Raw genomic sequence first — 109,739 nt, forward strand, 5'->3', positions numbered from 1 at the left:
GTTGCGTAGGCACTGATGTCTCCTTAGGAGCAAAGGTCTGTAACACGAGGTGGTGAGAAGACCCCTGGGACCTGGGATGGGGAGAATGCAAAGTGCTGCTTTGTCATAGGGTCTCTAAGTGCTGGGTGCTCGGTAAGGGGAGAGGAATTCGGGCTGGGGGAACAGGGAACCCCTTTGAACGTTTTGCCCTGGTTCCCACACGTTTCCATTCAGACCGGCACATGTTGTTTGGGTGGCTCTTCTGTGCCGCCTAGACGCTGTTCAGAGACACACACGAGAGCATGTTTTGTTATGGGCTCCCACGACTGAAGGCAGATGCTGCAAGTTCTTAAGTCGGTCTTCAGAGAATCTCTGTATTGTTTAATGGTCTGACAGCCGCTTTTTGTACCACTCTGCTGGCAGCAAGAAATTGAAAGTTCTTCTGTTCTCAATGCCCAAGATGTGACCAGCCCAATAAAAGGGTGCTGATGTCAGAACAGTCTGTGTTCCCTAAGCAGCGGCCAAATACCTCCTCGCCCTTGAATTGACAGATGGGGGTGTTGTGTCCACAAAACACTGAGCAGTGTTTCAGGAGTCTCCATGGTTAAGGTTTAGCTTCAAGATCAAATAAAGGGTACCACCGGCTTTCCCCAGCGTCAGTGCCCAACACACATACATGTCTAAATGCCTCCCGTGAATCTCTTGCTTTTGAGACAGAGTCTCACTCTGTCACGCTGGGTTTGAGTGCTGTGGCGTCATCATAGCTCACAGCAATCTCAGTCTCAGGCTCAAGTGATCCTCTTGCCTCAGCCTCCCAAGTAGGTGGGACTACAGGCACCTGCCACAATGCCTGGCTACTTTTTCTATTTTTTTTTTTGTTTGTTTGTTTGTTTTTGTGGTTTTGGCTGGGGCTGGGTTTGAACCTGCCACCTCTGGCGTATGGGACCAGCGCCCTACTCCTTGAGCCACAGGCGCCACCCTACTTTTTCTATTTTTAATAGAGATGGATCTTGCTCTTACTCAGGCTGGTCTCAAACTCCTGAGCTCAAGCAATCTGCTCATCTTGGCCTCCAGAGGGCTAGGATAGAGGTGTGAACCACCACTGCACCTGGCCTTGAATCTCTTTAATTGATTGAGGGAAAGTACCCCGTGTAGTAGTAAGTATGGATTATTCAAATGCGGTAACCCAGGTAGGAGATTCCCTACCTGGCAACAGAAAGCTAAGCGGCAAGTGCTATGTTTAGTAGTCCTTCCACACAAAAGAAATAGTAGACACATGGGCTTGAGAAGTCTGCTTCAGTAAGATGAAATCGAGGCCACAAACTTCTACCTCTTACAGTCATCTACTTTGCGTTTTGAGTCCTTTTAGGTGGTGTCAGAAATATGATCTCCAGATTCAGACCATCTAGGTTTTAATCCTGTCTCCGTTATTACTGGCTGGGGTAATCTTTAGCAGTTTATCTCTTTTTCTTTGCTTCACTTTCCTCATCCATAAAATGAAGAAAATACCCATTACTTTACAGTGTTCATTTTGAGGATTAAGTGAGATCTGTATGTCAAGCAGTTAGAACTCAAAGGTCAGGTGTTTTTATTATTGCTGATAAGCTGCCCATTCTAATCTTCTCCACTCCTGAAAAGGAGACCACATGCCTGCACGTCACTCCCTAATTCTTAGCACACCAGTGGTGAGAGCAGGAGGTGGGAATCAAATGCAATCACAGGATTTGCCACAAAATGGATCATTGCTTGGGTTCTCAGCCCAAGAGGCTAATTTAGGGGTAGCTATGTGTACAGTTTCCAGAAAGAGTCAGGATATCAAGGCAATGTGGACAGAGGAACATTTGGATAACAATGTCTAAGTGGGCCCGGTGCCTGTAAGCACAATGGTTATGGCACCAGCCACATGCACCGAGGCTGGCGGATTGGAGGCTGGCCTGGGCCAGATAAACAACAATAACAACTGTAACAAGAAAATAGCGGGGTGTTGTGGTGGGCGCCTGTAGTCCCAGCTACTTGGGAGGCTGAGGCAAGAGAATCACTTAAGCCCAATCACCCTCTAAGAGTTGGAGGTTGCTGTGAGCTGTGACGCTACAGCACTCTACCAAGGGTGATGAAACAGTGAGATTCTGTCTCAAAAAAAACAAAAACAACATCCCAGTGCTTTACAGTTAAACGAGTGCTTTACAGTTAAACGAGAGGCCAGCGTAGTGAAGATATACAAATATATGGGAATTAATGAGAACTGGAGTCACCAGAGGCTCCTATCCTGTGATAGTTTATGCCTGTATTAATTAATTAATTCAATTTACATGTAGATTTGAGTGCAAATGGCACATTTGGAAAACAAATGTTATGGCAGATAGCAAATAATTAGCTTGAGAATTTATATTAGTCAGCATGGCTGCCATAACAAAACACTATAGACTGAGTAGCTAAAACAACAAACTTTCTCTCCGTTTTGGAAGCCAGAAGGCCCGGACTAGGCACCAGCTGATTCAGTTTCTGATGAGGCTCTTTCTGGCTTCTCAGTGGGTCTTCACAGGGCAGAGAGGGAAAGCTCTCTGGTGTTGGAAAAGATAAGGGTCCCCACCAGTAAGACCTTATCTAAAACCTAATCATCCCCCAAAGACCTCAACTCCAAACACAACCACATGGGGCTAAAGGCTTCAATGTATGAATTGCGGGAAACACAATCCAGACCATGGCTGAATTGACAGCCTGATGAATGAATGGAGCTGTGGTTTGTGCTGTATTTACATCCAAGGCGGGCTCTTCATGTCTGTTAATATGGTTTGGATGGAGTCAGTTATTTGATTGCTTGCTACCTGTTTGATATTTTTTATCGTGCATTTGCACAGTTGGGCAGGATATACAACTTAAGATTAAAACCAGTCAAGTTAGGTGAGTGGAATTCCCCCTCCAGTTAGCAACGCTCCACCTGCTCCAACAGAACAAGACAGCCACAGAAGTGGCAGGAGTGGTGTCATCACTGAAAAGTGTAAGGGTGGGAAAGGGCTGCTCAGACATGCTCGCAGAGGTCCGGAGGGCCAGAGAGCCTGGACAGCTCCTCTCCCACAGCTCATCATGCATGCTGTTTTTGTCTGCCCTGGACTGAAGGACAAGGGTGGAGGGCTGGGGGAGGGGGAGGAGAAAGCAGCAGAAAAAGAGGACTGGGAGAGAAGAAATGAGAAGTTAGCACATATGAGTGAGAAAGCAGAAAGAGAGGCCAAAAAGCCACAGAAAGATTCACACATCCCCTGCCCCACCCAAGTGCTGCTCTGGGGCTCAAGGGTCTCTCTAATCCCCCAGACCAGCAGTGCCAGCGGCTCCTGAAGGAACCCAGTAGACCCGGGGGGTGGGGGGGGCAGGGCCTCACCATCTCTCTGGGACAGTAGGCAGAATAAGTTCTGTCTACTGTGTGTGGAAATAGGTGTGTCAGCTTCCACTTAGAGTAAGGTGGGAGCTCAGTCTGAAAGGGAGGGTGAGAAAGTGCTAAAGAGGAACAGGAGAGCTGGGCGGGCCAGGTCTTTTGAAAGGGATGTCCCAGCTTCCGCACCACGCTAGGCGTGGAGGCTGCCTCCAATTGTCAAAAGTGATACCTCCTCTTCTCCTTGAGATACCACAGCAAATTCCTCTTAGAATCTTCCTATCATTCCTCCAAATAGCTGCACACCTGGAGACAGCACCTTGAGGGAGAGGAAGGAGGGGCAGATTCAGTAGGAAGGGAGACGGGGCAGACGTTGTGAGGCCGATCAAGGAGACAGGAGATGGCGTGACTGGATGAATCACTAGCTGGTGTGAGGTTGACAGCCTTTCTCTGGAAGGGCCACATCCCCCTGCGGCCTCCAAGCTGCTTCCTGTGCTACTCACCAAGAAAAAGCCACGCCAGACTAACCTCACTTCCTCTGCTGTGATTGCCAGATGCTAAGTGAAGGGACAGCTACCGAGGCAGACACGCACATGTGGAGTGAGCACAGCATCTGGGCGACAGTCTCGTGCACACTGTGTGGCTCCCTGCCTGGGTGAACGACCGCACCTAAAGCATGATGACCACGGTGCCACGTTTACCAGGAAGAGACCTCTGCAGGTCGTGCTAAGAGCTCTGCCATGTTCAGCATCTTTATTGGCAACTTGGATGGAGGCAAACAGCACAGGCTTGTCACATGCTCAGTTGGTGCAGACTTTGGGGAGAGCCCTAATATGACAGTGGACAGGAACAAAATTCAAAGACATCTAGACAGGCTAGGAGAATGGCTCAAAACTAACAAGATGAAACACTGATAGTTCAGTTTAAGCAATTAGATGCTCCAGGTAGGGGAGAGGAGTTCATGCATGAGAAATGACAACAGTGGCTTTGGTTGATTGCACACGTGATAGAAATTACTAGCATGACGTATTTGTTTAAAAAGAGAGAAAAACAATTGCAGCTTTATAGTGCATATAGAAAGTGATCATAGGGCGGTGCCTGTGGCTCAGTGGGTAGGGTGCCGGCCCCATATGCCAAGGGTGACGGGTTCAAACCCGGCCCTGGCCAAACTGCAACCAAAAAATATTCGGGCATTGTGGCGGGCGCCTGTAGTCCCAGCTACTCGGGAGGCTGAGGCAAGAGAATCGCTTAAGCCCAGGAGTTGGAGGTTGCTGTGAGCTGTGTGAGGCCACGGCACTCTACCGAGGGCCATAGAGTGAGACTCTGTCTCTACAAAAAAAAAAAAAAAAAGAAAAGAAAAGAAAGTGATCATACCCAAAATAAAGGGGATAATTATAAGTATTTTCACATTGAATTCAATTTGAGATGCCTCAAATTAAACAAACATTCATTGAAAAACATTTGTGAGGGAAGAGAAGAATGAAGCGCTTGGAAAACTTCTCCGGGGAAAGAATGCATGTGAAGGATGGAGGGGATGAAATAGGCCTGCTCAAATATTTTAAAGTAATGTTAAGAAAAAGTATTAGGGGTATTATTTGTAACTCCAGGTGCCAAGAAAGTGGAAGTTTCAAACAGAAAGATTTCTGCTCAATGTACATTGGAATTAACTGGCATTTTGAGATTTCCAAATGGAGAACTTGCTAGAACCGGAAGCTTCTCTGCTGAATCCATGAGGCTGCTGTGGAAGGGACAGGGGAGGTGGCTTTCGGGTTCCTCCTTCTCTAGGGTTTCATTCCTTCACTTTACCAGGTATGCACTGAATTTCTATGTGCTGCGTCTACAGCAAGGGGCGAGCAAAATAGATCTAAGTTCCCATTCTCTTGGCATTTACACGTTTTGTCTATAGGGCAGAAAGACAATAAACAAGTAAATAGACAAAGAGAAACGAACGTTATGCAGAGAGCAAACGGGAAAGACTTCTGCAGATGCAGTCATGGGGAAACTCACACGGAGCTCATGCTTGCTGAGACTCAAAGGACGTGGGGTGGGTTTTTAAAGAACTGGAGTGAGCATTCCAGGCAGAAAGCACAAAATGAAAAAGGCCTTAGGGCAAAACAAAGCTTGGCATATTGAGGAACAGAAAGCGGGTCAGGGCACTGGGACACAGTGGGTTAGTAGCAGGACTGCAGTAGGTGAGCCAGAGCCCTCTGAGATGGGGCCCAAATGGGCCAACAGGAGGCTTTTACCTTTTTTCTCTGAGTATAACAAAAAGCCACCACAGGGGTTTAAGTAGAGGGGTAACAGAATCTGATTCCTGTTTTAAAAAGGTTGATGAGGGTGGGCACCGTGACTCATGCCTGTAATCCTAGCACTCTGGGAGGCCAAGATGGGTGGATTGTGTGAGCTCAAGAGTTTAAAACCAGCCTGAGTAAGAGCGAGATACTGTCTCTATTAAAATTAGAAAAACTAGCCAGGCGTTGTGGTGGGCACCTGTTATCCCAGCTACCGGGGAGGCTGAGGCAGAGAATGCCTTGAGCCCAAGAGTTTGAGCTTGCTGTGAGCTACAAGGATGCCACATCATTCTACCCAGGAAAACAGAGTGAGACTCTGTTTTAAAAATAAATAAAAATCAATAGAAATGTTGATTGATGTTTTTAAAGACCATTTTAGTACCCCCCAAAGCAGCATAAAACAGAAGCTGATCTGTTCTGGCTTCCAGATTAACTCAGAAAGGAAAAGCAGAATTAGCCAGAACTCCACTAGAGCTTTCTCAGCCCCTAAGCTCCCAGTGTCCAAGGAGGATCAAAACCTTTAAGGTAAAAAGCCTTCGGAGCACAGGGCAGTGTATTCATCCTCAACTTGACAACCTGGAATCTACCCTAGGGTGGGGTGTTGCCTTCCAGGAGAAATACAACTTGGGTTGACTTCCAGAAAACAAACACACAGACACAGGTGGTTGAGACTCCAGGTTACCTGGAATGTGTAATGAGGCAAGAGCTTTAGGGGACAAATAAGCAGTGTCCCTGCTTTCTAGCAATATTTGGAATGAGGGTTGCGGCTAAGGTTAGAATTAAGCAGAATGACTAGCACAGGGTTAAGGGGAAAGACAGCTTGGTGTAAAATTTGAATTGGATACCAAAAAGAGGTTTTAATGAAGAAAATGAAAGGATTAATTGCAGAAAGGCTGGGATTAAATAGCTGGGTTGAGAAGAGACAAGGGTACGAGGTGGAGGTGCAGAGATGTGGGGCCTGTGGCTGCTCTAGTAGGGACAGAATAATAACATTGTATGCTGCATAAAAAAACAAACAAAAAACCCACCAATAATCCTACTGTCTTAAATAAGCATTAGAATTATTTTGGTGCATTCCCTTTGCTATTTTTTCTCTGTGTCTGCTTTTAATGTTTTTATTGGATCTTTTAAATCATAAGAGCAATATATGCTAGTTGTAGAAAATAAAAACTGCACCAATCTCCCAAACCAACCTCCCAGAGCTATATAAATGGAATCATACAATATACAGACTTAAAAGTCAATAGTTTGCTGTGGCTAAAAATATTTTTGAAAAAAAATTTTGTCATAGTGCACAGTAATTTTTATTACTGAACATTACACAACTCATTACTTTTTCTTTCATCTCCTTGGATTAATAACAATGCTATTTGTATTTAGGTGTTAGTTTAACTTCCATACAAACCTTTATTTTTTGAGACATAGTCTCACTTTGTCATCCCAGGTAGAGAGCTGTGGTGTCATAGTTCACAGCAACCTCAGATTCTTAGGCTCAAGTGATTACTCAAGCCTGGGGTGGCGCCTGTGGCTTAAAGGATTACTCAAGCCTAAGAGTTTGAGGTTGCTGTGAGCTATAATGATGCCACAACACTCTACCCAGGATGACAGAGTGAGCCTGTGTTTAAAAAAAAAAAAGACGACAGTAACAGTGTTGGTGAGGATGTGGAGAACTGGGCACCCTCATATGTTGTTGATGGGAATGTAAAATGGTACAATCACTTTGGAAAATGGCCTGGCAATTTCTTAAAAATTTAAACATAAACTCAGCATACTACCACTCAGAGTTACCTGCCCAAGAGAACTGAGAATAAATCTTCACATAAAGACTTTCCTGTTAATGTACATAACAATATTATTCCTAAAAACCCCAAAGGGAAACCAACTTGAATGTCCACCATTCAACTGGTGAATGAACACAATGAAATACAATTTAGCAACAGAGTGAAATACTGATACGTGCCACAACATGGCTGAACCTTGAAAGCATTCTGTAAGTGTAAAAAGACAGAGGCAGTAGCCTACGTATTATACTACTCCTTTTTACATAAGATGTCCAGAAAAGGCAAATTTATAAAGATACAAAACAGACCAGGGGTTGCCTTGGAGCTGGGGTGGTAGTGGGGATTTGACTACACACAGATTTTTGGGTGATAGAAGTGTTCTAAAACTAGAATGTGGTGCTCGCTTCGGCAGCACATACTAAAATTGGAACGATACAGAGAAGATTAGCCTGGCCCCTGCGCAAGGATGACACGCAAATTCATGAAGTGTTCCATATTTTTCTTGTGAAAAAAATAGTAATAAAAAAAGAACTAGATTGTGGTGGAACAACTTTATAAAATTACTGAAAAAAATTGTACATTTACCAAAGATGAAGAGCTTGCTTTGAACTGCTTTCAGAATAATATTTTAAGAACAGGGAAATTTGAAATTTAATACTTCAAAATAATGGTACAACAAAACAATTTGTAAAGACTTTAGGCTTTTAAATTCCAACCAGATTGGTTCTCACTATATGCTCATCCTGACTGTGCTTACATCAAAGGACAAGTTAAAAATAGTCATATATTTGAAAAGCACAAAATGAGACGAAATCGAATTACTATTACATATCTTTAAACAAAAAGAATGAAGCAGCAGAAGAGGGTGGGCCTCCTGGTTGGTTTTTATGTTTACATGCTGCTACCTAGTGGTCATTTATAAAACAGCAGAACTTGGGGTTTTTGGTTTTGTTTTTAATCTTGGATTTGTTGAGCTGGGTTTGTATACTACAACAAACAGTTAAATGCTTATCAGTATAGAGGTTAGCTGTCTGAATCACTAAATAGTTTATGCTTTATGAAAATACTGCAGTGGGAAGAACTGGATTGACAGTCTGGGAAAATGACTTCCAGTCCCCGATCTGCTGGTGTCATTTTTGTGAGTTTGAGCCAGTAAAAAATTAATCTATGGGCCTATCTGGTTCCATAAACCAGTGGTTCTGTAAAGTAGTCATTAGAAGCATGGCATCAGTGCAAGCCCCTGAACTTCTCTAATCTTTAGTATCCTAATCTTGAAAATAGGGATATGACAACCTTGCTGCTAAGGTAGTTGTGACAACTAAATGATGACTATGCTCATAAACGTTCTTACCTCCGAGAAAGTTAGACTACGAGAACTTTCACTCTCAGCAGCACCTCACGGGCACCAATCCTTTATCTGCCAGTCAGTTAGGTACTTCTTCCTTCCCATCCCAAAGCAGCAAGCAAAACCCCCAGAGGTTTAGAAAACTAAATGTGACTTCAAAAATGATCAGTTGATTTGAAAAACACAATTGAACAAGTGAATTTTTAAAATAATGAATAAAGATAAAGGTAGCATGGCGGCTAGAATTTTTATAACTTGACACTTGGAATTGCTGATTATTTTAAAATGATGAGGTAATGACAGGGATATCAAGGGGTGACAGTGCTAGCTGATCTTCTCACTAACAGTTCTCACAGGTGTCTGACATGTTTAATATATGCCAACCAACACAATGCAGGCCAGACAAAGTGTAATTCTTTCATTTTCCCAGTAATTAAAGTGACTGCACCACTGTGGATTTTATTCTACAGGGGAGAGAACCAGTCTGCTTACGGATCAACACCATCTGAAACTAAGGGGTTTGTACTACCACTTTGCTTTTTCACCCATTAGAATTTTTTAGGATGTCCACATACTTAGATGATTAGTTTTAGTTATTACTTGTGAACCTTTTGGTATTGCTTACACGATACCAGTTTTTAAAACAGATTTATTAGGGTATAATTTAGATGTCACAGAATTTATTTATTCTAGTGTTGCTTTTTAAAACCAATTCACCTATTAAAAATGTAAAGTCCTGAGTCTGAGTAAATTTATACAATTGTGCAGTCATTACCACAATCTAGTTTTAGAACAATTCCAACATATACTTTGCTTTTGACCAGCCCCATAAGGAATAATTTATTAGATCATTAACCAGTGCATTTTAAAGGAACTAGATCTAAGACCTACACTAGGCCTTAGAATAAGTCAAGCTTTAAGAAAAAACAAGTCCTTAACTTTACTCAAAATAGAAATCCATTGAATGTGTTCTCTCCCTCTCCAAAGGTCTGTAAGAATATAAACGTAAAATGTAAATATCAAAAAGTAATACACATACCACTAATGTATTTTGAAAAATTATGTTGTATAATTTATTGTACTTTTGTCAGTAGGCATGAAAATTAATTTTAAAAATGTTTCTAGTTGCAACTATCTTTCACTCAATGTCAAACTTATTTTTTTCACTTTTATAAATATGTGAAAGTTGGATAAATCGTGTCGGGATTAAACATTTTGATCTAGCATATGCCAAATTTATGGAAAAATATTTCTTCTATGATTTGGTTGTGCACACCTTTATGGGGCTTGGCCTGAGATACTGGCTTTGAGACTAACAGAAGAAGAACTTCTTCCTTAAGGTGATGTTTAAGAGGCCCTGATTTTATCTTGTTTCAACATATTATTCAAAACAGAATTAATTATCATGCCCCTTTTCTTGCAAATCCAGTATTTGTGGTATACTTCTCTTAACACACCTTCTATTAAACATGTACATTAAAGTTTCTCAATTGCAAGAATTACAATTTGGAAATAATGAAAATATTTCTACCTGTTTATGTTAATTTTTTTGTTCCTGTCTTATCAAAGTTTCAGAAGGATAGTTATATAACCTAATTCCACTTTGAAAATTCTACCTATATCTTTCTCTAGCCCTAGAAGTTCCTGCTAACTCCATCCATTTTGACATTTAAATATTGTTTTAAATTTTTAAATATTCAATTTGTGCTAATTCATTCTCCTCCAAATATTAAGCTGCTTATTGTTAGCATAGTTGTTTTAAACTTTATGTGTGTGAATAAATGAATTTTATATATCTAAAGCACCAGATCCACACAGGACATATAAAAAGCTATTTATAAGTACTGTTTAATTAATAAATGATATCTCAGGTTTGTCTCCCCTTCCCTAGACCCCCATAACACTTACATTTATCATATAGCCCAGATTTCCTAGACATTAGAAATTTTCTGTTCTACTGTCCCCATAAGAACAGTTGCAGGTGTTACACCATATGTCTGGGACATATGGTTCTCAATAGCTGTAATATGAAGCCATAAATCTGATATCTACTTCTCCCTTTTTCTTAATAGATCTGATTGCAATATTTCAAATATAGTTCTGTTTCATTATTTAATTTACGTATTTTAAAATACAAAAGCATATTAGTAGAAAAAGTTTGGCATATGCAACGTACATAAAGTAAAATTCGCCTTTACGCCCCCGCCCCATCCTGCCTTGTTTCTACTTTGACACAACTCAGGGCTTCCACACCGACAGCCTAGAGAACACCCGTACACAACAGGAGGCAGCTGCGCAGCCAAATGGCGCTGAGTGGCATGGAGGCCCGCGCACCTGCTCGCAGATCGCCCACTCGCTAACTCTTTGACCTTGGGTGAGTCTCTCAAACTTCTGACTCCCAGAATTGTCCATCAAATGCTACCTTTCTCCCCAGGTTGTTGAACAAGAAGAGACAGGTAATGGGTAAGCACTTTGCGAAGCCTGAAGCACTAGGCAAATTTAAAGAATTGTGGATTCCAGAGAAATCTTTGCGCCTGTGTACAGCCTAGTCAATTCACCCCAGCTCCAGCACTGCAGACTCAGCTGCTCCGCCAGCAGCGGCGCCCGGGCTCACAGACGCCTGTACTCTAGGGCTGCCTCTAGGTCTTAACTGCAGTTGCCTCGGTCACAGTCTCGCGCCTGCCTCTTCCAAGACCTGCGAATCGAAACTTCCCTTTCTCCGGAAACCGGTCAACCTCTAAAACACCCTCCGCTCTCAGCCACACCCCAAATGGCAAATGCTGGGTTCTCCACGCCCACTCGCTTCATATTTGATTTCGGCGCGCGCCGAACCTGAGGGCGGCTGTGATTGGTTGGAAGTGAGCAAAATTCCTATATGATTGGCTGATAGTAGCTAATGGGCGTTACTACAACAGGAGCTGAATGATGACTGGTTCATAAATAAAGGGGGCGGAGTAAAAGGCGGAAGCAGAAGTTGTGGGCGGAGAGAGAGGAAAAGGTTCGTGATGGAAGTGGTTAGGTGCCCGGAACACGGTAAGTGGCCAGGGTCTTAGGTTCCCCAGAGGCCTATCTGGTGAGGTGCAGTCGTTAACTTGCTTCTCTTCTAAGGGACTTTCTGCTTTCTGAAGACTGGCATCCGCGATGGCCCGAATAAAGGAAAGAGCTTCTACGTGTGCCGGGCGGACACGTGCGGCTTCGTCCGGGCCACCGAGTAGGTCTGGAGCTGCCCACGCCACGGGGACCAGGAGGAATGATGGGGCCCTCCCTGGTCTGCAGCGTCGGGCCCTTTGAGCGATTGGTAATCTCAGGGCAGCGTGGCGTGTTAGGAAGACGCTCCGCTGTTGTAGCTGTGTGGCTCCGAGCCTGCTTACTTTCTCTGTCTGGGCCGCCCATTCCCCCACCTGTAAAATGGAGGATCCCGCTACATCTGGATCCTTTTGGTGTTTTCCAACTCTGGGTTTATAGTCACCTGCCAGGCTTTAGTCACTCCCTTCCCTGCTAGAACAGAAGTGAGGGCGCACAGCAGACAGTATAAAATGATTTGTCTCGAAACACATTGTGTTAGCCTTAAACAACAACAAAAAAAGATTCTCTACATTTAAATGGTAAGATAGATAATTCAAAGAAATATATTACTTTAGGCATTACTGCTAAAAGGAACATTAGAGATCTGATTTAGAATTTAAGTTGAGACCTAAAAATGTGAAGCATCTTTTCTAAAATGAGAAAAGTTAATACTGTCTCATCAAGTGTTAATATTTTCACAACACCAGATATCTACATTTTTATATGAATTTAAAATTGTCATATCATTAAACATTTTTTTCCTGCTCTTTATGCTGAACTTGATAGCGAAGTTATTTTTCTCCGTATCCTGTGTAAAATACACAGTGGATATCAGTACTAGGAGAGTATCCTTTCAACATATATATTAACTTCTCATGTTTCCCTTCCATGTATTGGTATCTTTCTTTGCTTTGAAACTGAGCAAAAGCCCTTGTGTCCTTTTTCCGATTTAGAAAGTAAATTTTGACAGAAATGTTTTCTTTGCCCTCTAAGTTTTTTTCTTTGAAAGAAATTATTGGGATCCAGTTTAATTAAATACAGATTGATCCTGGTAAAGCAATATGAAATGTTAAGAAAGAAGATACCAATTGAAAATACTCAAGCTATCTAGATCGACAACATAGCATTATATCAGGGTTCACTAGTTCTGGTTTCTAAAGACACTGAGGTATCTTTAGAAAAATACTGAGCCTCTGTGATTCTAGACCCAAGTCAACTGTTGTTGAGACACAGGCATATTTAGGTTTGCAGGAATTAAGCATAAATATTGAATAAGATTGTGGTTTACATTAAGAGAAACATGCTCTTATATAAGGTTCCATTTATATAAACATTGCTATACAAACTAGTAAAATATTTGAAGAGAATTATTTGGTAAACTTGATTTATTTGGAGTATGTTTGAAAACCAGAAGACAGGCCAAAATGGAGAGTACTTTAGAGTTTCATACAGACCTATTTCCCTCAGTTGTTATATATTTAAATTTTTCATGATAACTTAGAGGAGGTGGTTAAAAAACTTATGCCACGCAAGAAGGAAATCATTAGAATGTGTTGTTAGAAGTAGGCGTATGCATAACACTAAGTGATAACTAACAGGATCTTAAAGGGAAAGGATGATGGAAGAAGCTGGTGAAATTTATGGAGGGCCTCACAGCCAGCCTTGGATGCTTCATTCATTTCTAGGGGTATCACGGTGTAGAGGTCACATAGTGTGGTGTAGTTTTAAACTTTTGAGTCATCAAGAAAACTATATTATCACTTTTTATTTGAGGGAATAGGAAATGGTGAAACCTAAGAACTTTTCTGAAAGGAATTCACAAAGAACTATGGGTGGCGTTTACAAATCAAGTGGATGTCGTACAGAGACTCTTGGTTTAAAACCCATAGTTTTGACTGGATTTAGGATATTGACCTCTGTTCATTGGCTCTTAAAACAAAAATTTTTTTTCCATTTTGTTCTCTAGCGTTCCGGTTTCTCATTGTTTACTGCATGAAGGCTGTGTGGTAGAGCTTCAGGGTTTGCTTCTGCCACAGGGCAAGAAAGAGCACAGGTAAGTGTCCAAAAGGAACACCTAAATATACTTGCTTTTTTTTTTTTTTTAATCTTTTCCTCAAGGAGTTGCAGCTGGATATGTGTTAGGATTGTTCTTTAAAAGTCATTATTAAAAAACAAGCAGTATTTCTATATGTATTGAGTATCTTCTGGGCTGTTGCAACCCTAACTGCTGAGCACCTAGTTCATTTGAGATGCCTGACCTGTGGTTAATTTCTAGGCAAATAGCTCCACCATCATCCCTCTCCAGCTCTCTAATAGACTTCAGGCGCCTGCCACAACACCCAGCTATTTTTTATTTTTGTTGCAGTTCGGCTGGGGCAGGGTTTGAACCCGCCACCCTCAGTATATGGGGCTGGCGCCCTACTCACTGAACCACAGGCACCACCCTGCAAAACTTAGCATAATATCACAAACAGGATGTTGACACTGGTACAATCCACTGATTTTATTGGCAAAGAAAGTTTTATTTCTACTAATATATGTGTGTATTTAGTTCTATGCAATTTTATCTACATGTAGACTTATGTATCTGCTACTCCAGTTCAGGTACTGACCAGTTCCATCATCACAGGGCCCCTTCTGTCGCCCTCTTATAACCATACCCACTTTCCTCCCCATCCATCCTCCTCACCCCTCACAACCAGGAATCTGTTCTTTATTTCTAAAATGTTGTCATTTCAAAATTATTACATAAATAGGATTTTTGCTTTTTTTAAAATTTTTGTCTTTTTGTTATTGAGTTGGAAGAGTTCTTTGTATATTCCCTATACAAGTTCTTTGGCAGATATTTGTATTGTGAATACAGTAGAACCTCTGTAAGTTGACCACACACGGGACTGTAATACTGGTCAACGTAAGGAACGAGGCTGCTGTGCTAATCAGAGTCAGGTCAGCTTAAGGAGCAAGCTAACTGTGGAGGTTCTGCTGTATTTTATTCCAGTCTGTGGTTTTCATTTTCTTAACAGAGTTTTGAAAAGGAGAAGTTTTTAATTTTTATGAAGTCCAATTTATTATTTTTTCATAGTTTGTCCTTTTTGTCTCCTCTGCAATAAAGCTTTGCCTACCCCAAGATTGCAAATGTCTCCAAAGTGTCTTCTAAAATCCTTACAGCTTTTTTGTTTTTTTAAAAATAACTTTTTAATTTAAATCTGTGATTCAAATTAATTTTGAATATTGTGTGAAGTAGAATAGAGGTTCTTTTTTTTTTTTTTTTTTTTGTATATTAACCAATTGTTGTAGCACTGTGTTTTGAGATTTTCCTTTCTCTACTGAAATGCCCGGCATCTTTGTAAAAAAAGATCAATTGATCCAATATTATGGGTCTATTTCTGGGCTTGCTAATCTGTTCCATTGATCCATTTCTCTATCCTTACATAATTAAAGAAATAAAATAATATGTCTTTCAACTTTATTCTTTGTTATGATTGTGTTGGCTGCTCTAGGATCATTGTGTTTTCATATAAGATATAGAATCAGCTTTTCTAACTTCCATAGAAAACCTCATTGATATTGCATTGAATCTATATAGGTCAATTTGGAGAGAACCATCATTAATATTGAGTCTGCGGACTCAGTTTCTCATGCCTACAATCACAGGTACTTCGGAGGCTGAGATGAGAGAGGATTGCTTGAGCCCAGGAGTTGGAGGCTGCAGTGAGCTATGCTTATATCATTGCACTCTAGCCTGGGCAAGAGATGGGACCCTGTCTCTTAAAAAAAAAAATTAAACCAGGGCGGTGCCTGTGGCTCAAAGGAGTAGGGTGTTGGCCCCATATGCCAGAGGTGGCCAGCCCTGGCCAAAAACCTCAAAAAAAAAAAAAAAAAAATTAAATAATAAAGGACAGAAAAAGAAAAATATTGTTTTCCAATCTATCAACATTGTTTTTTTTTCTTTTATGATTTTAAAAATATGTCAGCATTGTTTAATATTTTTTATTATAGAGTTCCAGTACACCTTTTGTTAAGTTCATTCCTCAGTGTTCTCAGTGTTTTTATCTTTTGGTGATGTTGTAAATGGAATTTTTAATTTCATCTTTGTATTGCTTTTGCTGGTGCAGTGGGGCTGGTAAGCCTTTATTGTGTAAAGTCGTTATGTCCTCCTTATGTGTAAACCATTTACATACTATTGGGGATCCTCTACCACACAGAAGAAACACTGTTGTAGGTGGTAGGAAGTTACTGAAGGATTTTTTTATTCAAGTTTCATTAAAAGAAGAACTGTGGAGGACAGATAGAAAGCAGTAGATAAACATAATAGAGGCAAAAGGACCACAGAAATGACAGCCGCTATTCATTACCTCTTACCTTCATAATTAGAAAGTGGCATTGCTGGGATTTGATCCTTGGTCCAGCTGCTTCCAGGCACACCTACTTGCTCTTACATGAAAACTTGCTACAAGTTAGCCGGGCGTTGTGGCGGCGCCTGTAGTCCCAGCTACTCGGGAGGCTGAGGCAAGAGAATTGCTTAAGCCCAGGAGTTGGAGGTTGCTGTGAGCTGTGTGAGGCCATGGCACTCTATCGAGGGCCATAAAGTGAGACTCTGTCTCTACAAAAAAAAAAAGAAAACTTGCTACAAGAGAATTAATAAGCTGTGTTTCTTCCTCTGCTTTCTCATCTGGAGTAGCGATCATGGTGGCCCCCACTTGGCTGATTGGAGGGTTCAGAGAGAGAATGCGTGTGAGGCGCTTAGTCTAGTGCTGACTCACTGCTCAGTGGGGAGTGGCGGCTGAGTGGGGGCTTCTGGGGACACATTTACATAAGGAAAGACAAGGAAGGAAAGGCAATGTGAAAAGAGGACTGCGTGGAAGGCTCACGGCCTGGCTCTGATCAGCCATGTCTGCTGCAGATGCGGAGCCAGCTAGAAAGTGAGTGTGCAGCTCTGAACAAAGGTCTGGCTGAAGACGGAACTCTGAGAACTTGTCATTAACATTCTTTGTACTAGGTAGATGACTCTGAGAAGTGACCATTACTTTAAAATAGAAAAATAAGTATACTAAATGTATTTCTTTTAGCCAAAATCTAGAACACTGTTCTGTTTTCGGTTTTGTTTTTGAGACAGGGTCTGGCTCTGTCACCAAAGCAGGAGTATAGCGGCATCATTATAGCTCCCAGTAATTTTAAACACCTGGGCTCAAGTGATCCTCTTTCTGAGTAGCTGGGACTACAGGTGCCCACCACCAGGCCCGGCTAATTTTTCTGTATTTGTAAAGACGGGGTCTTGCTCTTGCTCAGTCTGGTCTCGAACTCCTGGTCTCAAGTAATCCACCCGTCTCAGCCTCCCGAAGTACTAGGATCGAGCCACTGTGCTTGACTTACTAGAGCTTTAGAAAGGTTGTTTTAGGACAACAGGTACCCTGTGGTACAGGTTGGAAATTTAAACAGAAAGAGATAAGCCAGTCTGTAGGGATGACTTTCTCAGCAGACAAATGCCCTTTGGCTAAATAAGGGCATTTACCCAAACCCACATACTCTGGAGAATGAGTTCAGGGAGTACAGCCTTGCCTTTCCTCAAAGTTGGTTTTCTTTTTAAGAACTTAAGTATTTTACATCCTATAATTAATACTTTTATGTTTGGCTTCACATAGCTAGGAGAGGGGTGCAGCAGAGTAATGGAAGAGAGGTATGAACCCAGCTAAGATTTTTCACACCTTGCTGTGTTTGTGTGCAGTTCTCCAATTTAAACACCAGGTGGCATCACTCACTAGCATGACTGGCCCTTGAGCCATGGCTCTGTGTAGGGGCGGTAAAGAAACGGGTGGCCTTCCAGGAAAACCGGAGGGAAAACATCTCTCTCACCTTTTTTTCCTTCACGAGAGGGACCCACTTCCAACTCTCTTTGGAAGTCCTCTAAACTTTCTCTTTGTTCTTCCTGAATAAAATCTCTTTGTTACCATCCCCCCCGCACCCCTCCACAAAAAAAAATTGGGAAGAAAATCTTGCCTTGACGTAAATGATGTCACATACATTGTATATTACCAGTTATACAAGTATCCACCCTCACTGTCCAGCTCCTGAGTTCATTCTCTCCCTTTTCTCTTTTATTTTTGAGGATATGGGGTCAAATTAAATAGAAATATTCCTTTGCCTAAACATGAATATAACATGTTTTCATTATTTTGTGGAGGGATGAAATATTTATTTTTATTTTATTTTTATTTTTGGCCAGGGCTGGGTTTGAACCTGCCACCTCCGGCATATGGGGCTGGTGCCCTACCCCTTTGAGCCATAGGCGCCTTCAATATTTTATTTTTTATAATAGTTAGATCTTCACCATTCAGAAGATTGTGGTATTTTTGGTATTTTCATTATGCTGTTTTTACCATATGAAAATTTAGAACTTTTATGTAGACAAAATTACTAAATTTTTTATCTCTCAGCTTTAGGATTCACTTCTATACTTCAGGATTTCATCTCTTATTTTTTTTCTTAGAATGTTTATTTTATGATTATTATTATTATTTTTTTTTTGTTACATGTTTCCCCCCATCTTGAATTTTAGTGTAAAATAATGAGGTAAAAATCCATCTTTCTGTTTTTCCATTGCTGGAGCATATAAAAACGTGAGCTCATATCCCCCAAGGCCCTGTGACAAATTGGGATACAAGTTAGACATACCAAGATGGCAGAGCAATCCCACCTGTGTGTTACATGCTCCATTAATGTGTTTAGATACCAAATGGTTCTGTGACTTCAAGACCCACAGTAAAAGATTAAGAAGGTTACTAAGAGAGTAAAGGAGTTGAGGCTTGAACTTGATCTTTTTTTTTTTTTTTTTTTTTGAGACAGAGTCTCACTCACTTTGTCACCCTGGATAGAGTGCTGTGGTGTCACAGTTCACAGCAACCTCAAACTCGTTGGCTCGAGCAATCCTCTTGCCTCAGCCTCTGAAGTAACTGGGACTACAGGCATCTGCCATAACACCCAGCTATTTTTAGAGATAGGGTCTCGCTCTTGTTCAGGCTGGTCTCAAACTTGTGAGCTCAGGCAGTCTACCCTCCTTGGCCTCCCAAAGTGCTAGGATTACAGTCGTGAGCCACCTATCCTGGCCTTGAACTTGGTCTTGAATGACTTTTAAAATTTTGATAGTGGAAAATATAAGGAAGTGTTCAGGCTGGTTGGCAAGAGTAAGCTCATGGTTGCTGTTACCCGTTACCGAGTAAGTCCTTGATGTGTATCAGACTTCCTTCTGATTGTTTTATCTTTACATGTGGTAGGGTATTTAATCTTCATAATGACCATGTGAGATATGTACTATGATGATTCTTGTTTTATCATCTTACAGAAAAGGAAACTGCCACAGGAGGGCAGTCAAGTAAGGTGTCTGGTATTTCAGAACTGTTAATTATGTGGTGGAGCTGGGATTCCAACCGAGGGCAGGTAGTTTTCAGTGATGTTCACCCTGTTGCCTGAGGGCATGCTGATTTTGTGAGGACTTTTTTTCCTTATCTGTGGTGTCAGATACCAAGAAAAGTATGCAGGGACCTTTTTGCAAATCAGTGTTTGTGTAATGCGTGGCTCAAGACAACTCTTCTTCCTTTGTGTGGCAGAGGAAAAAAAAGTTGGCCAGTCCTGTGAGAGCCTGAGAGAATCTCAGTCTGCCAAAGTGATTGTACTTGGCAGTGCGATGCTCGGTTGGACAGAGGATTTGTCTTCTGGGGAAGAAGATACGATTGAAGAGGTCTGGCTTCCTCCAGCTAATTTCTTCATTGCTATTGTTTGTAACCTCTGTCATGAAAAAGAATTAGTCAATGGATTACAGAAATTATGCTCTTTTTTACAGTGGAATTAATAGGTACTTTCTCAGGGAAAATGTATTTTCACTACTTCCTTTGTTGATTTACAGTGTGATAAAGTTAACAAACAGTAACTTTTCATCCTAAAAACAGGAACCAGAATGGAAAACAAAATACCCAATGTAATCAATAATCAATACTAATATGAAAACAGTATATAAACAAACACATGTCTACAGGAAACAAAGAAACACAAATGTAGTCTAGCAAGGGGGAATGGAGGAGGGAGAGACATACCTTCTAGGCAAGAGCTTAATTACAACTTGAACTTTACCTTAGAATTGAAAACAATGTAACCTAAACATCTGTACCCTCATATTAATTTGTAATAAAAAATTTTTTAAACTTAAAACAAATTCCATAGCAATTAAAAAAACAAACAATAGAGGGACCTATCCAGGTTGGTTTTAATTAAAAACGTAAGTGAAAGCATTTTTGCACTGTGCCTAGCACCCAGCAGGTGCTCACTGTGGTGTCTCCTTCTGTCTTGCTCTCAGTCGTGCCCTTCTTCCAAAAGTCTATAGGACGTGGGCTTTGAAATAGATGCCCCGTCATGAGTCACTTGATGACAGGGATGCATTCTGAGAAATGCACTGGCCGGCGATTTCATCCTTGTGGGAACAACCCAGAGCGAACTGACATCAACCTGTTCTCTGTAGCCTGGGACACACCCAGGTTACAAACCAGTACAGTGTGTTACTGGGCCGAATTCCACAGGCAGTTATTACACAGTGAGAAGTATTTGTGTATCTAAACAAAGAAAAGGTGCAGTAAAGATGCAGTGTTATCATCTCAGGGGATGGTGGTTGTACACAGTCTGGTGTTGACTGAAGCGTCGCCTAGCACACGACTGTGCTTAGGAAATAGTCTCAGTAAAGACCTTAAGTATTTGGGACACTCAATAAGAGCAACAAGTTGTTCTTAATTTATTTCTATAAGTAGTAGTATCCCCTAGTAGTAGCTTGAATTTTATGCATTCAAACCATTTCAGAAATTTTATTGCATATATTCAATATAATATCCTGTTGCAGTGAGAAAAATTAAAGAGACCAGTAATTTAGAAAATCATGAGCTCGGTTGGGAAAGGTGCGAGTTTGTATGAGAGGGAGGGGCTGGACCTATTTTCTATTTAGGTTAACTTTTATGGAATATATGTTTGTCTGTAGCTTGTTGATCTGTACTTCCATATCCAGGTGAAGTCATGGTATTGAGAGGGTGGGACCTGCTCGGTCTTTTCTGTGAATTAGGATTCACCCTCTTGTGAGGCACATTGTACATCACGTGAGCAAAAGGGCCGGGTGTGGAGGCTCACAGCTGTAATCCTCCCACTCTGGGAGGCCGAGGAGAGTGGATTGCCTGAGCTCAAAAATTTGAGACCAGCCTGAGCAAAAGCAAGACCTCGTCTCTACTTTTCAAAATAGAAAAACTAGCTGGGCATTGTGGCGGGCACCTGTAGTCTGAGCTACTCGGGAAGCTGATGCGAGAGGAGTACTTGAGCCCAAGTGTTTGAGGTTGCTGTGAGCTGTGACGCCAAGGCACTGTACCCAGGGTGACAGAGGGAGACTCTGTTCCCCCTCTGAAAAAAAAAAAAAAGTTAGCAAAAGCACAAGAAATTAAAGGAAAGCAGCAGGAAGGAGTGAATGTGCAAAACAGCATATGGAGAACTAATAAATAAAAATCTAGAAATTGACCTGATCAAGAAGCATAGAGAAGGCACAGACACACGAGGTGAGAACTAGAGTCACACGCAGACACGTTGAGATGGATGTCGCCTGACCTGTGTACAGGCTGTTTCCTTCATTGTGCTGGTGCTGTGAGTAGGAAAGGGTTGGAAACAGCCAACCTGTCTGTCAAGAGAGTCTGGTTAAAAATAATACAACATGCATATAGGGGAGAACCTTGCAACTGAAATGAAATAAAAACACACAAGGAAGCTCTTCATGTGTATGCGCTTACAGAAAAATCTTTAAGGCATTTGCTAAAGTAAAAAAAGAGAAGGAAGGTATTTAGTAGTATGTGCGTCTTGCAACCCGTTTGTGTAGAAGTGGAAAAAAAGAATATGTTTATATTGACTTGTATATGCATTTTAAAATCTCTAGAAAGGTAAACAAAACCCTAATAAGTATGGTTATGTGTTTAGAGGGAGATAAACTGGGCAGATAGAACGTGGGGGTGGTTTTCGCTGCCTTTTTATGCCTGTTGGTTGAGTACATTGCCTGTTTCAACAAGTAAGATGTACTTTGTAAAAGTTCTTTAATGGATTAAAAGTTTTTGAGATGTCATCTTAGGCAATAAAAAACAAAAATCAATCCGTTCCATTTTAGGCGGCAGGGCTTTCTACACAGGCGAGGTGTGGTTGGGAATACAGAGGTCATGTGTGGCTGTCATCCAACCTTTAGTTGGACAACACGGCATAATAGCTGATCCCATAGTTAAACTTCCACAGCACAGTTAAATTATGTTGATCCAAAAAAAGAAAAAGTAAAAAAAGAATGTACTTAACTGTGCTTTGAACATCTTTCAAAAATAATTTAGTAAAAATTTTCGCGGAACACGGTTGAAAATCACTGCTCTAGTTGGCGAAAATATCGTAAGGTAGACAGGCAGGTACAAGGGTAGTGCAGCTGAGTGCCCAGCAGGAGGACGGAGGCGGTTCCCTGGCTGGACAGGGAAGGAGGTGTGGTCTTAAACGTCAGAATTAGGTTTTTTGTATTTTTTTGTTACTTTGTTTAAATCAGGATCTAAATAAGATCTACAAATTGGAATTGGCTAATGTCTTTTAAGTTTCTGAAGTTTGCCCTCTTTTTTTCCTCCCTTGTAATTTGCATGTTGAAGGATTCAGGGTGTTTGTCCTGTGGCACTTCCCAGATTACATTCCCATGGGACATCTACATGTTCCTCTGTTGTTTCTCGTTCCTATAAATTGCTAATTGGATATAGAGGTTTGACCAGATTCAGGTTAGTTTTCTGTTTGCTTTGTCTTGTCTTGGTTATTTTGGGTTTTTTCTGCAACACCACTTTACAGGTGTGATTGTGGCCCCCCATTCAGGACTCGTGCGGTCTGGTTATCTCGGTGTTTCTGGCTTAGTAGCCACTGTTGAGCAGCGTTTCCGCTTCGGTCGTGCTTTACAGGTAAAAGGAATAAACTTGTGTGCACTCTTTTGTCATCCGCTAGTCTTTATTTGAGTTCCTAGCCTTTATAGGAGTCCTGTGCAGTCAAGAATTTTTTAATGCACATGTAAGAGTAATTGGTTTCAAGCAACCTTGCGAAGCCAGTACTGAATAGTTACATAATGTGTTTCAGATTAAAAATAAACTTAATCTCTTGTCTTAATGGATTTTCACAGCCTTGATTATTTGTGTTTATACTTCATTAGATTGTTCTTCCGATGCATTAGAAGTAAGGCAGAAGGAAAACACTGGTGTGGAAGCGTTCCCTGGCAGGTAGGAATTAGTCATCTGTTTTCAAACCTGCTATGTTAAGACTGTTTAATATGCAGCATTGCCTGAAAAGACCTTGACGCCCATATAAATTTGTTGGTCTTTATCAAATTATCTCTGAAAGGTAAGTTTTTCTAAAGCATGCCAGATTCTGTTGAAATTTTTAATTTAAAGGACCATTTGGTTATGTTCAATATTTAATTACTGGCTTCTTATTTCACTTAAATATTTTGCATAGTCTTAAGTGCAATCAGTATTCTTCCATTAGGAAGAAACTAGATTGCTTTGACTAATTTCAGTATCTTTTTATAGACCAATATCTGCTCAGTGTTAGTATACAGTAAGTATAATTCCTAAACTCCTAGAATGTTAGCATTAGGAGAAACCCTATAGGTATTTACTACATGGGGAACTAGACATAGGCAGGGGTTGAGACTTGTTTTGGCAGAGGTATGACCTAACTTAAGATTCTAGATTCCTGCAGTGAGATCTTCCTAAGCCAAAATCAAAGCAAGCATAGTGGGGCAGCAACATTTAGGTTTAGAGAAAACTCCATTTTGAGAGAATAGTTTTTCCTGAAAAGTATACATCACGGCTATTATGATTGTAAAAGCACTTTAGTCCAGTCACTACTTTTTCCTGAAGCCTGGATAAGCATGAAAAAGCCTGGAAAAAGAAAGAACCAAGCATTAAAAGTACTATTAGATGGCTGGTTGTGGTGACTCATGCCTGTAATCCTAGCACTCTGGGAGGCAAAGGAGGGTGGATTGTCTGAACTCAGGAGTTCAAGACCAGACTGAGCAAGACCGAGACCTGTCTCTAAAACTAGCCAGGCATTGTGGCACATGCCTATTGTCCCAGCTACTTGGGAGGCTGAGGCAAGAGAATCTTTGGAGCTATGACGCCATGGCACTCTGCCAAGGGTGACAAAGTAAAACTCTGTCTCAAGAAAAAAAAGTACTATTAAAATGCAAATACTTTGTGAGTTTGGCAGATAGTCTTTTCAAGATATGGAATTGATAACAGGAATGTTCAGAAATATTGGGCTTCCTTTATTGTGTTTCCATTCCCCCCTCCCCCCACCGCAAAAAGCCATTCCAGATGGGAAGTTTTCTTTGCATTGTATTTTAAGATTAGTTATTTCCATCATCTTTAGGATCCTGATTCCAGAGAACATTCTGTAACCAGTAAGCCTCAGCATGCATCAGAGCCCTTTCGCCATCCTTCCAGCCAGCTGAGAAACCCATTCAAGGTACTGGACAAGAACCAAGAACCAGCTCTCTGGAAACAGCTCACCATAGGGGACGGTGAGGGAAGGATGGCTGGCAAGAAGCAAAGGGAAAGTGGCGATCAGCTGCTCTTCAGCCGAAAGAAGGAACAGAATCCTGAATCTAACTGCCGGATAGGGAAAGAGCTCTCTTCTGGCCCGGTGATCAAGAAAAAACAATCTGTAGTTGCAGAGAAGAAGCAAGAGGAGAGAGCAGAGTTTCAGTGTGAAGCCAAGGAGACCGACCGCACACACAGAAGGAACTTTTCTGACGTTACGTCCAGACAGTGCCACGGCAGTGAGCCGAAGTCGTCTGCATCTGTGCAGGAGAAATCAAATGGGAAGAGTCAAGATGTCCACAGACAGCCGGAGCCTCTGAGAGGAAAGAAAACCCAGCTTTTGCCTCAAAGTGTTCATAGTCAGGGCCCAGTAGGCAAGCCCCAGAAAGGGGGGCAGCTCAGCAAGGAGCATCTTAAGAATGGGGAGGCTAAAGGCATGAAGGCAGGGACTGACCCCGGCTCGCAGGCTGTCCCGGAAAGGCCACCACAGGGCCATCTCCAGGCACAGCCAGAGACTCGAGGTGTCCCTGCCCATGAAGCAGCAGCGGCAGAGGCCGCACCAGCAGCTCCAGAGCTTTACCTGGGCGAGGGGCGGAAAGCTGGCACAAGCAGTAGTGACAGTGAGGACGATGACGTTTTTGTTTCCTCCACACCGGGGAGCCCCCTACTCTTTGACTCACCTCTGGACTCACAGAAGAAGACGAACCTTCCCCTCCCTGATCAGAGTGTGCAGGAAAAAATACCTGCCTCGGGTGTTTCCAGGAAGGCCGAGCCCTCAGACCCAGCAGCCCAGCGTGCACACCTCACCACACAGCTGAAACAGAAGAAGGTAACTGTAGGCCTGTGTTTTGTCCTTAAGGTCGGAGCATTGCTTGTGTGGGCAGGAAGGAGACCCCACAAGAGAGTTAAACATGCTCCTGTGGAAATTTGGTGGGTGGGTGTTTTCCTATGCTTACATTTTTAGGATTGGTAAGCCAACTGAGTTAAAAAAAAAAAAAAAGGCCCAGTTTTCACATACATAGTTAAAAGACCATAATTTCAGGCCTACTATGATGGCTTACACCTGTAATCCTAGCATTCTGGGAGGCCAAGGCAAGTAGATTGCTTGAGCTCAGGAGTTCAAGACCAGCCTGAGCAAGATTGAAACCCCATCTCTACTAAAAATAGAAAAACTAGCTGGGTATTGTGAAAGGCCCCTGTAGTCCCAGCTACTCAGGAGGCTGAGGCAGGAGGATCACTTGAGCCCAAAAGTTTGAGGTTGCTGTGAGCTAGGCTGAGGCCACGGCACTCTAGCCTAGGCAACAAAGCAAGACTCTGTCCTCCCCCATTCCCCCCCTCCCAAAGGACCATAATTTCAGAGTTTTATCTTTTTAGGTTAGTTTAACTGGAAACCACCCTTCTAACAACTTGAGAGGAGAGATCCATGTGATAGGATCTGTTTTTCAGAGCACACTGGCATCAGTGAACATCCAGGCTCTTCCGGATAAGGGCCAGAAGCTTCTGGAGCAGATCCAGGTGTTGGAGGAAGCACTGAGCTCTCTCGCCCTCTCCCCAGAGCCAGGTGAAGTAGGCTGTGCCTTAGAACTCAGGGCCCGTGAACTTCACAGGGACAGCTTGGGAGCCATTGGATGAAGAATGTGTTGATTCATTCACCTTTCTGTTTTATTATACATGTATTATTGGCTTCTGAGATTCTTTTAAATTAGACCTATGTTTTTTAAAAACTTGCCCTTATTTCCTATGGACTAAGCTCTCGTTCCCATTGTCTAAGTTGTTAAAATGCTGGGTTCTCTAGGAAGCCTTCAGCTACTGGAATGGTGATGATCGCAGTCTCTGTAGACCTCCCCTCCACACAAACAGTCCTTTCATTTACTTTGCTGAACTTGAATCTGTTCTGTCCTTGTTTTTGAGCAGAAACTAATCAGAAGAGTAACAGTGAAGCATCACAACGAAGTAGCTTCACCAAAACTGCCACCGAGCCTCCCCACCTGGTGCCTGCTCAACCCCTTCCGGGTCATGGGGCCCCACCTGCAGGTTCTCTGGGACCTATGGCTGCCTGCCAGGTAACTGCCAGAGGATCTGGTCACTGCCGTGGAGGTGAGATCTGGGGCCTGGCCCAGCTGTGAATGGCTACACCTGTGAGTTAAGTGCTACTTGGTACAGTAGTCCCCTCCTATCAGCAATTTTAGTCATCTGCAGTCAACTGTGGTAGGAAAGTGAGTTTAGTAGAATAAGATATTTTGAGAACCAGAGACAACATAACAATTATAATAATATAATTCACATAATATAACACTAATACTGTTATAATTATTCTATTTTACTGTTGTTAATCTTGTACCTAAAAATAAATTATAGTTCATGATGGTATGTGTGTGTAGGAAAAAACATGTAGGGTTTGGCATTGTCCACAGTCTTAGACTACTGAGGGTCCTGAAACACGTCAGGAGGGACAGCTGTGGATGGCTGTGTGCCTATGTGGAGGGAGAGGCCACTATCGTGTTTACCACCGTGTGGTAAAGATCATGGTACTCAGGAGGACTTTGCTATCTGTGAGGCTGGAGCAGTTTTTCAACCTTTTTTGTCTCATCACACACGTGAGCCTATAGCTAAACTTCTGTGACACACTTAAGTTATGTTGATCAAAAAAAAAAAGTAATTAAAAAGAATATGCTTACTGTGCCTTGAACTTCTTTTGAAAATAATTTAATTAATGAACTTTAAAAATTTCGCAGCACACCAGTGTGCCATGGCACCCCTGTTGAAAATCGCTGGGGTGGAAGCTAATTTGCCTCGTTCACACACCGTGATCAGGCAGCCGCCCAGTTAGTGTTTTTGAATGAAGATGCTCTGAGGTCTGTGGACCAGCCATGCATTCTTACTCCTCGTGTGTGTGTGTGACGGCAGAATACGGTGTGACATGAGTCAAGACCCATGACGGGCAGCCCCATAGAGCAGTCTCACCCTCATTAGCCTGGTGTCAGTGTCCTGAACTTTCCAGATAGCTTGGATGAGTTCAGAAGTAACTAGAATGAAGATCCCAAGTAGAGCCTGAAATAGATAATAGGATCCTTGGTGTGCTGAGCAGGAGACAGGCGCTCACCCTGGCTGGTGTGACCAGGAAAGCTAACACCAGTTTTCTCTCATTTGAGAATGGCTTGAGCTGTAGAAGGTTGAAAAGCGTGGTTAAGGGGGCTAGCAAGTAGACCCAGTGCCATCCGAAGCTAAGGTCGTTCTGAATGAGGGGAGGGAACATCCTCGTTAAGCATCATGATGGTCGTGGCTGCTCAGAAGGCCTCGTGAGAATGTGGTTGTGTCTCAGCATCCTTAAGTAAACGTTGCGGTGCCCAGATCACCTAGAGACAAATTATGTTAGATTATTGAGGTAAAAGAACATGTAATATGTTTTGGGGAAAAAAACCATTAAAATAGTTTTTTATTTTAAAACATTTTAACATTTAAATAGTTTTCACTTGTCTAGAAGCTTCTTTTGGGGGATGCTCCGTGTCTGAAATTCCAGACTGCTGAGGTGCCTGTGGTCCTTAACTTGGGTGACGCTCTCTGAGGACAGAGCGGGAAATGCCGAGAATTTCCCAGTGCAGGGTGCAGTCAGCTCATGGCTGCAGTACAGCGTCCTATCTCTCCCTGTCTATCGAATCGTCAACAGACGCTCTCCGGCTTGGTCTTTCTTTCTCTCTTTTCTTCTTCACATCCACTGCCAGGTTCTTTTCTTCCTAAAATCCTGGGTGATGTTGCCTTTTTCTTGGCCACCTCTTCAAAACTAAAAAAAAAAGAAACCCTACCAAAAATATTATGAATTCTCTGTTTCATTATACTTTCTATTTTGTCCTATAATCATTGTTTGTGCCATTAACGAAAATAACAACTGAGAATGGGGAGAGAGGAGCCTCTGAGACTGGGTGAATCCAGAAATAAGAATTTCGAGTCCATACAGATCCATCCTCTGACAAGCAATTGCCCTTTTGCAGCTCTAGCCAGGGCATAATACTTGTGACATCTTTTAAGTAACACCTATTTGTATGCAGATTGTACAAGCCAAGATCGCCTTCGTGCAGTGTGGACAGTCACAGTTAAAGCCATTGATGAGCTGCACCGCTCACTTGAGTCCTGTCCTGCTGAGACTGCTGTGGCAGAAGATCCGGCTGGGTTGAAGGTGACGGCTGGGTTGAAGGTGACGGGGGAAGGGTCACAGGGCACAGTCTCCCACAGCAGTGCCCCCGCGGCCCTAAAGGGAGCCAACCACCATAAACATGTCCCGCAGATACCAATCTTATACATCTTTCCTTACAGATAGATGCTTGCCATGTTTTCTTCTTTTGTATTTAGCATTGCAGACAACAACAACAAAAAAAACACTTTGTAAAAAATCATAAAGTTATATATTTCTTTTTTTTTTTTTTTTAGCGTTGGGGATTCATTGAGGGTACAAGAAACCAGGTTACACTGATTGCATTTGTTAGGCAAAGTACCTTCTTACAATCATGTCTTGCCCCCAAAACGTGTGGCCCACACCAAGTCCCTACCCCCTCCCTCCTTCCCTCTCTCTGCTCTTTCTTTCCCCCACCCCTCCCTCCTTCTTGCTCTGCTCTCCACTCCCCCCCACATTGTCCTTAATTGTCATTAATTGTCCTCATATCAAAATTGAGTACATAGGATTCATGCTTCTCCATTTTTGTGATGCTTTACTAAGAATAAGTGTTCCACTTCCATTCAGGTTAATACAAAGGATGTAAAGTCTCCATTTTTTTAAATGTTTGAATAGTATTCCATGGTGTACATATACCACAGCTTGTTAATCCATTCCTGGGTTGGTGGGCATTTAGGCTGTTTCCACATTTTGACGATTGTAAATTGAGCTGCAATAAATAGTCTAGTGCAAGTATCCTTATGATAAAAGGATTTTTTTCCTTCTGGGTAGATGCCCAGTAATGGGATTGCAGGATCAATTGGGAGATCTAGCTTGAGTGCTTTGAGGTTTCTCTATACTTCCTTCCAAAAAGGTTGTACTAGTTTGCAGTCCCACCAGCAGTGTAAAAGTGTTCCCTTCTCTCCACATCCACGCCATCGTCTGCGGTTTTGAGATTTTGCAATGTGAGCCATTCTCACTGGGGTTAGATGGTATCTCAGGGTGGTTTTGATTTGCATTTCTCGAATAGATAGGGATAATGAACATTTTTTCATATGTTTGTTAGCCATTCGTCTGTCTTTAGAGAAGGTTCTATTCATGTCTCTTGCCCATTGATATATGGGATTGTTGGCTTTTTTTCATGTGGATTAATTTGAGTTCTCTAAAGATCATAGTTATCAAGCTTTTGTCTGATTCAAAATATGCAAATATCCTTTCCCATTGTGTAGGTTGTCTATTTGCTTTGGTTATTGTCTCCTTAGCTGTACAGAAGCTTTTCAGTTTAATTAAGTCCCATTTGTTTATTTTTGTCATTGTTGCAATTGCCATGGCAGTCTTCTTCATGAAGTCTTTCCCCAGGCCAATATCTTCCAGTGTTTTTCCTATGCTTTCTTTGAGGATTTTTAATTGTTTCATGCCTTAAATTTAAGTCCTTTATCCATCTTGTATCAATTTTTATGAGTGGAGAAAGGTGTGGGTCTAGTTTCAGTCTTTTACATGTGGATATCCAGTTCTCCCAGCACCATTTATTGGATAGGGAGTCTTTCCCCCAAGGTATTGTTCTTGTTTGGTCTATCGAAGATTAGGTGGTTGTAAGATGTTAGTTTCATTTCCTGATTTTCTATTCGATTCCAAATGTCTATGACTCTATTTTTATGCCAGTACCATGCTGTCTTGACCACTAGGGCTTTGTAGTACAGCCTAAAATCTGGCATAGTGATGCCCCCAGCTTTATTTTTATTACTAAGAACTGCCTTAGGTATACAGGGTTTTTTCTGGTTCCATTTTTTTTCCAAATCTTGTATGATGTTGGTATTTTAATAGGAATAGCATTGAATACGTAGATTGCTTTGGGAAGTATAGACATTTTAACAATGTCGATTATTCCCAGCCATGAGCATGGTATGGTCTTCCATTTGTTAATATCCTCTGCTATTTCCTTTCTTAGAATTTCATAATTTTCTTTATAGAGGTCCTTCACCTCCTTTGTTAGGTTTATTCCTAGGTATTTCATTTTCTTTGAAGCTATAGTGAAGGGAGTTGTGTCCTTAATTAGTCTCTCCTCTTGACTGTTTTTGGCATATACAAAGACTTGTGGACATTGATTTTATATTCTGAAACATTACTGTATTTTTTGATGACTTCCAGGAGTCTTGTGGTTGAGTCTTTGGGGTTCTCTAAGTATGAGATCATATCATCAACAAAGAGGGAGAGTTTGACCTCCTCTGCTCCCATTTGGATGCCCTTTATTTCCTTGTCTTGCCTAATTGTACTGGCTAGAACTTCCAGCACTATGTTGAATAGTAAAGGTGACAGAGGACAACCTTGTCTGGTTTCAGTTCTAAGAGGAAAAGCTTTCAGTTTTATTCCATTCAGTAAAATGTTAGCTGTGGGTTTGTCATAGATAGCTTCAATCAGTTTCAGAAATGTGCCACCTGTGCCTATACTCTTCAGTGTTCTAATTAGAAAAGGATGCTGGATTTATCGAATGCTTTTTCTGCATCTTTTGAGAGGATCATATGGTCTTTATTTTTGCTTCTGTTAATATGGTGGATAACATTTATGGACTTGCGTATATTAAACCAGCCTTGCATTCCTGGGATGAAACCTACTTGGTCATGATGTATGACTTTTTTGATGATAAGCTGTAATCTATTGGCTAGGAGTTTGTTGAGAATTAGTGAAATTGGTCTGAAAAATCTCCTTTGTAGTTGGGTCTTTTCCTGTTTTTGGTATCAGGGTGATGTTTGCTTCACAGAATGTGTTGGGGAAGATTCCTTCCTCCTCAGTTTTTTGGAATAGTTATTGCAATATAGGAATAAGCTCTTCTTTGAAGGTTTGATAGAATTCTGGTGTGAAGCCGTCTGGACCAGGGCATTTTTTTGTTGGAAGCTATTTATTGTTTCTTTAATCTCAGTGCTTGAAATTGGTCTGTTCAGGAGCTCTATTTCTTCCTGGCTAAGTCTAGGGAGAGGGTGTGATTCTAAATATTGATCCATTTCCTTCACATTGTCAAATTTCTGGGCATAGAGTTTCTGGTAGTATTCAGAGATAATCTCTTGTATCTCTGTGGCGTCAATTGTAATTTCCCCTTTATCATTTCTGATTGAGGTTACTAGAGATTTTACTTTTTCTAGTTAGTGTGGCCAAAAGTTTATCGATTTTATTTATTTTTTCAAAAAACCAACTCCTTGTTTCATTAATTTTATGAATGATTCTTTTGTTTTCAATTTCATTGATCTCTGATTTAATTTTAGATATTTCTTTTCTTCTACTGGGTTTAGGCTTACATTATTCTTCTTTTTCTAATTCCATAAGATGGCTGGGTGAGTTTGTTGATGTGCTCTCTTTCTGTTTTTCGAATGTACGTATCTAAAGCGATAAATTTTCCTCTCAAAACTGCTTTTGCAGTATCCCACAGGTTTTGGTAGCTTGTGTCTTCATTGTTGTTGTTATGCTCAAGGAAGGTAATGATTTCCTGTTTTATTTCTTCCTGCACCCATCTGTCATTCAACAGAAGGTTTAATTTCCAGGCCTTTGTGTGGGATTGAATGCTTTTGTTGGATTTGAGTTCCACCTTTAGTGCCTTATGGTCAGAGAAGATACAAGGTAAAATTTCAATTCTTTTGATTCTGTTGAGGTTTGTTTTGTGGCCTAGAATATGAACAATTTTGGAGAATGTTCCATGGGGCGATGAGAAGAATGTATATTCTTTATCTTTGGGATGGAGTGTTCTATATGCATCTATCAAGCACAGTTCTAGGGTTTCATTTAAGTCCCTTATATCTTTGTTTAATTTCTGTTTAGAGGATCTGTCCAGCTCTGTAAGAGTAGTGTTAAAGTCCCCTGTTATTATGGTGTTATTGGATATCATATTGCTCAGACTGAGTAAGGCCTGTTTCAAGAATCTGGGAGCATTTAAATTGGGTGCATAAATATTTAGAATTGAAATGTCTTCTTGTTGTAGTTTTCCCTTGACCAATATAAAGTGACCATCTTTGTCTTTTTTGACTTTAGTTGTTTTAAATCCACATGAATCTGAAAATAAGATTGCAACTCCTCTTTTCTTCTGAATTCCATTTGCCTGAAAAATTGTCTTCCAACCCTTAACTTGGAGTTTTAATTTGTCTTTTGAAGCCAGGTGTGTTTCCTGCAGACCGCAAATGGATGGCTTGTGTTTTTTAATCCAGTCAGCCAATCTATGTCTCTTCAGTGGAGAATTCAAGCCATTAACATTTATTGAGATAATTGATAAGTGTGGTAAGTTTGGTAGTGTTCTATTCATCTTATTTTGTGAGAGTCCATTGCTTAGTTTTATCTTTTGCATCAGTGTGGAAGTTAGGTTCTGTCCTTTAATTTCTGGGTCCCTACTTTGCTGGTGGTCCACTTTGATGGTCAGTGTGTAGAACAGGCTGAAGTATTTCCTGTAGAGCTGGTCTTATGGCAAATTTCCTCAGTGTTTGTGTATTAGTAAATGATTTGATTTCTCCATCAATTTTAAAGCTTAGCTTATCAGGGTACAGAATTCTGGGCTGGAAATTGTTCTGTTTAAGTAGATTAAAGGTAGATGACCATTGTCTTCTTGCTTGGAAAATTTTATTAGAGAAGTCTGTAGTGACTCTGATGGATTTGCCCCTGTAGGTCAACTGGCGCTTACTCCTGGCAGCTTGCAGAATCTTTTCTTTTGTCTTGACTTTGGACAGGTTCATCACAATGTGTCTTGGAGAAGCTCGGTTAGAGTTGAGGCGACCTGGGGTCCGATATCCCTCTGAAAGCAGTGTGTCAGAATCTTTGGTGATGTTTGGGAAATTTTCTTTTATAATATTCTCTAGTATGGCTTCCATTCCTCTGGGGCATTCTTCTTCCCCTTCTGGGATTCCTATAACTCATATGTTGGAACACTTCATAAAGTCCCATAATTCTGACAGTGAACGTTCTGCTTTCTCTCTCTTCTCTGCCTCTTTAACTATCTGAGTTATCTCAAGAGCTTTGTCCTCTACCTCTGAAATTCTTTCTTCTGCATGGTCTAATCTGTTGTTGATACTTTCTATTGCATCTTTAAGTTCCCTAATTGACTGCTTCAGTTCCTTCAGCTCTGCTATATCCTTTCTATATTCTCATATCGTTCATCTCTTATTTGATCTGTTTTTGGATTTCCTTTTGGTTATTTTCCACTTTATCAGCAGTTTCCTTCATTGTTTTTATCATGTGTATTCTAAATTCCCTTTCTGTCATTTCTAACATTTCTTTATAGGTGGAAACCTCTGTAGTAGCTACCTCACGGTCCCTTGGGGGGTTGCTCTGGACTGGTTCTTCATGTTGCCAGGAGTTTTCTGCTGGTTCTTCCTCATGAGTGATTTATTTTATCTGTTTCCTTGCCCTAATTTTCCTTTCACTTCCTCTTGCTCTTTAAGTTGCCATGCCTCTGGACATGAGTCTGTGCCCAGTTGCAAGGAAGCTGTTACTTGGCTGTCATCTTGCTCCTCCCTCCCTAAAGTTATATATTTCTCTAGCAATAATGGATCCATTTATTTGGTTTATAGATGCCAAAGGAATGCAAAAGACTTGTTGCTTTAAAGAACTAATTGGGGCTGGCACAGTGGCTCACCCCTGTAATCCTAGCACTCTGGGAGTCTGAGGCAGGTGAATTGCTTGAGCTCATGAGTTGATACCAACCTGAGCAAGAAACGAGATCCTGTCTCTACTAAAAATAGAAAAAACAGAGGCAAGAGGATCTCTTGAACCCAATAGTTAGAGACTGTTGTGAGCTATGATGATGTCACGGCATTCTACCCAGGGCAACAGCTTGAGACTGTCTTCAAAAAGTAAAAATAAAAATAAATAACTAATTGGAGGGCAAGTGCTTATACAACATATATAAAACAATTAGAAAGTGACTTCAAGGCAGACATAAATGTGCCTTGTAATGTAGTCCAGTCTCTATACAAAGTACCAAAGGAATTCAAAGTAAAGGAGACATCACTCCAGGTCAGGACTTACACGTTGCCTTCCTATGTTGTATCTGAAAGAAACTGCAGCCTTCAGGGTGGTGCCTGTGGCTCAGGAGTAGGGCGCCGGCCCCATATGCCAGAGGTGGCGGGTTCAAACCTAGCCCCGGCCAAAAAAAAACTGCAAAAAAAAAAAAAAAAGAAAGAAACTGCATCCTTCAGAGGGCACAGAGGATAGAAATCAAACCCTTCAGCTAGAGGCAATGGTAATCAGAGAGAAGATACAGAGCTTGGCGTTGACATGATGATCGGGTGTCTTCTGTCCCCGAGCTGGGAGTGGCCGGTGTTGTTGCTGAGTAGGAGGACTCTCTGTGTGGCCTGGCATTGGGGAAGAATTGGGTTTGAATACTCAGGAGATAGTGTGGAATCATGGTAGCATTCGAGCAGGGATGGCTAATGAAAGTTAGTTTTTCTGATAGGGTCTTAGATAAACTAGAATATAAAAAGACCAAAAGGGGTTCTCCAGTTAGAGGGTTATTGAAATTTATGACTAGCAACGAGGATGGGACGTTGGCTGTAGAGAAGAGAGGGATGAGGAAAAGCCAACAGAATGGCTCACACCTGTAATTCTAGCACTTAGGTGAAGGTGGGGTGACCAGTCAGAGGTCTTGGTTGCAAGTAGATAGACTGGGACTCTAATTTCTTAACAGAAATGCTGAACATTAGACATGAACTCAGGTAGACCAGGACACAATTTGGCTTAGGTGGGAGAATGGAATTAGAATTTCAAGGTGAAATGAGCAGTTGATGTGAGGACACCTAGAACACTGAGATCACTTGGTAAAGGAGCAGCGTGTTGAGCCTGCATGGCCTCTCACTAAGCATTTACCCGTCACCTTTGGTTCTCGCCGTTGCCAGGTCCCTTTGCTGCTGCACCAGAAGCAGGCATTAGCGTGGTTACTGTGGCGGGAAAGTCAGAAGCCGCGAGGAGGAATTCTGGGTAAGTTTGGTGTCACAGTGAGAGCCAACAGCTGTTGAATGCTTGGGCGCTTTCCTAAATGTGTCATATTGGTTCATTCAGTCCTCTCCACAGCTTTGTGAGGCAGGCAGTAGAATGCATTTCCCCATTTCACAGGGAAAGAAACTGAGACAAATGTTAAGCAACTTGCTCCACAGTACACAGCTGTGGACTCAGAGGTGTTGGTTGCAGACAGTGGCTCTGGTGATGAAGCAGAGGAGGAATTTATTCTTTGGTGGTCCCAGAATCTCTGAAAGATGTGGAGTGCCAGGCTGGAGGCCAAATTTCTAGGAATAACGGCCACAGCTAAGTCACAAACTGAATGTTCCATGAAAAGCATCGTAGCTTTGTTACTCCACCAAGCACCGGTAGTACCTGTGCCCCACCCCAAAGTCAGGTGCTCTGTCCCCACCCTTCCTGCAGGAAGGATTAAAAAGGGAGTCTCTTTCCTAAAGGTGCTTACATTTGAGAGAAAGCCTTCTGTGAGTACATCTGATGTGTAGAGCCCTGTCGTGTTGCCAGTGCCTTCGCTACAGCAGAAGGTGGGGAAGCAGGTTTTCCTCTCAGCTCTGGGACTTGCCAAGCAGCTTTCAGAATAAGTGACTAAATCATTGGGGGTCACCATGACCACATCCAGGTTCAATGATTTGTTGGTAGGACTCAAAGCGTGTCATCAGATTCACGGCTATGATTTATTAGAGTGAAAGGTTATAGATCAGTTCAACAAAGGAAAAGACACATGGGAGAAAATCCTGGGGAAACCAGGCTCAAGCTTCCGGAGTCCTCTCCCAGTAGAGCCCCTGGGGACATTCTGAATTCTCCCAGCAGTGAGTTGTGACAACAGTTACACAATGTTTCCAACCAAGGAAGCTCTCTAGAGATTCACTGCCCAAGGTTTTTACTTGGGCTGCTTACATAGGCAGCTTTAGCTTAGGCGATGCCCGATCTCTACTTGCAGAAGGAAAGCAGGTGTACGAAGGATGAGCCACATCGTTTGAACAAGCAGTTTAGCCAGAGCGAGCCATTCTTACCAGTTCCGAAATGATGAGAACCCCTGCTAAATCTGAATTCCCAGATGGTAGCCAAGGGCATCCTTGTCGGCAGGCCTTTGAAAGGATAGCAGGGCCTGTGAGCTCTGCACAGTGGCAGAGCCAGAGTTTGAATCAGATCGTATTTCAGTTTTGCTATGTCAGAATGATTGCTTTGAATGAGTGTAGTAGCCTAATGACTGATTCTCAGTGCTGTTATCTGTTGAAGTGAGGATAATAGAGCTCTATGGGTATGAGTAATAAATCAGATAAAATCAGTGACTGATGCTGTGACAATGCCCAAGAGATGTTGATTTATATCCTTCTTTGATGAGTAAGTTAAGGGAATGGAGGACTGTTCTGAGTTAACTCCTTTAACTCTAGCAATGTGATAGCACCAGTAAAGTAAATAGTACTACTGGACTTTTGTTTTTTGCTTTTGTAGGTAACACGTAAAAAGAATAGGTAGCACCATCAAACTGGAATACATGTCAGTCAGCACATTGGACAGGTAACAGTGGAACACAGACGCCAGAATAAGGTCCAAATTGCAAGTTTAAATTTTACAAGAATTGCAGCAAGTGTCTTTGACTCAGGTCTCAAAATAAATAGCAAGAACCTAGGGTTCATTTTAGTCAAGAAGATGAAGAAAACATTGAGGTAGGTCCAGAATAGTGACTGGGGCTGGGCACAGTAGCTTGCACCTATAATCCTTGTGCTTTGGGAGGCCAAGGCAAGAAGATTGCTTGAGGCCAAAAGTTCAAGAGCAGCTTGAGCAATGTAGTGAGGCCCTACAAAAAAGAGGAAAATTGGCTCGGTGCCTGTGGCTCAAGTGGCTAAAGCGCCAGCCACGTACACCTGAGCTGGCGGGTTCAAATCCAGCCCAGGCCCACCAAACAGCAATGACAGCTGCAACCAAAAAATAGCTGGGCGTTGTGGTGGGTGCCTATAGTCCCAGCTACTAGGGAGGCTGAGGCAGGAGAATTGCTTAAGCCCAGGAGTTGGAGGATGCCGTGAGCTGTGATGCCACAGCACTCTACCCAGGGTGACAGCTTGAGGCTCTGTCTCAAAAAAAAAAAATTAAGAAAAATTAGTTGGGTGTGATGGTGGGCACCTGTAGTTCTAGCTACTTGGAAAACTGAGGCAGGAGGATCATTTGAGCTATGGCGACATCAGTGCACTCTGGCCCAGACAGCAAAGTAAGACTCTGGCTCAAAAAAAAAAAAAAAAAACAGTGACTAGAAGAGCAGTGACAGTGGTAATCAGAACAAGAGGTAAATGTCTGCAGTAGTTTCTTCCCTTAAAGTTGGGTTGATTCTTTGCCCTAAGTAATTAGCTCTCTTCATTTTGCTTTTATTTTCCCAGCGGATGATATGGGCTTAGGGAAAACCCTGACAATGATTGCACTCATACTGACACAGAAGAATCAAGAGAAAGACAAAAAAAAGGATGAAAACGCAGCTTTGACGTGGCTTTCCAAAGACGGTAGACCAGTGTTCATCAATCTGTTTTATTTCATGGCGCACTTGAGCTTATAGTTAAACTTCCATGGCACACACGACATACATTATGTTGATCAAAAAAAAAAGTAAAAAAAAATATGTTTACTGCACTTTGTGGCCTACCTAAGATCCTCTCACAGCACCCTGGCTAAAAATCATTGTGGTAGCAGAAGGGTTTAGTGGCCTGCCATTTGCTACATCATTTGAGCCATTTGAGAGGAGAAAGTTTTAAGCTACAAAGGGATATCTTTGTTCACATTTAATTGATCTCCTGGGAAACCACTATTAGATAGATTACTTGCTTGTCTTATCATTAGTGATGCTGAGTATTCTGATTATATGTAATCATTTTTTCTCTTTTTTTATAAAGTTAGCTTGATCTGTGATTAGGAAAAATTTTATGGAGAAAGCTAAGACACTAGAAGACCTAGTTTAAGCATAATAGTTATTTTTGTTAATGTTGAGACTATAACCACAGATTAGATCCAAGTTAATTATAATTTATATATTTTAAAGAAAATATGTCACAAATGCATATTTTAGCTACCATAAGTGAAAACTGTTTTTAATGTTTCTGAAATTCTAGAAATTTCCAAGTCATAGACCGTTTCTGTCTTATCTCAGCCCGTGTCTTTGAAATGTAATCACGTTAGCTGAGGGCAGTGTTGCACACCTGTAGAAGCATCTTCTTGGGAGGCTGAGGCAGGAGGATTGTTGAGGCCAGCTTGGGGGAGACAGTATGATGCCATCTCTTTATAAAAAATCAAGTAAAAATATAAAATGTAATAACTTTACAAGTACCTAAGAGTCTTAGATCTTATGTGTAGATAACACTGCATGTAAGTTGCCATGTGTTCAAGTACAGCCCTCAGCTGGTTGGATAAATCAAAAATCTGTGGCTGTCTGTATTCACGCCTTCTACTGAGCACTGCTACAGCTGGATCCCGCCTCACTTATAGAGTCACAGCACAGTAGCAGTGTGGGGCAGCATGGGTGGAGTAACAGCCATGTGGAGTAGCGCAGTGTGGAGTAGAAACTGTGTGGAGTAGCAGCCATGTGGAGTAGGAGCTATGTGGGGTAGCAGTAATGGGGAATAGGGGCTGTGTGGAGTAGGAGCTGTTGGAGTAGCAGTAGTGGGGAGTAGCGGCAGTGTGGAGTAGCACTGTGTGGAGTAGCAGCAGTGGGGAGTAGGGGCTGTGTGTGGTAATAGCCAAGTTGAGCAGGGGCTGTGTGGAATAGCGCAGTGTGGAGTAGGGGCCATGTGGGGTAGGAACTATATGGAGTAGCAGCCATGTGGAGTAGAGGCTGTGTGGAGTAGCAGTAGTGGGGAGTAGAGGCTGTGTGGAGGAAGGGCTGTGTGGGGTAGGAGTTATATGGAGGAGGGGCTGTGTGGGGTAGCAGCCGTATGGAATAGGGGCAGTGGGGAGTAGGGGCTGTGTGTGGTAGCAGCTGTGTGGAGGAAGGGCTGTGTGTGGTAGCAGCTGTGTGGAGGAAGGGCTGTGTGTGGTAGCAGCTGTGTGGAGGAAGGGCTGTGTAGGGTAGCAGCCGTGTGGAATAGGGGCTGTGTGGAGTAGCAGTAGTGGGGAGTAGGGGCTGTGTGTGGTAGCAGCTGTGTGGAGGAAGGGCTGTGTGTGGTAGCAGCTGTGTGGAGGAAGGGCTGTGTAGGGTAGCAGCCGTGTGGAATAGGGGCTGTGTGGAGTAGCAGTAGTGGGGAGTAGGGGCTGTGTGTGGTAGCAGCTGTGTGGAGGAAGGGCTGTGTGTGGTAGCAGCTGTGTGGAGGAAGGGCTGTGTGTGGTAGCAGCTGTGTGGAGGAAGGGCTGTGTAGGGTAGCAGCCATGTGGAATAGGGGCTGTGTGGAGTAGCAGTAGTGGGGATTAGGGGCTGTGTAGAGGAGAGGCTGTGCGGGGCAGCAGCCATGTGGAGTAGCCGCCTGTGTGGCGTAGGACATGCACACATGGAGATGCGGGGTGATGATGTAAATACTCCATCCCTTATTGGTTCCAAAGTAATGTTTGCTTATCTTAGAAAAAGAGTTGTGCACTTTTAATATGAAAATGCACCAAGTTATGCTTTTCAGGAAAAAAAGTTATCTAGAACCTCCATAGTTGACTGCCACCCCATGTTGACCCCCTCCCTATACTGACCACCTCCTTAAGCTGTCGTGGTTTTCACAGACGGGACATACACCCCTTGTACGCGGCAGGCCAGCAGGCCTAGTTCCTGATGTCGACCACCTCTGTATGTTGACCTGTTTGTTGTAGTCCCCTGCCCGGGTGGTCACCGTACAGAGGGTCTACAGTACGAGCTTCAGTACTTTTCCCTAATGAACTGACCCGGAGGAGTTAGAAAAGGATCCAGCTTCTGCCTCTGGCCACCCGTGAATGTGCATTGGACTGAGATCACAGACCGCCCCTTTCCTCTTCCTTTTTAGCCTCACATAGGAGAAAATAAATAATTAAGTGTTCTGGTTTAAAAGACCATCTCTCCCATTTCCTGTTTCACCAGAGGCTCTGTGTGGAAACAAGAGAAGCAGTTATAAATATTGATTGCTGGGCAAAGTCAGGTGAGAGAAAGGGGTAATGCTACTTACTGAATGTAACTGTTGATGTCCCCTCTCAAGACTCTGCTGACTTCACTTCCCATGGAACACTAATCATCTGTCCTGCTTCCCTGATCCACCACTGGAAAAATGAGGTCGAGAAACGTGTGAACAGCAACAAATTAAGAGTCTGTCTGTATCATGGGCCAAACCGGGATCACCGTGCAAAAGTGTGAGTGCAGGAACATGCAGTCGCAGGCGGCTGACATCTGGGCTGGAGGGGCGCTGTTGACCTTTCCTGCCTCCACTGAGATTTCACTTAGTTGGAACTAATGATATTTCTGAAGCCCAAAGGCAGGTTTTCACTCCCTTCAGCTAACAGCCTTTGCCCTGTACTACGACATACATCTTGAGATAAGTCGTGTCTTTTGCTATGTCCTAGTCACCGTCCCCAACAAAAACTGTCCCGTGAGGAGGCCCGAGAGACCTGAGTTAGCTGCCAAGTGGTGGCCACATTACCCCGTGAAAGGGGACCTGTCACAAGCCTCTCCTGGTTGCCCCAGTTCCGGTTTCAGGGTCATGTTCTTCTGTTAGTGTGTGTGAGCCCAGCCCCGTCTCACAGAGCGTCTGGATATACCAACGGTGCAAATGTTGGCTGCTATGGCTGATTATACTTTGATGGCTGCATTTTTAATATATGACCCATCTAAGCCATTTTAGATTTAAAAGTTTAGGATGATTAGACTTAACTATAAATTCCTGAAGGAGGATGATCAGAAAGGAGGAAAGAAAACACCTGGCCTCTGACATTGGATATTTTATCCCCTGAAGAACAAGCCAGCAGTCTTTCGGGAATAAGTTGCCAGATTGGTGACTCTCAGTCTTACGACGTGCTCACTCTTGACACCAGTAATCGTGGTGGCAGTGCCAGGCCTGCAGGCCTTCCCTGGCATAGGATACCACTGGTTGCTTGCTTTTGTTTTAAACTTTTATTTAGCAGTAAGTTGGATCTCATTTGATTTACACATTGAGGACAATTTGTTTGGTACTCAGAATGTACTAGATGACCTACCAAGATCACTGTCAATCACAGTTTGTGTGATGCTCAGGTATCTGGTAGACCCTGCTGCCTCTCTGAATTGGCCATAACATTTTTTTCAAAAGTTTTTATTGAAGTTGTCTCAGATGAACAATAGTAAGCTTCATTGGAAGAAGATTTGTGCTTTTCGTTGAGAATCTTTACGAGAAAAGGGTGTAAGCAAGGTGAACTATAACCTTACAGCATGTATGTTTATATCCAATGTCAAAGCTAGATCAACGGGTTTCCACAAATCCATTATAGAGCGGTGGGCAGAAAGCATCACTTGTGTAAGATGCTTTGAGGGTTTCTTTCTTCTCTGGGACTTTGGTGTCATCCATCTGAATTCATTACTAAATGTTAATTCCCAGCTCTGTCCTACTTTCTGTTCTGGCCAGATCATATCAAACCTGAGATTTTCCTTTCTGATTCATTGGATGGGAAGAGGGAGGCTTCCCATTCTAGCAAACGTGTGTGTGTCTTAGGGACAGAAAGTCATGACTCTGTCGTTCCTGTCATAGGCGGTTTTGTAGGGAGGTCAACCCGTGCTCTCTCATCATCACAGTCCGTAGAGGGATCCTTACTGATTGCCCTGTGTTGTATCTTTGCAGCCTCTCTCCTTACTGATTGCTGTGTTGTATCTTTGCAGCCTCTCTACATACGACATTGTGGTCACTACCTACAGCCTTGTGGCCAAGGAGATTCCCACAAAGAACAAAGAGGGAGAGCTCCCGGGTGCAAACCTCAGTGTGGAGGTGAGGCTGGAGGGTGGCCGGGGCAGTGAGGTTGGACCCGCACATCATTTGACGGGTCTTTTATAGCCTTTTATAGCCTCAGAAATAGCAAAGGCTTCTTCCTGTGAGGTCAGCAATGCTCTAAATTTGCCACCTGTGGAAAAGATTAGTTATTTCCCTCTATCCCATTGCCTTTATCCTAGGCAACTGCCTCAGTGATAAAAGTTGATATTTGGCACAGTATTCAGATGTGTTTCACAACTAAAGATAACTACAATGCAATTGTGGTAATAATCACCTGAATATGGGAGAGCCTCCCTCGTGGTATTTATTGTAGAGAATTTGGTGTATACTCTGATTTTTTAATTTATTGCATAGACTGGTAGTCTAACACTGGTATTTTGGTATTAAGCCATCATTCCCTGCCTTACCTCTACCTCTCAGGAAAAAAGGGTTGCAAATGAAAGGACTACAAATGGGCCAGAGGCTAAATGAGAACCACAAGGAAAACCTGAGGGTTGCTGGTAGCTCCAGAGTAGTCTCAGTCACATGGTTATTGCATAACTAGCATTCTAAGAGCTCAACTTTTGGACATGTTTTCCTTTTCAGTACAATAGGGTCTTCACAGATTGCTTTATGTGGAGAGATCTCTTAGAACACATCTCCAGCACGACCAACTCTGACTTCATAGAGACAATGAACTTTTCCAGATTCCTCAGTGGTTCACCATTGCTTTTGGAAAACTCCAAATCCCTTTATATAACTCGTCAGATACCTTATGATCTGCCCCTACCCTCATCCCTCCTCCACACTGCCCCTCCCAGCAGCACCTCCCACTCAGCATACAAAGGGCTCTGTATTTCCCTGCCGACTCGTCACACCGTGAGCCTTTGTTCTCCCTCTGAATGAAATGCTTTGCCTCTCCTTCTTTTCCCAGGTTACTGATTTTTTACCTTCTTCGGGGATGCTTTCTGGACCACTCCTTTCCCATCTTCCCCTGTTTGGATGTTTGTTTCTGTGAGCACCTTGTACTTACGTTGTAGCGCTGTGTTTATTCAGCAAATTTTAAGTATCTGTTGTAGGTCAGGTGCTATTTCAAGATCTGGGATCCAGCAGGGAACACGACCAGGCAGATTCCCACTTGACATATTGAGTCCTCCAGTGGGACTTACTATATATTCATTGGGTTGTAATTATCTTTGTACTTATTTTTCTCCCCTGCTAGATTTTGAGCTTTTGAGGGTAGAAATTATTTTTCATGTTTGGCTTAGTATCTTACATCTAAAAGTAGGCTTTTAGTAAATTTTAGCAAATATAGTAAAATGTAGTCAGTATTTTTTTTTGAAACACAGTCTCATTTTGTAACCCTGTGTAGAGTGTTGTGCCGTCATATAGCAGCCTCAAACTCTTGGGCACAAGTGACCTCTTGCCTCAGCCTCCCAAGTAGCTGGGACTATACACAGCCGCCTCCACTCCTGGCTAGTTTTTTTGTTTGTTTGTTTTTGGTTTTGTTTTTTTTTTTTTTGTAGAGACAGAGTCTCACTTTATGGCCCTTGGTAGAGCGCCGTGGCCTCACACAGCTCACAGCAACCTCCAACTCCTGGGCTTAAGCGATTCTCTTGCCTCAGCCTCCCGAGTAGCTGGGACTACAGGCACCCGCCACAATGCCCGGCTATTTTTTGGTTGCAGTTTGGCCGGGGCCGGGTTTGAACCCGCCACCCTTGGTATATGGGGCCGGTGCCTTACCGACTGAGCCACAGGCGCCACCCTTGGTTTTGTTTTAATAAAGATGGGTCTCAGTCTTGCTCAGGCTGGTCTTGAACTGCTGAGCTTAAGCAGTCCATCCACCTCTGCCACCCAGAATGCTAGGGTTATAGACATGAGCCACCGCACCCTGCCTGTTGTCAATATTTTATTGAGTGAGTGAATTTGCAAGCTCAATACCCATAGTCCTGGCCTATAGCTATTGCTTAAATGTAGGTTGGAAGAATAAATGAAAACTCACATGAGAAAGAAAATACTTTACTCTTAGGCATTTTAAGCTCTAGGCCTGAGACCCTCAGGTAACTCGTTTATTTGAACCAGCTGAATAGTTTCTTAACTCTTATTATTCCTGATCTAAGCAAATTCTTTGTGGTGGTAAAAGCAGATCTTTAATACCTGGTTATTTTCTGTTATCTCTTTGAGGACATGTCCATCTCCCTCGCTGTTGGATTTCACTTGTGTTTCTTTCAGGGTGTCTCAACACCTTTGCTTCGAATAGTCTGGGCTCGAATCATACTGGATGAAGCTCACAACGTTAAGAACCCCCGAGTGCAGACGTCCCTGGCGGTGTGCAGGCTACGAGCCCATGCCCGTTGGGCTGTCACTGGAACCCCCATTCAAAACAACTTGTTGGATATGTATTCACTGCTGAAGTGAGTAACTTCTTTAGAATTATGTAAATGTGAGCCCTGCCTGTAACCCTTCATCATTATTTCATGTCTCAAGATAAAGCACCAAGGTGTGCCAGATTATCTCATGTAGCAGATGGCAAGCCTGTCACCCTTTAAAGGACAGAAGAATGAATATTTATGAGAAAATATCTGTTGATTGACTAGCTGATATAGGATTTTGATTACATTTAGCTTCTGTATATGCAAAAATACAGGACAGATTGAATTAAAGGAAGCAAAAGTCATCTTTCTTCAGTCCAATGAATGTTTTCAGCTACTTCTGCTTTAAAACATATGACCTAAGGTCAGGACTACAATTTATTTGAAGCAAACAGAAAAGAATGGTGATTTTAAAGTACATCGTCCTTTTATTCAAGTCAGCCCTGAGGGGATGTGGGATTTTTTTTGCTAGCCTTCGAAGCTTTAGGAATAATTTCCAGCTATTGGTTTTAATGTCCTGTTCTGACAATGGATTGTTCATGGGAAAAAAAATCACATTTTTATAATGTGGTTTTCGTTATTGACTTGGATCCTTTTGATCTTTCTAGCAGAGCTTTGTTATGAAATTTACTTTTAAGGATGATTGGATGACAGATGTAACAGCAAATCTGATTTGTTTTTCATCTTATCTCTTACTTTGAACCTTTACTCCATCCTCTCATCCTTCTTCCCTCCCTGGCCCTTCCTCCTCTACATAAAAGATTTCTCCGTTGTTCTCCATTTGATGAGTTCAATCTGTGGAGGAGCCAGGTTGACAATGGTTCAAAGAAAGGTGGAGAACGGTTAAGTATTTTGACCAAGAGCCTTTTGCTGAGGAGAACAAAAGACCAGCTGGACTCTACCGGTAAACCTTTGGTAATCACTTTTGTACCTGTCTCTGGGGGAGGCTAGGGAAGGAGGATGACCTTGTCCTTGTCTTGGGTTGAATAGCCACCTGCCCTGCTTCAGAAGGAGCCCCGGGAGCAGTCCATTTGGCTGTGTGTTGGTGCGGTCCTGTTGTTAGGAAAGGGCAGAGGCTGCCTTCCCACACTGTAATATCCAGTTAATTCGTACATACATAGCTTCATTTCAGCTTCTTTTTTTCTTTTATTCTTCCAGGTGATACTGCCCCAACGTAAATTTCAGTTACATCATTTAAAGCTTTCGGAAGATGAAGAGACTGTTTACAACGTCTTTTTTGCAAGATCAAGGTGTGTGCAGTGAAGAGGCTCCTTGCCTGTATTGTTCAGTCCTCCCTTTGTGTAGGAGTGAGTGAGCTGAGGCTCAGATTTCCAGAAACTGTATCTGTGGTATAATTGATGAGTTGGATTTCTAAATTCCTTTTTTAAATCTCCCTTTCTCCACCCTTCTTCCTTATGTAGAAGTGGTTGGGGGTGTGGTCACTGAATACCGAATCTGTGGTTCTCATGGGGCTGTGTTAGAAAATTACATCTCTTTGATATTTGACCTGTCATCCAACATCTGGAATTTTTTAAAAAAGAACTGCTTTGTAATCTTTCATGTTGTCTGTTCTTTGTGCTTTTTCTTGAACTCTTCTCCTTCCCTGAATTCCAGGTTTATTCTCTCTTGTCTGTTACCTCTCATTTCCATTATAAATATGTTTTTCTCTTGTTTTAGACCTTATGTTGATTAGCTTATTTCAAAAAAATGATTTTAGAAGTAAAATAATTATTTCTTTTTTTTTTTTTTTTTTTTTTGTAGAGACAGAGTCTCACTGTACCGCCCTCGGGTAGAGTGCCGTGGCGTCACACGGCTCACAGCAACCTCTAACTCCTGGGCTTACGCGATTCTCTTGCCTCAGCCTCCCCAGCAGAAAATAATTATTTCTTTTCCATTGCCTTTGGCCAGCCCTTGCTGTGAACTTGGCCTCATGAAACAAGTTCACATCTGTAATTTGCCAAGAGCCCAGTGCAGGTGCAGTGAAGCAGTGACCGGTGTAAACCTTTTGTTCCTAGTGACCACTATACATGCATTTTCTTTTTTCATCTGAGGCAGGTCAGCTCTGCAATCCTATCTAAAAAGACATGAAAGTAATGGCAACCAATCTGGAAGGAGCCCTGATAATCCATTCAGTAGAGGTAAGTAAGCCATGGGACATTCAGACATACACATGACTAACAGAAATGGATTCAGGTTCAGGACAACACAGAAACAGGAGGTTATGAATCCTTGGAATCAGAGACGTTACGTGCGCTAAGAACCTGAAACCAAGGCGAAATATATTATATTTCTGCAATATATTCAAATCTGCTTCATCAAGATGCAGATAGCTTTGGCTTAATTGGTATAAAAATGAGTTGTAATGATAAAATTGAAGCTCAAATCAAACAAGTTTAAAGTAGCTGAATTTAGTTCCCGATTCTTTGCATTTCTTGTTTTTTTTTTTTTATTGTAAAAAATAGTTTTATTTATTGTGTAGATGTTTATTTTTTTATTTTTTTATTTTTTATTGAATCATAGCTGTGTACATTGATATGATCATGGGGCATCATTCACTAGCTTCACAGACCGTTTACCCATTTCTCGGTTTTAAATCCCATGCTATTTCCCGTGGTCTGTCTTCCCTCCTGGAAGTGGCACAGGAGTTTGAGTCCACGGGACCTGGGCCTGCAGCAGCAGACATGCAGAGGTCCAGCACCGCCCACATCCTGTCCCAGCTGCTGAGACTCCGCCAGTGCTGCTGTCATCTTTCTTTACTGAAGTCGGTAAGCAAGCCTGTACATGGTATCCTGGAATGCCCAGGGCCCCCAAGGAAGTCCACTTCTGTTTCCTGCAACTGGGATCTAGTCTGCTACATCAAAGGAAATATGTTTTGAGGTTTTTTGGTTTTGTTTTTCGGTGAGGCAGAGAAAAGGGGACTTGTTTGTTTTACTTTATTTTACATTAATCATTATGATTCCCATAACATTGAGAACAGTGTATTTCTGTTGTCTGTTTCATTTTAGATAAACGTTGATTTAGAATGGAAAATAACATTTTGTTAAAATCAAGAAACCATTTATGAATGCTTTGGCATTTTAGAATGTCATAAAGCTAATTTATTTATCGGTGTTTTCTTTTCTGCCTTTACAAGTATCAGGGCTGTTCAATCTAGTTAGGAAAACTCAGTTAGTTAAACAAATTGAACAGCTGCCTTTGCACTGTTAGAGGCACTGCACTGATAGAGGCAGATCTAGAATTAAGAGGAGTGTGCTGTTCTTTTCAGGAGCTGGAATAATGTATATTGACTATCAATAGCTTAATTAACTGTATTATTCTCCCTGAGAAAAATAGAATGACTATATAATCTGTCTGGTGAGTCTTTAAAAAAGCTTCCATCATTTGGTTTATGTTCAATCTAGTACAAAACTTGCAAGATCATACTTTGATGGCTTCTCTGAGGACTTACTGATGATGAATTACAAGACATTTTGTTCTGTGAAGAGTTAAACAATCAGAACCTCATCAGCGAGTGATAAGGCGTGCTGCTTGGAGTCCCAGCTGCTCCTGTCTCTTTTCTTATCCTGCTCAGGCCCTGGATCCAACAGAACTGCGGGGAGAGGGCCTCGTGCTATCCCTGGAAGAGCAGCTCAGTGCCTTGACCTTGTCGGAACTCCATGACTCCGAGCCATCTTCCACCGTCTTCCTTAACGGCACGCGTTTCAAGATGGAGCTTTTTGAAGACACACGAGAGAGCACCAAGGTACTTTTGTCACCTCTGTTCTGACGGAGAGACTGATCCTCACACAGTTCCCTGTGTGAGAGCGCCTCACTTGCCCCAGTGGGTCCAGCCACTTGATGGCAGAGGCAGCGTCATCAGATCATCGCCCAACAGCAGATCCTCTTTCTGATCTCAAAGCCTCATCCTACCTATGTCACTAAAGCCTTATTATGTAGTGGGCTTTCAGAAAGTGACTTGAGACAGCTCCAGGTCAAGGCAGGTTTTCTGTCATGGCCTCCTGGTGAATGAGCCTGCCAGGTTAGTGCTAGGGATGGGGCCTAAGTGAGTGAGCAGTTTGTTTTGGGGAAGCTTGGAAATAGCAGAGGCCTCACTCAAGAGCCTGAGGGACAGGCATGAGCGCCACTTGCCGTGACTTGCTGAAAGGTTTGCCTCTGTTTCCTGCACGGCCTCCTGTCTTTGTTAGTCATCCTGTTCTGTTTTCATCAGCACTTCCTATGCTGAAGAGTTTACCCAGGGGAAGGCCAAGCTGTGCTGTAACTTGAGCCCCGCCCTTCTCTGGCTTGGAATGTGCTCTGGGATGTGGGGTTTGTTCTCTCTTCGTTACCACCATAAGCTGCCATGCCTGGGCTCCCCCTCTGTCTGTAAAGGCTTTTTCAAAAAAAAAAATGTAGTTAGGAATGTGGTTCCTACCACATTCCTAATTACATGGCATGGAATGCATGCCATGGAATGGCATGATTTGAGAAAAGAAATAATGCCTTTTAATTAAATGTTTAAAACATTTACCTGGGTCTTCACCACTAATGGCTGAGGGAAACGTAAGAGCACCCTGTGGGCTGACGTTCAAGCTCCAGCACCTTCAGAGTTAGCCATTGGGTTGAAACTTACCATATCCCTAGTAATTCGTGTTCCTGTCTCCTACTCGGGTGACATTTATTCCCCAGGCTTCTTCGTGTACACCATTAGTACAGGTTCCAACTACTTAAGGTTGTTTCCTGTAGAGAGGGATCTTCTCACTCCATTGACCTCAGCGTACGGACCATGCACTTAGCCTCCTACAGGTTTTCTCTGAACATCCATTGCCAGCTTTTTCATGTGGGAATCAAAGCGCCTTCCACAGTGTCAAGTTGCTCAGACACCAGACACTTCAGTGTCTCTGTTCTATTGTTGGCAAAGTGCAAACGGACCTGTTTTTTGCAGTCCTGTGCCTCACTTCTGCCCCAGTGTCAGAATGTCTGTTGAGACTGGAAAGCAGCCTCACATGGTGGAGCTCTGCAGTTACACTGCAACCACAGCCTAGCATGTAGGGGCTCGGGGCCCCTCAGGATTCTCTGGCTCCAGGCCTCCTTTTCACTGGCTAGGAACCTAAGTTCCAGGGTGGTGACAGCAAGCGGTGCTGTGTGTTCATCTCCTGGTTGACTTGTAGTCCAGCTGTCTCCCTCCTCTACTCTGGGATGACCTCTAGGGCCCGTGGAGACTTTCAGATGGTCTTTCTCAGTAGCAGTTAGGAAGAACCAGCCCAGTGAAAGACACCCCAAAGCCATGGCCCACGTGTTCACACTGACTGCCCCTGCATGGACTCAGGCACTCTAAAGGCTTTTTGGTAAAGACTCAGAGAGCTTTTTGGAAGCTTTAAGTGCCACAGTCGGGAGATGTCCTCTTCCTCGCTGACATCTGGAGCAGGCCATAAAGCCTCTGTGCTGTGGTCTCACTTTCTCCTTCTGCAAATGTTGGGATTGTACCCTCTCTGTCCCAGCAGTGTCCTGGGGCCTGTGAGTATAGAAATGAGCCAGACTTCTGCTGCCTTTGCGTCCTCGGAGAATCTCCAGTCCTTTATAAGTAATTAATACATCGTGTAGTAAGGACCACTATAATAGAAACACAAGGTTCCATAGGAGTACATAAGCAGTGGGCATCTACATCATACTTTGAGGGCTGGGGAAGACCTCCCTCCGAGAAGATGTGACATTAAACTGACATGGAAGGGCGCCGTAGGCAAAGGGAACAGAACAGACAAATGAGAGAGGTATGGTGGTGCATGGCTCTCATTCCAGCTAAGGGAGGCCGAGGCAGGAGGATCACTTGAGCTTAGGAGTTTGAGGTTTCTTTGAGCTGTGATGATGCCACTGTGCTCTAACCTGGGCAACAGAGCAAAACCCTGCCTTAAAAAAAAAAAATAATAATAATAGATAAGCAGAGGCCAGAACAGCAAGGATCCAGCAGGTCATTTGGAGGAGTTTGCCCTTCATCAGCTTCAGCAGGGAAGCGGGGGAATGACAAACGTGTATTTAAGAAATTGCCTTCTGGCTGCAGAGGAGAATGAAGCAGAGAGGGCTGAGCCCAGCATGTAGAAGCCGTCCCTGAGGCTGCCTTGGGATTTCAGGTGAGGGAAGAGGGAGCAATGAATTGCTTAAGCCTACAGTGTTCATGTCTCCTTTTCCCAGATATCATCTCTGTTGGCAGAACTGGAGGCAATCCAAAGAAATTTAGGATCCCAAAAGAGGTGTGTTACTTCATTATCCAAGTATTGGTCATCATTAAACAAGAAAATGTGATATTGCTGATAGTCGTGAGTCTTAGCTTTTTGTATCAAGGACCTTGAGTCAAGCTCAGCAGAAAGTACTGAGGTTATAGCACAAATTCCCTGTGATTTCCGATTGAAATATTTGTGGTACAGATGAAGGAGGATATCCCTAGAGGATCCAGGTAGGCTGAGCAGAAGCGTAGAAAGGAAAGCGAAGGAGTGACAGGAAAGTCGGATGGGGGCTCCAGCAGGGGGTGGACTGTTCTGCTTGAAATACTGCAACCTAAAACTTAAAAACTCTGAAGCGTAGCCTGGGGGCCAGGGTGGCCTAGCCGCTTGTTGCCTGGCTGGCACCAGGAGTGGGGTGGTGTCCTTTCCTGCAGGACCACAGGTCTCTGGGTGAGCCCTGGGCCCCCACAGTGCTTGACACAGGAAAGGCTAAGGTCATTGTTTTTAGTCTGCTAGCCACTTTTCTCTGACTTTATTTAGTCCTAAATAAGTTGTAGAATGGATATAGAAATAATTGGAAATACTATAACCTTATAACATGACCTAAATGTCTGCACCTCTTGGGTAGCAAAAGGCCTTTTCCTTTTTCTTTTTGTGAAACAGAGTCTTACTCTGTCACTCTGGGGAAAGTGCCATGGTGTCACAGCTTACGGCAACCGCAAACTCTTGGGCTCAAGTAATCTTCCTGCCTTAGCCTTCGAAGTAGCTGGGACTATGCCTGGCTAATTTTTTTTTTTGTTTATCTTTAGTAGAGATGAGGTCTCACTCTTGCTCAGGCTGGTCTTGAACTCCTGAGCTCAAGCAATCCTCTCTCCTCGACCTCCCAGAGTGCTTAAGTTACAGAGCAAGCCACCATGCCCAGCCAGAAGGCCTTTTCTAGTCTATAGCTGATAACTAATCTTAAGAATGGCAGGAGTGGCGGCACCTGTGCCTCAGTAGGGTGGGGTGCTGGCCCTGTATACCAAGGGGGGTGGGTTCCACCCCAGCCCCTGCCTAACTGCAACAAAACATAGCCAGGAGTTGTGGCGGATGCCTATAGTCCCAGTTACTCAGGAGGCTGAGGCAAGAAAATCACCTAAGCCCAGGAGTTGGAGGTTGTTGTGAGCTGTGACACCATGGCATTCTACCAAGGGCGATAAAATGAGACTCTGTCTCTTAAAAAAAAAAAAGAATGTTAGGAGCATTAAATCCCTGCAGATGAGTTTATATAATCTACAGTGTTTTAGGATTTTTTTCCTTCTTTCCAGCGTCATTGTCTCTCAGTGGACCAGCATGCTGAAAGTTGCAGCGTTGCACCTGAGGAAGCATGGACTGACCTATGCCACCATCGATGGTTCTGTCAACCCCAAACAGAGAATGGACTTGGTAGAGGCATTTAACCATTCCACGAGACCTCAGGTGTGAGATGGTCACGTCATAGCCATATAATTAATAGCAAACTATTCTGAGTTACACAGAAGGAATTATAATATAGCAACTTAACTTAAAAATACTCACATCCTTGATCCTTCCAAGTGTTTATAATTTGTTAGACATATATCGGGCTACTTACCAAAGTGCACAAATGCTCTAAAGAAAATAAAATAATGATGACTAAAAGGAGATTAAGAGCAGAGCTGGTTAGGATCAGGAGAATCTTTGTGGAGGAGGCAAGCCTTAAAAGAAAGATGGGATTTTTGATACGAGGAAATGTGGAAGGAAATGGAAGAACAAAGGCATCTAATTATAGAGTATGGATTTGGAAAGCGGTATTGAATGATAGGCAGGAGAATGGTCATAGCAGTGGAGGGGCCGGGACTGATGGCATGGACATAGCCTACCTAGTTCATGGACAGTTTACTGAGCTGACCACCCCCAGCCATCTAACTTACAGTATTTCTAAATTTTAGCCAGTATTCAATTAATTTTTTGAGGTTGACTTATGCAAAAAAATGTGATGTGAGAATTTCCTCAAAGATCAGACATGGGAGATGACATTTAATGTTTCAAAAAAGTGCATTTATAGCCACAGAAGGAAATTTGACAGGAACGTGTTGCTTATCTGTATCGATCTTGTGCTTCATCCTGAGACACAGGGGAGGTGCGTTACCAGACCACGTCCGTATAAAGTTAACAGTGTGTTTCTTTTCGAAGGTTATGCTAATCTCTCTCTTGGCTGGAGGTGTTGGTCTAAACCTGACTGGAGGGAACCATCTTTTTCTTCTGGACATGCACTGGTAATGATTCTGGATTCTTCTTGAGTTGTTTGCAGCACAGCAGGGAGGCGAGTGGGCCAGAGGGGCAGTCGGGACTGACTTCTGACGCTGCCCAACCTGCTCTCTTTGTCTTGGGAGATGCCTCTGTGCATAGATGTCTGTAGATGCAGAGCTAAACAGGGTGTGGGGCCGGCTGATGCCTCTGAATTCCTGAGCAAGCGAGGCTTCAAATGATTACTTAAAATAGTTCATTCCCTTGATTGGTAATCTAGCATCTGTTTCCATGGAAACAAGGAGCATGTTTTTTTGGATCACGGCTAAGAGCTAACACTGCTCAGTTTTACCTCTTCTCCAGAATATAGTATTCTAGACATACTTGTTAAGATCCAAGGAGATCTCAACCTTGGAGAAGAGGGAGAAGCATTCCTTCAAAGGAAAAGGCAAAGGAACATTCCAGTTGTGTTAGAAATACTCTTTTTCTTTTCTTTTTTTTTTTTGGGACAGAGTCTCACTGTATCGCCCTTGATAGAGTGCTGTGGTGCCATAGCTCACAGCAACCTCCAACACTTGGGCTTAAGCGATTCTTTTGCCTCAGTCTCCCAAGAAGCTGGGACTACAGGTGCCTGCCACAACGCCCAGCTAAGAAATACTCTTCATACATAGCCCTTGGATTTGCTGCCTGGAGTGTTAGTATCAGGAACACAACCACATCCTCCCTGACACAAGATAAATGAGCTAGGGTGTTGCTTACGAAAAGTTTCACAATTTGTACCTGTTTCTTTACTGTCATGCCAGTAAAGGATTGCTGTGCCGGGCTCTGTTGCCAGGGCTCATCATTTGTCTAAATCGATGTTTTTCAACTTTTTTATCTCACGGCACATTTAAATTATGTTGATCAAAAGAAAAAGTGAAAAAAGAATATACTTACTGTGCTTTGAACTTCTTTTGAAAATAATTTAATTAACGATCTTTAAAGATTTTTCGTGGCACCTTGGTTGGAAGTCACTGGTATCACCTTTCCGGCCACCCGGGTGGTGCCCACACGTCGCCTGTTACCGTCTTCCGGGAGAATGTGTTCGGGTCTCCTTGGGACTCCTCTACACACATGCTTGAGGAAAGCATACTGGGAATTATGTTTTTTTTCTGAGATGAAGAAATGTTATTCAAGGTTTTAAAGAAGTAAAATGAGAAACTTCTGGGAGGCTGAGGTGGGTGAATCGCCTGCACTCAGGCATTCCAGACCAGGCTGAGCAAAGTGAGACCCCATCACTACTAACAATAGAAAAACTAGCTGGGCCTTGAGCGGGCGTTTATAATCCCAGCAACTCAGGAGGCTGAGGCAGAGGCAGAGTTTGCTGAGGCAAACTCTCTCCTCAAGAGTTGAGGTTGCTGTGAGCTACGATGACTCCAGGGTACCCTACCCGGGATGACTGAGTGAGACTGTCTCAAAAAAAAAAAGGAGGTAAAATGAGAAACTAACTTGGAGTTGGTAACAAAACTTCATAAAGAAGTTGGGTCACAGAATAGCAAAGATGACAAAGGTTGCTGTTCAGTCCCGTGAGCAGCCCTCACATTTCCCAGCAGCAACTGAAGCCTAGGGGTGGAGGTTAGGCCACTTGCCCAAGGTCATCCCGCCAGCCAGAGACTGGATTTGAGTTGTTTCCACCTTCGTTATTTTCAGTCACTTACAGTCATAAACTGATGGTGGTGCTAAGGGTCATAATTAGCAGTCTGAGCCCAGTTTCTCATTAGAAGGTAAGAAGATATTCTGGCACTCACCTGTCTGAAGCCAATGTGGCCTAGGACACGGGTCATTTCTAGGACTTTCTCTGTAAATCTTTTAGGCTTTACAGGCTACATGGTTCTCTGTCACATATTCTGTGTTTTGTTTTGCTTTGTTTTCTTAAATCCCTTTAAAAATGTAACAACTATTTTTAGCTCAAGAACCATACAACAGCCGTCTGTGTGCTAGATGTGGCCCCTGGGCCGTAGTTTGCCAACTCAGGTCTAGTGTCAGGACCTTTAACCTTTACCTGTCTTCTAACAGGAATCCGTCACTTGAAGATCAAGCCTGTGACCGAATTTACCGAGTAGGACAGCAGAAAGATGTTGTTATACACAAGTAAGTAAAGGTCCCCGAGTCCCAGGACCTCTTACCAACTTCTGCTTTCTTCAAAGTCTTTCTTAATAAATAGTGTTTTACTAGGATGTGAAGTAGCTGGTGATCACCTTACTAATGATCCTTCTGAGGCGTCCTCTCAGGCAGACTAGTCAGGAAAGAGACTGAGGCAATTTGGGGTAAGCTTGAACTTGGTCCCTGCAGAAGAGGAGCAAGCTTGGGTATAAAACAGCAAAAGAAAACCCCAGATCCTGGTAGCTGTGCTGCTGTGACTTTGTCTCCTCAGTCTTCGTGTTTCAGACATTGATAGTTTGAAGGACACAAGCCAGTGATTTTTCAGCATGTTCTTCTACTTGGGATCCCCCTTGTCTTTAAAAACAAAAAGTAAAACCTGCCTCACTGCTGTAATCCACTCGTGCCATGGCCCTTGCTTTCTTCTTCCTTTTCATGGCCAAGTTTTCTGAAGAGTTAGCGATCCCCCCTTCTTTACTTGTTGCCTCCCGCTCACTCCTCAGCCTTGGCAAGCTGCAACCTTCCCCCCCTCTTGTTTCACTGAAACTGCTCTTGTCCAGGGGCATGATGACTTCCAAACTTTGCCACATACAATGATTATGTTAGTTTCCCTGTCTTTAGCTTTCTTCTCTGCTCTCTCTGTATTTCCCTTTTTTTTCCATTCTTTATTTTTTTTTATTTTTGGGGATTCATGGAAGGCACAAAGAATTAGGTTACGCTGATTGCATCTGTTAGATAAAGTCGCTCTTATGATTGTGTTGTGCCCCCTTTATTTCCCTTTCTTAAAAAAAATTTTTTTTTTTTTTTTTTTTTATTGTTGGGGATTCATTGAGGGTACAATAAGCCAGGTTACACTGATTGCAATTGTTAGGTAAAGTCCCTCTTGCAATCATGTCTTGCCCACATAAAGTGAGACACACACTAAGGCCCCACCCCCCTCCCTCCGTCCCTCTTTCTGCTTTTCCCCCATAACCATAATTGTCATTAATTGTCCTCATATCAAAATTGAGTACATAGGATTCGTGCTTCTCCATTCTTGTGACGCTTTACTAAGAATAATGTCTTCCACTTCCATCCAGGTTAATACAATGGATGTAAAGTCTCCATTTTTTTTAATGGCTGAATAGTATTCCATGGTATACATATACCACAGTTTGTTAATCTATTCCTGGGTTGGTGGGCATTTAGGCTGTTTCCACATTTTGGCGATTGTAAATTGAGCTGCAATAAACAGTCTAGTGCAAGTGTCCTTATGATAAAAGGATTTTTTTCCTTCTGGGTAGATGCCCAGTAATGGGATTGCAGGATCAAATGGGAGGTCTACGTTGAGTGCTTTGAGGTTACTCCATACTTCCTTCCAAAAAGGTTGTACTAGTTTGCAGTCCCACCAGTGGTGTAAAAGTGTTCCCTTCTCTCCACATCCACACCAGCATCTGCAGTTTTGAGATTTTGAGATGTGGGCCATTCTCACTGGGGTTAGATGATATCTCAGGGTTGTTTTGATTTGCATTTCTCTAATATATAGAGATGATGAACATCTTTTCATGTGTTTGTTAGCCATTCATCTGTCATCATTAGAGAAAGTTCTATTCATGTCTCTTGCCCATTGATATATGGGATTGTTGGCTTTTTTCATGTGGATTAATTTGAGTTCTCTATAGATCCTAGTTATCAAGCTTTTGTCTGATTGAAAATATGCAAATATCCTTTCCTATTGTGTCGGTTTTCTCTTTGCTTTGGTCATTGTCTCCTTAGCTTTTCAGTTTAATGAAGTCCCATTTGTTTATTTTTGTCGTTGTTGCAATTGCCATGGCAGTCTTCTTCATGAAGTCTTTCCCCAGGCCAATATCTTCCAGTGTTTTTCCTATGCTTTCTTGGAGGATTTTTATTGTTTCATGCCTTAAATTTAAGTCCTTTATATATCTTGAATAAATTTTTGTGAGTGGGGAAAGGTGTGGGTCCAGTTTCAGTCTTTTACTTGTAGACATCCAGTTCTCCCAACACCATTTATTGAATAGGGAGTGTTTCCCCCAAGGTATGTTCTTGTTTGGTTTATCGAAGATTAGGTGGTTGTAAGATGTTAGTTTCATTTCTTGGTTTTCAATTTGATTCCAAGTGTCTATGTCTCTGTTTTTGTGCCAGTACCATGCTGTCTTGAGCACTATGGCTTTGTAGTACAGACTAAAATCTGGTATGCTGCTGCCCGCAGCTTTTTCTTTGTAGAGACAGAGTTTCACTTTATAGCCCTCGGTAGAGTGCCGTGGCATTACACAGCTCACAGCAACCTCCAACTCCTGGGCTTCAGCAATTCTCTTGCCTTAGCCTCCCGAGTAGCTGGGACTACAGGCGCCCGCGACAACGCCCAGCTATTTTTTGGTTGCAGTTCAGCCAGGGCCGGGTTTGAACCCGCCACCCTCGGTATATGGGGCCGGCGCCTTTACCGACTGAGCCACAGGCGCCGCCCCCCCAGCTTTATTTTTGTTACTAAGAACTGCCTTAGCTATACGGGGTTTTTTCCGGTTCCATACAAAACGCAGAATCATTTTTTCCAAATCTCGAAAGTACGATGTTGGTATTTTGATAGGAATGGCATTGAATAGGTAGATTGCTTTGGGAAGTATAGACATTTTAACAATGTTGATTCTTCCAAGCCATGAGCATGGTATGTTCTTCCATTTGTTAATATCCTCTGCTATTTCCTTTCTGAGGATTTCATAGTTTTCTTTATAGAGTTCCTTCACCTCCTTCGTAAGGTATATTCCTAGGTATTTCATTTTCTTTGAGACTATGGTGAAGGGAGTTGTGTCCTTAATTAGCTTCTCATCTTGACTGTTATTGGTGTATACAAAGGCTACTGACTTGTGGACATTGATTTTATATCCTGAAACATTACTGTATTTTTTGATGACTTCCAGGAGTCTTGTGGTTGAGTCTTTGGGGTTCTCTAAGTATAAGATCATGTCGTCAGCAAAGAGGGAGAGTTTGACCTCCTCTGCTCCCATTTGGATTCCCTTTATTTCCTTGTCTTGCCTAATTGTATTGGCTAGAACTTCCAGCACTACATTGAATAGTAAAGGTGACAGAGGACAACCTTGTCTGGTTCCAGTTCTAAGAGGAAAAGCTTTCAGTTTTACTCCATTCAGTAAAATATTGGCTGTGGGTTTGTCATAGATAGCTTCAATCAGTTTTAGAAATGTGCCACCTATGCCTATACTCTTCAGTGTTCTAATTAGAAAAGGATGCTGGATTTTATCAAAAGCTTTTTCTGCATCTATTGAGAGGATCATGTGATCTTTATTTTTGCCTCTGTTAATATGGTGGATAACGTTTATGGACTTGCGTATGTTAAACCAGCCTTGCATCCCTGGGATGAAGCCTACTTGATCATGATGAATGACTTTTTTGATGATAAGCTGTAATCTATTGGCCAGGATTTTGTTGAGGATTTTTGCATCTATATTCATGAGTGAGATTGTTCTGAAATTCTCCTTTTTGTTTGGGTCTTTTCCTGGTTTTGGTATCAGGGTGATGTTTGCTTCATAGAATGTGTTGGGGAAGATTCCTTCTTCCTCAATTTTTTGGAATAATTTCTGCAGTACAGGAATAAGCTCTTCCTTGAAGGTTTGATAGAATTCTGGAGTGAAGCCATCTGGACCAGGGCATTTTTTGGTTGGAAGATTTTTTATTGTTTCTTTGATCTCGGTGCTTGAAATTGGTCTGTTCAGGAGCTCTATTTCTTCCTGGCTGACTCTAGGGAGAGGTTGTGATTCCAAATATTGATCCATTTCCTTCACATTGTCAAATTTCTGGGCATAGAGTTTCTGGTAGTATTCAGAGATGATCTCTGGTATCTCTGTGGGATCAGTTGTTATTTCCCCTTTGTCATTTCTGATTGAGGTTACTAGAGATTTTACTTTTCTGTTCCTCGTTAGTCTGGCCAATGGTTTATCTATTTTATTTACTTTTTAAAAAAACCAACTCCTTGTTTCATTAGTTTTCTGAATGATTCTTTTGTTTTCAATTTCATTGATCTCTGATTTGATTTTGGATATTTCTTTTCTTCTACTGAGTTTAGGCTTAGATTGTTCTTCTTTTTCCAATTCCATAAGATCTCTTGTGAGATTGTTGATGTGCTCTCTTTCTGTTTTTTGAATGTAGGCATCTAAAGCGATGAATTTTCCTCTCAAAACTGCTTTTGCAGTATCCCACAGGTTTTGGTAGCTTGTGTCTTCATTGTTGTTATGCTCAAGGAAGGTAATGATTTCCTGTTTTATTTCTTCCTGCACCCATCTGTTATTCAACACAAGATTGTTTAATTTCCATGTCTTTAAACATGGGGTTGAGCATTTTTGTGAGAGTTGAGTTCCACCTTTAGTGCCTTATGGTCTGAGAAGATACAAGGTAAAATTTCAATTCTTTTGATTCTGTTGATATTTGTTTTGTGTCCCAGGATATGATCAATTTTTGAGAATGTTCCATGGGGTGATGAGAAGAATGTATATTCTTTATCTTTGGGGTGGAGTGTTCTATATGCGTCTATCAAGCACAGTTGTTTTAGGGTCTCATTTAAATCTCTTATATCTTTGCTTAATTTCTGTTTAGAGGATCTGTCCAGCTCTGTAAGAGGAGTGTTAAAGTCCCCTGTGATTATGGTATTATCAGATATCATATTGCTCAGACTGAGTAAGGTCTGTTTCAAGAATCTGGGAGCATTTAAATTGGGTGCATAGATATTTAGAATTGAAATGTTTTCTTGTTGTATTTTTCCCTTGACCAATATAAAGTGACCATCTTTGTCTTTTTTGACTTTAGTTGCTTTAAATCCACATGTATCTGAAAATAAAGTTGCAACTCCTCTTTTCTTCTGAATTCCATTTGCCTGAAAAATTGTCTTCCAACCCTTGACTCGGAGCTTTAATTTGTCTTTAAGCTCGGAGCCAGGTGTGTTTCTTGCAGACAGCAAATGGATGGCTTGTGTTTTTTAATCCAGTCAACCAATCTATGTCTCTTCAGTGGGGAATTCAAGGCATTAACATTTATTGAGATAATTGATAAGTGTGGTAGTATTCTATTCGTCTTATTTGGTGAGAGTCCATTGCTTAGTTTTATCTTTTGCATCAGTGTGGAGGTTAGGTTCTGTCCTTTAATTTCTGAGTTCTTACTTGGCTGCTGATCCATTGTGGTGGTCAGTGTGCAGAACAGGTTGAAGTATTTCCTGTAGAGCTGGTCTTGTTGTGGCGAATTTCCTCAATGTTTGTATATCCGTAAATGATTTGATTTCTCCGTCAATTTTGAAGCTTAGCTTATCAGGGTACAGAATTCTGGGCTGGAAATTGTTCTGTTTAAGTAGATTAAAGGTAGATGACCATTGTCTTTTTGCTTGGAAAGTTTCATTAGAGAAGTCTGCGGTCACTCTGATGGATTTGCCCCTGTAGGTCAACTGGCGCTTACTCCTGGCAGCTTGCAGAATCTTTTCTTTTGTCTTGACTTTGGACAGGTTTATCACAATGTGTCTTGGAGAAGCTCGGTTAGAGTTGAGGCGACCTGGGGTCCGATATCCCTCTGACAGCAGTGTGTCAGAATCTTTGGTGATATTTGGGAAATTTTCTTTTATAATATTCTCTAGTATGGCTTCCATTCCTCTGGGGCATTCTTCTTCCCCTTCTGGAATTCCTATAACTCGTATGTTGGAACGCTTCATAAAGTCCCATAATTCTGACAGTGAACGTTCTGCTTTCTCTCTCTTCTTTTCTGCCTCTTTTACTATCTGAGTTATCTCAAGAACTTTGTCTTCTACCTCTGAAATTCTTTCTTCTGCATGGTCTAACCTGTTGCTGATACTTTCTATTGCATCTTTAAGTTCCCTAATTGACTGTTTCAGTTCCTTCAGCTCTGCTATCCTTTTTATATTTTTCATATCGTTCATCTCTTATTTGATTCTGTTTTTGGATTTCCTTTTGGTTATTTTCCACTGTATTAGCAGTTTCCTTCATTGTTTCCATCATTTCTTTCATTGTTTTCAACATGTGTATTCTAAATTCCCTTTCTGTCATTCCTAACATTTCTTTATAGGTGGAATCATCTGCAGTAGCTACCTCATGGTCCCTTGGCTGGGTTGTTCTGGGCTGGTTCTTCATGTTGCCTGGAGTTTTCTGCTGATTCTTCCTCATGAGTGGTTTCTTTTATCTGTTTCCTTGCCCTAATTTTCCTTTCACTTCCTCTTGCTCTTTAAGTTCTGGTGCCTGTGAACGAAGGGTTACAGGACCAGAGGGTGAGAAGGTTGAAGAGCAAAAAAGGGATGAAAGAAAGGAGGACCAAGTGATAAGAAAGAAAAGAGAAGTAGAGAAAGGAGAGGGGGTGGGTAAAAGGAATATTGACAAAAAGAAGAGAGGCACAGAAAGAGGGAGACAGAGCAATATAGGTGTACAGTAGGGTACTTTGACACAACCTTAAAAAAAACCACCTTCTGGGGGTGCCCAGTTGGGTGGTTCCCTTGAGGTCAGCAGCTCTTTGCTAACCTGATCAGACACAGTACCCCACCTTCACCCAGTAGAGAGGAAAGACAAAAATGCTGTAAATCAAACCAAAACAAGTAAACAGAAAACTTTACGGGATAAAATTGGGTGAAAAACCGAATAATAGCAGTAGAAACACTAGCAAAAATGAAGTTCTAATTATTGAAAAGGACAGCAATGGGAAATTATAATTAAACTAGAAAAATTGAGAAAGAAAAAGGATCTGTATGGAAAAGGTTGAACTTATAAAACAAAACAACATCAACAACATCAAAATAAACAAAAAAAAAACCAAACCAAAGGAAAAAAAAAAACACAACCAAAAACAAAGCAGTATGTATATGTTATTGAATGTTGTCTGGGCAACACGTGGTCTTCTGGGGTATGAGATGTTAATCACAATTCTGATACGACTGGAGGGTGCTCATTTCTCAAACCCCAGTAGGTAGACACCCTAAATCTCTCTTCAGCCCACTTAAAAGGCACTTTGAACTTGTTCACTTGCTGAGCAGAAGCTTTCCCAGGAAAGTTCTTGTCGCTGGAATTACTGCTGAAGTGGCTATCCACTTACCCAGTGTGCCTAAACTGGTCTCACTCTGCCCCTGAGGGTTAGGGCTGCAAGGCGGCTCAGACCCCGCCCTTAGGCTACTTGGTTGCTGGGTTACCAGCTCCCACCCAATTCTAGCTCTGCGACCCTGAGGGCAGAGCTTGCCAGGGCAGATCGCTCAAAATGGCTCCCTGTGACCCACCGCCAAACACCATTAGCTCCGTCTGGCTCAGCAGCTCAGACTGGGGCCCTAGACAACGGCCAAAGTTGTCCGCACTCCCGCTCAGGCTCTCCCCAAGGCAGTTCAGCTGAGTGCCAAGTCCAAAGACACCAAAACAGTTCACAGGTAAGGCCTTTCTGGTTTGCAGTCCCGCTGCTCCTGAACTTACAGTTGCGGGCGGGTTTAGACCGATTGAACACACGCGACCACTTGCCGGTTTTCCACTATTTTAGTCCTCCTCTTGGGGTCCAGAAGTCTCTTGCTGACTCCCTGTATCCGCGCAGGGGTGATGATAGGCAGATCCCACCAGCCAGAGATGCCCGGAGTTCTATCTCCCCAGACTCACGGTGCCCAGATGCAAGAAAGCTGTTACTCGGCTGCCATCTTGCTCCACCTCCTTTTTTTTTTTTTTTTTGAGACAGAGTCTCACTTAATCACCCCAGGTAGAGTGCCACAGCATCACAGCTCACAGCAACCTCAAACTCATGGGCTCAAGCAATCCTTTTGCCTCAGTCTCCCAAGTAGCTGGAACTACAGGTGCCTGCCGCAACACCCGGCTAGTTTTTCTATTTTTAGTAGAGAGGGGTTTCGCTCTTGCTCAGGCTGGTCTCAAACTATTGAGCTCAATCGATCCTCCTGCCTTGGCTGCCCAGAGTGTGAGGATTACAGGCGTGAGCCACCGCGCTAGCCTCTTCAAAATTTCTGGCTGGACATGATCTGCAGTCCATGGTACATGGTCCACAATGACAGCTTATCAATAATGTGTTGAACAAGAGACAACAGTGGCATTTTCTTGGTTTTAAAAACCTGTTTTCAGTGTGAATTAGCTAAGAAATTAGGCACTTTGTACTAAACTGGCTCACAGAAACTGGGTAACCTTTGCAGCCTTCTGACCTTATCAAGATGACATTTGGGGCTAAAAGCTGGATCTCTATACTTTTCTTGGATATGGATTTATTTTGGGTTTTCTCAAATACCTTAGCTTCTAAAAGAACTAAAAAGGCAGTTATAGCCACATCATTGTGAATGGACATGTATCTAGTCAAGGCTGTTTGGATCCTGAAATATAAGGTTCTTAACCAAACCACAGAAACTGTAAAGGAAGAGTCTCGCTGCAGACTCAGCACAATAGAAGCTTAACTACACTACTAGATAAGCTGCTTTGGTGTCTTAACGGTTTGCTTTCTCGTCTGTTTGCAGATTTGTCTGCGAGGGGACAGTGGAAGAGAAGATCTTGCATCTCCAAGAGAAGAAGAAATGTTTGGCCCAACAGGTTCTGTCGGGGTCCGGAGAGTCTGTCTCCAAGCTCACGCTGGCCGACCTCAAAGTTCTGTTTGGCATCTGACCTGTGTGTGAGGGCCCAGAGCGGTCACACTGCTGCTCTGTGTCTGGATCTCAGAATAGCGACCGATCACAGGGCTCTGCCTTGGTGTCACTTCACCATCAGTCCTTCCCTGTCCTCGGAACGAGGCGTCATCTCATCCCTGAATGGAAGATGGTCATGTTAACCACCTGTTAGTCAGCTTGCCTAATGAGGGACGCAGAAACCAAGGATTTCAGATGAAAGAAAGTGCTTTAGTGTTAGATGATGTTGGAAAACAACTCAGGCAGAATTGTACAAAGCATCAATAAAGTTCCAAAGGTCTTGCATTGTCATTTTCTCCTGGGTTACACCCAGTTCCATCCATTCCAATCTCTTCATCTCTTCTTGCCAAAGGGACTCCTCCCATAACCGTCCCTCATGGGCAGAACAGAGAGGAGATCCCAGCAGCTGTTGGCCCAGGCAGGTCTTCCTCCCTAGCTTAAGGTCAAGGACATGCGAAGGTCAAGGACATGCTTAGCGCATCAGAAGATACTTAGTATCTGTGTCGTAGTATCTGTAGTGTGGGTGCACCATTTAGTATCTGACACTGTGCCTGTGCTGTTTAGTGTTGGTTATGACTATCATTTAGTATTTGTGTCATTTGGTTTCGTTGTATCATTTAGTATTTCCATCATGTAATTTAATATTTGGGTTTTTTATGGTATTTATATTACAAATTTACAGTGTAACATTTAGTATCATTGTTTCATTTAGTGTTTGTATATTAGTATTCCTACCGTTGTATCATCTAGTATTTGTATTATTATTGGCATGATGTAATATGCGTTTGATAGTGCAGCAGAGATAACAACATATGTTCACCAGATACCATTTCCTTTCACTCCTGGACTTCCAGAAAGAAATTATGTTTCTTGGTCTTTGCTGCAGTTAGACAGGGTCCTTATAACTTAGTTCTAGTCAATGGAAGGTAGAAAGAAGTGATGTGAGCCATTTCTAGGCTGCCCTCTGAAACTTTCCAAGTCGCTCTCCAGGCTGTTTCTTCCCTCCTCAGCCTCCTGGATGCAGAGGAGCTGATGGAAAGACTACAAGGCTTTAGGGAATGGTGAAGCCAGAAGATCCAGGGCTCTTAGCCTCGTTTGTGTGCACGGACCCTTTTATCAGACTAGTAAAACCTCCGTCCCCGAATGGCTCTGTGGAGGAACCCCTTCTTTCTGCATGTGCACTTCCCTCCCATTCCCAGCTCACCCATATTGCCTATGACCTGACCAAGAAGTAATTTTTTTTTTTTTTTTTTGTAGAGACAGAGTCTCACTGTACCGCCCTCAGGTAGAGTGCCGTGGCGTCACACGGCTCACAGCAACCTCTTAACTCTTGGGCTTACGCAATTCCCTTGCCTCAGCCTCCCGAGCAGCTGGGACTACAGGCGCCCGCCACAACGCCCGGCTATTTTTTGGTTGCAGTTTGGCCGGGGCTGGGTTTGAACCTGCCACCCTCAGCATATGGGGCTGGCGCCCTACTCACTGAGCCACAGGCGCCGCCCAAGAAGTAATTTTTTAAGTCACTGAGAGTTGGAGGTTGTTTATACAATAGTTAATACCCTGATTAATACAAAGTTGGAGACTTTTATACTTCAGGAAACTATTCACATTTCCTTATTTTCTGTAGTGATTGCTCCCCACATACTTGCTCTGCTAATTTCTGCTAGAAAGAATCAGTTTTTCCTAGATAGAAATATTTCCAGCCTGGGCAGCATAGTGAGACCCATATCTCTACAAAAATTAATTAACCAGGTGTGATAGCACACTCCTGTAGACCCAGCCACTCAGGTGGCTGAGGGGGGAGGATGCCTTGAGCCCCAGGAGTTTGAGGCTGCAGGGAGCTATGATGGTGCCAATGCTTCCCAGCCACACCGGACAGAGGCGCTGGAACCTCTAACCTTGAGCAAATTTTCCCTCTAACAAAGTCTAAAGGCCTGCAGAGGGAAGACAATGGCCTGCTGGGTATTATTCTGGCCTAGGTCTTAGACTTTAACTCTCGGTTCTGGTTTCACCTTAGCTGGGTGTGTAATCTTGAAAAAATCTATTAGCTTTTCTATGCTTTGGTTTCCTCATTTGTAAGGTGGGCATTGTTTTTGGAACTCTGTAGCTACAAAATCAGGAAGCAAAGGAAGTAAGATTACTCTTTTGAAGTTACACTGTAAGATCAACACACCAAGGTAAGGATAGACTCACTCGAGAAGAAAGGGCTTGCAGGGCAGTGAGAACGTGCAGACCCTATGGTAGCTCCAGCGTTTCTGCATCCAGGGCTCTGCCATTTGCTGAGTATCTGGTATAGTCAAGTTGCAGACTCCTTGGGTATCCTAGTCCTTTCTCTATAAAATGTGTGGATTAGCATATGGTTCGTGCTACACTGGGCATCTAATATATAAACTAATTTGTTTGACCAGATAGATATAAATCAGTAATGTCATTCAGATGTTAGATGCACATTGTCAGCATCCAGTCAAGGACTGTTGAAGGAAGAATTCTTCCACTTTCAGGGTTAAGCTTTCTGGATTTTAGTTTGGAGAGGGGTGCAGGTGTTATAACCTACAATCTTCAGATGTTCAGAGCCCATTGACAGATGTAATCTGCTTTCTGCTATCTTAAACAGTTTCTCTCATTTTCCTTGTTCTGATTATAATGTGGCAAAGCCACCTGCCACGTCTTGTGTAGGTGTTCCTGTGAGTTGCTGTTGATGTAATGTGGATACAGAAACATTGGAACCACTGTATGGCATATACCAAATACACATCTGAAATCCTCGTCCTGGGATGGAAAGTCTCGTTAGGAATGAACGTAAGTGGCACTCTGGTGTCTATCTCAGGCTCACGTGAGTCAGTTTATTAAATTCTGGCTCTGACTGTGGGCGTCTAGCAGTGGCAGCACCCACAGGGTAGCAGTTTAATTGCGGTGCTCCACTGAGTCCTGCCAGGGACAGCACGCAGCCGGATTTTCTCTTTGCATCATCTGCTTTTTGCGGCAGACTCAGCATGGGTGATATGAGGTAATAAATGCTTTATAAACCACGAAGCGCCACACACCTGTGTGTGTCATTGCTGTCGGACACGGTCCAGCTTTGAGAATAACAAAGCTGCTGCGTGGTTGCTGCTGAGGGGCCAGGTGGCTGGCGTCTGTCGCTGAAACACGACATTCCCGAGCACCAGGCTCGCACAGTATTTAGGTGACATAATTGCCTCTGTGGACTGTGTATACATGGGCTTTTCTTTAATTGCATTGGTCAAACAAGAGCATCATGCATGTCATGGCTCGGGGGAATCCTGGGCCTTTAAAAATCTGATCAAGGACCCCTGTTGCCATATAATCATGAACAGCATTAGGTGGAATTATATCTTTATGGGACATGACCCCTTTCTCTGGCAGTTGTGCGTGGTGTTTTACCACAGCTATTGACAAACACTGAGCTGTTTCCTCTGATCGTCTCTCACTGAAGGAAGTGGCTTTTAGAAGGGCTCTCGCTAAAGCCAGACTCTCCTGCACTAACAATAGTGATGGAAACCCAGTGCTCAGTGAGGCCTCTTTGTCTGAAACCCTGATGTCTACCATATACCTTGAGAATGGGGTTCACAAAGTGGGATATTGTACTGCTGTTCAGTAGCATCTAGCCACCCTAGGAAAGGGCAGGAAGAATTAAAAAGCATACCTGCAGGCACAAAGAGAATTGTAATAGAAATTGAAAATTCCTAGGTGTATAACCTAGACTAAAATGTTTCATAAATAATAATGAAATTAGGGTCAGCTAGGGTACAAAGAATTACACGAGTCAGTAAGTAGCTAGAGGATCAGATGAAAAGCATAAAACAGCCTATCCCCTAGGGAGGAGCAGGGCTGCAGGCACACAGCCGTGCAATGATTTTCTTATATTGAGTCCTTTTCACCCAGATTCCATAGCTAAATCTGAGTGTAGGCAAAGATTATATATGAAAGGCAAGACAAGGAGAGTATCTCTATTGCTTAATGTTTCATAAACATTAATTCAGAAATAAAGGCCAGGTGTGGTGGCTCATGTCTGTAATCCCAACTTTGGGAGGCTGAAGCTGGAGGATTGCTTGAGGCCACGAGTTTGAGACCAGCCTGAGCAGCATTGTGAAAGCCCATCACAAAAAAGGAAGAAAAAAAGTAGCCAGGTGTGGTGGCACATGACTACTGCTGGCAACTCAGGAGGCTGAGGCAGGAGGATGGCTTGAGCCCAGCAGTTTGAAGTTATAGTGAGCTGTGACGACACCACTGCACTCCAGCCCACAAAACAGAGTGAGATCCTATCGCAAAAAAACAATAAAAATTAAAAAATTTGTGTATATATGTAACACCTACTATGCACCAGCACTGCTGGGTACTGGAAATCAGTAAAACTAAAAAACCATTCTGTTCTGAGGCTTAGCATCTGGGGGGGGAGGACTAATCACAAGCATGTGGCTGTGAAGTGGCCATGATGAGCACAGCAATGCAACATCGTGCAGCTGGGAGGGCGGAAAACAGGGATTTGACCTAGTGGGGGAAACCTTAGAGGAAGTGAAATCAATGTGAGACGCTAACGAGGCAGCAGTGAGGTGCCTCTGCTCCTCTGCACCTGCTTCTGAGGAGCGTTCGCTTCATAAACCACCTCTTCCCTGAGCCGGGCCTGGGGCGGTGGAGCTGAGCAGCTATCGAGAGCAGCGGCCTGACAGGTATTCCAGTACGTTTATTGTCCAAGACGGCCAAGACGTTCACCCTGTTACAACGTCCCGGAGGACCGAGGTTCTCACATGTAGCTCTTTTTTCTTACCTGTCACACCAGGGCCTGGCTTACTTCACGGTGCCACATCTTGTTGATAATTCAATGTTTGTGACTCAGATGATTTCTGAAGCACTTGGTTACGTTGGGGACAATTCCTAAATCTTCCAGCTCCTTTTTTCCTCACCGGGAGCCATTGGCTCTGTAGATCCCTTCACTTTCCCAGGTCTTCCGGCTGGGGTGGCAGTTTATTAAACTGAGTTTACTGGGTTTACACTTCATTGTAGTGTAGGCCAAAGACTAGGCCCTCAGTACCACTCATGTAAACTTTAAATATTTGCAGCAGAATTGTTATCATTGATATTGCTTACAGGCTAAGGCATTAGCAGAACGTAGATTATCTCATGAACGATTTCTACTGCAGTATATAACTTGGTTCACATAGAGTTGTCCAATTACTGAAATCTTTTCCAGCTGAAAGGGATGGTAAGCTTTATTCTCAGTTCCGAAACCTGATTCATTAAAAGACACATAGGGAAAGATGATATAATACAAGAAGCTTCTTCATGGCAAGCAATTCTCTAATTGGAAAATTCAGGGCATATAATTTATTCAACAGGTTTGAGAGAAGGCTGAGATATTTTTTCCCCAAGTGGTATTTGGCTAAATAACAAATATTAGGGTGTGGGAGAAGGGAAGTCTGCCTTTATAAAAACAGATACCATGGAGAGCCAAACTAAAAACTGTACCAATTAGATCTTTATTAACATAACGTTAAGCATCTGATATGTGCTGGGAACTGTCCTTCATGGGGACAATGTAGTAGCTGATAAACGTGAAGTCCCTGCCACATAGAGTGTTGAGTAGTATGAAGAGAGACAGTAAACAGAGGGTGAATAAACAGGAGACAGTGAGGAGGCTGAGTCGGTGCAGGAGTCCCGGGCTGGGAGCTGCTGTTTTCTACAGGGCAGTTAGGGAGCGCGTCAGAGAGTATTTGACACTGGAGCAGAAACCTAAAGAAAAGGATGGGGTGCATCATGACGGTGTCTGAGAAGAGCCTTCAGAGGGTGGGACAGGGACTGCAAAGGCCCAAGACAGAGTGCTCAGAGGGCACAAGGAGGGGCAGGCAGGCCAGCTGGCTGGCGTGGAGTGACGCGCGGGAGGTGGAATATCAGAGACCAGGGGTGTAGGTCCTGTGGGGTCTTCCATGCTGATGTAAAGACACACTTGGGTTTGGACGGAGGTGAGAGGCCACTGGACAGTGCTCAGAAAAGATGTGAAAAGGCTCTCAGCTGGGCGAGGTGGTTCAGACCAGTCATTCTTGTACTCTGGGGGGCTGAGGAGGATCCCTTGAGCTCAGGAGTTTGAGATCAGCCTGAGCAAGAGTGAGACATTATGGCAGATACCTGGAGTCCCATCTACTTGGGAGGCTAAGGCGGGAAGAGCGCTTAAACCCAGGAGTTTGAGGTTGCTGTGAGCTAGGCTGAGGCCACGGCACTCTAGCCTAGGCAACAAAGCAAGACTGTCTCAAAAAAAGAAAAAAAAAGAAGACAAGGCTCTCTGGCTACTGGATGGAGGATATAAGGGAGCACGAGTGGAAACAGTGTGACCAGTTAGTTAGAAGGCTGTTGCAAACTTGAGGTGAGAAATGTCTTAGGTCAAGATGGTAGTAGTGGAGGCGAGAGCAGCAGTCAGCAGACGCACAGGCACAGTTCAGAGGGAATGTGGGCTCAGTTCCAGACCACCAGGATTAAGTGACTATTTCAAAGTGAGTCACGTGATATTTTTGGTTTCCCAGTGCATATAAAAGTTACGTTTACACATAGTGTAGTCTATCAAATAGGCAATAGCATTATGTCTTTAAAAAAAAAGTCTATATACTTCAGTTTAAAAGTACTTTATTGCTAGGAAATGCTGACACAGGTATGAAGTGAGCCTATACTGTCGGAAAAATGGCACAGATAGAGTTGCTCAACACAGGTTGCCACAAACGCGGCTCAATTTACCAAAAATGCATATATAAGAGGTGTGATGAACCAAAGCACAGCAAAAGGAGGTGTGCCTGTAAATGAAGGCAGGGCGGACGGAGTCCAACCATGGCTTGGATGCAGCATAGGAGGGAAGGGTCAAGAGTGTTTCCAGGGCCACCAGCTCCACCATCCGTAACAACAGACTTGTACTTTCCTCTTGAAGAGCGGGACAAGACTGCAGGACGAGCATTTGGTGACGGTGGGCAAATGGGAAGTGAGAAGTGCAAACTACTTTGGATATCTGAAATCCAAGGTGCCCAGTGTTCACACAAGGAGGGATGTTAAGCTATTGGATCTGGAGATAAATCTGGGGGCTATTGGTGGTAGAGTCATAACAGGATCATTGAGGGAGTGGGGGAAAGACAGAAATGCAAAAACTGATCCTAGTAGAGAAGTAGAAGGGGAAGAATTAGCAAAGGAGACTGAGAAGGGGCAGCCAGAGAGAGGGGTGTTCAGAAGAGCTCCACAGACACCAGACGAAGAGACCGTTTCATGGAGGGAAAATGACATAGACCAGCCGAGGAGACCGCTCATGGAGGGGAAAGTGACCAACTGTGTCAAACACACTGTCTCCCAGACGCACCAGAACTGCTGTCAGGGGAGAACCACTGATCTTAAAGCAGCAGGGAGGAACCAAAAGGATCCCAGCTGATCTTTGGGCCCAGTGACAGAAAAAGTAGGGAGGAGCAAATAGCTGGTAACTTGAGAGGGTGACAGGGACAGCAGTGTTTTCTGGGAAGATCATATTTGGGTCACAGAAAGAGGCTGAAGGGAGTATTTCCAGAAAAGGGTGACGGTATGGGTGATACCTTAGTATTTACGGCTACCGTGCAGCCCATGTCTGTCAGCTCCCGGGAGGAACATATTCCCTGATGACCTGACAGTCATCATCTAGTTACTTCACTTCCTTGTCTGACCCAATTCACTACTCAGTTGAGTCACCCACTCCTTAAGGTATCTTCCAATGCAGATTTCAATGACTGCATCTAATACATGCTGAGTTTATTACTGTATAAGAAATCAAGAGTCTCAGAAGAACACACAAAATTGTACAGTGCAGACCTGGGCAGGGCTGAAGACTGGCACTGTGTACACATTCTCCCCAGAATTCTCTAGGAGCCAAGAAGGCATGCTGTAAGAGCCAGATTCCAGCTACGTTTCCAGCTATAGAGACAAAAGCAAAGCCTACTCCCCAAAAAACAAAGAGGTGGGAGGAGGGCAAAGGTATCCAGAGTGTCTGGCATGACTAGAACTGCAATAAATATTAGAGGGTCTAATTCAACACTATTCCCTTTACTGACTTTCCATGTGTAGGTCCTTGGCCCAGGTTTGGGGGCAGAGGGTGAACATGCATCCAGAGGGAAGAGGGGGACGCCTTCGGTAACAGCAGGGGTCGCTCTAGAGCCGTGACAGACACGGCCATCAGTGAACCCACCACATGTGTGCTAATGAAAACTGGTAAGATGAAAGGAAGTTTTTATTCTTTGAGAGAATTATCTAAATAATATGCAGCTCAGGGAAAAATAAAAATGGTTATATTAGAAAATAAAGACTTAACTCCTATGATTTCTAAGTTCCAGGGGCACAGATACCTCCATCCCTGTACTCAGTGGTATAGAGAGAAAAAGGGAAATGTAGCGGGTTTTCCGTGCTCAACCATTGGGAAGTACAGCGAAAGTACAGAGAAACTCACAAAAAAAGCATTTGAACTCCAATGTAAGATAAGGCACTTTGTCTTTAATTTTATCAGTTTCTTCAGAATTAATCAAGGTCTGGGGTCTTCTGGTAATCTGAGGTGCTGCTGTCTACAGTGTTAGCTCATGTCCCCAGGAAACTCTCAGAGTGCCACCGTCCTAAGTAGACTCCTGGGTGCACTCTGCCCACTTGCCCATGTGCATTCAGACTTCTCATTAAACTTCCCACAGCAGGACCAGTGGGGACGGCCGGGGTGGCCTTTGTGTCCGTGGCCACAGCCTAGGTACCCACCTGCACGGTACAAAGAAAGGGAGAAATGACTGTTAGAACAGAGTCCTGCAGTGACCATGGAAAGTAACCCCCCTGGCAACACACATACTCACAGGAGTGAGAACGACTAAGAGAAACCTGGCGAGAGGAACAAGCTACCTGACGGCTCTGCCATCAGGACTCTCAAGACTGACCACAGCAGCCAGCCGAGGTGGCACACCTTCCATCCTGCTGGAAGCTTTCCTATCTTAATAAACTGTTGTTCTATTGCTTCTGCTAAAAAAAATAAAAAATAAAAAAGGCCAGGCACAGTGGCTCACGCCTGTAATCTCAGTACTTGGAGGCCGAGGTGGGTGGATTGCCTGAGCTTACAGGTTCAAGACCAGCCTGAGCCAGAGCAAGACCCCCATCTCTAAAAATAGCCCGGCACTGTGGCGGGCGCCTGTAGTCCCAGTTACTTGGGAGGCTAAGGCAAGAGAATCGCTTGAGCCCAGGAGTTTGAGGTTGCTATGAGCTATGACTTCACAGCACTCTACCAAAGGGTGAAAAAGTGAGATTCTGTCTCAAAAAACAACAAGAAAATGACATCACTGCAAATCAACTCATGTTAGTCCAAGCTCTAAGAACACTGTAGTATTAAAATTTGCTGCTTGAAGTAGATGAACTACTTTGGACTTTAACTGTAAAATAAACCCAATTAAAACTGTAAAATGATTGAAATAGATCGGTGGACATTAAAAAAGGTAGACCATGAAGTGTTTACACAGAAGGGCACAAAAGCCTATTTAATGGCCCACCATTAAAGCAAGGATATACTAGAATAAGTTTTTAAAAAGTAATTAGATCCTCTGCCTGAGCTGATGTTCCCCTCTACACCAAAACAATTGGTCTAATCATCCACTCTCCCAGCTGTGCCCCATTTAAAATCTACTTAAAATTTTAAAAGGAAAAACATGGGTCTACATTTTTCTCACTGCTCAGGCTGCCAGGAAAGGGTACTGTGAAATTAAGAATCCCCCAGAGGCTGGGTGCTATGGTTTACTCCTGTAATCCTAACACTCTGGGATGCTAAGGAAGGTGGATTGCTCAAGTTTAGGAGTTGGAGACCAGCCTGAGCAACAGCAAGACCCAGTCTCTAAAAATAGAAAAATTAGCCAAGTGTTGTGGTGGGTGCCTGTAGTCCCAGTTACTGGGGAGGCTGAGGCAAGAGGATCTCTTGAGCCTGAGTTTGAGGTTGCTGTGAGCTATGATGCCACAGCACTCTATCCTACTCAGGACAGAGTGAGACTCTGTCTCAAAACAAATAAATAAAGCACAGGGATCATTGGATCCATGAACCGTATCAAAACTAAAAGCTGAAGGAACTTGTAAAGATCCCATCTCCATTCAGGACAAGGAAGCTTTAAGTGGCACTTGTAGAACAGTGGCATCCCTGTACAGACTGTCCTTCCTAGAAACAGAGCCCAAGTCCACACATGTGGTGCTGGTGTGGCCATGGAGGGCCGTCACCTGGTTCCCACTGTGGGCAGACAGGCCCAGAGGGCACTGACTTTCCATACCTGGCATGGTACCCCCACAGGCACAGCGCGCGGTCTTCTGGCCTCCGCTGGAGCAGAAGGTGCAGCAGTGAAACACACCTGGGTGTGAGCGGTGCTTCCTCTTGACTGTCACATTGAATGGAGAGCCCTTCAGCGTTCAGACCAAAAGCAAAGAACAGCACCTTATGAGTCAACAAGGTATGCTGAGCAGCACTACGTGCTAAAGAGTCTAAGGGACAGGCCTGTCCTTGGAGGGACAAGGACAGCAGGAGAGAAACAGAGATTTGAGGGCAAGAACCCTGCTCAGCAGGGTGGGAGCCGATACAAATGCAGCCTGTGCACCTGATTATTCAGTACAGGCCTGTGGCTGCTCTCTGGACACTGACTGGGCTCATACAGACTCAGCTCCATTTTCAGTGACGTCTGTATTAACTGGGCTTGCTCCGGCAAGATGGCGCAAGAAGCAAGAAGCCCCCGCCACAATAAGCATGAGCTTTCCTTAATGAATTTGCCTTACTCTGCCTTGCATGAAGGGAAGTAAGATATATCATGTGACACATTATCTCAATTTTTGCTTTCATACAACTGACTTTGGTCTCTAGAATTCCCAGTCTCAATTCTTTTTTTTTTTTTTTTTTTTTTGTAGAGACAGAGTCTCACTATACCGCCCTCGGGTAGAGTGCCGTGGCCTCACATGGCTCACAGCAACCTCTAACTCTTGGGCTTACGCGATTCTCTTGCCTCAGCCTCCCGAGCAGCTGGGACTACAGGCGCCCACCACAACGCCCGGCTATTTTTTTTTTGCTGTTGTTGCAGTTTGGCCAGGGCTGGGTCCGAACCCGCCACCCTCGGCATATGGGGCCGGTGCCCTACTCACTGAGCCACAGGCATCGCCCAGTCTCAATTCTTAAGGAATCTCAAGGGTTATTAGCAGAATGTTATAAACTCAAGGCTAGGACATCCTCTGGGTCTCTAATTTCTCAGCCATGTGCCTCTTCTCTTAACATACTGAGCTAGCCTCTTTCCTTCCACCCCTCTATCCAGGATAGACACATCTGTTTAACCATATAGTTATCCTAGAACTATATATTCCATATATCTGTAAAGATATATGGAAGGGAGAAAGGTTAAGGTGTACGTGGCTCATAATTCTCAAATTAATAACTGTCTAATTTGCTAACTTTCCTTCAAGGATAACTGTTAGTCATTTTTACTCTATATTTAAAATGATTTAATAAAAGTGTTGTACTGTGCCTCCCTAAGAATCATATACTTTGAGAAAGCACAAAGTAGAGAGCCAAGCACTTAGCAGTCTTTCAGATGATAAGTTTCCTCTGCTTTTAGTTTACAATCTACTTAAAAAACAACTTGAAGTTCCAAGAAATGGAGTTCAACTTCCAATTTTGCTACAGAGTTACTGTGTGTTATGGCAAGTTTGGTCTCTCAGTCTAACTGGACAGTGATTTGCTGTGGTTTTGGATAAAACTGAAATAATGAATGTAAAAACACTGATCTGTTCTTGACATACTGTAATTAAGTAGCAATAAATGGCTATTGAATAAGTGTTTCCTAGTGCTCAGACCCCAAGCCTAACACGCCATGATGCTGTATGGCATTTCATTGTGCCCATCAGTGTTGATTTCTGACTACTTCAATGTCAGCAGAGATTCTGCCTGACCTGTATTACCCAGTTTTTAAAAATTCATAATCTCAGGCTGGACACCTGTAATTCAGTAGCTAGGGCACCAGCCACATACACTGGAGCTGGCCGGTTCAAACCCAGCCCTGGCCTGACCAACAACGACAACTATAAGAACAAAAAAGCCAGGTGTTGTGGCGCCTGTAGTCCCAGCTACTTGGGAGGCTGAGCCAAGAGAGGATCACTTGAGCCCAGGAGTTTGAGGTTGCTGTGAGCTGAGACTGCCACAGCACTCTACCCAGGGCAACAGATTTGAGACTCTGTCTCAAAAAGAAAATACATAATGTAAACTAGAAAGCACTACACTTGTTGGTGGAGGAAAGTGTTACCTCATTTGTGTTATACTTGCTCCTTTGTTATACTTGTTTATAGTGACCAGGTAACATGGTGATGATGTAACATGGTAACATGTCACAACCGTGGTAACAGTAACTTTTGGTGGTTTAATTGTTTATAGTAACCATGGTAACAGATTAGCATATATGTAAAACAGTAGAGAGTTACATGGGCAGATGGCTAGCCAGATGATAACTTGTCAGTTGAGAGGAGGTGGCATAACCCTACCAATTGTGTTCCAGTAAATCCATGTCTGGTCACAATTTGAACAAAAGTGGGAAATCCTGAGCTAGATTTTAGCTCTGGACTGTGTGTGCTTATCTACTGGCAGACTGCCCCCCATGATCAATCTTCCCCAAATTAAGAACTCTAACAAACCAACTAGGAGAGGGATGAAATATAAGCATAACTGCCAGGAGGTGAAATAGGGATACAGAGTTCTTATGGCCAACAACATCCTCCAGTAAGAATGAGAGTGGCAAAATCTGGGCAGCCTTAAACTTCAGAGAAGAAAAGAGAATCCTGGTCAGTCTCTCCACAGCTGACACTGGGAGAAATGTCCCCAGGTCCTAAAACCAACACCCAGGGGACTGGGTGACAGGCTTTCAGGGAAGCACATGCGGGCCTCACTCACCTGCACATGTTGCTCTTTGACGCAGACCCACACAACATAGACCCCTGGTTCCTTGGGGGTGTAGGAAACATAGTATGTCCCATCCTTGTTATCCTGGACCATCGCTCTGACTGGACTGAATGGAGATTAAAGTTCAAAAAACCACTCACTCCCCATACCCTGCTTCAGTTGCTATCACTTTAGAATGGAAACTCTTACACTATTCCATTCGATATTAATTTTAAACATCCCCAAACAGCATGGGTCTTCCACTAGCCTTAGAAGTTAATTTTACAACAGAAGGTAAGTAGATCAATTCTAATGTAGGCTGACAGTCAGATGAGCTCCTTATTGTGTTCTTTTCAATTGAACCCTCTTGCTCTTTCCTGCCCCACCATACTCCAGTTCCAGAGAAATACAAATACGCTCCTGGCAAGTTTAGTAGTGAAAGGGTCTGAATTTTGAAAAGGGCACTATTGAAACAGAAGATTTTTCAGTCTATTCCAAAACTTGGGACAGAGGGCAATCTGAAGAGCAGACCACACCTTTGGGAGAGAGTTGAGTACAGGTATAAAGCCTATTCAAGAAAGCACCTTTGGTCCAACCAATCGTATCACATTTTTTTATACCATCATGGGTAGGCAAGATGTAACACCATGGCTAACCTCTCTGACATCTCAAAGGACCTCGTGAACCATGGCTAACCTCTCTGACATCTCAAAGGACCTCGTGTCTGTAGTCTCCTCACTGCCTGTCACCCATGCCACCTAACCATGTCATACAAACCTGTCTTTCTTATCTTCAGGGACAACAGTGACTTGAACGTTGTCTCCTCCCTTGCCCATGCTCTCGCCTGTGGCATCCTTACAAAGCAAAGTGAAAGAGGCTGTCTGTTTCTCCCGGGCTCTGTGGAGATCTGCAAAGATAAATGTGCAAACCTCACCTCCAAGGCAAACTGCAGTGACTCCAACCCCAAGTCAGACACCACCTTGCTTTTTCTCTTCAGGACAAAAGGTTGTGCTTCCTGTTTATTGTAACCACCCTGCTCCCTTTCTTTCCTCTTACCCTCTGCCTCGCAGAGTATAAACCTCTTGGGAACCACCTCTGGTGAACCTGGTTCTCTCTCAGCCAGCAGCTGCTCTTGGATGACGCAGGATCCTGGACCTTAACTTCAGCCCTGAGGGAGCTTTGACAATACTCACGATTGATCCCTCAACTATTCCTCAGAGGAATAGTTGAGGGATCAAACCCTGTGAGAGAGGCTAGTGACCCCCAAACCACTCTAAGCTCCAGATCCTGCTGGAAAAGGCAGGGCGTACAGCTGACCAGCTTGGACTCTCCACGTTGTGAGATCCTCTGTGACTCAGCAGCTCATGCCAAGCACTGGGGGAATACCCAGTAGCCACCCAGTTCCTCATCCAACATTCAGGGGGAACAAACACTGGGGGGTTCATGTACTCCTGAGGTCTATGAAAAGGCTTATGAAGGATCTAGTATTCTCTTGAAATTGTACACCCAAGTTAACATTCTTAAGGGGATCTATGACTTCCAAACAGTTAAGAATTCTTGGCTCGGCACCTATAGTTCAAACGGCTAAGGCACCAGCCACATACACCAGAGCTAGCAGGTATGAATCCAGCCCAGGGCTGCCAAACAACAGTGACACTACAACAACAACAACAAAATGGCTGAGCGTTGTGGCTGGCCCTGTAGTCCCAGCTACTTGGGAGGCTGAGACAAGAGAATCACTTGAGCACAGGAGTTAGAGGTTGCTGTGAGCTGTGATGCCACAGCACTCTACCTAGGGTGACAGCTTGAGGCTCTGTCTCAAAAAAAAAGAATTCTTGTGCCAGAATCATAATGGCTCTAGGATACAATATCCCAATCAGGACTGATCCATGAATAACATGTTTCCTTTAGAAAAGAATACTGGTCAAAAGACACCATTTCCTCCCCTCCTGAATGAAACATTTACCATGTTCTTTAAAATGCCAAGACAGCTTATATGAACGAAAAAGAACATAAAAGAAGGAAATCATAATCTTGCTCATTCCTGTGAAACCCCCTTCAGAACTTGATCTAAGCAATCCAGGGCCTGCCATTCTCCTCTTTGGGCAGGCAGGATGTGCCCTGCCCTAGTTGTCCCCCGGGCCACTGTCTCTGTTCTGTCATCTGATAGAAATGAAGCCTTATCCCTGAGTATGCTGGGACTCACTCTCTGAACTAGAAAAGGGTCAAGCTTTATGCTTGAATTAAATATTAACTGTGCCCTGACCAGAAACAATCAGAGAGGAAAGGATCACTGTCTTTCAGATAAGTTTGTGTCCCCCACCCCACCCTGGGTAACTGGTCTGTGGGCGAGTGCTACCTAGCTGAACAAGCCACCAGTCTTTAAGTGCCACATTCCTGTCCACTACCCTCTCAAGGCCAGTGGGCCTTCCTACCTTCTCCTTGAAGGACACACTTGGCTGGATCAACCTCTTTGGTATTAATGGTCCCGTAAACTTCATAGCCATGGCACTGGCCTGCTTTCTCCTGGGGAGAGAAACATATCTTATCGTTCACTCCAGGACGGGCACTGTACTCAACTTTGTTCAGCTTCCTAAGCCGCTCTACCACCACTCCCTTGGTGATGAGGATCTCCAGATCGGAGCCGCTGCTCAGCAAGTGCTGGGTGAACTCCACCCCTGTGCGCATGTCTGCCAGCAGCTGTTCCAGCTGTGCCTTCTGCAGCTGCAAGGAGTTCTCCTTCTGGACCCGTATGTCTTCCAGCTGCTTCAGCAGCTTGTCCCGATGCTCCTCAATGGCTTTGATGTAGCCCTCCGAGAATGTTCGGACGTTGGCTGCCACTGCCTCCACTCGCTCCTGGAGGGCACTGTTCATCCTTCCGATCTGGTCCAGGGCTTCCTCCAGGGCCTCCACGTGGGGCTGGGTGCCTTTGAGGAGCTCCCGCACGAAGTCCCCATGCTTGTGGATGACATTGCTGGTGAATTCGCAGGGATGCTCCCGGTGCTCCCCCACCACACAATCCCGGCACACAGGCTGGTCACAGAGCTCACAGAACAGCCTCAGCTCCTCCGCAGGGTGAGTGGAGCACAGGATGGGCTTCCCAATCTGGCTGTAGCCTTTCAAGTCTTTGAGGTCTACCATGGTATGGTAAGTTGTTTTCTTCTGCCGTCTAGGGACAAAAGTCAGAAACAGGAGATAAGGGAATACTTCTGTTTGGAAAACAGTACAGCAGAGAGGTTTTAGGAGCCTAGGCTCTAAAGCTAAACAAATTTCTTGCTCTAACCTCTAATTGCATGATCCTCTCTAAGTCCAGTTCCTTGTCTGTACAGTGGGGACAATACTTACCTGAAAGGGCTCTTGTACAGAACAAAATGAGAATAGACCAGGGCTCCAACCTGGTACATGTCTTTGCAAAAGGTTGCAACACTAAGACTACATACTAGAACTTTCCCCAAAGAGTTAATTTGGCAAGTTTAGACAACCTGCTTCCTAAGGCTAGAGGTGAGAGCACAGTAGAAAACGAGCACCAAGGGACAGAAACTGTGCCAGATGGCATAGCAATAAACTCCAAGTGATTAAACTAAAGAGAGCTAGACGGTACTGACACGAAGTCTCATCCAGCTCACATCTAAGCATTTCCCTCGTCCAGTATCTACATCACCCAAATCAGGAGGCTGGAATTTCCCTCCAGGGTCACAAACATTATTAAAAAGACTGAAATCAATAGTCAGTGCAATCAGGCTCAGCCCCCGTAGCACAGTGGTTACGGCGCCAGCCACGTACACCGAGGCTGGTGGGTTTGAACCCGGCCTGGGCCAGCTGAACAACAATGACAACTTCAACAAAAAACTAGCCCGGGCATTGTGGTGGGCGCCTTTAGTCCCAGCTACTTGGGAGGCTGAGGCAAGAGAATCACTTAAGCTCAAGAGTTTGAGGTTGCTGTGAGCTGTGACCCCATGGCACTTCACGGAGGGTGACAGAGTGAGACCCTGTCTCAAAAAATTTTTTAAAAAGTCAGTGCAATCAAAGCTCTTTCTCTTTAAATCCCCTTTTCTGTAACCCTCTAGAGATTCAGGGAAATCCCTAGGAAACTACAGTGACTGCTAGGGGTTCCCCCAATAGCACTGTTATCAACTTGAAGCTTATAGGCTTATTCTGGCGTCAGAACAGTGGCTGCAGAGAAAATAGGGTCAGCTGCTTAGCTGCGAGCAAGACGGTCACAGGGACTATCACATAATTATGAGTTAAAAATAGAAAGACTAGGACAGCACCCATGGCTTAAAGGAGTAGGGCGCCGGCCCCATGTACCAGAGGTGGTGGGTTCAAACCCAACCCCGACCAAAAACTGCCAGGAAAAAAAAAAAACAGAAAGACTACAGACTACTAACTTGTTCTATTGGTGAGGCCAGAAAACAAATGGAAGTCACAACCTAAAAACTGTATGAGGCTAATCCTAAAACCATGGTCATTTATTATTCTGATGCCCTAAAATGTAGTGGGGGAGAATAAGGGACAAAGAGTGATTCATGTGACAAACTACTCACCACATGCCAAAAAAGACACGCACCCCAACTAACTCCTACCAGCTGACCTCACCAAAATCCAGAGTAACTCTAGGGTACAGTGCAAAGACCAAAGTGAGTCCCAGCCAATCAGTACCTGTACTAGGAAGGAAGCACAGAATGTTGTCAGATGCTCTAAATTTAATGCTCTGTTGTTACACACTTACCACTTGTAGGGCCTTTTTAAATTATTGCTAAGCTTCAAATTCCTCAATTAATAGGCGGGAGTGAAAACAGTACTTGCTTTTCTAAGAGATGTAATAACCAAATGAGATCAAAAACAGGTTCTATGTTATTATTTTCATTCTCCTGTTTCCCCAGCAGCAAGTAATATTATTCACTACACAAATGTCTGATGACTGAAGCAAACTGTAGATGTCCTTTGTAAGCTGAAAAGGACTAAGCAAACTTCACTGCTGTGATTACTCCAGGAATTATATTAGGTTGACCTAACTGTCCTAGAGAATTTGCAATAGCATCGCATATCGATTGCTCTTTGACTTTTGATATTTGAAAAGGCTTTCCTTTCCATGTGCTCACAAGGGATTTGTTTTGACACCTCTTTGTTCTCTACTCTTAAGCCACACCAGGTGAGGTAGCCCATCTTTACCTATGAGCCTGGCAGCAGAAGTGGCAGAGATTGGCTTTGCAGGTCTGACACCTCTTCTCTACTTCCCTGTCGCTGCACAGGTCACACACCAGGCCCTGGCCTTCTCCACGCAGACTCTCCAGCATCACGTCATTCATGGCCAGGTGGTCTATGGTTAGAGCCTTCACTCCACCAATGGGCAGGTCCACATGAGCATCACATACCGGACAGAGGATGCTGATCTGTGGCTGTAGATTGCGTGGCTTGAGTTCCTGGTATACTGACCCCTCAGAGCTTGTGTCAGAGTCTCCCCCTCGGAAATCCACTACTGAGAAGGGTTCCAGCTGCTCCAGACAAGTGGTGCAAACCGTGTGCAAACAAGGCAAGAGCCTGGGGGCTTTGAAAAGCCCCATGCATAAAGGACAGTGAGTCTTGCCTGAGCTCCCAAGTGTAGACCCACTGGGGACTTTGCTCAAGATGCCCAGCAGCGGCTTCTTGTTTTCTGACATATTCCCCACGTTTGTGCTCAGTATCAGACAAGGCCCTGGGCAATTCTATAATGAAGAAGCAGGTGATAAAACCCACCCAAAGAGAAAATTTCCAGAACTTGAACAGAGACCATGGGGACTCTCTTGTTGGCAAATTAAAGGGCAAACGGGAAGAGGATTCCGCAAAGGAACCACCCTGGGATCTACTCAGAAGGGCCCCCTCCTTTCCATTGCATCCCATACCAAACTTGACACGCCCTCCTTTGCCTCCCAGGAGCTAGTCCTGGCGTCAACTCCCCGACCCCTGAACCTCCCGCACCCTCCACTGCCACCCCCCTCCCGCCTCCCGCTCCACTGATCTCGCGCCCGCCACGCGACAAGCGCCACCCCTGGCCCAGCGCGATGAGGTAGAAAGCCCTCTCGCTCCTTTCTTCCGCGGAGTACGCGCGCCGGGAAAAAGAGCTCAGAACCCCCGCCGAGTCAGCGGCAGTCACCGCCTCCCCGCGCTCGGCCCAGATGCCAGAAAGATCTAGCCTCTCCTCGCACCAATCCCAGCCCGCGTCTACTCCGATAAGTCCAATCACCGTCCGAGAGGGGCGGCCCTTGCCGCTCTGGGCCCCACCGCCCTCTAGATTGACATTATCAGCATCCATTAAGCTTTGGGAATTCCACGCGGAGGGCGGGACGCAACTAAGGGCCGGAGGCAGGGCCGGCGGAGAGCTCCTAGCTCTGTAAAAGGAAAAGGGCAAGGCTGGGAGTGAGCGGAATAGCGTAACCAGCGTCACTATTTCACCGGTACTAGCCCGGTCTTTATCTCTGTGGCGACCAGAGAGGCCTCACTAATATGACACAAGGACGGCCCCTTTTCCGCCCTCGGATTGGTCGCACGGACGCAGGCTAGGCTCCCTCATTGGTGGGTGTTGCTGTCAGCTGGCCCGGCGCGCTCTGCCCGGAGCTGGCTGGGAGTTCTAGGAGGCGTTTTTCGGGTCCCAGAAACCTCTGGCGCTGCCGGGCGATGACCTCTCTGTTGCACACCTGCGAGCTCTCCTCCTCGGCCTCCCGAGCTTATTTTGGTTCACAAATCCCTCAGGCCTAACGTGCGAGTTGCGAGAACTCCCGGGGCTTGCCAGTCATTGGTATTTTCCAGGGTTGGGGGCTCTGGTTCTGAGGACCAGTTAAGGAGACCAGTGAACTGGAGTCTAGAATTGAGCGTTCTCTGGGCCACCCTAGGGGAGCTTGCTCCGCGGGCTTGAGAAGACTGTTTCGGCAGTGCGGAAGAGTGCAGATGATTTACATAGATAATTTGTCACCCGGAATTCTACGTACTGAGCAGAGTATGTTTGACTCTGTTCCTGCTGGTCACAATGCGACAGTGGAGGTTGTCAGCAAGGGACAATCCCTTTGTGGGCTCACAAGCTGAACCAGTGAACACATCTGGCACCCTTAAGTTTCATAATTTCCTTGTCTCTTCTAAGTGTCCTCGATTCAGCCATGGCGGCCTGTTAAACCTGGGAGATCTGGGACCTGGATCTCCAAAATTAAAAAAAAAGAAAAACAGGGAAACGCCTGTGGCTCAGTGAGTAGGGCACCGGCCACATATACCAAGGGTGGCGGGTTCGAACCCGACCCCACCCAAACTGCAACAACAACAACAAAAAGAGCTGGGCGTTGTGGTGGGCGCCTTTAGTCCCAGCTACTCGGGAGGCTGAGAATCTCCTAAGCCCAAGAGCTGTAGGTTGCTGTGAGCTGTGACTCTACAGCACTCTGCTGAGGGCGACAAAGTGAGACTCTGTCTCTAAAAATAAAAACAAACCAAAAACCCGGTAACACGCTGGTTCTTTGCCCTCCACCTGTTCTCATTGTCTCTGGTCGTTTATCCTGTGTAGTGTATCCGGCTTGCTCACTGCTTGCTTTGTTCGTGACCTTACCTACTTGACTTAGACCGCACCAGCAGTTGTTATCCTGTTTCATGGTTCAGGCCTAGGTCCTGGAGCTAAGCTATTAAAAGATATCTAGGGGGGAACAAAAAGATGACTTAAAATATAAAAACTGTAAAATACAAAAATGGAAGTGCTTAGCCATTTCGAAAATATAGCATGTCAATGGGTCAAAATGCCACTTTTAAATAAAAATTACACATGCAGTTTCCAAATGAAAAATAGTCCTTACCTCGGGTTTTTTCAGCCACTCGTTCTTCTGGCCGCTACCCTCCTTTAGAATATGCGTTCTCTTCTGCTACAGTAAGTGGCAAAAACTGTCTGGACTTGGCCTTGCTATATATTCTTACTTTGAACTTCACCTTTACCCTACCTGATGCTTGGCTATGCTTTGCTTCATCCCTTATTCATGATGTATCACATTTCCTGTGGTAGCTATTCCAAATTTCTCTTGTGTACAAAGTGCTTTATAATTTACATGTGCATTATCTCATTTACTCATCTGACAATTTTGTGAGGAGATAGCCTCAAGGAGGGGGTGGCCAGCTCAAGTTAAAGCATCTGGGTCTTGAACACAGTCTTACGATGTCCTAAAATTCTACTGCAGCCATCTCTACCCTTTCCTTTCTCAGCTTTCTGAAGCATCAGAAGTCTCACACACTCAGCAGTCAACTGCCTTCCTTTAAGTTTGGAAAACAAGGCTGTCTCAAGAACACCCTCACCTTTCTATTGAAAAATCTGTGATTCTTCACACCTCTTCTCATACCCCTCCTGTTGCCTTTTTTCAATCCATGATCTTTGTTCTTCACCCCAACCTCTCCTACCTCCTCAAAACCTTGTTCCTCCAGTGTTTTCAGTCAGTCCTTTACTAGCCTATTCTTCTCCCAAGAGTTATGAGCAAGTCCTGAAAGGGAAACAAACTCTCTCAACCCAGCTTCCTTTCAACTTATTGACTTTGGTGGCTCTCACCATTACATTTCTTCATTTATTTTCTTTTTCCTTCCTTCTCCTTCCCCCATCCTTCCCCCTCCCTTCCCCCCTCCTCCTCTTCGTCTTCTTCCTCGTCATCGTTGTCTCCTCCTCCTCCTCCTCATCGTCGTCGTCTTCTTCTTCTTCTTCTTCTTCTTCTTCTTCTTCTTCTTCTTCTTCTTCTTCTTCTTCTTCTCTCTCTCTCTCTCTCTCTCTCTCTCTCTCTCTCTCTCTCTCCTCTTTCTTTCTTTCTTTTTCCTTTTCCTTTCTTTCTTGACGCAAGGTCTTGCTCTGCTGCACAGGCTAGAACACAGTAGCCTGATTATACCTCTCTGTAACCTCAAACTCTTGTGTTTTATTTTATTTGTATTTTTTGTAGAGACAGTGTGTTGCTATATTGCCCAGGCTGGTCTTTAAAGCCTGGACTCAAGCTGTCCTTCCTCCTTGGTCTCCCACAATGTTGGGATTACAGGCCCGAGCCACAGCATCCACTCTACCACTACATTTTTTAAAAGAGTACTCTCACTCCCTGCTTTCATCACTATCTTCTTCTTTTTTTTTTTTCTGTAGAGACAGAGTCTCACTTTATGGCCCTCGGTAGAGTGCCGTGGCCTCACACAGCTCACAGCAACCTCCAACTCCTGGACTTAAGTGATTCTCTTGCATCAGCCTCCCGAGCAGCTGGGACTACAGGCGCCTGCCACAACGCCCGGCTATTTTTTGGTTGCAGTTTTGGCCGGGGCCGGGTTTGAACCCGCCACCCTCGGTATATGGGGCCGGCGCCTTACCGACTATCTTCTTATTATCACCACTACCACCCAATCATTCCTCACTTCTTTCCTCCTGACTTTCTTCTTGCGGATCTTGGACAACCATATTGCTGGCCTTTGTTCCGTATGCAATTAGTATTCACCATTGTTTTGTAATTCTTTATCCTTAAACCTTGCCTCCTCCTTGACTTGTGAAATCCTCTGCAAGTCAAACATTCTAATGTCTTGGAATGCTTCTTATACCTCACTAGCTCCTCTTTCTCCATCTTATCCTGTACTTTTTCCTTCTACATTTCCTCTTGGGAAGATAATTCCCAGACCCACACTTCTAGTACTGACCTCTCCCCTCAGCTTTTGTCACTATTTATTATAAATCTGCACCCAAATGTATTTGCATCACCTTATGTCCCCACATATCTTAAACTTCATTGAACTTCTTTGCTCACCAAACTGTGCTGTCTGATTTGTCCCGTTTCATTTTCTCCAGAGTATCATTTTCCCTTCCCTCCAGCTTGAAACTTTATAGTGCTCCTGGCTTCCTTTCTTTCTCCATATCTAAGCAGACACCAATTTCTTCCCATCCCCACTACCAATACCTTACTGCATAAGAAGTTTTAAGGTAATATAGGATTATATTACCACCAAATACAACAATAGTCTTTGAATTATTCTTCCCCTCAAATTGTTTTCAATTGGTCTACACAGTTCAGATGAATTATAAGAACATGATGTAAGTCAGTCCTCATTCTAAAACCTTCAGTACCTCACCACCTCTGGATAATATAGAATAATATCTGGATTCCTTGGGGCAATGGCACCAAGGACTGGTTTCATGGGAGATAGTTTTTCCACAGGTGGGGTGTGGGGGGACAGGAGACAGAGCTCAGGCAGTGATGGGTATATATAAGCTTAGCCCTCCACCCCCCACAGACCAGACACAGGGTTGGGGATGGCAGCCTTAGTGGATTCATAAAACAGGCCTTTTAGTCATTTGCCAGTTTGTCTGCAACATTCTCCTATCATGCCCTCGGTAGAGTGCCGTGGCATCACAGCTCACAGCGACCTCAAACTCTTGGGCTTATGCGATTCTCTTACCTCAGCCTCCCAAGTAGCTGGGACTATCGGCACAATGCCTGGCTATTTTTTGGTTGCAGTTGTCATTGTTGTTTAGCTGGCCCAGGCCAGGCTCAACCCGCCAACATCAGTGCATGTGGCCAGCACCGTAACCACTGTGCTATGGGTGCCAAGCCTGCAGTTGTTTTCTTTCTTAAAATTTGTATACATTTTTTTGGCACTCTCCCTATATGTGGCTTCCCATGAGCCCACCTCTGCCAGCCTAGCCAGCCAACTTCATTTCTGGTAGGGCCCCAGGCCAACCCCTGCATGCACACTGAGCTGTAGCCTTCTTTTATGATTTGACAAGCTAGTGCTCTGCTTACAACACCCTGCCCACTCTTCTTTGCCTAATTAATTCCTGCTCATTCTTCAAAGCTCAGTTTAGGCATCAACTTCTCTAGGAATCCTCCATTCACTGAGTCTTCATTAGGTTCCCCTGCATGGGCAACCCATGGCACTCTGTAATGACCACTATCAAGTCTTCAACGTTCTCCATTTCAATTTTCTTTTCTTTTTTTGTATTTACTTATTTTTAACATTTCAACGTTTTACTTGTTTGTCTGACTCTGCCCTCTGCTTTCACTCCTCCCACACTGGGAACTCTTTTTTTCTGTTTTGGAGAAAGAGTCTCGCTCTGTCACCCTGGGTAGAGTGCTGTGGTGTCATAGCTCATAGCAACCTCAAACTCTTGGGCTCAAACAATACTCTTGCCTCAGCTTCCCAAGTAGCTGGGACTACAGGCACCTGCCACCATGCCTGGCTGATTTTTTCTATCTTTGGTAGAGATGGGGTCTCGCTCTTGTTCAAGCTGGTCTGAATTCCTGAGCTCAAGCAATCCACCTGCCTTAGCCTTCCAAAGTGCTAGGATTACAGGTGTGAGCCTCCTCACCCAGCCCACACTGGTCCTCCTAAGGACAAGGGACCATGTCTTGTTTCTGCATGCCTAATACCAGTACCGTGTCTGAAACATAGTAGGGTTTAATATAGGATGAATGAATGAATAGTTGAGATTCATATTTTATTTCTAAGAAACTTATCCTAATAACAGGACAGATGACCAGAGAAATTTATTGTTGATTTCAGAGATCATTTTTGCCTTCTGATTTTAAAGGGGCCTAATTCCTGAAACACAGAATCGTTAGTGCCATCTAGTGGAAGTAGCTGCACAAAAAAGCTATACAATGGTGAATAATGCAGCTTGGACAGTGTTCTCTTCTGTCTTACTGGTTTGAACTGAGAAGGGACAGGGAAGGAAGGGCTTGGTTGCACGGGTTCCAGTGTGCCCTGACTTATGGGTGTTTTGACCTTTTATCTAGACATTCACTGTACTCTGAGATGATTATAATTGTGAAATCTAGCAAGTATAAATTGTTCCTTATAATTGGTATTTTATGAAAATGGGCCCCTCTTCAACTTGGAGGAGGATTAAATAGAACAATATGAACTTTGGATCTCCCCTTATGTGACGACTTTTAGTCAAACTAGAACTACACAGGCATTAGTTGTATGATTACCTAATGTTTTAGAAAAAATTCTAAAATACTGTTTTCACTATAGAGCTATAATATCTTCACCAACATATTTTAGCTCTTCTCACTTGACTCCTAGTTGTCTGACACATTGCCGTGATCCCAAACATTCTATAGTTGATGTAGTCAGGAAGCTACACTCAACCTCAGTTGGTTTATTATAAACATAAGTGGCTGTTAGATTGTTTACACTTACTACACACTCTACCCACCTCTTTCTGTAAATTCCTTTTTTTTAGTTTATTACATAATAGAGTTCATAATTAACCTTTTTTAAGAAATCACACATTATATTGATGCATTTTTTAAAAATGTGAATAAATGCTTTGTGATTTTTTTGTATAAATTTATCTTCTGCATAAAATATACATAATTAAATAAAATGGGTAATAAGATAAAGAGAATGGCACATTTAGAGATTGGATTTCATGCTGCATATGGTGATAATGCTCCTGATTAAAATTAAGGCAGCAGTTGTGGAGGCTCCTACTGTTATATTACAGAATCGATCATAAGGGCAAGGCATTCACATACATTTTTTTCTTTTTAGGATTCCTTTATTACTTGTATTTAATAAACATATCAACTTTCATGAAAATTTTGATTTAGAAGAGGCCCTTTGGCTCAGCACCCGTAGCACAGTGGCTACAGCGCCTGCCACATACACTGAGGCTGGTGGATTTGAATTTGGCCTGGGCCGGCTAAACAACAATGACAACTGCAACAAAAAAAAAATAGTCAGCTTTGTGGCGGGCGCTGTAGTCCCAGCTGCTTGGGAGGCTGAGGCAAGAGAATCATTTAAGCCCAAGAGTTTGAGGTTACTGTGAGCTGTGATGCTATGGCACTCTACCGAGGGCGACATAATAAGGCTCTGTCTCAAAAACAAGAACAAAATAAAAAAAAAGAAGAGACCCTTTGTTCGGAATAATTTGCCCCAAATATCTTCATGGCTTGCTCCCTGTCCGAAAGGGGAGTCAGTGAAGGCAAGGACAAGTATCTGTTGAGTTCTCTGTATCTCCCTAGTATCTAGATACATGTGTGTCCTGTAATTGGAGCTCGTTAAATATTTATTAAATGAATGTTTGAGAAAACTGGGGCACAATGTGATAGACATTGGCTTAAGTTCACATATGAAGTTATTGGCAGAACTGGGACAAGAATTCATGTCTTCTGACTCCCACTCCCTTTGACTTATCTCCATCAGTCCTGCTGTTAGGTCCACACACCCAGGGCCCAGGCCCAGGCCCTTCACTTTGAAAGAACTCACTTGGCCATTCTTCAGCCACATCTCTTCCCAAGGGCCAAAGAATTCCAGGTGTATCTCTCCCCACACCACATGACCTCCTCACGCTTCAGACTAAGTCCTAGCTACCTATGACCTTGAAATTCTCTGCCAAAAGCCCGCTACCAGGGCCTGTGCAGGACAACTGCGCACTAACTAAGGTTGCAGAAATGGACAAGGGGTGGCTGGTGGAGGTGGTGGAACTTATCAAAGCCCATCCAAACACAAGTAAGCAAGGCCTATGGTAGAGAGTAAAAACCTGAGAACAGGCCCTATGCTGTGTGCGTCTGTCTGTTCCTCTTGTTCATGGCCCCTCAAATGTTAGAGCAGGACTGCCTCCTATAATAAATCTAGTCCCCCCTCCACCTTTTTTTGTACAGAGCCTCACTTTGTCGCCTAGGCTAGAGTGCAGTGGCATCATCATAGCTCAAACTCCTGGGCTCAAGCCATCTTCCAGCTTCAGCCTCTGGAATAACTGGGACTATAGGTGGGCACTACCATGCCCACCTTACTTTTTTCTTTTTTGTAGAGATAGGGTCTCTCTTTTGCTCACTGGTCTCAAACTCCTGGCCTCAAGCAATCCTCCCGCTTCCTAGAGTGCTAGGATTACAGGTGTGAGCCTCTGTGCCTGTCTCCTCCCCCCATATTTAATGGCATTTATACCAACACTAAGTGAATACCTATATTGTGCCATATGCTCTGCTGGATATTTCCATATGCATTATTTCATTTAAATGTTATTTTTCCATAAGAAGGCTCACAAGTAACTTGCCCAAGGGCACACAGCTGGTAAGTTAAATGTATAACTAATCTTTAGGAAGTAAGTGTGCGACATGTATGTATGTGTGTGTATATATGTATATTTTTATTTATTTATTTATTTTTTATTGTTGGGGATTCATTGAGGGTACAAGAAACCAGGTTACACTGATTGCGTTTGTTAGGTAAAGTCCCTTTTCCAATTGTGTCCTGCCCCCAAGAGGTGAGTCACACACTGAGACCGCACCCCCCTCCCTCCTTCCCTCTTTCTGCTCTTCCTTTCTCCCACCCCACTCCCTCCTTCTTTCTCTCTCTGCTCTCCCCTTCCCCCACCTGAAGGGGCACAGTCCACTGCACCCTTGTAAGGTGAAATCAGTCTCATTTGTGCTCCTTGAGGCCACGAAGCTCTGAGAAGGAACATTTCCAGTACTTGGGCTGCAGTCATGCCTTAAAGGAAAGAATGTGCTGGAGACCCTCATCGTAGCTGGAGACAGATCATTTGCCTGGGGCAATGGACCGTTGCACTTAATCCCCTACCTCTATTTACACAAAAACTTTCATTTAGTCATATAGAGAGGCATGCAAACAGAACAGACAACCCAGCCCTTTGTGGTTCATCTCCATTGTTGTTTATCACAAAACAAGATATTCTTGGTTTAGAAAGGTGTATACGTTTTCTGCTGTGTTAACGCTGATAAGGAGTCTTTACCTTTTGTCTTCCTTCTTCTTGGATTATTTTTATCTGATGAGTTTGGGTATGTAAGAAAGTGAGTAAAGACGGCCGATTGCTGCTGTGCCCGAGTGAACACCAGCCATCCCTTAATAAATCATTCATTTCATCTGCAGTGTCTGCCTCCGTGTCTCTGACTAGGCCAGTGGACAGCAACACCCACCCCCACCATGTACTAAGTCATTAATTGTCCTCATATCAAAATTGAATACATAGCATTCATGCCTCTCCATTCTTGTGATGCTTTACTAAGAATAAGTGTTCCACTTCATCCAGGTTAATACGAAGGCTGTAAAGTCTCCATCTTTCTTTAATGGCTGAATAGTATTCCACGGTATACACTGTGTATATGTATACTATATGTATGTCTGTATGGCATGTGTGTATATGTACATACATTTTTTTATTGAGAAAATAATGTGTTTGATAAAAATGTTCAAGCAATTTAAAGGACTATAAGTAAATAGAAGATCTCCTATACCAGGCCCCAAGTCAGAGTTAACAATTTTTTTTATTAAAAAATAAGCGTATGTTTTAAAACTTATTATCAACAATTTCTAAACTTTTTTATTTGGGAAACTTTAGATATATGACATATACATGTGTAGAGAAAAGTATAATTAACCCCTAAGTACCCATCACTCATCTCCACCAGGTAACAGCATTTTGCAATTCTTATTTAATATACTTCCCCAACTTTTACTTTTAATTATTTTTTCTTTGCTGCAGTATTTTAAAGCTAATCCCAGACATATGTCATATTAAATTATATTAAAATTATGTCAAGATACTTATTTGGAAAGGTTTAAATGTAAAATATTTTACATTTTCATGAAGACTTTAATTCAAAATATGCCATATACACAGTTAAATACCAACCTTATTTATTTAATTTTTCAAATTTCCTTCTTCATTTCCAAGAGGACTCAGATGAGAGAGAGGTATGTAATAATGATTTTTGTGACTACAAATAAAACTCACACATGTGCATTCCATTTCATGTCCCGCAGTTTTCTTTGTGGGTAACTCAGTGAGGGCCAGGATTGGGTGGGAGTCCATGAGGCGGTGTCTCTTTTTAATTGCCAGTCAGGTCACTTTCACTTTTTTTCTTTCCCTTATTTTGGAAGAGCTATTGAAAATGGTACGTAAATAAATGTCTTTTTTCCCTTACTTCTCTGAGTAATGAAACTTGAAAATGATGAATATATAAAGGCAGACTATGATTTAATGTAGTACCTTTTCTAATTCAAATGACAGATTTAAATTTCCTGAGCAAAAACGCACCCACATCTTGGTAATAGCATGAGTAGATTATACCATATCATGGCATATAGAGAAGCCTATATATTAGTTCCAGGAATGTTGCTAGGAAATACAAATAAATAATGTTCCTATTTGCAAGGAAATAGAAATAATCCCCACCCACTAGACAAAGCCTAGTTATTTATTTTTATATTGACAGCAACTATTTTTTTTCTTAAATACCTATTTTCTAGGTAGCATTTAAATCTGCACTGAACTTTAATAAATTATTCCTTTTACTTCCACGGTGCTTAGGACATGAAAGCTCTTTCTCCTATTATTAATGAAGGGTATGTGGTGATTTTAGGATATTCTGGTGTGATAAAGTGCTTTCATTCTTCAGTGTCCGATGCCCTTCTTTCAGACAGCATCCCTTCGAGGTCTTTGGGATAGTGCTTTCTGGAGTGCTGGGCTGGGGAAGGTGGCCTGCAGGGGCAGCACTCCAGGATGTCTGAGAGCTGAGAGTCAGCAACCTGGGCAGAAGGGAAGTTCAGAGGCTTGTTGGGAAGCTGCTTTTGCAGAGTCAAAGCACTTTTGCCTTAAATATGTGTCTTCTGTGGCTTGGAGCGACACAGATACGAAGTATTAGGTAGGAAGAACACAGAGTGGGTGAAATACCTCCCCAGACACCTTTGGCACCTGCTCTATAGCTGGGTTGTTCAGGATGGGAGCTACGAGCCTCATGTGGTTTTTGAGCCCTTGAAATGTGGTTAGCGCAAATGAAGGTGGTGCTGTATATGGAAAATATACACTGTTTTTGAAAGGTTTGTTATGGGAAAAAAGAATGGAAACTATCTCAGTAATGTTTTATATTAATTACATACTGAAATGATAGTATATGTCATATATATTTTTTAAATTATTATTTATTTATTTATTTTTTTTTTGAGACAGAACCTCAAGCTGTTGCCCTGGGTAGAGTGCTGTGACATCACAGCTCACAGCAACCTCCAACTCCTGGGCTTAAGCGATTCTCTTGCCTTGGCCTCCCAAGTAGCTGGGACTACAGGTGCCTGCCACAATGCCCAGCTATTTTTTGGGCAGTCGAGTCATATACTTTATTTTTTAGAGCATTTTAGGTTACACAAAATTGAGCAGAAAGTGCAGAGCGCTCATGGACATCTCTCCCCACGCAGCCACAGCCCCACCATCAGCATCCTGCACCAGGGTGGTGCGGGTGTTAGACTCGGTCACAAAACTGACACATTGTTGTCACCCGAAGTTCAGAGTTTGCATCAGGCTTCCTTCTTGGTGTTCACATCCTATGGGGTTTTGTCAAAAACCATGATGGGGTTATTCAAAATACTTTTGCTGCCCTAATTCTCCCCTGTGCTCTATTTCTGTCTCCCTTCTTCTAAATAATATTGTATTGTACGGATGTACTGTAATTCACTTACCTCCAAGTATTTTAGTAAAAATCTAAATAAAATGTATTATTAAATTTATTTTTAGTTGTTCCTTTTTGCTTTTAAAATTTGGCTACTAGAATAAAGTTATGTAAATTGCTCACAGTAAATTTCAGTTGGACAGCTCTGCTTTAGACCTTGGCCAAACAGTATTATCAGTAGGATTTATCTTCAATACAACCGTCCCATTACAACACTTGGTTAGTTTTTGTTGCATCCTACAGAGGACATTCTCCTCCAGTGCGTCCCTGACTTAATTTGTTCCCTCTTTGGCCCCCAAGCTACTTGAAATTGTCCTGCTCCTCCACCACCCCAGCTCACACCCCCTAACTGAGACTCGAGTCCCTTTTTCAGGACTAGAGGACAATCCACTGATTTTTTTTTTTTTTACCACTACCCTGAATTCTCTGGAGCAAATAAAAATATTCCCAGATGGTTTGGTTACAACAAAAAAGTTTTTCTTAAAAAGATGAAACAGAGCATTAGAGTTTAACTTTCTTTTTAGAAAATTTAGAATTTATCTTACTTTACACTTAAATAAGATAAATATATGAGTACTGTCTCTAGAAACTAATTGTAACAGGAATTTATTCTATTATAATCAAAGAGTAATATGATTTATTCTTCTTTTGTGTTAGATCTGTATTTCATACATTCTCAATGGGAGCAAAATTTTGTTTTCAGGGTGTGAAGAAAACTTATTCTTTCACTGTATAAACCACATATATATATGTATATATATATAAATTTTATTATTTTGTACTCTCTTTCTATATAGTATTGTACAAAACAGATATAAAGTATATCTGTAGATTAAAGTTTCCTGAGGGGGTGATAAGGAAGGAAAAAGTCTAAGGATGTTCCCTAAGGTATTGGTGATGAAAAATTGATGGACACTGGTTTATCTACTCTGGATATTTCTAGAGTGTGTACATAAAACAGTAGAACTTTGTAATGATCAATTAATCTCCAAAGTTTCCCAAGGAGCGAGAGGAGTATAAAACAGAGAAAGATAAAGATTTACATTTGCGGCTTGGGGGACAGGAAACATCTGAGGAGTGTAGCATTCATTGATTACCAACTGTTAACAGCTTGCCAAATCCATTCTGTGTGTGTACATGGGTACACGTGCGCATATTATCTACATGAGGAATATATGGATGTTCATTGAGCCATTTTTTCAACAGTTTTGTAGGTGCGAAGATTTTCAGAATGAAAGTTGGAGTAAAATACTATTCTTCCTTACACCCTCTCCCTACCCACCTTGTACTCCAGTTTTTTTGAGACAGAGTCTCACTATGTCACCCTCTGTAGAGTACAGTGGCATCACAGCTCACAGCAACCTCAAATTCTTGAGCTTAAGTGATTCTCTTGCCTCAGCCTCCCAGGTAGCTGGCACTACAGGTGCCCGCCATAATGCCCGGCTATTTTTTTTGTTGTTGTTGTCATTGTTGTTTAGCTGGCCCAGGCCAGGTTCTAACCCACCAGCCCCGGTGCATGTGGCCAGCGCTCTAACTACTGAGCAACAGGCTCTGAGCCTTGTACTCCAGTTTTATTCTGGGGACCTACGGATCCAGCATCTTGGTAACGTGTTTTCTCTCATGCCTGGACTCTTGCATATATTGCTCCCTCTGCATGGAACATATTTTCCAGCTTTCCCCTTCATCCTTCATACACAGCCTTTGCCTGGGAACTCCCAGCAGTTTTTTAACCCTTTGACTGCAGAGCACTCGGAAATGAAACGTGCCAGTTGAGGCTTGCAGTGATCGCCACAGGCATTGGGATACACCGGGGCGACTGGATGTTCTTTGGTTTCTTACTAATCAAAATAATTCACCCAAGGTGATTTCAGTTTCAATATTTTATATTTATAAAAAGTAATATGCAAACAAAAAACTTACTATGAAATGACAAATCTTTGCCATATCAATAAAAAATGTAAATTTGAAAGAGGTTCTACACTTATATTTTCCGAATCAGATTCTGAGTTACTTGAACACAGTTTATGTTTTTGGTGAGAAGTATTTTTAAAGCTACCTCTATCCAAATTCTCCAACAGTGATCGAATCTACTGAACTTGACGACTCTTCAAATTTATCATACTCCATGTTTATATGTACTCCTACAAGAATCTACTGTTTGTACAAATTATTTCAGGCACAACTGTGAAAAATATTGAGAACAAAACATATGACACAGACTCAAGTTAGGTGACATAACAGTAGTAACACGTATTGTTTGTGTTTTTTTGATTAGCTATATTTTATTTTATTATTTTTTTTATTTCACATTAATGTGAGGGTACAAGCAACCAGGTTACAATGTGTGCATTTGTTAGGTAGAGTCCCCCTTGTAGTTATGGCCCACATCTAAGAGGTGTGCCAGCTACCCTTACATTGTGCCCCTTAAGCGGGAGCACATCTATCCACCTCCTCCCTTTTTTCTCCTCCCTCCTCCTCCCCCTTTCCCCTAACTTGAATTGAATTGAGTTTTTCTCTTATGTGGGAGTGTCTTAGATCATCTCCTGGCTTCATATTAGTATGGAGTACATTGGATGTAAAATCTCCATCTTTTATATTAACTTGGATAGAGTTGAAACACATTCTTCTTACAAAAATATCACACAAATGGCAAAGCAAGTATCCAATGTACTGCACATAAAATGAAGTACTATTTTTTCAAGTTTTTAAAAGTATGACAATGGTGCTTTAATAGGGATTGCATTGAATCTGTAGATTGCTTTGAGTAGTACAGACATTTTAACAATGTTGTTTCTTCCCAGCCAAGAGCATGGTATTTTCTTCCATTTGTTAATGTCATTAGCTATTTCTTTTCTTAGGGTTTCATAATTCTCTTTGTAGAGATCCTTCACCTCTTTTGTTAGGTGTATTCCTATGTATTTCATTTTCTTTGAAGCTTCTGTGAAAGGATTTGTGCCTTTGATTCGCGTCTTAATTTGGCTGTTATCGTAGTGATTTGTAGACATTGATTTTATACCCTGAGACTTACTGTATTTCTTGATTACTTCCAGGAGTCTTGTGGTTGAGTCTCTGAGGTTCTCTAAGAATAAGATCATATCATTGGCAAACCGAGAGTTTGACTTCCTCTGCCCCCATTTGGATGCCCTTTATGTCCTTCTCTTGTCTGATTGTGTTAGCTAGAATTTCCAGCACTATGTTGAGTATTAGTGGCAATAGAGGACATCCTTGTCTGGTTCCAGTCCTAAGTGGAAAAGCTTTCAGTTTTACTCCATTCAGTATTATGTAAGCTGTGGGTTTGTCACAGATGACTTTAATCATGACTTTGAGTGTTCTTGTTAGAAAAGGATTCTGAATTTTGTCAAATGCTTTTTCTGGATCTATTGAGAAAATCATATGGTCTTTCTATTTGCTTCTATTGGTATGGTGAATTACATTTATGTATCTGCATAATGTTAAACCGGTCTTGTATCCCTGAGATGAAGCCTGCTTGATCATGATATATAATTTTTTTTCAGCATAAATTACTATTATTTTTCCATTTCTAGTAAGATTTTGTTTGAGATTTCAACCTATGAAGTGAGGATAAAGTTTGACAAGGTAGTTATTTAAGATGGAAATGTGAAATTTACTTAAGAAAATTAATTTTCTTCTTCCGTAGTATCTAATTCTTCATCTTCATCTTCATCTTCTACTTGTTGATCCTTTCTCAGTTGACAAGTAGATACCTCTAAATCTTCATCCTTATCAATCTTTTGTATGTTTTGGTAGGCAGCAGTGTAGACCTCTAAAGCTTTGCTGTGAAATAACATTTCGATTGTGATAAATTCAGAAAATACATTCTTTATATCCTTTATTTTCTGCTTTTCAAAATTGTCAATAGTTTCCTCTAGATGAAGAGTTGTCTGGGTGGCATCCACTGTAGCTCTCTGTAATTCTGTTTCTGCCTCCCAGGACTACTGTATGGATTAAATGAAAATAACATGTCCATCAGATGAGTTTCACTCAGGTTCTTTCTAACTGAGTTAACTGCTTAGCTTCTTGGTTCCTTGCTGTCAATGTTGCTTTCAGGTCATCCCATTTCATTTTTACAATGGTTCCATCAGCTTTCGAAGGTTCAACTTCTTTGACTTCAAGTCTTTCAACCTCTGCCTGTCGATAATCCGAAAGTTTGGCAAACTCATCAGCAAAGTTTTTCAAGCCCTGCTTTAAATTTGGGGAATCTGTAGAAGCATACTTGTTGATTTTGTTCACCAGGAGGTCTGCTTTGTCTTGCAGCCTAGCAGTTTTCCGCATGCAGGCAGCAAAGATTTGGCACAGCTCTCCAAAATGCTTCTCCACATTTGTGACAGCATCTTGCAGTTGTTTGGTTTGAGTGTCTTGCAAAGCGTAAGGGAAGTCTTGTACCAGCTGGTGCCTTTCACTGATATATAATTTTTTAATGTGTAACTGTAATCTATTGGCTAAGATTTTATTTAGAATTTTTTTCATCAGTATTCATTAGCGAAATTGTTCTATAGTTCTCCTTTTTAGTTGGGTCCCTTCCTGGTTTTGGTGTCAGGGCATGTTTGCTTCATAGAACATGTTGGGGAAGGTTTCTTCCTTCTCAATGTTTTGAAATATGTTTTGCAATATAGGTACAAGGTCTTCTTTGAAGGTTTGATAGAATTCTGGTGTGAAGCCATCTGGTCCAGGGCTTTTTTTTTTTTTTTTTTTTAATTGGAAGCTTTTTTATTGTTTCTTTAATATCAGTGCTTGATATCAGTCTGTTCAAGAGATCTATATTTTCCTGGTTAAGCCTAGGGAGATGGTGTGATTAGATATTGGTTCATTCCTCCAAATTGTCAAATTTCTGGGCATAGAGTTTTTTGTAGTAGTCAGAGATAATCTCTTGTATCTCTGTGATATCTGTTGTTATTTCCTTCTTTGCATTTCTGATTAAGGTTATTAGAGATCTTTCTTTTTTCTTTCTGGTTAATCTGGCCAAAGGTTTATCGATTTTGTTTATCTTTTCAAAGAACCAACTTTTCATTTAATTTTATAAATGATTCTTTTGTTTTCAATTTTGTTAATTTTTGATTTAATTTTGGCAATTTCTTTTCTTCTGCTAGATTTGAGATTGGATTGCTCTTTCTTTTCCATTTCCTTGAGATGCTTCATTAGGTTGTTGATGTGCTTTCTTTCTGTTTTTCAGATGTAGGCATCTAATGTGATAAACTTCCCTCCTAGGACTGCTTTTGCAGTATCCCACAGGTTTTGCTAGCTTGTGGCTTATTGTTGTTATGTTCAAGGAATTTAATAATTTCCTCCTTTATCACTTCCTTGACCCAACTGTCATTCAGCATAAGGTTGTTTAGTTTCCATGTCTTTGTGTGGGGATGAAATTTTTTTTGGAGTTGAGTTCCACCTTTATTGCCTTGTGGTCTGGGAAGATACAAGATATAATTTCAAATCTTTTAATTTTTTTGAGGTTTGATTTGTGTCCTAGAATATGATCTATTTTGGAGTATGTTTCATGGACTGACAAGAAGAACACATATTCCTTAGCTTTGGGATTGCATGTTCTGAATATGTCTGCTAAGCCCAGTTGTTTAAGTCCCTTGTTTCTTTGTTCAGTTTCTGTTCAGAGGATCTGTCCAGTTTTGTCAGAGGGGTGTTAGAGTCCCCAGTTATTATGTTGTTATTGGATATCATATTGCTCAGACCAATAAGGTCTGTTTCATAAATCTGGGAGCATTTAAGTTGGGTACATAAATATAAAGAGGGCATTGAAATGTCCCCTTGTTGCAGTGTTCTCTTGACCAGTATGAAGTGACCTGTTGTCAAGTTTTTGTTTGCAAATAGGTGTCATTCATCATTTGCACCAAAGGAACATCTTATTTAAACACCTATCCTATAGACATTGTTTGCAGTCAAAAGGTTAAAGTTGGTTGGGTATGGTGGCTCATGCCTGTAATCCTAGTATTCTGGAAGGCTGAGGCAGGTGGATTGCTGGAGATTCAGGAATACCTGACTGGCCTGAGCAAACTCGAGACCCATCTCTAAAAATAGCTAGGCATGTGGCAGGTGCCTGTAGTCCCAGTTACTGGGGCGGCTGAGGCAAGAAGATTGAGCTCCAGAGTTTGAGATTGCTGTGAGCTATGATGCTACGACACTCTACTTAGGGCAACCAAGTGAGACTGTCTAAAAAAAAAAAAGAAAGAAAGAAAAGGTTAAGAAAAGTAAAAGTTTTACTTCCTTCAGGAACCCAGCCCCACTAAACTCTGGGTTAAGACTCTCATATATATTCTCTTTATTGTAATTGTCTTTATTATTGCCCTTGTCATACATTATTATACTTGTACATTAAACTTGTTTGTCTTGAACTGTGAATTCCTTAAAGACAAGGACTATTGTGGGGGTGGCCGTCTGTTGTCAGTTCTTGGTTTGCTCTTGGCTGAAGAAGGACCAGACCTATGGAAAGCATGGCAAGCATGAAACAAAGTTTATTAAGGAAGGGAAAGATAGGTTCAAGAGAAACAAACATTCACCACGTATGATGAGTGGGCCCCCTGTCGTAACAAGAGGTCCTGGATACTGTCTGGGGTTTTGTTTTATAGCATTCTAGATTGGGCCCCCTCCTCATGGTCCAGACATCACCATCCAACTACTTTAATGACATCATAATTAGCCTTAGGTGACTCTAGGTCACTTTCCAGACCCTGTTGTGCCTTGGCTGCCTGGCAGCAGGCTGGGAGATTCCCTACATCCTTTTGGAGCTTGGTAGGGCAGTTCCTCCTTCCGCCAGGGGTGGCAGTTGCTGGGCTCCCACCTGATCCCCAGGAGAACTGGAATCCCTCACTACCTACCGAACAATTATGACTTATCTTATTCTCACAATATTTATTAAATAAAGCAATACAATTAATTTTTATGTGAGATACAGAGTTGTTTTATATAATTCCATTCCAAAGGAAAAAAAATAAGAAAAAAAGTAAACCTGATGTTTTATTTGCCTTATAAAGCTTTGCTGCTAATAATTCAGGTTAGCCTTTTATAAGCCTTTTATAAAATGTTAAAAATAGCTTCCAGATCCCCATTATTACTCCTATAAAACTCATGGTGAAATATTCCTGACACTCTCAGGAAAAACTGGTTTGTGGTTTCAGCTCAAACAGAGCTCTGTTCTGCCTTATGTCATAGCACTCTACAGGAGGGGTGAGTAGAGAAGATAGAAAGATAAAAATAAGGGAATTGTTTTCCAGGAGTTTGGAATTAAGTGAAGGATATAGACTCATGTATAATATGAACATTTGTACCTTACAGTTGTATCATGTTTTGTTTTTGTTTTTAGGTTTTTTTTTCTTTCATAGAGCATTTGCAGTTTATATCATTTATTCCTCACAAAAGCCCTAAGTAGGCATTATTAGCCCCATTTTAAGGATGATGTTAATACAAACCAGAATGTGCTATGAAAGTAGGAGTTGTTGTTTTTTTGTTTTTGTTTTTGTATTATGGACTTGCAGCATTTCCCCCACATCTAGGTTCCACCATGTTAAATCTACTGCTTCTTACCAAATTCATGCCTTTTCTTTTGTATAAAATCATGGAGGGACAACCCATGCTGCAACTTCTCCCTTTACTAGCAGGGACTACTGTCGAATGAATGACGTACTTCAGACTGAAAATTCCTCAGGTGAAATGCTTCAGTAAAGTCCACTACTTTTCTAGTTAGCAAAGGCTATGATTGCAGCTATTCAAAATATGTGTGCAAATGGATAAAGATTGGGGCATGCACAGACATGCCATCATTGTTAGGGAGGTAGATTTAGGAGTAATTTCTTTCTCTATACATTAAAATTGTGAGTGATTTTTAGTGTACACATATATCCAAGTTCTTTTTCACATTAATTAAGGAAAACTGAGAATCACCTATCTTGAATACTAATAGTCTTAGCTTTTTTTTTGCAGTTTTTGGCCGGGGCTGGGCTTGAACCCACCACCTCTGGCATATGGGGCCGGTGCCCTACCCCTTTGAGCCACAGGCACCACCCTAAGTCTTGGCTTTTTTAACCCACTAGTTGAGTAGCCATTTTCCCTTTGCCTTCCCTGACATCTTCTTCCCCTCTTCTCTCAAGAACAGCCTTAGGACTCCTCCGGCGTTATGGGATCAGACCACACCACATGCCACACTGACCTTGTTCTTCTAGTTCTCAACTTTGTCACTCTTTTATTTTGAACTACTGTAACCGAGTCAGGTTCATCTGCCCACTGCCCAAGAGAAAGCCAATATCCAGAGAGAGTAGGGTTCACAGCAGAGGAAGAGTTTATTCTGCATAGTGCTGTAGGGAGGGGAGAAAGGGTTTGGGCTTTCTCTCCCATGGCCTTGGATATGGGACAAGACGAAGTTGTCTAGATTTCTTCCCCCGGGGAGGCACCCTGTGCTCCTAGATAGCCACAGCAGTGTTCAGTGAAGTCAGGCTTATGTAACTGCTGCTCGCATGTTGCCACTTCTGTCCTCCTGGCTATAAAGGTGCACGGGACCTTTCCCCCGTGTGGATTGTGGATCGCAGATTATGATGTGTAATCGAGCTCACCAGCTGCCAGGAGCTGAATGAAGCATGTCACACCTGCCCTCCATGCCTAAGTTTCTCTCCAGCCTGGCTAAATTAGGATCCTGGCATTATAAGTGCTAATTGGGAAGACAGGAGAAATTTCTGCCTCACCATGAATTGGCGGGACAGGGTGTTTAAAGACAGTTTCGTGGGCAGAGAGGTAATCAAGTTCTGCTAATTGGTTGATTTCAGGGTGGAACCATCAGTGCTTTGGTACAGGCCACTGTCTGGGTGGATCAGCCAGTCCACTGGAATACACTTCCTTGAGTAGGGGGTCCAAGACCAGTTGAGTCAGTTTCTTGGTGGGTGGGTCAGTCAATCCACTGGAATGTAAGACCTGAAAGACATCTCAGAAACTACCTCTAGGATCCAACAAGCGGTGTTATTTACAGAGAAAAGTTAAGAATCTTTGGCTAGTGACTATTATCAAGCAAACAAGGGGACAGTGGCTGGTTATTATTATTATTATTTTATCTAGGCCTGTTCCTTCACAGATTTTAGGGGGCCCTGACTCTAGCTCTCACCTTGCACGCCTTCATCAATTTGCAAAGGCAGTTTCAGAACCAGGCTTAATGACAGCTTGCTTTTCCCCTTTGGAAGCACATTACTTGCACCCCGTCTCAAAGTGGTAGTTCTTGGATCATAAATCAAAAGTTACAATAGTGAGTGAGAAAGGACAGAAAGGGGCTTGAAGAGGGATGGGAGGAAAGCCTGGCCCGCTGCGAAGTCTGGAGGGGCCAAGGGAACATTCAACAGTTAGATCAGCCCTCAGCAGCTCTCACCAAAAAGGGGAGAAAAGAATGTGGGTAAGAAGGTAACCTAGGTAACTAACAACCAACAGAAAAGGAAAATAATCAATGACCAGTAGAAAACAATGACAATGCCTGGAGGTGCAGAGAGACCCATGAAAGAGTTACAAACCATTTGGAACAGAGAAGGTAGGGCGTTTACACCTCTACACGCCTTTGTATCTCCCTGGCTCTCTCTTCTCACTTGCTTCAGAAGTGCTCTAAGGTTTTTCTTTGCTCTTATGTAACATTTCTCTTTGTTATACTAAAGCTGGTGCAAGTGATCTTTCTATCCCATGCCTCCGGAGCTGCTCTAGATTTACTTTCAATTTCTACCACTTCCATTTTTGGTTCCTGTGTACCTCAGTTGAACTTTCTAGTTCTGCTGAGTAATTGAACCAGGTCAACTGGGGTCAGGGAACCAGACTCCCAACTCGCAACAATTCAGTAGGTAGTTAGGAATGAGGGTCTCCTGGGAAGGAAGAAAAAGGGGGCCCCATGCCTCCATCTTGGTGCCATACTCCTTAATTTTATCCTAAGTGATTGCTCACACCTGGGGAGGAGGGTGCATCTTACTAGGCAGCCAATCAGAACTTAGCATGCCAAAAGCAAAAGATGTAGAAGATGCTCCAGACTAACAACAGGTGCAATAGGGTCTTGAAGGTGACCTAGAACAGCCTTAAGACACACAATTATCACATCACTAGCTTAAATCTACAGCACGGTCCCCACCTCCCCACTGGGCTCTTGGGAGAGGTCTGCATGTGCAGTAGTTCCAGGGTGACCTCTGAATCTCGAGGCAGGCCCAACCCAGGCAACATGAAAGAGAACCTCTGGCTATATTGAAGGCCTCTTTGCCTACTTGCCATGGCAATGCAGGCCCCTTTGCTGTCTATGGTGAACGTACCTTGCTCTGTAAACTTTCTTACTCTGTAAAATCTTTCGTTCTCTTCCTCAATAAACTGCGTTTCATACTTGCCTTACTTTGTGGTGTCTGGTCATTTTTCAACCAAGAGCGTTCTAAGAACCAAGGACCCAGGCACTTGCCTGGAACCCCAACATTTATTTAAGATGTGGGTGGCCGCCTTGAAACCCTACAAAATGAAACCATAGGCAGAAAGACTAGTTGAGAGGCTGGGGCAATTGTCCCCGTAAGTGCTAAAGCAAATCTGAGCAGAGTCCAGCTGGCCCTTTCTTCCCACACCGGGCAGGAGCCACATCCATCTGAGAGTTATGGAAGAAAGTTGTCACCCTTTGTGCTGCCACTTCAACCTATCAATAGCCCAGTGACATTTATATGTGGTGTGGATGGCCTGGCCCTCCTCCAGTGGCTGCGAGGGGTCTGAGTACTCCTTTTTCTTGACTGAGGAGACACATATCTGAAAGGTCCTGACAGAAAAACGACTTGATACCAGCTCCCCAACTTTGGAAGCTTTCCTTTTTAACAATGCTGCTTCTTCAATTGAGGGCTTCTGTGGCATCATAGCTGCTCTTCTTTTCTTACTAATATGCAAGTAGAGCATTTCTGTGGGGAAGGGTCCCTCTCTACTGTAATGGGGTAGGGGACCACTCTCTGCTGGAACACTTGACCCTGATGAGTCTGGGGGAGCTATGACCTGCCTAGGCACTGTTATCAGAGCCCAGAGGATTGCCCTGCTCCTTCAGATTTTTTGCTGTTTTTCTCCAAATAAACCCTCTTTTACGTTTATACTACACCTCTTGCATGACTTTGAGAAGCACACAGGTGTTTTCAGTTTACAAAGACTGCAAAAAGTTAAGGGTTTTAGTGAGAAGGAAAGAAACAAAACAAAACAAAAAAACCTCAGTTTCTCTCCTGACAGAAAAGATTGTGATCTATCTCAAAACAGCCCTAGTACTTAGCAATTTAGTTTAGTCACATGGAGCCAAACTGGCCCTCTCATCTCTCTGTTCTCCTCCCTTGTAGATTGGACCCACACTGCTTTTGTTTTTCATCTTCTCATGCACCATGGGCTGTTGTAACATTTAAAAGAGTAACCCGAGGTCTGGGGAGGCCATTAGCCAGTTCTGTTCCCTTAGCAGCGTCCCCCTGCTGAGCCATTGTCCTCTGGTCTTCCCGGGTCCTCTGACCTGGTTTGCTGTCAGCAGCTATTGGGACAATACTTTCTGTTGTGTTCCAACTGTTCAAACATTAAATGTCTATTCTTGGTCAAATGTAGGAAAAAAGCAAATTTGTTCATGTCTTTTCATTTATGGTTTCTTTTTTTTTTTTTTTTTTTTTTCTTTTCCAGAAAAAAGAAGTTAATTCAATTTATTTAAAAAATACAGTTATTTTTTTTTTTTTAAGGTGATACTTACTGCATTTATTTTTTCTTAAACAATGGAAGTAAATCATAAACCAAATAATAGTGTAATAGCTTGAATATTTCCAGAGTTATGGAATTTAAATATTGCAAGGGACGGTAAAAATCATCTTGTTTACAATAATATTTTTTCTTTCTTTTTTTTTCTTTCTTTTTTTTTTTTTTTTTTTCCATTCTTTTTTTTTTTTTTCTTTTTTTTTTATAGTTGGGGATTCATTGAGGGTACAATAAGCCAGTTACACTGATTGCAATTGTTAGGTAAAGTCCCTCTTGCAATCATGTCTTGCCCCCATAAAGTGTGACACACACTAAGGCCCCACCCCACTCCCTCCCTCTCTCTTTCTGCTTCCCCCCCCCCATAACCTTAATTGTCATTAATTGTCCTCATATCAAGATTGAGTACATAGGATTCATGCTTCTCCATTCTTGTGATGCTTTACTAAGAATAATGTCTTCCACTTCCATCCAGGTTAATACGAAGGATGTAAAGTCTCCATTTTTTTTAATGGCTGAATAGTATTCCATGGTATACATATACCACAGCTTGTTAATCCATTCCTGGGTTGGTGGGCATTTAGGCTGTTTCCACATTTTGGCGACTGTAAATTGAGCTGCAATAAACAGTCTAGTACAAGTGTCCTTATGATAAAAGGATTTTTTTCCTTCTGGGTAGATGCCCAGTAATGGGATTGCAGGATCGAATGGGAGGTCTAGGTTGAGTGCTTTGAGGTTTCTCCATACTTCCTTCCAGAAAGGTTGTACTAGTTTGCAGTCCCACCAGCAGTGGAAAAGTGTTCCCTTCTCTCCACATCCACGCCAGCATCTGCAGTTTTGAGATTTTGTGATGTGGGCCATTCTCTCTGGGGTTAGATGATATCTCAGGGATGTTTTGATTTGCATTTCTCTAATATATAGAGATGATGAACATTTTTTCATGTGTTTGTTAGCCATTCGTCTGTCGTCTTTAGAGAAAGTTCTATTCATGTCTCTTGCCCATTGATATAAGGGATTGTTGGCTTTTTTCATGTGGATTAATTTGAGTTCTCTATAGATCCTGGTTATCAAGCTTTTGTCTGATTGAAAATATGCAAATATCCTTTCCCATTGTGTGGGTTGTCTCTTTGCTTTGGTTATCGTCACCTTAGCTGTACAGAAGCTTTTCAGTTTAATGAAGTCCCATTTGTTTATTTTTGTTGTTGTTGCAATTGCCATGGCAGTCTTCTTCATGAAGTCTTCCCCCAGGCCATTATCTTCCAGTGTTTTTCCTATGCTTTCTTTGAGGATTTTTATTGTTTTGTGCCTTAAATTTAAGTCCTTTATCCATCTTGAATCAATTTTTGTGAGTGGGGAAAGGTGTGGGTCCAGTTTCAGTCTTTTACACGCAGACATCCAATTCTCCCAACACCATTTATTGAATAGGGAGTCTTTCCCCCAAGGTAAGTTCTTGTTTGGTTTATCGAAGATTAGGTGGTTGTAAGATGTTAGTTTCATTTCTTGGTGTTCAATTCGATTCCAAGTGTCTATGTCTCTGTTTTTGTGCCAGTACCATGCTGTCTTGAGCACTATGGCTTTGTAGTACAGACTAAAATCTGGTATGCTGATGCCCCCAGCTTTATTTTTGTTACTAAGAACTGCCTTAGCTATACGGGGTTTTTTCCGGTTCCATACAAAACGCAGAATCATTTTTTCCAAATCTTGAAAGTACGATGTAGGTACTTTGATAGGAATGGCATTGAATAGGTAGATTGCTTTGGGAAGTATAGACATTTTAACAATGTTGATTCTTCCCATCCATGAGCATGGTATGTTCTTCCATTTGTTAATATCCTCTGCTATTTCCTTTCTGAGGAGTTCATAGTTTTCTTTATAGAGGTCCTTCACCTCCTTCGTTAGGTATATTCCTAGGTATTTCATTTTCTTTGAAACTATGGTGAAGGGAGTTGTGTCCTTAATTAGCTTCTCCTCTTGACTGTTATTGGTGTATACAAAGGCTACTGACTTGTGGACATTGATTTTATATCCTGAAACATTACTGTATTTTTTGATGACTTCTAGGAGTCTTGTGGTTGAGTCTTTGGGGTTCTCTAAGTATAAGATCATGTCGTCAGCAAAGAGGGAGAGTTTGACCTCCTCTGCTCCCATTTGGATTCCCTTTATTTCCTTGTCTTGCCTAATTGTATTGGCTAGAACTTCCAGCACTATGTTGAATAGTAAAGGTGACAGAGGACAACCTTGTCTGGTTCCAGTTCTAAGAGGAAAAGCTTTCAGTTTTACTCCATTCAGTAAAATATTGGCTGTGGGTTTGTCATAGATAGCTTCAATCAGTTTTAGAAATGTGCCACCTATGCCTATACTCTTCAGTGTTCTAATTAGAAAAGGATGCTGGATTTTATCAAATGCTTTTTCTGCATCTATTGAGAGGATCATGTGATCTTTATTTTTGCCTCTGTTAATATGGTGGATAACGTTTATGGACTTGCGTATGTTGAACCAGCCTTGCATCCCTGGGATGAAGCCTGCTTGATCATGATGAATGACTTTTTTGATGATAAGCTGTAATCTATTGGCTAGGATTTTGTTGAGAATTTTTCCATCTATATTCATGAGTGAGATTGGTCTGAAATTCTCCTTTTTGTTTGGGTCTTTTCCTGGTTTTGGTATCAGGGTGATGTTTGCTTCATAGAATGTGTTGGGGAAGATTCCTTCTTCCTCAATTTTTGGGAATAATTTCTGCAGTACAGGAATAAGCTCTTCCTTGAAGGTTTGATAGAATTCTGGAGTGAAGCCATCTGGACCAGGGCATTTTTTAGTTGGAAGATTTTTTATTGTTTCTTTGATCTCAGTGCTTGAAATTGGTCTGTTCAGGAGGTCTATTTCTTCCTGGCCAAGTCTAGGGAGAGGGTGTGATTCCAAATATTGATCCATTTCCTTCACATTGTCAAATTTCTGGGCATACAGTTTCTGGTAGTATTCAGAGATGATCTCTTGTATCTCTGTGGGATCAGTTGTTATTTCCCCTTTATCATTTCTGATTGAGGTTACTAGAGATTTTACTTTTCTATTTCTAGTTAGTCTGGCCAATGGTTTATCTATTTTATTTATTTTTTCAAAAAACCAACTCCTTGTTTCATTAATTTTCTGTATGATTCTTTTGTTTTCAATTTCATTGATCTCTGATTTGATTTTGGAGATTTCTTTTCTTCTACTGAGTTTAGGCTTAGATTGTTCTTCTTTTTCCAATTCCATAAGGTCTCTTGTGAGATTGTTGATGTGCTCTCTGTCTGTTTTCCGAATGTAGGCATCTAAAGCGATGAATTTTCCTCTCAAAACTGCTTTTGCAGTATCCCACAGGTTTTGGTAGCTTGTGTCTTCATTGTTGTTATGCTTAAGGAAGTTAGTGATTTCCTGTTTGATTTCTTCCTGCACCCATCTGTTATTCAACAGAAGATTGTTTAATTTCCATGCCTTTGGATGGGGTCGAGCATTTTTGTTAGAGTTGAGTTCCACCTTTAGTGCCTTATGGTCTGAAAAGATACAAGGTAAAATTTCAATTCTTTTGATTCTGTTGATATTTGTTTTGTGTCCCAGGATATGATCAATTTTGGAGAATGTTCCATGGGGTGATGAGAAGAAT

At 42.8% G+C, this 109,739-nt stretch overlaps 2 protein-coding genes, 1 non-coding gene and 1 pseudogene across 5 annotated transcripts; 2 read left to right on the forward strand and 2 right to left on the reverse strand.

Annotated features, from left to right (window-relative positions):
• Positions 1-7,816: 7,816 nt before the first annotated feature.
• Positions 7,817-7,919, forward strand: LOC128586892 (U6 spliceosomal RNA). The gene has a single exon (XR_008380350.1). It is a non-coding gene; the product is annotated as a U6 spliceosomal RNA (small nuclear RNA).
• A 3,825-nt stretch (positions 7,920-11,744) lies between these two features.
• On the forward strand, positions 11,745-65,277 carry TTF2 (transcription termination factor 2). Of its 3 annotated transcripts, none has more exons than XM_053592203.1 (23): positions 11,745-11,796; positions 11,872-11,978; positions 13,796-13,882; positions 23,057-23,123; positions 24,277-25,275; positions 25,893-26,007; positions 26,361-26,543; positions 28,493-28,620; positions 35,460-35,541; positions 37,953-38,072; positions 40,710-40,860; positions 42,356-42,461; positions 44,676-44,857; positions 45,577-45,730; positions 45,974-46,065; positions 46,871-46,953; positions 47,450-47,580; positions 48,387-48,557; positions 50,981-51,039; positions 52,317-52,467; positions 53,203-53,285; positions 55,312-55,386; positions 63,878-65,277. In XM_053592203.1, exons 2-23 carry the CDS (start codon positions 11,905-11,907, stop codon positions 64,020-64,022), a joined length of 3,438 nt encoding a protein of 1,145 aa, XP_053448178.1. In that variant the 5' UTR covers positions 11,745-11,796; positions 11,872-11,904; the 3' UTR covers positions 64,023-65,277. The 3 variants fall into 3 exon arrangements, 2 of the variants coding, with proteins under 2 accessions (XP_053448178.1, XP_053448177.1); XM_053592202.1 differs by having other exon boundaries at positions 11,751-11,796; positions 11,872-11,974; XR_008380235.1 differs by lacking the exons at positions 50,981-51,039; positions 63,878-65,277 and having other exon boundaries at positions 11,751-11,796; positions 11,872-11,974; positions 55,312-55,351.
• Positions 65,278-72,522: 7,245 nt separating this feature from the next.
• Positions 72,523-83,117, reverse strand: TRIM45 (tripartite motif containing 45). The gene is made up of 6 exons (XM_053592763.1): positions 82,137-83,117; positions 79,400-80,133; positions 77,742-77,871; positions 76,977-77,091; positions 74,329-74,455; positions 72,523-72,790 (listed from the first exon to the last, which is right to left on the reverse strand). Exons 1-6 carry the CDS (start codon positions 82,622-82,624, stop codon positions 72,642-72,644), a joined length of 1,743 nt encoding a protein of 580 aa, XP_053448738.1. The 5' UTR covers positions 82,625-83,117; the 3' UTR covers positions 72,523-72,641.
• Positions 83,118-98,022: 14,905 nt separating this feature from the next.
• LOC128585470 (CBY1-interacting BAR domain-containing protein 1-like) lies at positions 98,023-105,247 on the reverse strand (annotated as a pseudogene).
• Positions 105,248-109,739: the final 4,492 nt, after the last annotated feature.

Source organism: Nycticebus coucang, chromosome 5 (assembly GCF_027406575.1).
Source record: "Nycticebus coucang isolate mNycCou1 chromosome 5, mNycCou1.pri, whole genome shotgun sequence".
In the NCBI taxonomy this organism is placed as follows: Eukaryota; Metazoa; Chordata; class Mammalia; order Primates; family Lorisidae; genus Nycticebus; species Nycticebus coucang.

What these genes read in the sequence shown, in the direction of transcription:
- TRIM45 (XM_053592763.1), bottom strand. Translation starts at nt 82,624, where the DNA reads ATGTCAGAAAACAAGAAGCCGCTGCTGGGCATCTTGAGCAAAGTCCCC. An exon ending in GTGTGTCCTTCAAGGAGAAG is followed by an intron (nt 77,872 to 79,399) that starts GTAGGAAGGCCC and finishes TTATCTTTGCAG; the next exon opens with ATCTCCACAGAGCCCGGGAG. An exon ending in CTGTGGGGGTACCATGCCAG is followed by an intron (nt 72,791 to 74,328) that starts GTATGGAAAGTC and finishes TGTACCGTGCAG; the next exon opens with GTGGGTACCTAGGCTGTGGC.
- TTF2 (XM_053592202.1), top strand. Translation starts at nt 11,769, where the DNA reads ATGGAAGTGGTTAGGTGCCCGGAACACG. An exon ending in ATCTGGTCACTGCCGTGGAG is followed by an intron (nt 26,544 to 28,492) that starts GTGAGATCTGGG and finishes ATTTGTATGCAG; the next exon opens with ATTGTACAAGCCAAGATCGC. An exon ending in TGATAATCCATTCAGTAGAG is followed by an intron (nt 46,954 to 47,449) that starts GTAAGTAAGCCA and finishes CCCTCCTGGAAG; the next exon opens with TGGCACAGGAGTTTGAGTCC.